The 105,876-nt window shown below is 43.1% G+C and overlaps 1 protein-coding gene and 1 long non-coding RNA gene across 3 annotated transcripts; both read right to left on the minus strand.

Moving 5' to 3' along the window:
* Positions 1 to 8,509: 8,509 nt before the first annotated feature.
* Positions 8,510 to 61,353, minus strand: LOC117522541. Its single transcript, XR_004564231.1, has 4 exons — positions 61,280 to 61,353; positions 40,954 to 41,070; positions 9,037 to 10,875; positions 8,510 to 8,561 (listed from the first exon to the last, which is right to left on the minus strand). It is a non-coding gene; the product is annotated as an uncharacterized LOC117522541 (long non-coding RNA).
* LOC117522502 (gastrula zinc finger protein XlCGF26.1-like) lies at positions 23,617 to 97,088 on the minus strand. Of its 2 annotated transcripts, XM_034183931.1 has the most exons (3): positions 96,986 to 97,088; positions 61,192 to 61,198; positions 23,617 to 25,688 (listed from the first exon to the last, which is right to left on the minus strand). In XM_034183931.1, the coding sequence occupies exon 3, from the start codon at positions 25,684 to 25,686 to the stop codon at positions 23,944 to 23,946; it is 1,743 nt and encodes a 580-aa protein (XP_034039822.1). In that variant the 5' UTR covers positions 25,687 to 25,688; positions 61,192 to 61,198; positions 96,986 to 97,088; the 3' UTR covers positions 23,617 to 23,943. The 2 variants fall into 2 exon arrangements, 1 of the variants encoding a protein (XP_034039822.1); XR_004564229.1 differs by lacking the exons at positions 23,617 to 25,688; positions 61,192 to 61,198 and adding an exon at positions 90,436 to 90,825.
* Between the last annotated feature and the right edge of the window lie 8,788 nt (positions 97,089 to 105,876).

Consider the following 105,876-nt stretch of genomic DNA (forward strand, 5'->3'; position numbering starts at 1 on the left):
AATTGACAAAGTTATGTGGAAAAAGTTACCTTAACTTTATCAATTAAATTCAACATTTTATTTCTTAGAGTGATATGGACAGGATTAAGAATGAACATAGAAGGACGGCTCAGGTGGGACGGTTTGGAAACACAATCAGAGAGACAAGATGTGGTGGTTTGGACACGTGCAGAGGAGGGAACCAGGGTATATAGGGAGAAGGATGCTGAGCATGGAGCCACCAGGCAGGAGAAGAGGAAGGCCAAAGAAGAGATTTATGGATGTGCTGAGGGAGGACATGCAGGTGGTTGGTGTGACAGAGGAAAATTGAGCACAGGGTGAGATGGAAACAACTGATCTGCTGTGGTGACCCCTAACGGAAACAGCTGAAAGAAGAAGGTGGCTTCCTGAACTCTACATGACCTGATTTTAAAGTGAGAGCCCCAAACAGATCCAGTAATGCCTGAGCATAGACATTAGTTATGTAGCTATGCAGAAAAGTTAAATTAAGTAAACTTATTTTATATAGCTCATCAATTAAGCAGTGCAGAACTGTAGTAAAACTCAGGCTTTAGTTGTTAAAAATATTATTATTATTATTATTATAGTAGTAGTAGTATTCTATTAGTATCAGAAAGTATCTTCAAAAGTGGACCTTTAACTGAGGGGTGTTGAGGGGCACGCTCCCCCATCCCCCCACAACACCCTCTTTCTGTCTGGATTCGCCCCTGGCTTGCAGTCTCTGAGCAGGTAGAATGGAGAAGTTATGTATTTATGTGGAAAGCCTGACCTAATGGAGCGGTAAGATGGTTTTATCAGCACTTTTTACTTCACAACGTCCTTAGAAAGAGACCTTAGGCATATTTGAGGGTAAAAAAAAAAGCTTTAGTATTTGTTTGAATGCGTCGCATGTCTGCAGCTGTGTTTTTAGTTTAACCACAGCGAAAACACTCACAGAGTGGCTCATAGTTTGAAAGAAAAGAAAAGTTTAAAAATATGTTAGTAAACTCTGCGCTCTGCTCTTTGCTCTCTGTGCCCTTGCTCTGAGACACAGAAGGTTCTACAACTCAGATCTGCTGCACAAAACAGTGAGCTAACAGCTCGTAGCATCAAATGCTGATATAAACACAGGAAGTGATTACAGGTGCATGTACCAAATGTGTTATACAGGTATTTCGATAATATCGTGCTCTGGTAATGACCCCGAACAGGCACCAGTATGAAAATCATGACAAAAGTGGGTGAAGTGGTATGTTTTTCATTTGCTACGAGAGGATTTATTCAGCTACCGTGGGAGAATAGTGCCTCTGAGAGGCAGTATATTCAGCTAACAAGGCTCATCTCTGAGCGTGGTGCTAATTTCAAGATGTTCAAAATTTAAAAACAATAGCGTGGGGCAGTTTGTGTATGAGTTACTACAACGACTAACAAAAATTATAGAGGCATGTTTGTGGTGCGGACGAGGCTGCTAAAAGCCCATTATCCAAGCGCCTGGCAGCTATGTGGGACCTGAGAGGCTATTTTTGGAGCGGCTCAGCCCTCTTGTGCACACAATTCCACCTGCTTTGTGCACCAGACGCTGTATATAAAATAATTATTTTATAGCGGATTAATCACTTTCTGGCAAACCTTGGATGCTGAAAACACCTTTAAGCGCTTCTGGAATCACAGAAGACTGTTTCATCTGGATGCTTTTTTCCCCTCTCCTGCTCAATGAGGAATGTATTTTGGAACAAATTAAGGTAACTATTTTTAATGTTTTAATAGTTTGATAAAACAGTTGAATGTTCATTCCTAGCTGTAAAAGTATATCTATGATAGATTAAATATCTTGTTAATGAATCTGATGAACTCCGTTGTGTGTGCTCACTGATGGAATGACTGGCACCCAAGACGAGCATTTATACAAAATGCAAGCTCACAAAAGAGTAATTTTGTAGTGAATAATGGATGAACACAAAGTTAAAAGTTGGATTATTTAAAGCCGCGGAAGAAATAACGCCAGTGAAGCCGTGAGAAGGAGTGCAGAGCTGCCCAGGAACACAGAACGAGAGCGCGCAAAAGAGCGATTTTGCAGACATAACACAAAGTTAAAAGTTGTTGTATCACGGACTGTAAGCTGTGGAAGAAATAAAGGTTTTTTTGTGGTCACAGAGAGCTGGATGAATGCACAGAACTGCTGCATTTAACTCTGTAAAACAGGCGAACCGCAGCCTGCGCACACCAGCCAGTGTCATGCCAAAGTAGTTATCCCTGTCAGAATTTGTATCCCGGAGCACAAACTCAGTCAGGGTAGCGTCTTTTTTTGGACTGCGTTTAAAAAATGTGACAACATCTTGAATGGATGCTGTGAATTGAAAACCCACACTTTAAAGGGATCAAGTGTGGGAGGGACTGGAGGTTTGGACCAAACCCATGCCTAAACGTGCACCAACGTTGCGTTATCATGGCGCTACATGGATCATATGTGGCGACATGAGCCACTCGAGGCTGGACGGGGCTCAAATGGCACATGCGAAGTACAGAGAGGCACATAGACGCCCTTAGTAGCGGATATGTGACGGCTTAAAACGTGGCTCATTCTTCAAATAATTGCTGACACACCCATGCATGGCTTATTATTTGGTGAGCCCGAGACTTTACACATGAGATTTACAGCGATGGAAAACAATACAGCTCTTTGAACAGCTTTTGGGAAGGTGTGCTTGCTGCCACATAAAAAGTTGATTGTCAACAAATCAGTTATTAAAAAGAAGGGTGGATATATGGGCCACTAAATACTTTTTAAATGCCAAAAGTATTTCTTTGTCATTTGTATTATTTGTTATACTTAATACCAATAAATAAAAATAAACATGTGAAATGGGAAAATAGAGTATGCAATTCCACGGTAACTTAGTGGTTAGCACTGTTGCCTCACAAGCAAGGAGATCCTGAGACTGCTTCCCACTTGGGACCTTCTCTGGGGAGTCTGCATGTTCTCCCTGTGTTCACACGGTTTCCCTCTGGGTATACTGGCTTTCTCCCAGTTCTAAAGACATACAGGTTAGGTGAACTGGAAACTCTAAATTGTGCACAGGTGTAAGTAAGCACGTGAATGTGTTCATCTATATGTGGCCCGGTGATGGACTGGCAGCCTGTCCAGTGTGTATCCCGACTTTCATCCAATGATCGCTGGGGTAGGCCCTACTCGTCGTGACTATTAGTGGAATAAGCTGGTATAGAAAATGAATGAATGCCGAACAATTACTCACGTTAATATTTGCCTAATAATTGTGTGCACACACGTTCCCCTGATAAAGCTAAAACTCACCTTTTTTTTTTTTTTAAACATTCAGGTTTGAGGTTTAACATTTATTATTGAGGTTTATTATTTATTATATTTTTGGATTGACTGGGAGCACTGTATTTGTTCAACATCAACAGCCAATCCTCATGAATACAAACTGCACAGTGTGTGGTTTATACTGACAGGACATGATGTTCACAGGGAAACTCACCAGGGTGCAGATGATGACTTTCAAAATCTGATCTGAGAGAGCTGAAGAGCTGGTGTCTCTAGTTTCTTCTCACCAGACAAAACTTCAACAGCATCTTCAGACTGAAGAGAAAAACATCTGAAAAGAAAAACAACAGACACAAATCCACCTGAAACAGAGATCTATAAATCTATTCAGTAAATCTGTAAATAAAACATTTATGACAGTAGAATTTCCTGTGTCATCAGCAGCCTGATTTTAGCCAATATGCGGGTATGGGTTGCTGTGGCAGCAGAGCAAGCAGCACATTCCACAATTCCCTATCCTCGGCCAAGTCCTGTAACTCTTCCCAGTGGATGCCCAAGTGTTTCCAAGCTAGCTGGGAAATATAATCTTTCCAGCATGTCCTCGGTCTTTCCAGGGCCTGCTCCTCACTGGACATGCCTGGAAGACCTCCCTAGGGAGATGACCAGGGGGTATCCTCACCAGGTCCCTGATCCACCTCAAACGGCTCCTTTCGATGCAAAGAAGCCGCAGCTCTACTCTGAGTCCCTCCTGGATAATTGAGCCTCTCACTCTGTTCAGGAGTGCCAGTCCGGATACCCAACACAGGAATCTCATTTCTGCCACCTGCATCCGCGATCTTATTCTTTCAGTCATTACCCATAGCTCATGAACATAGGTGAGGTTAGGAGTGTAAATAGACTGGTAAAACTGAGAGCCTTGACTTCCATCTCAGCTCCTTCTTCACCACGACGGTCCGGTACAGCGTCCATAATAGGCCACATCTAAAGCTCTGTTTCGTGCAACACACAGAGGGGCAAACTGTGGATTAAGGGCCAAAATGCTGCATTTATTGAGAAAAAGCTTCAGATGGCTGTCAGAACAGTGGAGAAATAGAGCAATAAGTGGGGTGTCTGTTTTTCTGTAGATAAATCACAGGCCATGTTTCTCCAAAAAGCATAATAATCCACCAATTCCAATTAATCTTTATGGGCAGTCAGTTAAACAAGTTCAAACAGTGTTGTTTTTGGTGTCTGGATGGGTTGTAAATTGACCTTTGGAGAGCATGTCCAGAGAGTTGTCACAAGATGCAATGCTAAAATACCCTCGGCCGCAGGAGCCTTGTGTTCTTTATAATTTGCAGTTGTTTAATCAATTATTAAGATCCTGTTGTCTTACATACAATTTGTACATGTACAATAAAGCCCCTCTATTATTCAGTCAGTCAATCAAAAGCAATATTTATGTTTTAACAGCTGCAGGAAGCTTTGCATGTGTGTACATGAGCTTTTGACAAAAGCGGAAGTTATGCAAATCCAGGAATATTTGTAGATCACTCTCTGAGCATTTGCTGGTGTTAATGAGACAAATTTAACTCCATAGGAAGTTAGCTTTGAGTTAGCTGAAGTTAACTTTCAGTTAGCATGCACACTAACGCCACAAAGTGTTACCAGGTTACAAAAAGAGCGTTTTCAGTTTTAGAAGCGTTTATTTATAACTTTTATATAATATATGACAAAGACGATATATTTACACACAAACAAAACAGAGTTTTGCAGCTAGCTACCAGCCTGTGACATCACCATACTAATGTCTGTGAAATAAGTTCAGAAGTGTTATTAGGTTCCAAAAACTGAATTTATTTCTAGCTATCTTTTACATAATACAACCCCTGGCAAAAATTATGGAATCACCGGCCTCAGAGGATGTTCATTCAGATCACAGACATGGCACAAAACTAAAGTCATTTCAAATGGCAACTTTCTGGCTTTAAGAAACACTATAAAAAAATCAAGAAAAAAATTGTGGCAGTCAGTAACGGTTACTTTTTTTAGACCAAGCAGAGGGAAAAAATATGGACTCACTCAATTCTGAGGAAAAAATGATGGAATCACCCTGTAAATTTTCATCCCCAAAACTAACACCTACATCAAATCAGATCTGCCCGTTAGTCTGCATCTAAAAAGGAGAGATCACACCTTGGAGAGCTGTTGCACCAAGTGGACTGACATGAATCATGGCTCCAACACGAGAGATGTCAATTGAAACAAAGGAGAGGATTATCAAACTCTTAAAAGAGGGTAAATCATCACGCAATGTTGCAAAAGATGTTGGTTTTTCACAGTCAGCTGTGTCTAAACTCTGGACCAAATACAAACAAAATCGGAAGGTTGTTAAAGCAAACATACTGGTAGACCAAGGAAGACATCAAAGCGTCAAGACAGAAAACTTAAAGCAATATGTCTCAAAAATCGAAAATGCACAACAAAACAAATGAGGAATGAATGGGAGGAAACTGGAGTCGTCTGTGACCGAACTGTAAGAAACCACCTAAAGGAAATGGGATTTACATACAGAAAAGCTAAACGAAAGCCATCATTAACACCTAAACAGAAAAAAAACAAGGTTACAATGGGCTAAGGAAAAGCAATAGTGGACTGTGGATGACTGGATGAAAGTCATATTCAGTGATGAATCTCAAATCTGCATTGGGCAAGGTGATGATGCTGGAACTTTTGTTTGGTGCCGTTCCAATGAGATTTATAAAGATGACTGCCTGAAGAGAACATGTAAATTTCCACAGTCATTGATGATATGTGGCTGCATGTCAGGTAAAGGCACTGGGGAGATGGATATCATTACATCATCAATAAATGCACAAGTTTACGTTGATATTTTGGACACTTTTCTTATCCCATCAATTGAAAGGATGTTTGGAGATGATGAAATCATTTTTCAAGATGATAATGCATCTTGCCATAAAGCAAAAACTGTGAAAACATTCCTTGCAAAAAGACACATAGGGTCAATGTCATGGCCTGCAAATAGTCCGGATCTTAATCCAATTGAAAATCTTTGGTGAAAGTTGAAGAAAATGGTCCATGACAAGGCTCCAACCTGCACAGCTGATCTGGCAACAGCAATCAGAGAAAGTTGGAGCCAGATTGATGAAGAGTACTGTTTGTCACTCATTAAGTCCATGCCTCAGAGACTGCAAGCTGTTACAAAAGCCAGAGGTGGTGCAACAAAATACTAGTGATGTGTTGGAGCGTTGTTTTGTTTTTCATGATTCCATAATTTTTTCCACAGAATTGAGTGATTCCATATTTTTTCCCTCTGCTTGGTCTAAAAAAGTAACCGTTACTGACTGCCACAATTTTTTCCCCTGATTTCTTAGTGTTTCTTAAAGCCAGAAAGTTGCCATTTGAAATGACTTTAGTTTTGTGTCATGTCTGTGATCTGCTTTTTTTCTACAAAATTAAAAAACTGAATAAACATCCTCCGAGGCCAGTGATTCCATAATTTTTGCCAGGGGTTGTTATGAGACATGCATATAAAGACAAAACAAAGCGGTTTTGAAGAGACCAGCCACTGACATCATGGTGCAGCTCTACTGATTGGCTGTCATCCCCTGCCACTCAAAAAAAAAAAAAAAAAAGCAGAACAGACTTTTTAACCTCTTAAAATATGTCAAGGTTAGTCAGCTTTGAAATTTGTCCAAGGTCTGTGTCCCAAGAATGATCCCTATGAATTTCAAGACTGTGGCAGTAATGGAACTGGACTTATGCTGAACACAGACAGACAGACACCAAGTCTTTGCAATACCCAATGGCCATATATTGGCTTCGGGTAATGAATAGAATGTGTAGGTGGGGAGGATACAAAAACTTTTCATCATAGTGCAAATTACTCACAGGAACGTCAAAACGCTGTTGGAAAATGTTTTGAAACCTTTGAACTTGTTGGGAAAGTGTAGTGACATGGACCCACAACAGGGGGCGCAAATGAACGGTCAATAGATGAGCCAAAATATAACAATTTAATGTTGTGAATGTGCACAACGAACATACAGACAATCACAGAATATCATAACAGTCAATACACAGAGGTGACGTGTGGGCAGGCTCGAGGATAGAAGACGTCTGTCCTGAGAAGAGCCGGAACCACACGATTTCCGCCGCCCCAGAACCTGGTGAATACTGGAGCCGCCAAGTCCCGAATTCCCAGGTGATCACCGTCCCCGACTGTCGGATCTGGTACTGCTGGCGAAGAACAAAGACAGTCAAGTGTGGGTGTGTGTACACCCAGTAACAACAACGGTGGGAATGCCACCTCCACCTCACACTCAACACGTTGCAGTGGTCTCAGAGGAAAAGGAGCGCCGTCATGCACAGCCTCCACCAAAACGACCGGTTCTCCTGCAAACACTCACAATCACAGATTTATAAATCTCAAAAAAGGCTGAGAGTAGTACCTCCTATGAAGTATGATATCTCGGCAACGAGGTGGAGATGACGTCTGGTCTTTATGGAGTGAGATGATGTTGAGTAGATGGGTGACAGCTGTCAAGAGGTAATGAGCGACAGCTGTCACCCCCGGCTGTGTCCATGGCGGCAGCGCCCTCTCGTGCCTGAAGCCCGCACTCTGGTGGTGGGCCAGCAGTACCTCCTCTTCTGGCGGCCCACACAACAGAACTACCTGTTTTGATTCCAGAGCTCGCATGAAAATAAAGAAATCAATGCTGTTGCCAAGAATGTACATCTGATCTGTGCAGTATGCTCTCTTGCCTAGCAATCTTACAAAATATTCTATCTTAAATTGTTTAGCATTAATGTTATGATTAGGATAAGGGTTTGGGTTTTCATTTTTGTCAAATACATAAAAAGTTTTAAAATTTGAACAATATCACTGCCGCTGCCAGCCTGCAGCTTTGTGCACTTTAAGAAGTGCCACACAGAAGCACATTTCCAATATGGTCCAGCTTCATTAAATAAATATTTATGAGTTGCATGGTGCATATGGAACATTTCCATTTCAAGTATTGACCTTAATATTTCAAGGATCCAGTTTTCACAAGAACTGTATATGCACATGCAGTACATTGCTTGGTGATAGGGAGGTGATAGTCTAGTGGTTAAGCGCTGGGCTTCAGACTCGAGGATCCTCGGTTCAAAACCCAGCCAGACAAGACAATCACTAAGCACCCTTGGGAAAGGTCCTCAATCCCCAAGTTGCTCCAGGTGTGTAGTAAGCACCTCACATGGCAGCACCCTGACATCGGTGTGAACGTCAGACATCACTGTAAAGCACTTTCAGCTTCTGATTCAGATGGAAAAAGAATGATATAAATACAGTCCATTTACCATTGCTTGTTTCAAACAATGCTATTTTAATAATGAATAAATCAAATGATAACGTTATGTCATATGTTTGGAAAGACTAAAGCAATTCAAATCAAAAGGTAATTCATCACAGAAAATCTTCAGCCTCACTGTCAATTAAAAAAAACCTCTCTCTCACACACACACACACAGGAAATTATTTTGTCCCGTCATACATTAAACATCAAACATGCATTAAAACATCAAAGCATTTCCGCATTATATTGAGGACATTATTGTTTCAATAGCGTGAAAGAAGTCAAAACAGTATTAAAACAAACATATGCCAGCAGTACCAGCACTGTAGCATTTACTGGAAAATGCTAAATGAAGCAGGTCACACTAAACTAACCAAAAGAACGCACGAAACGTTCGTTCTAAACGTGTAAATCGTATGAAAACCGTGTACCAACCTTTAAAAATTCCCGAACAGATCCACATAAAATAATAAATTACGGTATAATGCTCCAAAATAAAGATTTTATTTTACCGCTTATACCGAAGACCTCAGTCATGAACCCAAAAAGGATTCAGTGTATCGAAGCGTGGTTTGTTTCTATTTCTTCTTCTGGTTTTTTTTTACGACGGTTGCCAGCCTGGTTTAAGGTGAAATACTGACACCTGCTGGATTGGAGTGTAAATAACGTTTGTTTGTGCAAGAAATCCCCCGCCCTCCCCTAAAACACGCTGTTGCGCCATCAAGCAACGCTTTTAAGGTGCACGATTGTAAAGTGTTTTTAGTCTAAACGTTAGTGATTAACCGTCAACACCATTTATTACGTGTGCGTGTCTGGAAGCAGCAGGTTTTCTGGTTTTCTACTACTTCTGTTTTCTAAGACTCAGTACTGCCATCGCTTGCTGGACAGAGGTGAGTGCTCTTCTTCAAAATACTTGATGTTTATAAAGTATCATCTGTATCGACAGATACTTTTTCTTGAAAATCGATAGTAGCGTGATATTTGGGCCGATGTGGAAAATATACATTTTTTTAGTGGATCAGGTATTACCATTATGAGACATTTGAATATATTTAATTTGTCTAAGACTCCTACCAAAGATCCATATTTTGTGGATCAAAAATATGAATTTTAAGGGGGTAAATTAAGAAAGTGGTCTCTGAATCAGCTCTTTATTTTTCACAAAAATATTTTTCATTCTCACGGAGTGAACACAACAAAATAATTAAACCTTTAAGCCAAGTTTGTCAACTTGAAGATGAATATTTCTCGTTACGTTATCGTCTTTTATGTCAATCTTGGTGGAGATATGTTCTCTCGAAGTACTCTTTTTTTTTTTTTTTTTTTTTTTGTATATGCACCCGGCATTGTTGGAAATTATGACTATTAGAACATATTTCAGCATAAATGTGTGTTTCAAGAGCAGTTTTGCAGCTTGAGGTTTCAGATTCAGATTCAAACAACTTTATTGATCCCTAAAAGGGCAATTCATTTCACACCCAATTACCTCAGATTCAGTCAATGTGAGTGTGGGGAGCCACAACAACACATGGTCATGCAGCCATGAGTGACCAATCCCGAAAGTGACTGGAAAAGGCCAAAGTGATGTTTTGGCTGCTGCAGACTGACGGCTGCTTTTAGGAGACTGGGTTGGACCACGGGGCCAACTACAGGGCCCAGCTGTGGTGCGACGCCCCGTTCTCCGTACGCGGTCAGGTGGTGAGGATCTGGAGTTTTGCAGCAAAGGTACACGTTGCTCACAGACATCATTCAGGCTCCTTCGTCTGTGAAATGTGTGTGTGCAGTTGTGCAGAGAAGCATCACTGATCTGTGTGTGTGTGTCACAGGTGAAAACCACCAATTTGGGTTCTTTTGAGGAGGTGACGGCGGGGGAGGACAGACTGTTTTCTTTCCAATCGGTTGGGCAGGAGCATGAGGGGACGTATCGCTGTCAGGTCATCAGTGAGGACGGGCCGGTTGTCACCCTCTACTTTTACCTCACAGGTGCCACCGCTTTGTCACAGTTTGATGTTTAGCTGCTTTTTATTGCTTCATCTTGTAAACCGTGTCTCCTTCAACTGTCTTCTTCTCATCACTGTGTCCTTTGTGTCCTTGTAAGTGACCCCGTCCTCTAGTGGAGCATACAGGGAAGAAGCCCGGGAATTACAAGAGATGTATGACTGGATTGTGCTCACTGGGGGCGCTGTGACGACCACCGGCACCTCCGACCTGCTCCTGTTTCCTCTCCTGGTCACTGTGTGTCTGTCTGCAGTGTTCTTTCTGTTTCTCCTCTCCCTGTGGTAAGACAAAATTATTAATTTCACAAAATAAAGACACATGACAAACATGCTGCTGCTTTTTTGATGCTTCTTTTTAACTGCTTGGAAAATCTTTTCTTATTGGAGGATTTTTCTTCTCCTGTTGCAGGGCTCTCTACCTCAGAGTCCGTCCACCTCAGGCCAGGATGAAATATTATCGTGTTCTGCTTCGTCCTGCAGAACACAATCCTGTTTGATCCTGATCCATGAAGCCTGTGTCTGACTCCTCCCACCACCAGAGGGCAGGACTGCATTACTGGTGAGCTATTGTTTTACTCAATTATATTTTGGGCTCTGTCTTATCAGTCTATAGCACAGTCTAATGCTGCGTTTGAAATCCTTGGAAGGCAGAGATTCCGAACTGTAGAGCTTAGGGAAAAATGTAATTTTCATAATTTGTGACCGAGCTCCTCACCCTATCTCTAAGGGAGCGCCCAGCCACCCTGTGGAGGAAACTCATCTCGGCCGCTTGTACTCGCGATCTCGTTCTTTCGGTCATGAGCCAAATCTCATGACCATAGGTGAGGATCGGAACGTAGATTGATCGGTAAATCGAGAGCTTTGCCCCCCTACTCAGCTCTCTCTTCACCACGACGGTCCGATACAGCGACCGCATCACTGCAGATGCTGCACCGATCCATCTATCGATCTCACGCTCCATTCATCCCTCACTCATGAACAAGATCCCGAGATACTTAAACTCCTCCACTTGAGGCAAGGACACTCCACCGACCTGAAGAGGGCAAAGCACCTTTTTCTGGTCGAGAACCATGGCCTCAGATTTGGAGGTGCTGATTTTCATCCCGGATGCTTCACACTCGGCTGCAAACCGCCCCAGTGCACGCTGAAGGTCCTGATTTGATGAAGCCAACAGAACCACATCGTCCGCAAACAGCAGAGACGAGATTCTGTAGTTCTCAAACCAGACCCCCTCTACACCCTGGCTGCGCCTAGAAATTCTGTCCATAAAAATAATGAACAGAACCAGTGACAACAGGCAGCCCTGGCGGAGTCCAACGTGCACTGGAAACAGGTTTGTTATGTGCAGACGTGAGTTGAGGAGCGTGACCAGCGTCTGATTGAACCCAGCGCTAAAATAACCAGAAAGCGGTTCCAAAAACAAAACAAATTTATTTCCCTTTTGTGCAATAATTGTGTACAACATAAATGTGCGTTTGTCTGGCGAGGTGAAGGACGGCGCGCTCTCCAGCGCCCAAATGGATCGAAGCCCGACGCTTCTGGACCCAGACTCACCGCCAAACACCCCCCAGGTGGACACGACAAACTGACTCTGTTGTGAAAGTGTAGTGACACGGACCCACAACAGGGGGCGCAAATGAACGGCCAATAGATGAGCCAAAAAGTAACAATTTAATGTTGTGAAACGTGCACAACGAAAATACAGACAACCTCAGAATATAATTACAGTCAAATCACAAAGGTGACGTGTGGGCAGGCTCGAGGATAGAAGACGTCTGTCCTGAGATGAACTGGAACCACACGATTTCCTCCGCCACCGAACCCAGAGAATACTGGAGCCGCCAAGTCCCGAATTCCCAGGTGATCACCGTCCCCGACTGTCGGATCTGGTACTGCTGGCGAGAACAAAGACAGTCAAGTGTGGGTGTGTGTACACCGAGTAACAATAACGGTGGGAATGCCACCTCCACCTCTCACTCAATATGCTGATGTGTTTGCAGTGATCCCTCACAGAAAAAGAGTGCCGTCCTGCACTCACTCAGCTTCCACAAAACAAGGAACCGGTACGCCTGCAAACACTCACAATGTACAGATTACAGATAAACACAAAAAGGCTGAGGATATTACCTACAATGAAGTACGATATCTCGGCAACGAGGTGGAGATGACGTCTGGTCTTTATGGAGTGTGATGATGAAGAATGTGTGACAGCTGTCAGGAATTAATGAGTGACAGCTGTCACTCCCGGCTGTGTCTGTGGCGGCAGCGCCCTCTCGTGCCTGAAGCCCGCACTTCAGGCAGGGCGCCCTTTGGTGGTGGGCCAGCACCTCTTCTGGCGGCCCACACAACAGACTCTGAAGGATGAAAAGGTGAGGTAAGTCAACAGCTACAACAAATATCCTTCAAAGACACACACTATCAGCAACACATTCAGGTCTGAATTTAAGCTTTATGTAAATGAGCAGCTTCTCACAACAGGTGGAGGATCATCATTCCGTACGCCACGGCAGTGAGAAGCGAGCAGCACAATTCTCATCAATGTTCAAATATACTGCATAACAAAATATCAAATTACTGTTAACACTTATTCAGACAATCATCACCTCTGATGTGTGCTGACAGCATGTGTCCCTCACCCGTCTTCCTTCACAGGCACGATGTGTCAAACCCAGGCGCGGTCCTCAGCGTCTCACAACCGAACGTCACAAGGTCGAGTTCCCGGCAATTCTGCTTGAATCACTCATGGCTTAAATGCAGAACGCCATCTCATTATCTGCTTCAGCTGAAAGTCTTTAAGTTTGCACGTGAGCATCATCCACAGGTGCTGCGAGTCATTAGGCCTGCACGTGAACATCCTCCACAAGTGCAGCCAATAATGCTGATGAGGGTGAAGGACTCTTCTGCCAGCACCTTCTCCACAGACAAAAAAACAGTTTGCATACCACCTGGAGAGCATAGAAAAGAAAACAACACCAAAATATCCAGCCAAACCCCCCAACACACAACAAGGTTTGACTTACTACCGGCAATGCGAACCAAGCTCCTGCTGCGGTCGTACAGGGACCAAATAGCCCTTAGCAAAGGACCCCGGAGCCCGTACTCCTGGAGCACTCCCCACAGGGTGCCCCGAGGGACACGGTCGAACGCCTTCTCCAGATCCACAAAACACATGTGGACTGGTTGGGCGAACTCCCATGAACCCTCGAGCACCCGATGGAGCGTGTAGAGCTGGTCCAGTGTGCCGTGACCAGGACTAGCTTTTATTGCATATATAAATTTTGTCCTCTGTGTTTGTCTCTGCAGGTATTGACACCGTGGCATTCATCATGTTGAAGCAGCTGATTGGCACCCGTGGTCCAGATGAGCCGGTGTTCTCTGACCCCGCCTGCAGCTAGTGCTTCCAGAAGTGTGTGCGTCCTTATCACAGCTCCTCATACGCTGCTCTTCTCATTGGCCAAATTGGGCTCCTCTGCTGACTGTGGACCATCCCTTGTGGGACAATGTGTCAGCACCTTACAAGTGGAGGACAGACTAAAATCCTCCACAATAACAGAGAATTGATCAAATTGTTTGATGGTGGAGAATTACTATAATAAAGTGTTTGCTTCACAACCTTTCATATGTCTGTTTCAACTTATTATTTTAACCTTTTTTTGTTGTTGCATCCTGTAAATGACAGCTGTACAAACACACACACACACACACACACACACACACACACACACACACACACACACACACACACACACACATATACAGTAGTGTTCAGAATAATAGTAGTGCTATGTGACTAAAAAGATTAATCCAGGTTTTGAGTATATTTCTTATTGTTACATGGGAAACAAGGTACCAGTAGATTCAGTAGATTCTCACAAATCCAAAAGACCAAGCATTCATGATATGCACACTCTTAAGACTATGAAATTGGTCTATTAATAAAAACACAATAATAGTAGTGTGGCATTCAGTCAGTGAGTTCGTCAATTTTGTGGAACAAACAGGTGTGAATCAGGTGTCCCCTATTTAAGGATGAAGCCAGTGCCCATTGAACATGCTTTTCTCTTTGAAAGCCTGAGGAAAATGGGACGTTCAAGACATTGTGCAGAAGAACAGTGTAGTTTGATTAAAAAGTTGATTGGAGAGGTGAAAACTTATACGCAGGTGCAAAAAATTATAGGCTGTTCATCTACAATGATCTCCAATGCTTTAAAATGGACAAAAAAAAACAGACGCGTGGAAGAAAATGGAAAACAACCATCAAAATGGATAGAAGAATAACCAGAATGGCAAAGGCTCACCCATTGATCAGCTCCAGGATGATCAAAGACAGTCTGGAGTTACCTGTAAGTGCTGTGACAGTTAGAAGACGGCTGTGTGAAGCTAATTTATGTAAAAGAATCCCCCATAAAGTCCCTCTGTTAAATAAAAGACATGCAGAAGATGTTACAGTTTGCCAAAGAACACATCAACTGGCCTAAAGAGAAATGGAGGAATATTTTGTGGACTGATGAGAGTAAAATTGTTCTTTTTGGGTCCAAGGGCCGCAGACAGACAGTTTGTGAGAGGACCCCCAAACTCTGAATTCAAGCCACAGTTCACAGTGAAGACAGTGAAGCATGCTGGTGCAAGCATCATGATATGGGCATGTTTCTCCTACTATGGTGTTGGGCCTATATATCACATACCAGGTATCATGGATCAGTTTGGATATGTCAAAATACTTGAAGAGGTCATGATGCCTTATGCTGAAGAGGACATGCCCTTGAAATGGGTGTTTCAACAAGACAGTGACCCCAAGCACACTAGTAAACGAGCAAAATCTTGGTTCCATACCAACAAAATTAATGCCTCGCAGATGCGAAGAAATCATGAAAAACTGTGGTTATACAACTAAATACTAGTTTAGTGATTCACAGGATTGCTAAAAAAGCAGTTTGAACATAATAGTTTTGAGTTTGTAGTGTCAACAGCAGATGCTACTATTATTGTGAACACCCCCTTTTCTACTTTTATTTACTAATAGCCCAATTTCATAGCCTTAAGAGTGTGCATATCATGAATGCTTGACCAAGCATTGGTCTTGTTGGATTTGTGAGAATCTACTGAATCTACTGGTACTTTGTTTCCCATGTAACAATAAGAAATATACTCAAAACCTGGATTAATCTTTTTAGTCACATAGCACTACTATTATTCTGAACACTACTGCATTTGAGCTCCACCTCCACCGTGGGCACACCACAAAAATGACAAAAATATTAAGGTCATTAGAAATTTTATTCGATGAAACATCTTCACAATGCAATAAACTCATCATTTGTGTACCTTTGAAGGATCATGTCACCTATTTATAAACTCAGTCATATGAAAAACATCATTCAAACCACTGAATGTTCCATCTATATTATAACAGCCAAGGGGCCTCTGTGTAAGTGTGTCTATGTGTATAGCTTAAATCATGCAGAAACTGGAGAAAGCTGACATTTGCCGTTTGGTATGCTTGTGTATTTTGGGTCAAGGATGACCGCTGCAAAAACAAAAAGCTTATAGGACAAATATTTTTGGAGAAATTAGCAATTTTAGCTAACCAGTAAACAATGGATGTTGTGCTGCAATGCAGCAAGGAAGTTCAAGATTTTTAAGTGTTATTGTGGTTCATGTTAGTTTAACAGTGTTGTTAGTGTTACAACCCCAATTCCAATGAAGTTGGGACATTGTGTAAAATGTAAATTAAAAACAGAATACAATGATTTGCAAATCCTCTTCAACCTATATTCAACTGCATACACCACAAAGAAAAGATATTTAATGTTCAAACTGATAAACATTATTGTTTTTGTGCAAATATTTGCTCATTTTGAAATGGATGCCTGCACCATGTTTCAAAAAAGCTGGCAACAGTGGTATGTTTAACATTGTGTTACCTTTCCTTCTATAACAACACTCAATAAGCGCTTGGGAACTGACGACACTAATTGTTGAAGCTTTGTAGGTGGAATTCTTTCCCATTCTTGCTTGATGTACGACTTCAGTTGTTCCAACAGTCCAGGGTCTCTGTTGTCGTACTTTGCGCTTCAAAATGCGGCACACATTTTCAATGGGTGACAGGTATAGATTGCAGGCAGGCAAGTCTAGTACCTGCACTTTTACTACAAAGCCACGCTGTTGTAACATGCAGAATGTGGCTTGGCATTGTCTTGCTGAAATAAGCAGGGACGTCCCTGAAAAAGACGTTGCTTGAATTGCAGCATGTGTTGCTTCAAAACCTGGATGTACCTTTCAGCATTGATGGTGCCATCACAGATGTGTAAGTTACACATGCCATGGGCACTAACACACCCCCACACTATCGATGCTGGAACTTTGCGCTGGTAACAATCTGGATGGCCTTTTTCCTCTTTTGTCCGGAGGACATGTCGTCCATGATTTCCAAAAACAATTTGAAATGTGAACTCATCAGACCACAGCACACTTTTCCACTTTGCGTCTGTCCATTTCAAATGAGCTCGGGCCCAGAGAAGCTGGCAGCGTTTCTGGATGTTTCATGGACTTCACTTTGCACGGTAGAGTTTTAACTTGCACTTGTAGATGTAGTGACGAACTGTGTTAACTGACAATGGTTTTCTGAAGTGTTCCTGAGCCCACGCGGTAAGATCCTGTACACAATGATGTCGGTTTTTAATGTAGTGCCGCCTGAGGAATCGAAGGTCATGGGCATTCAATGTTGGTTTTCGTTCTTGCCGCTTATGTGTAGAAAGTTCTCCAGATTCTCTGAATCTCCTGATTATATATGGACTATAGATGATGGAAAGCCTAAATTCCTTGCAATTGAACATTGAGAAACATTGTTCTTAAACTGTTGGACTATTTTTTCACGCAGTTGTTTACAAAGTGGTGATCCTCGCCCCATCTTTGCTTGTGAACGGCTGAGCCTTTTGGGGATGCTCCTTTTATACCCAATCATGACACTCACCTGTTTCCAATTAACCTTTCACCTGTGGAATGTTCCAAACAGGTGTTCTTTAAGCATTCATCAACTTTCCCCATCTTTTGTTGCCCCGTCCCAGCTTTTTTGGAATGTGTTGAAGGCATCCATTTCAAAATGAGCAAATATTTGCACAAAAACAAAAAAGTCTATCAGTTTGAACATTAAAGATCTTGTGGTTTATTCAATTGAATGTAGGCTGAAGAGGATTTGAAAATCATTGTATTCCGTTTTTATTTACATTTCACACATCCCAACTTCATTGGAATTGAGGTTGTATGATTTTTTTGTAGTTCATTTGGTTTAGTCAATTTAGTTAAGTCTCATGTTGCTGTTACCATAAGTGAGTTAAGCTTCATATTTCCAGTACTATGAGTGAAATATGAATTGTATTTGACATCTTCTGCCAGGTCTCTGTTTCTCCCTGTCTAAAAATAGAGCCACCTTCTTGCTTCAGAATGCGGAAAACACACAAAGCTCTCCATGTGTGTGTGTACAACTTCGATCACAGAGAAACTGGAGAAAGCTGACATTTGCCATTTGGTATGCTTATGTATTTTGGGTCAAGGATGAACGGCACCAAAATGGAACATTGATAAGACTAATATTTTTGGAGAAGCTACGGATATTAGCTAACACTGAACAATGGACGTTGCTAACTACATTGTTTACTCCCATGCCGTCCAGCAGGGGGCAGTAAATCATCTTTATATTAAAAGCGTGTGTGTAATTTTATTTAGTAAGTTCAATCTAAGCACATAATATAATTGCAAATGCGTAAAAAACACATGGATGACACAAGAAAGTGAAAACACATTTCCACTGTGGTCCATTTAAAAATCAAATGAAAAAATAGAAATAATAAAATAACAGTAGTAATAAAACTGTTGTGTGCTGGGGTGTTTGGCTGGCTTGGTTTTTGTTTTTCTGTTTCTCCCACCAGGTGGTATGCATTCAGGACTGAGTGGCTGAGTATTAGGACCTCACCCTGAACACCTGAGGCTTGTTTTCATGTGCAGGTCATCAGGGCTCACAGCTGTGGTGTATTCTGTATTGATCAGAGATTGCTGCACTTAAACCTTGAATGCACAGTGTGTGATCGCCAGAGACTCAACCTTGTGAGCAGACGTGTGAGATCGGCGTCGGGAGAACAATCTCACTACTACGGACGCAGAGACCACTCCAGGTTTGACGCCACAGTCTGTGAAGGAGGATTGGGTGAGGTCTCACGCTCTTCAGCACACTTCCTGAGGTAATTTGGTTTTGGTTACTTTTATGAAGTAATGACAGTGGATTTAGTGTCCCTCACACCTTGTGTTATTGAGCTGTCACGTTATGCTAATTGTCTAATCAGCTTCTGCTGCAGTGGAGATTTGAACTGAGTTGTTCCGTGCCTGCAGGGTGAGAAGCTGATATATATTTAAGCCAGGAAGTGTTTGCTGATTGTGTGCACCTTTGAGCTGTGTCTCTCTGGGTGGAGAGTGTTGGACTCACCTCATGTTTTCTTTCTTCACAGAGTTGGTTTGTCGCGGCCACCTGGGGGGTGTCGGCGGGGTCCCTGGGTCCGAACTGCTGTGGCTCCAGACCGTTTGCATTGCTGAGAGCGCGCCGTGTTTTCACCTCACCAGACCGCGGACATTTTTGGTTGTTTATCACTAAACTCACTATGATTATTTAATTCTGCTATCTTTTGAACCATGCTCTGCTTATTTTATGCTGGGTCCTGTCAAACGCTGGGTCGGTGCTCCGACCGCGTCCGACAATAACAAAAACAATAATAAAAAAATAATAACTGTGTATTTGATAACAAGAACCTAAGCAACTTGTAAATACATTAAGAAAGTAAATTAACATTAAAAATTACATAATTAACAGCAAATAAAAGGGTTGAGTTCCTCTTCTAAAAACTGTTGAGGTCTAAGGTCTAAGGTTCTAAAAAAAAATAAGGTTCTAAAAACATTCTGGACTCACACCATTCCAACTTATTAGACAAGCTTTGCTTAATGTATTACCACCCTTGACAAATGTTAGCTACCTATTTCACTACCCAATCTAGAGCCTGTATATCTCCACAGGGAACACGCTAGTTAATATTTAACAATGCATTAAGTGAGAAATTCCCATTTTCCAAAAACGTGTCACTAAAGGAAATACATGCAATAATGCACTGATTTGTAGTTATTAAAACGTGTGCAGTTCATGAAAACTTACAACATATATTTCAGAAGTCACATCTTTTAGGCGCCCCAAAAGGCCATGGGTGGTCAAGTTGCATTTGTAGGTCTGAGGGCCTAATTATTTTTCCTCTGTATGAATTCTTGTGTTTTAGACATGTAGTGAACCTGGCCACAGACATATCTTTACAGTATCAAAAGTACATTAATGTTTTGCTTTTTCATCTCTCCAGATCTTCCTAAGGGCCCCTTCACACATAGCACAAATAATTAAGAATCAGGGCAAATCACTGCGAAACAGCCCGCAGGAAAACATCGAGCAGACATCGGGAAGGATACCGGGTTGGGCAGGCGTGAACGATGAGTGTGTGAAATGACATTGTGCAGCTGCTTTGGGAAAAAAAAAAATAAAAAATACCACCCGCGGAATTCAAACCTGTAATTTACAAAAGCTCTGATTGACAGGCAGAAACTTTACCACTGCACTACTATAAAAGGTGCATAAAATGCCTGAAAACAAGGAGATAAACATATTAAAAAAGAATAAAACCACACACCAGAAAAACCACCAGATTTTACTGAATCCCTCTTATTGAGTGGATAATACAAGTATGAACCGTCTGTTCCTCTGTAGATGACCCATGGTCACAGACGTACAGTCATGAAATGACATGAATGAAGCAGTCAGGCACTCCTGTCATGTCCACATCTGCTGGCCCAGTGTGTCGAGCTGGCCACATGCGCATCTGGCCTGACACGCGTGTCCTGTGGACAGCGCACCACAGGACAGACACCGCATCATGTGGAACAGAGCTCACGTGGGTGATGTGATATTCAGATCGCCCGCTGCGTTATGATCTGACTGTCCGTTTCACCTAGGACAGCCTGTCATTGTGCACAGCGCACCATCCGCTCGCTCACTGCAGCAATATATGTTTTTATGTATGTCCATGTGAGGACAGCAAGCAAAAACGCGCATCACAGTGAACAGTTGTTAAGGTCATGTCCATTTTTGCAACGCCACACTCATGGGGGCACTTAGACAAATTTCACAGCCAGCTTGAAAGTGATCGTCTGCTCACTGTTTCAGTGTTAACAGCGCAAATGGCCACATATTTTCTAAGTGTCAAGCGAGCAGTGTTGAATGTTTGTGTGTGAGACCTGGAATTTGGCCGACACCTGCCACGAGAGGGATTGAATGGGCTCTCACAGGGAACTCTCTCTTTTTCAGCCACTGGTGTGCACTAATAGTTGTAGCGACACGTGTACAAGGCGTTGGAGGAGCTATGATTTTTCACGAATGGCATGCAATTCCTCCTTCATGTGCCAGATGGCTTAAATCATGTTATGTGTGAAGGGGCCCTAAGGCTGGAATATCTTAAGATGAAGGACTGTGTTATTACTTGACGTGGGGTAGCCACAGAACCACCTCCCCACAAACGTGACCAGTCTTCAATAAACACTTTTATACTTCAAAGGTTCTTCTGAAGCCAGGACGCGTTAAACCCAGTTCGGTCTTTATTAGACAGTTTTATGAAACCTGTCTAAAGTCAGAGGATGGCCAGGACCTGAAACGAACAGTCCTCCTGCTTCAAAAAGACCTTTGTTGATATGGTGCCAGGAAATATCAACTTCCAAGCACTCTCTGATCAATTTATAGCCTCTCACATCTCCAGAAGGGGCCTTCAAAGCATGCTTGTTCAGGTTTTATTAGTAAAGCCGGCCATGTCCACCAGCCACACCACAAAGAATCAAAAGGTCATAAAATGTCCACTTTGCATTGTGACCACAGCACCACCTGGAGGAAATAACACGGACACAACCCAATATGCAAATAAACTCTTGTACCCAGAGAAAAATTATGTCTTTTTCTCGTTATAATTAATCAAAAGACAGAGTTTATATTCCATTTTAATCTGTTACATGTGCTTTTGTTTTGTGTAAGTATTTCTTTGGTAACTCTTGGCATGTCATGTTATTTCTTGAATTATTAATGCATTCTCATGTTGAAAGTGTTTATTTTAAATGTTTTCAAGTTCTAGGATGTACTCAGAAAACTTAAGTCATCTCATATTTTGTTAGTTAAAGAAGAAAAGAAGGTGTATGTTATTCATTGTATCTGATGTGTTTTTTCACATAACTTTCTTTGGAGACGAAACCGAACATCAAATGGGCAGAGATTATGACCAGGTATAGCTCCCTTTAAAAAGACCCTGAAAAAAGGCACTCCCTCTCTTAAGGCATTTTTCACTCTTACGACTTTTACTTCTCAGCCATCTTAAAATTCCTCCTTTTTTTCCTCTCGTCATTTCTTCCTGACTCTTTAAGTCCTACCTTGTGGCTTTGGTTTCATTTGTCCTTTAGCTTCATTGTTTCCCAGTGTTTCTTTTTGTTCTGTAACTTTCATTTTTTAATACGCCAGTCTTAACTTTTAAGGCTGAAGTCAAGTTCTCTGCATTTTAAAGACATTTGCCTAGCTGAGCTTTTCAGATTAAGAGCGAATTTGCGATTCTCTGAATTCCCTATATTTTCCGCTTGATGCAAAGAGTTTTTGTTAACTTTAATTTCTTGCACAACTTTCTGTGCCAAACCTTGAACTTTTTCTAAATTTATACCAAGTCTTTAAATCGATCTTCCACAAGTTTTGAAGCGGCCAGAAGATTTTTGAGAACAAACACCTAATGCTTCATCCATGAGTTGATTTAAACCACTTTCTACGGACCCCTCGAAGCATTGTTTGGTCCTACTGGCAAAACAAGCTGGCCCCAGCCTGTGGTCACCTGGCGGTTAACCCACAACGCAGGACGAAAGAAGGCCGTAAAGGACCATTAGCAAATTGGACCGGACTGGACCCACTCCCAATCCAACGGACCAGATAAGTGAACCAGCCAAGTGTCCTGACGGTCTTTGTTGTCAATAATGCAAAAGGGCTATTTGGTATTTTTAATAATAATTTGTGAACCCAAGTTCAACACTAAATTCCAAACAGGTTTGTTCTTATTACATTTATATTTAGTGCCTTGTTCTTCTGTTTCATTTCTTTTTAATGTGTCATTATCAAGAGATTGTCTCAATAATAAAATTATGAGTCATTATTCATGTTCTCAAAATCTCAGTCACCTGCGTTTATCCTTGTACATATGTAACTAAATGTGTAAATATTATGGCAGTTTTTCGTTTCCAGTGTTGAAGACAGATGCTTGATCAATTGTATCTAGAACGTAAGACATTCAGATCAAAGACTGATTAATATTGATGAACAAAACGTTCCTACATGTCTAAGTGGATAGCGCCCTGTTTTGATGTGTTTAATAAAATTTCAAATTTAACTAAATTTGAAATTTAATTAAATATTTGAACTTATATTCTGTCTAAAACAGAGGTCACAACCCTGGTCCTGTAGGGCACTTGCCATGCATGTTTTCCAACTCTCCCGGTTCCACTCCCAGACAATTAACTCTATCAGGTGTGATCAACCAATCAAGAGCTAGAAAACAACAGCTTAAAAAAAAAAATCAGTTGTGACTTGAGTAGGTAACTGTGGAAAATATGCAAGGCAGGTGCTCTCCAGGACCAGGGCTGGTGACCTCTGGTCTGCAATATTTTATTGTGTGCCCTTAGAAGGTGACTCAGTATTGAGTACATTTCAATTCCTTACATATTTTCTGGAGCCCCTGGTGAATCCATATGAATAATACTAATATTATATTAATTATTTATTACATCATTTTACGGTTTGCTCATGCAGTGTTTCAATATTAATATTAACATGATACTAAATATATTTAAATTTCTTACATTTTATGTTGCACCATGTGAGACCATTCAATATTGACAATATATTTAGTATTCATTATACACTCCATAATTCCCAATTCAAGACCAGCCATACCCATTCTCTACGTGATATGGAGTTGTGTCAGGAAAGGTATCCAACACAAAATATGTGCTGTCTCAACAGGCAGAGCCGTACTGGATCTCCTGTGGGGACCCAAAGGAAAAAAAAGTGAGAAGCCAACAGAACTTGCTATGAATTTGTCTCCATTTTTTTACAGCAGAAAGAACAGGCCAATTTATTTCCTGTATGACGTCATATGAATTTGGTTTAATTGCTTTCATCTCTACATCACCAGGCACACTCAGGGCAGTCATATGGTTTCTCAGACTCATTACTTCGCGTGTGTGTTCAGAGTGCCTTTTCGTAAGAATCTCTCACCAAACTCAAAACAGCCAAATGGTTTGCCTCCAGTGTGGATTCTTGTGTGTATTCAGTGTTTTTTTCCTCTAAATCTTTTACCACACTCAGAGCAAGTGGTTTCTCACCTGTATGAATTTTCATGTGTGCATTTACATGACTGCGTTCTCGAAATTTTTTACCACATTCAAAACAGCCAAATGGTTTATCTTCTGTATGAATTATCATGTGTCTCTTCAGATCACTTTTTTCTTTAAACTTTTTACTACACTCAGAACAATCAAATGGTTTCTCAGTTCTATGTCGTCTGATGTGTGCATTTAGATTACTTTTGTCTCGAAATGTTTTACCACACACAGGACAGCCAAATGGTTTCTCACCTGTATGAACTCTCATGTGTGTGTTAAGGCTGCTTCTTCGTACAAATCTTTCATCACACTCGGAACAGACAAATGGTTTGTCTCCTGTGTGTATTCTCATGTGTGTGTTCAGTGTGTTTTTTTCTCTAAATTGTTTACCACACTCAGAACAAACAAATGGTTTCTCTCCTGTATGAATGGTCAAGTGTTTTATCAGATCACATTTTTGTCCAAACATTTTACTACACCCAGAGCAGCAAAATAATTTCTTCCCTGTATGAATTCTCATGTGTGTTTTCAGAGTATTTTTTACTGCAAATCTTTTACCACACTCAGTACAGCCAAATGGTTTCTCCCCTGTGTGACTTCTAAGGTGTTTTATCAAATCACTTTCTTGTCCAAACATTTTACTACACCCAGAACAGCCCAGTAATTTCTTCCCTGTATGAACTATCATGTGTCTGTTCAGAGTGTATTTTTCTCTAAATCTTTTACCACACTCAGAACAGACACATGGTTTCTCACCTGTATGAATTCTCATATGTGCATTAAGATGGTTGTGTTCTCTAAACTTTTTACCACAATCAGAACAGACAAATGGTTTCTCACCGATATGAATTCTCAAGTGTGCGTTTAGATGGCTTTTGTCTCGAAAAGTTTTAACACACTCAGGACACCCAAATGGTTTCTCACCTGTATGAATTCTCATGTGTGTTTCTAAATTTCCCCTTTGTCCAAATCTTTTACCACACTCAGAACAGAAAAATGGTTTCTCACCGGTATGAATTCTCATGTGTGCTTTTAGATGGCTTTTGTCTCTAAATTTTTTAATGCACTCGGAACAGCCAAATGATTTGTCACCTGTATGCACTCTCATGTGTCTATTTAGAATACCCATTTCCACAAATCTTTTACCACATTCAGAGCAGCCAAACAAATTCTTTATGACGTGACTTTGTGCATGTGTGTTCAGACTGTTCTTTTGCCTCGCCCTTTCATCACACTCAGGACAGTTTAAAAGCTTCTCACTTGCTTGAACTCTCTTGTTTTCCTCTGAATAGTTGATGGGAACAAATGAGTTTCCACATTCAGAGCAATTGAGCTGTTTCTTGACCATCTCACAGCTGCTATTGCTAGCACAGTTATTACTGTTCTGCAACCAATCAAAACTCAAGCTTTGATGACTGTGTGATGTCAGTGGGTTGTCTTCATTTTCTGTCTTTGCAGCAACAACAGTGAAAGGTAACTTGGTGATATCAGCATCCTCCAGCTGGTGAAGCTGCTCTTCCTCCTGACTTGTCCAAAGTTTCTCTTGTTCCTCTTTAATATCTTGCTGGTCAACATTCATTTTCAACTCCTGCTGTCCAGCGAACATTTCTTCTTCCCTCGTCAACAGGAAGGAAACAAATTAATAACATTAAGCACAGTATTGAGTGTGGAACAGATGCTGTGGAATGGTAGATTAGGACTGCTTGGTTTAGAGTTCACACACTGAAATGGACCCAGACTCTACATATTCACAACTCTATTGTCTAGTGCAGGGGTGCCCAATACTTCAATCATGATCGACCAGTGGATCACAAAGATAGTGTGGGTAGATCACACGGCATTAAAAGTGGCCCCAGAGCCAGCCGAACCACCCACTTCACTCACATTTATTGTTTGATGTTGTGAGCTGTTCATCTGCTGTTTTGCGCAGCAACTCTGATCTGAAAAAACAGTTGTTGCCGTCTCTCCGTCTCAAAGCGCAGTGATGACAACACACCTGCAGTGAGCTTTACAAAGACATGTTTACACTTTCCTTTTCTTTAAAACTCTGTGTTGTTCTGTGATTGTCCTCACTGTGGTTAATCAAAAAACAGCTAAAGATTGACGATGCATGAACAAGAAATACTCATCCTTTTTCCCCCAAAAGTCCCTAAAATTTCTTTCTGAGGACGACATGACGTAAAAAGCATCGATAAAACCTTTTTACCTGTCAATCAGGTCTTGCTTTCTGCATAAATTCACATGTTCTCATTCTTCTTTCTAAGAATGCAAACCAGGAGCAAATCTAGATGGAAAGAGGATGTTGTTGGGGGAGAGGAGACGCGCCCCCCCCCCCCCCCCCCCCGCGTCACAGCACACCTAGATTAAAAGTGCCCTTTTAAGACATTTTTTTCATACTCCTAAATACTACTGCTACTTATACAATAATAATAATAATAATATTAAAGAACTAAAATATTTTAAAGGATTATTAACTGAGCACAAGGTCTATACGGGAAAACATCAGACTGAGGTGTAAGTACAGACAGAGTGTTAGCTACGTCCGTGCGAAAAACACAGAGGTCTCATATTCCCGTACAGACAGAGCAACCAAGGTTAAAAATTCATTTATTATATGACTACTCTATATAAACATGCAAAATTAAGGTATCACCCAAATATGAAAGCTGCTGACAGCTCATAGTCAGACCTGTTCGCTTAACCTCCATGAAGAGCTTGGAAACAGATGGTCCGGTTTTTAGCTGGTAAGCTTTCAATTTGTGGGTTTTTCCAATGCTGTTTAGATATTTATGGAGTATGTTCATGTCCAACTTGGTTTTTCGAATCGTGCTTTTATCTTTCTGGTTTGTAATTAATGCGATACACGTTCCAGACCAAATGTCATGGTAAATGATCTGATATGGGAAAATATCAGACCAGAAATCAGCCAATCAGAGCGTGGATAGCATCACAGCCATATACAGTGGGTTGCAAAAGTATTCAGCCCCATGGTATTTCACGGATCGCTCAGTTTAGGCGGGTGGCCAGCTCTAGCAGCTCTATTTTTTTTTTTCATAACAAATTTGCAAAAATCTCACGCGCACAAAAAAAAAAAAGTTTTTCACATTGTCATTTTGAGATATTGTGTGTAGAAATTTTTTTTAGGGGGTGGGTGTCAATAAGGCTGTAACACAACAAAATGTGTTAAAAGGTGCAGTTTTGTGACTACTTTCTGGATGCACTTTTAAGTATTGTTAACCAGACACCCCTAACATCCTATTGTAAGTGTGGAGAGTTAAAATTTCAGACAAGTAAGATGGTGCAAAGCCATAAGTAGCTTTGAAAACAAACATTAAAATCTTAATTCAATCTGAAAAAGAACCGGAAGCCAGTAGAGTGAGTAAGATACAGGTTTAATCAACTGGAAGTGTTCATTAGTGTGTGTTGAGAAAGTGGAGGGACAGAGAAAAGGTAAGATGATCTGGAAAAAGTAAATCAGGAAGTGCAAGAGAATATGAAGGATGAAGTGAGGACAGCTCTGAAGAGGATGAAGAATGGAAAGGCAGTTGGTCCGGATGCCATTCCAGTGGCGGTATGGAAATGTTTAGGAGTGATGGCAGTGTGGTTTCTAACCAGACAGTTTAATAACATCTTGGAAAGTGAGAGGATGCCTGAGGAGTGGAGACAAAGTGTGCTAGTTCATATTTTTAAGAATGAGGATGATGTGCAGAGCTGCAGTAACTACAGAGGCATAAAACTGATTGGCCACAGCATGAAGTTATGGAAAGAGTAGTGTAGATAATAAGGTTACAAAACAGGTGAAGATCTGTGAGTAACGATATGGTTTCATCCCGAGAAAGAGCACTACAGATGCAATGTTTGCTCTGAGAGTACTGATGGAGAAGTACAGAGAAGCTCTGAAGGAGTTACATTGTGTGTTTGTGGATTTAGAGAAAGCTTATGACAGGGTACCAAGAGAAAAGTTGTGGTATTGTATGAGGACGTCTGGAGTGGCAGAGAGGTAGTTGAGGGTAGTGGAGGACATGTATAAGGACAGTGTGACAGCGGTAAGATGTGCTATAGGAATGACAGACTCATTCAAGGTTGAGGTGGGATTACACCAAGGATCAGCTCTGAGTCCTTTCTTGTTCACAATGGTGATGGACAGGTTGATTGATGAGATCAGACAGGAGTCTCCATGGATTAAGATGTTTGCAGATGATATTGTAATCTGTAATGAGACTAGAGAGCAGAATGAGCCTACAAATGTGGAGATAACCTCTGGAAAGCAGAGGAATGAAAGTCAGCAGGACCAAGACTGAATACATGTTTGTGAATGAGAGGAAGCCCAGCAGAACAGTGCAGTTACAAGGTTAGAAATACAAGGAGTAGAAATGGTGAAAGTAGATGAGCTTAAAAACTTGGGGTCAACTGTCCAAAATAATGGAGAATGTGGCAGAGAGGTCAAGAAGAGAATGCATGCAGGGTGGAGTGAATGGAAAAAGGTGGCAGGAGTGATTTATGACTGAAAGAATATCTGCAAGAGTGAAGGGGAAAGTTTACAAGATAGTAGTGAGACCAGATACGTTGTATGGCTTAGAGACGGTGGCATTAACAAAAAGACAGGAGACAGAGCTGGAGGTGGCAGAGCTGAAGATATTGCGATTCTTTTTCGGAGTGACGAGGATGGACAAGATTATGAATGAACATAGAAGGACAGCTCAGGTGGGACGGTTTGGAAACACAGTCAGAGAGGCAAGATGAGATGGTTTGGACATGTGCAGAGGAGGGACCCAGGGTATATAGGGAGAAGGACGCTGAGCATGGAGCCACCAGGCAGGAGAGGAAGGAGGCCAAAGAAGAGATTTATGGATGTGCTGAGGGAGGACATGCAGGTGGTTGGTGTGACAGAGAAAAATTGAGCACAGGGTGAGATGGAAACGACTGATCTGATGTGGTGACCCCTAACGGAAACAGCTGATAGAAGGCGGCGGCTTCCTGAACTCTACATGACCTGATTTTAAAGTGAGAGCCCTAAACAGACCTAGTAATGCCTGAGCATAGACATTAGTTTAAATTAAGTAAACTTATTTTATATAGCTCATCAATTAAGCAGTGCAGAACTGCAGTAAAACTCAGGCCCAGAGTAATACTGATTTAAACATTTTAGTTGTTAAAAAATATTATTAATTATTATTATTATTATTATAGTAATAGTATTCTATTAGTATCAGAAAGTGTCTTCAAAAGTGGACCTTTAACTGAGGGGTATTGAGGGGCACGCTCCTCCATCCCCCACAACACCCTCTTTCTGTCTGGATTCGCCCCTGGTTTGCAGTCTCTGAGCAGGTAGAATGGAGAAGTTATGTATTTATATGGAAAGCATGACCTAATTGAGCGGTAAGAGGGTTTTATCAGCACTTTTTACTTCACAACGTCCTTCGAAAGCGACATTAGGCGTATTTGAGGGTAAAAAAAAGCTTTAGTATTAACGTGTCGCATGTCTGCAGCTGTGTTATTAGTTTAACCACAACGAAAAAACTCATAGAGTGGCTCATAGTTTGAAAGAAAAGAAAAGTTTAAAAATATGTTAGTAAACTCTGCGCTCTGCTCTTTGCTCTCTGTGTCCTTGCTCTGAGACACAGAAGGTTCTACAACTCAGATCTGCTGCGCAAAACAGTGAGCTAACAGCTCGCAGCATCAAATGCTGATATAAACACAGGACGTGATTACAGGTGCATGTACAAAATGTGTTATACAGGTATTTTGATAATATCGTGATCTGGTAGAGACCCCGAACAGGCACCAGTACAAAAATCGTGGCAAAAGTGGGTGAAGTGGCATGTTTTTCTTTTGCTACGAGAGGATTTATTCAGCTACTGTGGGAGAATAGTGCCTCTGAGAGGCTCTTAGAGGCAGTATATTCAGCTAACAAGGCTCATCTGTGAGTGTGGCGCTAATTTCAAGATGTTCAAAATTTAACCACAACATACCAGATGCTGTATATAAAATAATTATTTTATAGCAGATTAATCATTTTCTGGCAAACCTTGGATGTTGAAAACATCTCTAATTGCTTCTGGAATCACAGAAGACTGTTTCATCTGGATGCTTTTTTCCCGTCTCCTGCTCAATGAGGAATGTATTTTGGAACAACTTAAGGTAACTATTTTTAATGTTTTAATAGCTTGATAAAACAGTTGAATGTTCATTCCTAGCTGTAAAAGTATGTCTATGATAGATTAAATATCTTGTTAATGAATCTGTTGAGCTCCGTTGTGTGTGCGTACCGATTGCTGTGTGGGCCGCCCGAAGAGGAGGTACTGCTGGCCAACGCCAGAGGGCGCCCTGCCTGTTGTTGGGTTTCAGGCACCAGATGGCGCAGTTGCCACCCAGGAGCCAGGACTGACAGCTGTCAGCAATTCATCATCATCAGCACCATAAAAGCCTGGAGGAGACACCACACCGCTGCCGAGATATCAGCTTACTTCACAGGTAACCTCTCAGCCGTTTCTGTGCCGTTCGCACATTATTTACTACCGAGTTTGCAGTCGTAACCTTTGTATGCTCACAGCTTGGAGATGGGTTTTGTGGAGGTTGGAGGGCCTTGGCGTTTCCTGCTCCTCACTTTCCTGAACCTTAAGTGTACTATTGGTAATGCACGTTCTCAGCGTTCCTGTTTCTGGGAGTGGTGGATTTTTCCCTCAGGAAGGAATTGTGACTTTTTGCTGACTGCTTACTGGGTGTCCACACACCCACCATTAACCTGTTTTTGTTCCTGCCAGCAGTGCCGGATCTGACAGCTGGAAGCAGAGGCCACCTGGGGACTCCTGACTTGGCGGCTTCGACATACTGCAGGTCTCCGTTGGCAGTGGAACCTTGTGGGCCCCGGCTCTTCTCTGGATAGGCGTCTCCTACCCTCGGGCCTGCCCACACGTCACCAGTTGTATTTTGTGATTGACTGTCTAAAAGCAGTATTCGACCTGTTGTGCACATTTGCCGCAATAAATTGTATTTATTGGCTTATCTATTGACCGTTCACTTATGCCCCCTGTTGTGGGTCCGTGCATTACACTTTCCCCAACAGGATATCTCGGCCAGCGTCATGGACTCCGTGGGGCACAGACCATCTGTTGAACAATCAATGGAGACGCAAGGTGCACAGGCTCCAGCAGGAGGCAGATTGGGTGAGTTGCAGCAAATATTAACCATCCTCACTGCTGGGCTGGATTTGGTGACCGAGCAGAACATACTGCTCGATCGTAGGATGGAGGCTCTCACCGCTCAGGTGGAAGAGCGCACACAGGGCGCAGCTGCTGCTCCTCCTCCTGCGGACCTGTTGTGAACAGAGACCCTCCAGTGGTCGGTCAACGAACCCCCCCCCCCCCCCCGTCCCCTGAAGCATACATTAGCCCCCCGGAGCCGTATGGAGGTTGTGTTGAGACGTGCGCGGACTTCTTATTGCAGTGCTCGCTCGTCTTCGGTCTTCGCACAATGTCCCGTCATGTACGCGTCTGACTCCAGCCGGGTGGCTTATGTCGTTAATTTGCTTTGAGGTGAGGCACGCGCCTGGGCTACGGCGCTTTGGGAACAGAGTTCACGGCTTCTAACGACTTACACTGGGTTCGTGAGGGAGTTCAGACAGGTGTTTGATCACCCGAATCGAGGCGAAACTGCTTCAAACGTGCTGCTGTCAATACGACAGGGGCGTCGGAGCATGGCTGAGTATGCAGTCGACTTCCGCATTTCGGCAGCGAGAGCCGGCTGGAATACGGTAGTGCTCCGCCTTTGTAAATGGACTGTCTCTGGTCCTTAAGGAGCACCTGGTGGCTAAGGACGAGCTGCGGGAATTAGACGGGCTTATCGACCTCGTTATACGGTTGGACAACCGATTAGAGGAACGTCAACGGGAGCAAGGCGAGGAGCGTGGCCAGGCACGAGCCGTCCCTCTTCCTTCCGGGTCCAAAAAGGCGCCGCCTTCCCCACGCTCCAAAGCCAGAGCGCTCCACGTGATGACAGCTCCCCCTGCTGACGTTGCTATGGAAACGAGCAGGGCCAAGATAAAATCAGAAAATAGACAAAGGAGGCTGGTCAGTGGGGAATGTTTTCACTGCGGCTCGAAGGAGCACACGCAGAAAAACTGCCCCAAACGGTCAAAATGTTAACACTCGCCCTTAGAGACTGGGCTAACTATGGGCCATAACACACCCGCGGGAAGTGCACGTAAATCTGCACGAGTCCCAGTCATGATCCTCAGTGGGGATTTAACCCTTCATGCCCCAGCACTTATCGACACGGGGTCAGAGGGGAATCTGCTAGACAGCAGATGGGCTAAGGAGGTAGGGCTCCCTCTAGTGGCCCTTCCTTCTCCAGTGAAGGTACGGGCACTAGATGGCACCCTTCTTCCATTAATCACACACCAGACACAGCCCTTAACACTGGTTGTGTCTGGAAACCACAGGGAGGAGATCGTGTTCTTTGTAACACCTTCTACCTCCAGAGTTATTTTGGGCTATCCATGGATTAGTAAGCACAATCCCCGGATCGATTGGCCGTCTGGGGTTGTGGCTCAATGGAGCGAAACCTGCCACCGGGAGTGTCTAAGATCCTCGGTCCCACCCGGTGCGACTGCTACAGAGGAGGTTCGAGTCCCTCCCAATCTCACGGCGGTGCCGGCTGAGTACCACAATCTTGCTGACGTTTTCAGCAAAGATCTGGCACTCACACTTCCCCTGCATCGACCGTATGATTGTGCCACTGATTTGATCCTGGGCGCTGAGTACCCGTCCAGCAAGCTGTATAACCTCTCACACCCCGAGCGCGAATCAATGGAAACCTACATCCGGGACTCTTTAGCTGCCGGGTTGATCTGGAACTCTTCCTCCCCGTTAGGTGCTGGTTTCTTTTTTGTGGGCAAGAAGGACGGCGGACTCCGTCCATGCACTGATTATAGAGGGCTGAATGAGATCATGGTTCGCAACCGATACCCGTTGCCCCTATTGGATTTAGTGTTCATGCCCCTGCATGGAGCCAAAATATTTACTAAATTGGATCTTAGGAATGCATATCATCTGGTTCAGATCCGGAAGGGAGATGAATGGAAGACGGCATTTAACACCCCGTTAGGTCACTTTGAGTACCTGGTCATGCCGTTCGGCCTCACTAATGCCCCCGCGACGTTCCAAGCATTGGTAAACGACGTCTTGCGGGACTTCCTGCATCGGTTCGTCTTCGTATACCTAGACGATATTCTCATCTTCTCCCCGGATCCTGAGACTCATGTGAAGCATGAACGTCAGGTCCTGCAGCGGTTGTTGGAGAACCGGCTGTTTGTGAAGGGCGAGAAGTGCGAGTTCCACCGTACTTCTTTGTCCTTCCTGGGCTTCATCATCTCCTCCAACTCCGTCGCACCCGATCCGGGCAAGGTAGCGGCGGTGAGAGATTGGCCCAAACCGGTAAGCCGTAGGAAGCTGCAACAGTTCCTCGGCTTCGCTAATTTCTATAGGAGGTTTATCAAGGGCTATAGTCAGGTTGTTAGTCCCCTTACAGCCCTGACCTCCCCAAAAGTTCCCTTCACCTGGTCGGATCGGTGCGAAGCCGCGTTTAGAGAGTTGAAACGCCAGTTCTCTACTGCGCCAGTTCTGGTGCAGCCCGAGCCTAGCCGCCAGTTTGTTGTGGAGGTAGATGCCTCTGACTCAGGGATAGGAGCTGTGCTCTCCCAGGGCGGGGAGTCCGATAAGGTTCTCCACCCGTGTACCTATTTCTCCCGCAGGTTGACCCCGGCAGAGCGGAATTATGACGTCGGCAATCAGGTGCTCCTGGCGGTGAAGGAGGCCCTGGAGGAGTGGAGACACTTGTTGGAGGGAGCTGTGGTTCCATTTACGGTTTTCACTGACCATCGAAACCTGGAGTATATTCGGACCGCTAAGCGTCTGAACCCCAGGCAAGCCCATTGGTCTCTTATTTTTTGGGCGTTTTGACTTCAGGATCACCTATCGCCCCGGGACCAAGAACCAGCGGTCAGAAGCATTGTCCCGGGTGCACGAAGAGGAAGTCAAAACGGAGCTGTCGGATCCACCTGAAAACATCATCCTGGAGTCCACTATCATCGCCACATTGACGTGGGATGTGGAGAACATCGTCAGGGAGGCCCTGATGCGTCACCCGGACCCCGGCGGTGGACCATCAAACTGTATGTACGTCCCACCAGACGCTAGGACTGCAGTATTGGACTTCTGTCACGGTTCTAAGCTCACCTGCCATCCAGGGGTGCGAAGGACCGTGGCAGCGGTCCAGCAGCGGTTCTGGTGGGCGTCTATGGAAGCCGACGTCCGGGAGTATGTCCGGGCCTGTACCACCTGTGCCAGGGGCAAGGCTGTCCATTAACCGGAGAAGGTACTCCTCCAGCCGCTGCCAGTGCCTCGTTGCCCCTGATCCCACATCGGCCTGGACTTCGTCACGGGTCTCCCTGCATCCCAGGGAATGACAACCATCCTGGTGATAGTGGACCGTTTCTCCAAAGCGGCCCACTTCGGGCCCTCCGAAGCTCCCGACGGCCCAGGAGACTGCAGACCTCCTGGTCCACCACGTCGTATGTCTGCATGGTATCCCAACGAACATCGTCTCGGATCGTGGTCCCCAGTTCTCCTCGCAAGTCTGGAGGAGTTTCTGTAGGGAACTGGGGGCCACCATGAGCCTTTCGTCCAGGTACCACCCTCAGACCAACGGACAGGCAGAGCGGGCCAACCAGGAGCTAGAACAGGCCTTACGATGTGTGACATCCGCGCACCCGACGGCCTGGAGTCAACATCTGGCCTGGATCGAGTACGCTCACAACAGCCAAGTCTCGTCTGCAACCGGCCTCTCCCCGTTCGAAGCGTGTTTGGGGTACCAGCCCCCATTGTTTCTGGCTGTGGAGGGAGAGGTTGGGGTTACCTCGGGCCAGGCCCACCTCAGGAGGTGCCATCGGGTGTGGCGAACAGCCCGCTCTGCCCTGCTGAAGGCCCGGACGAGGGCAAAGAACCATGCAGACCGCCGACACGCCCCGGCCCCAGAATACCAGCCCGGGCAGGAGGTCTGGCTGTCAACCAAGAACATTCCGCTCACTACGGAGTCACAAAAACTGACGGACAGGTATATTGGACCTTACAAGATCGCCAAAGTCATCAGTCCAGCCGCAGTGAAACAAACTCCCAGCTTCACTGCGGATCCATCCAGTTTTTCACGTCTCCAGGATTAAACTATATCACACCTCGGACCTTTGCACCCCCGGACCAGCGCTGCCTCCTGCCCACATCATCGATGGCGAGCCTGCGTGGACTGTCCGCAGGCTTTTGGATGTTCGCCGGAGGGGTCGGGGTCTCCAGTATCTGGTGGATTGGGAGGGATACGGACCTGAAGAACGCTCCTGGGTGAAGAGGAGCTTCATCCTAGATCCGGCCTTCCTGGCCGATTTCTACCAGCGACACCCCGACAAGCCTGGTCGGGCGCCAGGAGGCGCCCGTTGAGGGGGGGGTCCTGTTGTGTGGGCCGCCCAAAGAGGAGGTACTGCTGGCCAACGCAGGAGCCAGGACTGACAGCTGTCAGCAATTCATCATCATCAGCACCATAAAAGCCTGGAGGAGACACCACACCTCTGCCGAGATATCAGCTTACCTCACAGGTAACCTCTCAGCCGTTTCTGTGCCATTCGCACATTATTTACTACTGAGTTTGCAGTCGTAACCTTTGTATGCTCGCAGCTTGGAGATGGGTTTTGTGGAGGTTGGAGGGAGTTGGTGTTTCCTGCTCCTCACTTTCCTGAACCTTAAGTGTACTATTGGTACTGCACGTTCTCAGTGTTCCTGTTTCTGGGAGTGGTGGATTTTTCCCTCAGGAAGGAATTGTGACTTTTTGCTGACTGCTTACTGGGTGTCCACACACCCACCATTAACCTGTTTTTGTTCCTGCCAGCAGTGCCGGATCTGACAGCTGGAAGCAGAGGCCACCTGGGGACTCAGGACTTGGCGGCTTCGGCATACTGCAGGTCTCCGTTGGCGGCGGAACCTTGTGGGCCCTGGCTCTTCTCTGGATAGGTGTCTCCTACCCTCGGGCCTGCCCACACGTCACCAGTTGTATTTTGTGATTGACTGTCTAAAAGCAGTATTCGACCTGTTGTGCACATTTACCGCAATAAATTGTATTTATTGGTTTATCTATTGACCGTTCATTTACGCCCCCTGTTGTGGGTCCGTGCATTACACTTTCCCCAACACTGATGGAATGACTGGCACCCAATACGAGCATTTACGCAAAACGCAAGCTCGCAAAAGAGTAATTTTGCAGTGAATAACAGACGAACACAAAGTTAAAAGTTGGATTATTTAAAGCCGTGGAAGAAATAACGCCAGTGAAGCCGTGAGAAGGAGTGCAGAGCTGCCCAGGAACACAGAACGAGAGCGCGCAAAAGAGCGATTTTGCAGACATAACACAAAGTTAAAAGTTGTATCATGGTGACTGTAAGCTGTGGAAGAAATAAAGATTTTTTTGTGGATGAATGCACAGAACTGCTGCATTTAACTCTGGAACACAGGTGAACTGCAGCCTGCCTGGCACACAGTGTCGTGCAGTGTACAGTGTCTTGCCAAAGTAGTTATCCCTGTCAGAATTTGTATTCCAGAGCACACACTCACTCAGGGCAGCACCTTTTTTTGGACTGCATTTAAAAAATGTGGCAGCTACTTGAATGGATGCTGTGAATTGAAAACCCACACTTTAAAGGGATCAAGTGTGGGAGGGCTGGAGGTTTGGGCCAAACCCATGCCTAAACGTGCACCAACGTTGTATTATCATGGCGCTACATGGATCATATGCGGCGACATGAGCCACTCGAGGCTGGACGGGGCTCAAATGGCACATGTGAAGTATAGAGAGGCACATAGAGGCCCTTAGTAGCGGATATGTGACGGCTTAAAACGTGGATCATTCTTCAAATAATTGCTGATACACCCATGCATGGCTTATTATTCGGTGGGCCCGAGACTTTACACATGAGCTTTACAGCGAGGGAAAACAATACAGCTCTTTGAACAGCTTTTGGGAAGGTGTGCTTGCTGCCACATGAAAAGTTGATTGTCAACAAATCAATTATTAAAAAGAAGGGTGGATATATGGGCCACTAAATACTTTTTAAATGCCAAAAGTATTTCTTTGTCATTTGTATTATTTGTTATACTTAATACCAATAAATAAAAATAAACATGTGAAATGGGAAAATAGGGTGGCACGGTAACTTAGTGGTTAGCACTGTTGCCTCACAAGCAAGAAGATCCTGAGTCTGCTTCCCACCAGGGACCTTCTCTGGGGAGTTTGCATGTTCTCCCTGTGTTCACATGGTTTCCCTCTGGGTATACTGTCTTCCTCCCAGTTCCAAAGACATACAGGTTAGGTGAACTGGAAACTCTAAATTGTGCACAGGTGTAAGTAAGCATGTGAATGTGTTTGTCTATATTTGGCCCTGTGATGGACTGGCAGCCTGTCCAGTGTGTATCCCGTCTTTCACCCAATGATCGCTGGGATAGGCCTCACTCGTTGTGACTATTAATCAGTGTTGTATAAAGTACCGGAAAAATCACACTTAAGTAAAAGTACAGACACCCATTAAAAAATGAGTTTGGTAGAAGTTCAAGTCACTGACTGAAATGCTATTCAAATAAAAGTCTTAAAGTATCTAGTATGTATTGTACTTAAGTATGACAAGTAATGTACAACTATATGTACTCAAGTACTGAGTAAAAGTACAAGTAAATGTTAATAATCAAAAATGGACAGATTTTTTTAATATTACAAAGTTTATCTAGGCTTGTAAATGACTGGTAGTATTAGTTAAAATACTGAAAATTGTGCACATCACACAAAAACACTTCAGAAACAAGGTTTCAAAACCTAAACGAGAGTAGGCTACTCACTAGGTGTTCACAGGAAACAGTTATTTATTTCTATATGTATTTATTTATTTTCATTGTTACATGGTTTCATCTTTTCTGTTGTATTTTGTTTCATTAGGTTCTTTTTGTCTCTTTCTCTAAAATTGTATTGTAACATTATTATTATTGACTACTACTTGTTGGGGAAAGTGTAGTGACACGGACCCACAACAGGGGGCGCAAATGAACGGTCAATAGATGAGCCAAAAGGTAACAATTTAATGTTGTGAATGTGCACAACGATGATACAGACAATCACAGAATCTGACAGCAGTCAATACACCAAGGTGACGTGTGTGCAGGCTTGAGGATAGAAGACGTCTGTCCTGATAAGAGCCGTAACCACACGATTTCCACCGCCACAGAACCCGGAGAATACTTGAGCCGCCAAGTCCCGAATTCCCAGGTGATCACCGTCCCCGACTCTCGGATCTGGTACTGCTGGCGAGGAGCACAAACAGTGAGATGTGGGTGTGTGCACACACCCAGTAACAAAAACAGTCAGAAGGTGGAAAGTCACCTCCACCTCTAATCACACACACGTGCAGCTCCTGTCAACCACTTATCTGGTTGGGGGGGGGTGAAGCGAAGCCGTCGCTGATCACACCAAACGCCAATCCCACAGATAAGGAAACACTTACAGGAAAACGGCTGCAAAGAAGTTCAGACTGTTAGTCAATGTTTTCAGTTTAGCAGAGAATTACCTTCACAGGTAGATGATATCTCGGCAGCGAGGTGGAGATGACATCTGGCTTTCATGGAGTGATGAAATGATGGGTGACAGCTGTCATGAGTTGATGTGTGACAGCTGTCACTCCCGGTTGTGTCCGTGGTGGCAGCGCCCTCTCGTGCCTGAAGCCCGCACTTCAGGCAGGGCACCCTCTGGTGGTGGGCCAGCAGTGCCTCCTCTTCTGGCGGCCCACACAACACTACTGTCTATTATGTAGACTATTATTGTTGTTGCTATTATTATTAATATACACTCAACAAAAATATAAACGCAACACTTTTGGTTTTGCTCCCATTTTGTATGAGATGAACTCAAAGATCTAAAACTTTATCCACATACACAGTATCACCATTTCCCTCAAATATTGTTCACAAACCAGTCTAAATCTGTGATAGTGAGCACTTCTCCTTTGCTGAGATAATCCATCCCTCCTCACAGGTGTGCCATATCAAGATGCTGATTAGACACCATGATTAGTGCACAGGTGTGCCTTAGACTGCCCACAATAAAAGGGCACTCTGAAAGGTGCAGTTTTATCACACAGCACAATGCCACAGATGTTGCAAGATTTGAGGGAGCGTGCAATTGGCATGCTGACAGCAGGAATGTCAACCAGAGCTGTTGCTCATGTATTGAATGTTCATTTCTCTACCATAAGCCGTCTCCAAAGGCCTTTCAGAGAATTTGGCAGTACATCCAACCAGCCTCACAACCGCAGACCACGTGTAACCACACCAGCCCATGACCTCCACATCCAGCATGTTCACCTCCAAGATCGTCTGAGACCAGCCACTCGGACAGCTGCTGAAACAATCGGTTTGCATAACCAAAGAATTTCTGCACAAACTGTCAGAAACTGTCTCAGGGAAGCTCATTTGCATGCTCGTTGTCCTCATCAGGGTCTCGACCTGACTCCAGTTCGTCGTCGTAACCGACTTGAGTGGGCAAATGTTCACATTCACTGGCGTTTGGCACATTGGAGAGGTGTTCTCTTCACAGATGAATCCCGGTTCACACTGTCCAGGGCAGATGGCAGACAGCGTGTGTGGCGTCGTGTGAGTGAGCGGTTTTCTGATGTCAATGTTGTGGATCGAGTGGCCCATGGTAAAAATAAATTTAAAAAATTACAATTTTACTCTTTTACGACAATGAACGCTGAGCCATTAATTATACAGAAAACAAATCAACACAAACGTGCTGATGCGAACAGCTTAATGCTAACTTTAACATTGACAACGCCATAGACATGCAAACGAGTTAGCATCGGTCCCGTTTTTCAGTTATAAAATACATCTATCAACTGTTTCAGAAGACCATAACAGGTCGTTTTAACATAAAAATATTAAATATTACTCATAGACATATGCTTTTCAGGGTTTTAGCAGGGAAAAATTAGGATAAAGTGAAATAAAACAATGACTCCACGAAGCATAGATCGAGGCACTGCTTCGATCTGCGAATCATTGCTTCGATTGGTTCAAGGTTCAAAGCACAGCCACGCTGCAGAAAAGTTGATTACAGACCCACTGCAGGTCTGTAATCAATGTAGAGAAATTATCATTTTCCTGACAAACACCCCCCAAGTGCGCAACTGCAAAAATGCCTACCGGATATGCCTCATGACAAATCTAGTAATTGGTTACACTAGTAATCAGTGGTGTCTCTGGGTGAAAACACGACTTTTTTCCTGTGTGTTTGTTTTTTTTTTGTAACGAGTAACAGCATGGCACATAGAAAATGTATCAGAGTAGAAGTATGCAATTAAGGTTGGAAATGTAATGAAGTAAAAGTGAAAGTAAGCCGAATTTAAAAAACTCAAGTAAAGTACAAAGTCTCCCAAAACCTACTTAAGTACAGTAGTGAAGTATTTTTACTTCGTTACTATACAACACTGCTATTAATAGAATAAGCTGGTATAGAAAATGAATGAATGCCGAATAATTACATACGTTAAAATTTGCCTAATAATTGTGTGCACACACATATTCCCCTGAGAAAGCTAAAACTCACTTTTTAAAAACATTCAGGTTTGAGGTTTATTATCAAGGTTTATAATTGAGGTTTATTATTTATTATATTTTTGGATTGACTGGGAGCACTGTATTTGTTCAACATCAACACCCAAATTAATCCTCAGGAATACAAATTGCACAGTGTGTGGTTTACACTGACAGGACATGATGTTCACAGGGAAACTCACCAGGATGCAGAAGATGACTTTCAAAATCTGATCTGAGAGAGCTGAAGAGCTGGTGTCTCTAGTTTCTTCTCACCAGACAAAACTTCAAGAGCAGCTTTAGACTGAAGAGAAAAACATCTGAAAAGAAAAACAGAAATGAATCCACCTGAAACAGAGATCTATAAATCTATTCAGTAAATCTGTAAATAAAACATTTATGACAGTAGAATTTCCTGTGCCATCAGCAGCCTGATTTTAGGCAAACAAATTCATTCATTCATTCTCACCCGCTTATGTGAGTATGGGTTGCTGTGGCAGAAGAGCAAGCAGCTCATTCCACAATTCCCTATCCTTGGCCAAGTCCTGTAACTCTTCCCAGTGGATCCCAAAGTGTTTCCAACCTAGCTGGGAAATGTAATCTTTCCAGCGTGTCCTAGGTCTTGTCCAGGGCCTGCTCCTCACTGGACATGCCTGGAAGACCTCCCTAGGGAGATGACCAGGGAGTATCCTCACCATGTGCCTGATCCACCTCAACTGGCTCCTTTCGATGCAAACAAGCCACAGCTGTACTCCCTAGTCCCTCCTGGACAGTTGAGCCTCTCACCCTGTGCAGGAGTGCAAGTCCGGATACCCAAGAGAGGAATCTAATTTCTGCCACTTGCATCCGCGATCTTATTCTTTCAGTCATTACCCATAGCTCATGGACACAGGCGAGGTTAGGAGTGTAAATCAACTGGTAAAACTAAGAGCCTCGACTTCCATCTCAGCTCCTTCGAGGACCACGACGGTCCGGTACAGCATCCATAACAGGCCAAAAAGCATAATAATCCACCAATTCCAATTAATCTTTATAGGCAGTCAGTTAAACAAGTTCAAACAGTGTGGTTTTTTGTTGTCTGGATGGGTTGTAAATTGACCTTTGGAGAGCATGTCCAGAGAGTTGTTAAAAGATGTAAAAAGGCAGCAAACATAATGAGGTGTTTGGTAGGAAGTAGCTAGTATGAAGTCTCTGAAGCATATCTATGCTGCCATAATATGATCTGCTTCGATTATGTATTATTATCAGCCACCAAATCCCTTACCAAAAATAGTACTAAGTATATAAAAAGTAAACTGGAGGTATACTTGAAACATACTTGTATGTACTACTTTTTGGTAAGGGATCTCATCCATAAAAGCCCGATGTGATTCAAGATCAGGCCCTCCAAGATCAGCGCACTGTGTTCTGCGTCCTCATCAAGCAGGCCGGTCGCGGCACCACGAAGGGAGAGTACGCGCATTGTGTTCTGCGTGTCTGTTTATAAGAATCTTCTCACCGAGAATAAAAAAGCGCACCAACAACTGCCCATAAATGTGTTCTTCACTCGGAGAAAGACAGCTGCAGCGAGGTGTGACTCAGTGGAAAAAGACGCTGCAGCGTGGCGCCACGACGAAGAGGCGCGATCAGATGAACTGTGAAATACTGGTCAGTTACTATTAATAATTTCTTATGTGTCCAACCTCGTAGGTTGATCATTAAAATTAAATTTGTTAGTTCTAAAAGCCATCATAATTATTTATAGGAAAACGTTCTATTTTTATTTCTCAAACAAATGTTTGGGCCTGAAAACAGGTTGGTCTTATTTTTCTACTAATGTTTGAACTTTGAGAGTGTTTACACATGACAGAAAAGTGAGAAAATGTTAATGCCTGTTTGAGAAAAGTGTAAAAAGTGTGTAGTGAGGGGTTTTACAGCCTTAAAATGTCTATAATAATTGTAAAAAATAACGCTGACTACTTCACGGATTTCGCCTATTGCGGGCTATTTTTAGAACGTAACTCCCACGATAAACGAGGGACAACTGTATTGGATAAATTTACAAGGCCACAAAAAGACCCATCCTACCAGATCTGTTTAAAACCCATATTGGGAGCATGGCAAAATTACATCTAAAAGTTTTAGTTGGGGAGGAAATAATCATGCTAGGAATGTAGGCTTGTCTAAGTTAACACATAGTTATGTTATACCATTGTCTGTTATTGCCCTTGTTTTTTTCCTATGCCCCAAGTAGACTTTGAGATGAAGAAATTGTCAAAGGAAAGTAATAACTATGGTGGGATGAACAATCTAGTTCAGCAGTACCGTAATATAAAATATATGGATATGATTCAAGTATTTACAGATGGATCTAAATATCCAGTTACAGAAATGACAGGAGCAGTAGTTTAGATTCCACAGTTTCCTAAGCTGATCATAAAAAGTATCAGAGTTGGCTGGTGAAGCAGGCTGGACACAAATGCAGGACGCGAGTACACAGCTCAGTGGACTAAAAGTATTTACTTGGTTCGGTAGCAGGGGTCGGTACACAGATAAGCAGTCCAAAAGAAGCCACAGTAACATCAGTATCATCAGGCTTAGGCATGGTCGAGGTACACAGGCAGGTAATCAAAAAACACGATGAAGCAGTCAAGGCAAAAAACACAAGGAACTGAGCTGGAAAGAGGCACAAGGCACACCGATCTGGCAAAGGACAGAGACAAACTGTGAGGCTTATAAAGCACCCAGGTGATTAACTGCAAACTCAGAACAGGTGTGTGGAGAAATTCCCAGAACCGGAGTGTGGCCAGACAGACGGAGACACCCACCACCAAGAGCCAGGAGAGAAAGGCAAGAAACAACAGGACAGAGAAAACCCAAGCAGAAGGATAGAACAGAGACAGAACAAGAGACAGAGAAAACAACCACAACCCATAAAACCAGGAACCTGACAGTACCCCCGCTCAAGGGCCGACCCCCCGATGGCCCAGGGGCAGAAGGGTGAGAAGCATGAAACTCACAAATAAGGGCGGGGTCCAAAACAAACCGCGAGGGAATCCAGGACAGCTCCTCAGGGCCATAACCCTCCCAATCCACCAAATACTGGAAACCACAACCCCGCCGCCGGGAATCCAGAAGGAGCCGCACCATGAAGGCGGGCCCCCCCATCCACAAAGCAGGTGGGTGGTGGGGGATCGGCCGGTGGACACAAAGGGCTGGACCGCACAGCCTTCAGGTAGCTGACATGGAAAGTAGGGTGAACCCTCATGGACCTTGGAAGGCGGAGACGGACAGAGACAGGGTTAATGATCTTGGATATCGGGAATGGGCCAACGAACCTTGGAGCCAGTTCCTGAGGCACTCCTCGCAGTGACAGGTGGTGCATGGAAAGCCAAACTCATCCCAGCCGTAGGAGGGTGCGATCGACTGTTTGCGATCCGCTGCAGCCTTGTATGCTTGTGAAGACCGCAACAGGGCTCTCCGAGCCCGCTCCCAGGTTCGTCGGCAACGTAAGATGAGTCCCAGAGCTGCAGGTACCGGCGAACGTAGAGCTGTGGAATTAAACAAGGATGGTTGATGACCAAAAACCACATAAAATGGTGAAAAACCAGAGGCAGACGTAGGAAGGCTGTTGTGGGCTAGTTCTATCCATGGTAACTGAGAGGACCAAGAGAGTGGCCCGCTGCGGCACAAGCCCACTACGGCGCAAGCCCACAGACTCGGTAAGCGCATCAGAGACAAAACATAAAATAGTCCCAAATACTCACACATTTTTATCAAGTTCTGTTAACTTAAATAAATATGTGTGTTAGCTCACTGTGTGGGACCATGGTATAAGCAGATTAAACAACTCGAAGCCGTGCATTATATGGTTTGAATGCACTTCGCGGAGTAACAACACTCTGCTTCGCGTCCGCGTCGTGCATTCAAACCGTATAATGCACGGCTTCTCGTTGTTTAATCCTTACATATATCCATACACAATAACTGTTGGGTAGCTAAACATGCTAGATTACCTTGTGTTGTTTGGAGTGGATTCAGCTGCCCTGGGATGTTTGCGTTTCAGGTGCTCGTGCATGACTGTAGTGCTGCTAGCACGACTTTGCACAGTCTGCATGTAAGTGACCTGGCGGCTTTGTTTTCTGTGACATGCTCCCATGCTTTGGATTGTTTTGGTCTTGCTCTAAATTTCTCTGTTAACTCCGCTTCGGCTCCCTGCTGTTGCTGCTCCGCCATTGTTTATACGAGTGCGTTGTAGCAGAGTCTTTGCGTAGGAAAAAAAAAAAATTACTTGGCTACCGTATCCGCTTCTCCCTTGAGGAAACACCGCTCCCCAAGTTCCTGTTGCAGTTAGCGCTTCCACAAAACATGTCGCCGGACCAAAATGATACAGATTTTGAATGGTAAAACATGACTGGGCGATTTGTCGACAATGAAAATACGTGTCGACAAATTTTCATTGTCGACATTAGCGATAATGTCGACTAATCGTGACAGCCCTAGTGGCCACCAAAATCTCTGCTTTAACAGAAACATGGTTCTCTGGATACCTGGATGACATGAGAATTGACTATCATGTCGCCAACGGATTACCTCACCCCTAAGAGGGGTCGGACGAATAATTTGCCAGAGGGACAGTCCGAGGGAACTGGAGTATTAACTAGCGCTGCCCTTACCTTCGCTTCAACATCCCAGGTAAGTGCAGACACAAAACAGGTTTCGGGAAGGATGGTTTCCGGATTAGGCGCGGAATCAGAAAAGTCACCAAGATGGGAAAGAGGATCTGGCTTCCCATTCATAGACCCTGGACGATAAGATAACACGAAATTGAACCAGCTGAAGAATATGGCCCACCTGGACTGTCGAGCATTAAGCCGTTTCGCTGTGCGGAGATAGGCTAAATTTTTATGGTCGGTCCAAACTAGGAAAGGCAGCTGTGCCCCCTCCAACCAATGGCGCCACTCCTCCAAGGCCACTTTGACCGCCAGCAGTTCGCGATCTCCGATGCTGTAATTTCTGCAGCAGTAAGTTTTTTGGACAGAAATGCACAGGGATGCAATTTATTGTCGCTGGGCTTTGTTTGAGAGAGAACAGCCCCAATTCCAATGTCAGATGCATCAACTTCGACCACGAACTGCCGGGCCGGGTCAGGAACGAGTAACACTGGGGCCATTGTAAAATGATGCTTTAGGTTCTGGAATGCCTCCTCACATTCTGGGGTCCATACAAAAGACCGTAGCGAGGAGGTAGCATTATGTAGAGGAGCTGCGATGGTACTGAAGTTATGGATAAATTTACAATAGAAGTTGGCAAAATCAACAAACCTCTGGACGTCCTTACGGCAACTCGGAACCACCCAATCTCGAACCGCCGTAACCTTAGTAGGATGCATCTGGATCTTCCCCTCAGCAATTACAAATCCCAAGAATGATACTGTGGAATGGTGGAATTCGCATTTTTTGGCTTTGACAAAAAGACCGTTTTGCAGAAGAGTTTGAAGAATGGTCCAGACCTGCTGGATGTGAGTTTCCAGATCAGGTGAGTAAATGAGAATGTCGTCAAGATAAACAAAGACACATCTGTTAAGGTACTCACACAATACGTCATTTACACGACTTTGGAACACAGCAGGAGCGTTAGTAAGACCAAACGGCATTACAAGGTATTCGCAGTGGCCTTATCTTTCTTCTCTACGAAGAAGAATCCTGCCCCTGCAGGTAAAGACGAAGGAGGTATCAACCCGGCCGCGAGTGACTCCGGAATATACGTGTTCATAGCTAGACGCTCTGGTGCAGACAGAGAGAACAACTTTCCCTGGGGGGGCGTAGTCCCCGGAAGAAGGTCTATAGCACAGTCATACTCACGGTGAGGTGGAAGTGACTTAGCCTTAGTGTTGCTAAAGACATCAGCGAGATCATGATAGCAAGATGGGACCCCCTCGAGATCTGACCTTATTACCCTTGAAGGTACAACAGACATTGTCAGACAGGAATCATTACATGCAGGTCCCCATGACTCAATTTTTCCCCGAGACCAATCAAGTCGTGGCTTATGGCACTGAAGCCAGGGATGCCGCAGTATGACCGAGTGAGTCATTTTATCAAATATGTGGAAGCTAATTTGTTCAGTATGATTTTCAGGGATGGTCATACTAACAGACTGCGTGCGAAATTCAATTTGGCCCAGCTCTCGGCCATCCACGGCATGCACCACCAGAGGCGGTGATAGCCGGTGCAATTTAAGGATGAGAGACCTGGCAAGAGATGACAACATAAGATTAGAATCAGCTCCGAAATCAATAAACACAGGGTTGGCCAAGTTAACATGATCAGACTTAAATTCTGAAATAAGAGCATCTTGTGAGGAAGGAACGACTGAGCTCTGACTCACCCGCACTACTGATCTCGGCCGCACAGGGGCACCCCTTACCGGACAAAGTGTGAGAACATGACCTGATTGACCACAGTAATAACAGAGTCTCTCCACACTGTGTCGCTCTCGTTCTTCATTGGAGAAACGTGCTCTTCCCACTTGCATGGGCTCTTGGGGAGCACTGGAAGAGGTGTGGCTTCCTGGGTAACTGGAGGTAGACGGCTGGTCGGCCATGGAGGCAGCCCTTGGAGCGGGATGATGGCAGTCCCGGCGAGGTTGGTCAGATAAGTGACGATCGGTTCGGATTGGCAGTGCAATGAGGGCATCAAGATTTTCGGGCAGATGCACCGCTATGAGCAGACTTTGGATGCTGTCATTCAGGCCATGGAAAAACACATCGTGGAGCGCCGCGTGGTTCCATTCACTCTTTGCGGCCAAAGTACGAAAATCTATGGCGTAGTCAGCCATCCGGCGATTGCGTTGCTTTAGCTTCATCAACGAGCGCGCCGCCTTGTGCCCCAGAGAGGTGTGTTGGAATACCTGCTGCAGACAGTTGGTGAAGGCTGCGAGGGAGGAGCAAGATGGCGAATTGCGACTCCACTCAGCCATAGCCCACGCTGCTGCCCGGCCAGTCAGGTGGGTGATCACAAATGCTATCTTCGCCCTTTCAGACGGAAACATTGGTGACATCAAGTCGAAATGTAACTCACACTGTGTAATAAAGGGCTTCATGTCCCGACTCTCCAGAGAACCGCTCAGGTCGGGAGAGTTGATTACAGATGTCAGAGATGGGTACGGAAGCCGGCGGGGCTGCTGACGGTCCCAGAAATGGTGAGACGACAGGAACCATGTTGGTCATAGGCTGATGTTTCATGGTTGACAGTAGTTGCTCCATCTGAGAGCTCACGGAGGTCATGAAAGAGTCTTGTCGCTTAACTAGTGCGCTAATACCAGTGTTCAGGGTGGAAAGCTGGTCCTCCTGTTGAGCTAGCTGCTGGCTGTGGTGGTGTACCGACCACTGGAAAGCGTCTGCGTCCGCTGCGTCCATAGTTGGCCAGATCAATCTATCAGAGTTGGCTGGTGAAGCAGGCTGGACACAAATGCAGGACACACCTCAGTGGACTAAAAGCATTTACTTGGTTCAGTAGCAGGGGTCGGTACACAGATAAGCAGTCCAAAAGAAGCCACAGTAACAAAATCATCAGGCTTAGGAGTGATCGAGGTACACAGGCAGGTAATCAAAAAACATGATGAAGCAATCAAGGCAAAAAACACAAGGAACTGAGCTGGAAAGAGGCACAAGGCACACTGATCTGGCGAAGGACAGAGACAAACTGTGAGGCTTATAAAGCACCCAGGTGATTAACTGCAAACTAAGAACAGGTGTGTGGCAAAACTCCCAGAACCGGGGTGTGGCCAGACAGAGGGTGACACCCACCACCAAGAGCCAGGAGAGAAAGGCAAGAAACAACAGGACAGAGAAAACCCAAGCAGAAGGATAGAACAGAGACAGAACAAGAGACAGAGAACAAAAAGGCTACCAGATCATTTCACCGTCTTTTCTGTGGAACTCCTAACCAATTTTGCTTACACTGTGATGGGTAGTGGAGGTGAAGTTCAGTCACCAAGTCATCTGCTTGGATTCACTGGCAGCATTACTCAGCATTTCAAATGGCAAATCTGTTTGCAGGCCACACCTGATCAATGAGATTCTTCAAAGCTTATTTAAACTACACCAGAATATGTTAGTCAGGGCTGCTTTAAAAAAAAAGGGGGGGGGGGGGGGGACTTTTCTTTATAAAAAGTCATTATTTCTGATTTTTTAAAAATTAAATCAACCTTTATTGAATTAAATCAACTTTTTCATTTTTATTTATTTCACTCTTCTAAATTAGACTATACAAATAATATCATTAGTTATAATCTTTATTGACACATTAAAACATAAAGATGCACATACAACATGTACAAGGTTACTCCATGCTAAATATCATGACCACAACTACAATCCCAATTTCATTGAAGTTGGGATGTTGTGTGAAATGTAAGTAAAAACAGAATACAATAATTTGCAAATCCTCTTCAACCTATATTCCAATGAATACACCACAAAGACACGATATTTAATGTTCAAACTGATAAACTTTTTTGTTTTTGTGCAAATATTTGCTCATTTTGAAATGGATACCCAGAACACATTTCAAAAAAGCTGGGACAGGGGTGACAAAAGACTGGGAAAGTTGAGGAATGCTCAAAGAACACCTGTTTGGAACATTCCACAGGTGAACAGGTTAACTGGAAACAGGTGAGTGTCATGATTGGGTATAAAAGGAGCATCCCAAAAGGCTCAGCCATTCACAAGAAAAGATGGGGCGAGGATCACCACTGTGTGAAAAAATAGTCCAACAGTTTAAGAACAATGTTTCTCAATGTTCAATTGCAAGGAATTGACAGATTCCATCATCTACAGTCCATAATATAATCAGAAGATTCAGAGAATCTGGAGAACTTTCGGCAAGGCCGAAAACCAACACTGAATGCCCGTGACCTTCGATCCCTCAGGCGGCACTGCATTAAAAACCGACATCATTGTGTAAAGGATCTTACCATGTGGGCTCAGGAACACTTCAGAAAACACAGCAGTCAGTTAACACAGTTCGTCGCTACATCTACAAGTGCAAGTTAAAACTCTACCATGCAAAGCGAAAGCCATACATCAACAACATCCAGAAACACTGCTGCCTTTTCTGGGCCCGAGCTCATTTGAAATGGACAGACGTATAGTGGAAAAGTGTGCTGTGGTCTGATGAAGGCACCTTACATAAAACAAGTCAACATAACATTGAATAAATAATTAAAAATAATAATAAAAAAAATCAAATACATAAATAAAAACAGACATAAAAGAATCAAATAAATAAAAATAAAAACTGTTCATAAGAAAGAGAATAAAAATAGGTTTTGAGTCTTGACTTAAAAATGTCCACGGACTCAGACTGCCTCACAGTCGCAGGAAGACTGTTCCACAGGGTGGGTGCACGATACGAAAAGGCTCTTTGACCTGCTGACTTCTTCTTCACCCTGGGAACACAGAGAAGTCCCGCATCCTGCAACCGCAAAGCCCGGACCGGCACATAGAGTTCCACCAGATCAGCCAGATAAGATGGCGCCAGTCCATGAACAACCTTATAAGTCAATAGCAAAACCTTAAAATCTGCTCTCACAGAGACAGGGAGCCTATGCAAAGATGCCAAAATGGGTGTGATATGTTCAGACCTTCTGCTACGTGTCAGAAGTCTGGCGACAGCGTTCTGAACCAGCTGAAGACCCCTAATGCTGGACTGTGGTAACCCTGAAAATAGAACATTACAATAATATAGTATAGAAGAAACAAAAGCATGAATCAGGGTCTCAGCATCAGCCATGGACAGGATGGGGCGGATCCTTGCTATATTTCTCAGATGGAAAAAAGCAGTCCTAGTAACATCCCTGATGTGGAGGTCAAAAGACAACGTGGGATCAAAAATTACCCCAAGGTTCCTCATTTTGTCCGTATGATGTATGACACACGAACCCAGGCTGAGCGCCAGCTGGTTATACTGATGCCTGTTGGGAAAGTGTAAGTACACGGACCCACAACAGGGAGCGCAAATGAACGGACAATGGAATAGGTCAAATAACAACACTTTACTGTTGCGAACGTGCACAACAAATACAACAAATTACAACAATGGACAAAATTCAATTCACAAAGGTGTCGTGTGGGCAGGCTCGAAGACAGGAGACGCCTCTCCAAAGCAGAACCGGAACCACACGGTTTCCTCCGCCACAGGAGCCCGGGAATACTGGAGCCGCCAAGTCCCGAACTCCCAGGTGGCCACTGCCTCCGCGTGTCGGACCTGGTACTGCTGGCGAGGAACAAGAACACAATTAAACGTGGGCGCGTTTGCACCCAGCAACCTGCACGGCAGGGAAGCTACCTCCACCTCTCGTTGGAGAAAAAAGTCTGCAATCACTCACAAAAATCACAAAGGTTACTGTCAAGCAGTCAGCTGAGATTATTACCTTCCAGGTAGAACGATATCTCGGCAAAGAGGTGGAGACGTCGTCCTGCTGATATACTCCTGCCGATCAGATGATTGGTAACAGCTGTTGCCGGTGATGCGTGACAGCTGTCACCCTGGCTGCTCCTGTGAGGCGGCTGCGCCCTCTGGTGCCTGGAGCCCGCACTCCAGACAGGGCGCCCTCTGGTGGTGGGCCAGCAGTACCTCCTCTTCTGGCGGCCCACACAACAGATACCGATGTCTCACTGGACCAAGAACCATCATTTCAGTCGTATCAAAGTTTAAAAGTAGGAAGTTACTAGACATCCAACTTCTCACTGATAGAAGACAGTACTCCAGGGATTTTATGGGAGTGAGATTCCAATTCGAGTCTCCAATTCGCCAGGATGGGCGAATTGGAGACTCGGCTCCGCACTGTGGAAAATTCTACAGCTAGCCAGGCCCCTGTAGTCGGTGCGGACCAAGGTAGCTTAGCCGCCGTTAGTTCCCCCCTGGCAGATCCCGAGCAGTCGGGAAAGCAGGCTGACTGGGTGACTGTGAGGAGGAAGTGTAGCCCTAAACAGAAGCCCCGTGTACACCGCCAACCCGTTCACATCTCTAACCGTTTTTCCCCACTCGACGACACACCCGCCGAGGATCAAACTCTGGTTATTGGCGACTCTGTTTTGAGAAATGTGAAGTTAGCGACACCAGCAACCATAGTCAATTGTCTTCCGGGGGCCAGAGCAGGCGACATTGAAGGAAATTTGAAACTGCTGGCTAAGGCTAAGCGTAAATTTGGTAAGATTGTAATTCACGTCGGCAGTAATGACACCCGGTTACGCCAATCGGAGGTCACTAAAATTAACATTAAATCGGTGTGTAACTTTGCAAAAACAATGTCGGACTCTGTAGTTTTCTCTGGGCCCCTCCCCAATCGGACCGGGAGTGACATGTTTAGCCGCATGTTCTCCTTGAATTGCTGGCTGTCTGAGTGGTGTCCAAAAAATGAGGTGGGCTTCATAGATAATTGGCAAAGCTTCTGGGGAAAACCTGGTCTTGTTAGGAGAGACGGCATCCATCCCACTTTGGATGGAGCAGCTCTCATTTCTAGAAATCTGGCCAATTTTCTTAAATCCTCCAAACTGTGACTATCCAGGGTTGGGACCAGGAAGCAGAGTTGTAGTCTTACACACCTCTCTGCAGCTTCTCTCCCCCTGCCATCCCCTCATTACCCCATCCCCGTAGAGACGGTGCCTGCTCCCAGACCACCAATAACCAGCAAAAATCTATTTAAGCATAAAAATTCAAAAAGAAAAAATAATATAGCACCTTCAACTGCACCACAGACTAAAACAGTTAAATGTGGTCTATTAAACATTAGGTCTCTCTCTTCTAAGTCCCTGTTGGTAAATGATATAATAATTGATCAACATATTGATTTATTCTGCCTAACAGAAACCTGGTTACAGCAGGATGAATATGTTAGTTTAAATGAGTCAACACCCCCGAGTCACACTAACTGTCAGAATGCTCGTAGCACGGGCCGGGGCGGAGGATTAGCAGCAATCTTCCATTCCAGCTTATTAATTAATCAAAAACCCAGACAGAGCTTTAATTCATTTGAAAGCTTGTCTCTTAGTCTTGTCCATCCAAATTGGAAGTCCCAAAAACCAGTTTTATTTGTTATTATCTATCGTCCACCTGGTCGTTACTGTGAGTTTCTCTGTGAATTTTCAGACCTGTTGTCTGACTTAGTGCTTAGCTCAGATAAGATAATTATAGTGGGCGATTTTAACATCCACACAGATGCTGAGAATGACAGCCTCAACACTGCATTTAATCTATTATTAGACTCTATTGGCTTTGCTCAAAAAGTAAATGAGTCCACCCACCACTTTAATCATATCTTAGATCTTGTTCTGACTTATGGTATGGAAATAGAAGACTTAACAGTATTCCCTGAAAACTCCCTTCTGTCTGATCATTTCTTAATAACATTTACATTTACTCTGATGGACTACCCAGCAGTGGGGAATAAGTTTCATTACACTAGAAGTCTTTCAGAAAGCGCTGTAACTAGGTTTAAGGATATGATTCCTTCTTTATGTTCTCTAATGCCATATACCAACACAGTGCAGAGTAGCTACCTAAACTCTGTAAGGGAGATAGAGTATCTCGTCAATAGTTTTACATCCTCATTGAAGACAACTTTGGATGCTGTAGCTCCTCTGAAAAAGAGAGCTTTAAATCAGAAGTGTCTGACTCTGTGGTATAACTCACAAACTCGTAGCTTAAAGCAGATAACCCGTAAGTTGGAGAGGAAATGGCGTCTCACTAATTTAGAAGATCTTCACTTAGCCTGGAAAAAGAGTCTGTTGCTCTATAAAAAAGCCCTCCGTAAAGCTAGGACATCTTTCTACTCATCACTAATTGAAGAAAATAAGAACAACCCCAGGTTTCTTTTCAGCACTGTAGCCAGGCTGACAAAAAGTCAGAGCTCTATTGAGCTGAATATTCCATTAACTTTAACTAGTAATGACTTCATGACTTTCTTTGCTAACAAAATTTTAACTATTAGAGAAAAAATGACTCATAACCATCCCAAAGACGTATCGTTATCTTTGGCTGCTTTCAGTGATGCCGGTATTTGGTTAGACTCTTTCTCTCCGATTGTTCTGTCTGAGTTATTTTCATTAGTTACTTCATCCAAACCATCAACATGTTTATTAGACCCCATTCCTACCAGGCTGCTCAAGGAAGCCCTACCATTATTTAATGCTTCGATCTTAAATATGATCAATCTATCTTTGTTAGTTGGCTATGTACCACAGACTTTAAGGTGGCAGTAATTAAACCATTACTTAAAAAGCCATCACTTGACCCAGCTATCTTAGCTAATTATAGGCCAATCTCCAACCTTCCTTTTCTCTCAAAAATTCTTGAAAGGGTAGTTGTAAAACAGCTAACTGATCATCTGCAGAGGAATGGTCTATTTGAAGAGTTTCAGTCAGGTTTTAGAATTCATCATAGTACAGAAACAGCATTAGTGAAGGTTACAAATGATCTTCTTATGGCCTCGGACAGTGGACTCATCTCTGTGCTTGTTCTGTTAGACCTCAGTGCTGCTTTTGATACTGTTGACCATAAAATTTTATTACAGAGATTAGAGCATGCCATAGGTATTAAAGGCACTGCGCTGCGGTGGTTTGAATCATATTTGTCTAATAGATTACAATTTGTTCATGTAAATGGGGAATCTTCTTCACAGACTAAAGTTAATTATGGAGTTCCACAAGGTTCTGTGCTAGGACCAATTTTATTCACTTTATACATGCTTCCCTTAGGCAGTATTATTAGACGGTATTGCTTAAATTTTCATTGTTACGCAGATGATACCCAGCTTTATCTATCCATGAAGCCAGAGGACACACACCAATTAGCTAAACTGCAGGATTGTCTTACAGACATAAAGACATGGATGACCTCTAATTTCCTGCTTTTAAACTCAGATAAATCTGAAGTTATTGTACTTGGCCCCACAAATCTTAGAAACATGGTGTCTAACCAGATCCTTACTCTGGATGGCATTACCCTGACCTCTAGTAATACTGTGAGAAATCTTGGAGTCATTTTTGATCAGGATATGTCATTCAAAGCGCATATTAAACAAATATGTAGGACTGCTTTTTTGCATTTACGCAATATCTCTAAAATCAGAAAGGTCTTGTCTCAGAGTGATGCTGAAAAACTAATTCATGCATTTATTTCCTCTAGGCTGGACTATTGTAATTCATTATTATCAGGTTGTCCTAAAAGTTCCCTAAAAAGCCTTCAGTTAATTCAAAATGCTGCAGCTAGAGTACTGACGGGGACTAGAAGGAGAGAGCATATCTCACCCATATTGGCCTCTCTTCATTGGCTTCCTGTTAATTCTAGAATAGAATTTAAAATTCTTCTTCTTACTTATAAGGTTTTGAATAATCAGGTCCCATCTTATCTTAGGGACCTCGTAGTACCATATCACCCCAATAGAGCGCTTCGCTCTCAGACTGCAGGCTTACTTGTAGTTCCTAGGGTTTGTAAGAGTAGAATGGGAGGCAGAGCCTTCAGCTTTCAGGCTCCTCTCCTGTGGAACCAGCTCCCAATTCAGATCAGGGAGACAGACACCCTCTCTACTTTTAAGATTAGGCTTAAAACTTTCCTTTTTGCTAAAGCTTATAGTTAGGGCTGGATCAGGTGACCCTAAACCATCCCTTAGTTATGCTGCTATAGACGTAGACTGCTGGGGGTTCCCATGATGCACTGTTTCTTTCTGTTTTTGCTCTGTATGCACCACTCTGCATTTAATCATTAGTGATCGATCTCTGCTCCCCTCCACAGCATGTCTTTTTCCTGGTTCTCTCCCTCAGCCCCAACCAGTCCCAGCAGAAGACTGCCCCTCCCTGAGCCTGGTTCTGCTGGAGGTTTCTTCCTGTTAAAAGGGAGTTTTTCCTTCCCACTGTAGCCAAGTGCTTGCTCACAGGGGGTCGTTTTGACCGTTGGGGTTTTACATAATTATTGTATGGCCTTGCCTTACAATATAAAGCGCCTTGGGGCAACTGTTTGTTGTAATTTGGCGCTATATAAAAAAATTGATTGATTGATTGATTGAGATTTCCCGCAGTTATCGGCATGTACAACTGAGTATCATCAGCATAACAATGAAAGGCAATCACAAAACTCTGCAGTATACGCCCAAGGGGTGCCACATACAGGGAAAAAAGCAAGGGGCCTAAAACAGATCCCTGTGGAACCCCAAATCTCATGTCAGCAAGGTCAGAGGTAGTGCCATTATACAAGACACACAAAAGAGGAAAAAGACCATCCAGATTGTTACTAGTGCAAAGTTCAAAAGCCAGCATCTGTGATGGTATGGAGGTGTGTTAGTGCCCATGACATGGGCAACTTACACATCTGTGATGGCACCATCAATGCTGAAAGGTACATCCAGGTTTTGGAGCACAAACACATTCTGCCATCCAAGCACCGTCTTTTTCAGGGACGTCCCTGCTTATTTCAGCTAGGCAATGCCAAGTCACATTCTGCATGTGTTACAACAGCGTGGCTTCGTAGTAAAAGAGTGCGGGTACTAGACTGGCTTGCCTGCAGTCCAGACCTGTCGCCCATTGAAAATGTGTGGCACATTATAAAGCGCAAAATACGACAACAGAGACCGCGGACTGTTGAACAACTGAAGTCGTACATCAAGCAAGAATGGGAAAGAATTCCACCTACAAAGCTTCAACAATTAGTGTCCTCAGTTCCAAAACACTGGTAAACATACCACTGTCCCAGCTTTTTTGAAACGTGTTGCAGGCATCCATTTCAAAATGAACACATATTTGCACAAAAACAATAAAGTTTATCAATTTGAACATTAAATATTGTATCTTTGTGGTGTATTCAATTGAATATAAGTTGAAGAGGATTTGCAAATCATTGTATTCTGTTTTTATTTACATTTCAGTCAATCATTTTATAACCTGCACTATTAATTACACTAATTATGGTAGATAATCAACGAATACTTTATTTATAAATTACAATGATTGTTGTACAAAAGCTTCAGATATCAGTTTTAAGCAGAAATGAGGACATAATCGGTGAACCGCAGCTGATGACACATGCGCAGTGAAGGCAGGGCGGACAGATTTTTAGTGGGTACTGTTTAGTCTGTGACACCGGATCCAGATTCTGGATCAAGATTTCACTTTATGTAGGCTTTGAAGGATTATATCAAAACTGTTTCACAGGTTCTCACCAGATTTGCACTACAGATAGATATTAGGGCATGGAAGACTCCACTGAATTTTGGAGGTGAACTAGATGTGGATTCTGGATCAGGATTTCAATTTGTGAGCTTCACTTTGTCAGATTTTGAGTATTACCTCAAAACTACTTCAACGGATTTTCACCACATTTTCACCATACATTGGTGTTACACCTTGGAAGACTTCATTAAATTTTGGAGGTGATCTGGATCTGGATCCAGATTCTGGATCTGGATTTCACTTTGTACTGTTAAGGATTATAACAAAACTACCACACGGATTCTCACCAAATTTGCACCACATATAGATATTAGGGCATGGAAGAGCCAACTGAATTTTGGAAATTATCCGAACCTGGACATCAGAAAGCTCGCATTGCTCTTGTTCATATATATATATATATATATATATATATATATATATATATATATATAGTGAGGAAAATAAGTATTTGAACACCCTGCGGTTTTGCAAGTTCTCCCACTTAGAAATCATGGAGGGGTCTGAAATTTTCATCTTAGGTGCATGTCCATTGTGAGAGACATAATCTAAAAAAAAAAAAAAAAAAAACATCCGGAAATCACATTGTATGATTTTTTTTAATAATTTATTTGGATGTTACTGCTGCAAATAAGTATTTGAACACCTGCCAACCAGCAAGAATTCTGGCTCACACAGACCTGTTAATTTTTCTTTAAGAAGCCCTCTTATTCTGCACTCTTTACCTGTATTAATTGCACCTGTCTGAACTTGTATAAAAGACACCTGTTCACACACTCAATCAATCACACTCCAACCTGTCCACCATAGCCAAGATCGAAGAGCTGTCTAAGGACACCAGGGACAAAACTGTAGACCTGCACAAGGCTGGGATAGACTACAGCATAACAGGCAAGCAGCTTGGTAGAAGACAACAACTGTTATGATTATTTATTAGAAAGTGGAAGAAACGCAAGATGACTGTCAATCTCTCTCAGTCTGGGATTCCATGCAAGATCTCACTTTGTGGGGTAAGGATGATTCTGAGAAAGCTCAGAACTACACAGGAGGACCTGGTCAATGACCTGAAGAGAGCTGGGACCACAGTCACAAAGACTACATTAGTAACACATGATGCTGTCATGGTTTAAAATCCTGCAGGGCAGCAAGGTCCCCCTGCTCAAGCCAGCACATATCCAGGCCCGTTTGAAGTTCACCAGTGACCATCTGGATGATCCAGAGGAGGCATGGGAGAAGGTCATGTGGTCAGATGAGACCAAAATAGAGCTTTTTGGAATCAACTCCACTTACCATGTTTAGAGGATGAGAACAACCCCAAGAAAACCATCCCAACCGTGAAGCATGGGGGTGGAAACATCATACTCTGGGGGTGCTCTTCTGCAAAGGGGACAGGACGACTGCACCGTATTGAAGGGAGGATGGATGGGGTCATGTATTGCGCGATTTTGGCAAACAACCTTTTTCCTCAGTAAGAGCACTGAAGATGGGTCATGGCTGGGTCTTCCAGCATGACAATGACCCCAAAGACACAGCCAGGGCAACTAAGGAGGGGCACCGTAAGAAGAATTTCAAGGTCCTGGAGTGGCCTGGCCAGTTTCCAGACCTGAACTCAATAGAAAATCTTTGGAGGGAGCTGAAACTCCAAACCTGAAAGATTTGGAGAAGATCTGTGTGGAGGAATGCGCCAAAATCCCTGCTGCAGTGTGTGAAAACTTGGTCAAGAACTACAGGAAACGTTTGACCTTTGTAATTGCAAACAAAGGCTACTGTACCAAATCTTAACATTGATTTTCACAGGTGTTCAAATACTTATTTGCAGCAGTAACATACAAATAAATTATTAAAAAAATCATACATTGTGATTTCCGGAATTTTTTTTTTAGATTATGTCTCTCACAGTGGACATGCACCTAAGATGAAAATTTCAGACCCCTCCATGATTTCTAAGTGGGAGAACTTGCAAAATCGCAGGGTGTTCAAATACTTATTTTCCTCACTGTGTATATATATATATATATATATATATATATATATACCATGGTCAGTGAGAATTCCATGTCTAACTGGCGTGCATTATTTTCATGTATACGCACACACAGTTCGGCGAGTTAAGTAAGTCACTGTTATAATCACTCCGCTCTAGTTGTCACCATAGCAACGCGCAAATCAGTCGGTGCAGATCAGCTGTGTTTTGACAGGTGAATGACAGAAACGCGATAAAACATGGATTTCCAAGTGAATTTTAATATATTTGACCAAAATAAAATGTTTGAGGAATGGAAAGAGGAGGAGACCAAATGAGAAGAACAGCAAAAGCAACGGCGTAAAGATCATCGGACGAACTGGACAAGATTGAAGACGAGAAAGAAGAAGAGAACGGTTCTATCCTTGCGGGCTGTCGGAGCGCTCCGCATCAAAACAGCGAGCGTAGTTTCTGGACCTGTTGCCAGAGTTGGCCGCACCTCCACAAAGCAGAGAGGGGGGCGTGTGAGGCCCGCTGCGGCACTTACTGAGCCCGCAGACACAGTAAGCGCATCGGAGGCAAAATGTCTTGAGACTGGCATAAAATAGTCCCAAATACTTACACATTTTTATCAAGTTCTGTTAACTTAAATAAATAATTGTGTGTTAGCTCACTGTGTGGGACCATGGTATAAGCGGATTAAACAACTCGAAGCCGTTTGAATGCACGACGCTGAGTCTAAAACACACATTCAAACCGTATAATGCACGGCTTCGCATTGTTGTGGGCGCACTTCCGATAATCCGATAACAGATCATTATCGAAGATAATGTTTTCATTATCGGATTATCTTTTTAGATAACTTTAAAAACTATTATCTGACTAATTATCTTCCGATGAATTGTCGTCTGATAACTTTTAGACCGATAACGTAGTAAACAGCAAACATTCTTAAAATTTAAAATCAGTTAAGACCTACCTGTTGAAAGTTTCTTAAGAAATGTATAGTTTTACCCTCTGCAAACAGAAGCAAGCTAGTTTCAGGAGAAACCACTCTACCCTCTGCAGATAAAGGAAAACAGGTCAAAAAAAAAAAAAAAAAAAAAATTTTCTTTAACACCATACTGATATGCTGGCAATATCACCCAAGTCATCCAGAGGCATACGTTTTTAACTTGTGGTTCAAATTTTAACCAAACTAATTTTGGACAAGTTATTTAAAATTATTGTCATGCCTGAACTTTTATAAAGTGAAAACATCAGATATATGTTTTAGTTTTAAAGTAATGTGCTACTTTTTAAGGTTTTGTGAGCACATACTGTGCCCAGCAGTGCATTATGGATAATCTCAGTACATTCACGACAGGACAAATGCATTTCAGACACTCTGTTCAGGCTCCACAGACAGCAGCATTAAACTCTAGTGCCTAAAACTCTCGTGAATATATTCTCTGGGTTTACAGACGTTATTGTATTTGCGTTTGTTAAATTCCACGCATCTTAAATCAATGTAGCAGACACGGATTATCTGGAATTTTGTTTTGTTAAGTTTGCAAGGCCTGTACTGCCATCTGCTGGCCAGTCTTTATCAAAGATAACTTTTCAGTTATCTGATTATCTGTTATCAAAGTTATTTTTTTTGGTTATCTGTGCCCACCACTGTATATACACACACTCACACGATACACAATGCACATTTGAAAAAGTTTCACTGCAAAGCAGCCTAGCCCCCCCCCAAAAAAAAGTTTATCATTGACATTGATCAGAGAGGGGTTTTTTTTAAGTTTAGCATCCCTGACATTGATGATGGATTTTACTGCCATAATTTTGGTTTATGTATTTTATTTTGTATTATACATATTTTACATGGAATTTGGGAGGTATTTTTTTTCGCAACCTAACGCTCGGTAAACTTCGGCCGTCTTCGGCCACAGTATACTCGCCACCGAGCGCTGATAACGCCTTCCTGCGAATGGTTTATGCCGACACTGCACACCCCACCCGTGCGTTCGTCTCACCCGAGATGGCTTATACGTATGAAACGTAACTTTGTTACGGGTTGGCCCAATCCACTCTAAATTCCGATGCCCACGAGTTATGTCATTATGAGATAATTTAATGAACAATTACTAAAAGACTGAAAAAGGCTGGTAATTCTTCTGATCAGATCCACGAGTTAATGAGACGTATTTGCTCAGATTCGTTGTGATTGCTAACAGATCGTTAGCATCCACGTAAACGAAACCTAAAAGCTAGCTTGGGTCTGCTAACCTTCTTTCTTCACTGAACGTTAATACAACACGCAGCGTACTCCCACCAATGTTGTTATACAAGTATTGTTTCATTAACGCAGTCTCACCTTGAAGGTGAACCTCGTCAGTCCTTGTCTGCGACCAAAACAAACAAAAAGCTAACTTGCTACAAATATGAAGGCCACAGAGATGAAAAAAACACTAGAGGGGACAAAATCAAGTACGGCAAGTAAGTCGAGCCGCCATATTGAGTGAGGAATTGAATAATATCACACAAAGCGACCACAAAAAGCAGCGGAAACGTTCGGGGAGGAAGATTAAAATGCCGTTGTTTTTTTATGTATTAATGGAACAGAATACTCCTGTTCGAAAATATAATTCAATCGTGCAATGGACAAAATTTAAGTAGTAATAAAAGGATATATATTTGTTTGACAATTTCCAATCATATGGCACATTCATTGTGTTGTGTGCCGAGATGGCCATTCAGAACATTGTACTTGTTGCATAAATGCCTTAGTAGATTTTGAGCAGTGTTTAGGGTCGTTGTCTTTTTGAAAGATCCAGCCCCGGTGCAACTTCAACTTTGTCACTGATTTGTGAACAATGTTCTCAAGAATCTGCTGATATTAGCTGGAATCCATGTGACCTTCAACTTTAACAAGATTCCCAGTACCTGCACTGGCCACACAGCCACACAGGATGATGGAACCACCTCCAAATTTTACTGTAGGTAGCAAGCAATTTTCTTGGAATGCTGTGTTCTTTTTCTGCCATGCATACCGCCCCTTGTTATGTCCAAATAACTCAATTCTAGTTTCATCAGTCCACAGCACCTTAAATGAAGCTGGCTTGTCCAAATGTGCTTTAGCATACCTGAAGCGACTCTGTTTGTGGCGTGTACGCAGAAAAGGCTTCCTCTGCATTACAGTATCTCTTTGTGCAAAGTGCGCTGTATAGTTGAACGATGCACAGAGACACTATCTCCAGCAAGTTCATGTTGTAGGTCTTTGGAGCAGGTCTGTGTTGAGTATGACTGTTATCATCCTTCACATCAGCTTATCTGAGATTTTTCTTGGCCTGCTACTTTGGGCTTTAACTAGTACTATGGCTGCAGTCTTCCATTTCTTCACTATGTTCTTCACAGTAGAAAGTGACAGCTGAAATCTCTGAGATAGCCTTTTGTATCCTTCTCCTGAACCATGATGTTGAACAATTTTTGTTTTCAGGTCATTTGAGAGGTGTTTAGAGGCTCCCATGTTGCCATTCATTAGAATAGATGCAAAGAGGTGAAACATTTGAAAATGGCCACCTTAAATACCCTTTCTCGTGATTGGATTCACCTGTGTAAGGAGGTCAAGGGTCAGTGAGCTTACCAAACCAATTTTCTGTTCCAGTAATTAGTGCTACATGTATTCAAATCAATAAAATGACAAGGGTGCCCAAATGTATGCACCTGCCTAATTTTGTTTAAATAATTATGAGCAAGCACACAGGTGACAGTGGTATGAAAAAACTCCCTCTGATGATGTTAAGGAAGAAACCTCAAGCAGACCAGACTCAGAGGGGCAACCCACTGCTTAGGCCGTTCTCACAGTTACAAGGTTTACACAGTTTTACCAAGTTGAAGAAACAGAAAACTAGAATAGCATCAAAAACAAAGTGCATTATTGAGGTGAGCATGCAGTCACTGGCGCCCCAGGCAGGGTGTTGTGAGATAAGTCCAGCACCCTGGTGTGCAGGCCCAGTGTCCATCCATCACCTCATCAATGTCACCCCAGCAAAAACTGTCTTTATGGAATACTGCATTCCAAAAGCAGACTGCAGGGGCAAGGTGGTCCACGAGCCACTGCATCAGCCAGGGCATCTCATGGTCAGTCCAGCACCCTGTGGTGTGCAGCTGTCAGCCTCACGTGGTCTCTTCAGTGCCTGGAACAGAGTGAAAAAAAAACAATGGAATCAGTCAGCTGGAAATAACTACACCTTAGGTATGAGTTCAACAACAGTAATTTGACACAGAAGCAGAGAGAATACTAAAGTGATTCCCAGCAGCTAGCCCTGAGCTTCACTAACAGACCCAGAATTTAGATGGAGTGAGGCTAACACCTGTTCCGTTGCTCATAAGATTAATTAAAAGGATAGGAAGCGCAGTTCCATACTATGCCAGTATGCTAGCCATACAAGAGGGACATTAGATGAGTCTTTAGTCTGGACATGATTGTCTACAGAATCTGACTGTATTATCTCCCTGCGGAGATAAAACAGTCAGATTCTGTTGTGGGGATCATTCCACAAAACAGGTGCACGATATGAGAAGGCTCTGTGGCCTGAAGACTTTTTATTCACCCTAGGGACACAAAGTACTACTGTGCCTTGAGAATGCAGAGCCTGAGCCAGTATGTAGGGTGTAATTAGGTCTGCTATGTAGGAAGGTTCCAGTCTGTGAATAATTTTATAAGTAACAGAACCTTAAAATCAGACCTCACAGAAACCATAAGTCAACCCAGACAGCAAATGGATCCGGGCCGGATGTAGTCCAATATCCGGTACCAATCCTGAAAACAGATCCGGTCCAGACAATTTTTGCACCCTGGCCCAGATCCGGCACGGCTCCACTTTACAGTTCTGGAACAGATCTGGACCAGATCTGAACCGCATCCGCAAAAGGCCAGCCGTTTACAGCCCATATCTGGCACGGATCTGGGACAGATGTGGTCCGCATCACGGCACAGTGGCAGGAACATTGGGTTAGCATAACAATAAGCAATTTTATCTGCACTTGAATAGAAACTATCCTTTAGCAGCTATAAACTCAGGGCTGTGAAAACTCTGCGACTCTGTGGGATGCGCAGATTTCATCATGGGATCAAGTTTTATAAGTCAGCGGGCATTGATCTGTGTGTCACACATACAAATCAGTTTCCTGGGATCCGCGGAACTTACCTCCATAAGACTTGCTTGTCATAAAGAAAAAACTGCTTTGCGATAAGCATTTTAAAAACCTCAGTGATGATCACGATTATAGAGTACCCCCCCCCATGATGAAATCCGTGCATCCCACAGAGCTTTCACAGCCCTGAGTTTATAACCGCTAATGGATAGTTTCTGCCGAGTGCAGATAAAATTGCTTATTGTTATGCCAACCCCATGTTCCTACCACGATGCAGTGATGCGGACCACATCTGTCCCAGATCCATGCAAGATATGGGCTGTAAACGGTTGGTCTTTTGCGGATCTGGTTCAGATCTGGTTTGGATCTGTTCCAGAACTGTAAAGTGGAGCCATGCCGGATCTGGGCCAGGGTGCAAAAATTGTTGGGACCGGATCCATTTTCAGGAATGGTACCGGATGTTGGACTACATCCAGCCCGGATCCATTTGCTGTCTGGGAATGAAGGGAGGCCAAAATCAGTGTAATGTAGACAAACTTTCTGCAAAAGTCTGGCACAGGCTCGGACTGGTAATCTGTGATTTTGGGCATTTGCCCGGTGGGCCACTGCACGTTTAGACGTGCGTGGGCCGGCCGTCCCATATTTATAGAGATTATGGAAATATACAGTGTTCTCGAACCGCGCACTGCTGTCAACACGAGGAAAATCCGTGATCGGTGAAGCTACAGCATTTAATCGGCGCAGCTGCAGAGCCACTTCCTGAATTTGTGTCAAAATAAAAGTTCTGTAGTGTTTCATACACGGCGCAGTCTTATTCTAGGTTTCAGTTTTGTTTCTGTTTGATCACACAACGGAGACTTACATCGAGCACAATGATTGACATGACCAACAGCCAATGACAATGGAGAAGCATACAGGGTGGCCAATCAGATTGCAGGAAGAGCAGGCGGCCGCTCCCGCCCCTGTGAATGGATTGAGTCCTCGGCGCCTGGACTTCTCTCCGCTCTTCTGCTGATACAAGGTTGGAATCGTTTCTTTTATCTTAATTAACTGTGCTTTACTTTTGTTAATCTTTAAATGCAACAGCTACGGACTTCAGCTCCTTAATTTGCTGCTGTGTGAATCCTAGCAGTGGTTACACATTACCTCTCTCTCTCTCTCTCTCGCTCTCTCACTCACACACACACTTTGGAGACACAAAAACTTTTTTCCGCTTGTATGCTTTTGCTTCTGTTTTGTCAGACCCGGCGCCAGAAAAAAAAAAAAAAAAAAAAAAAAAAAATATATATATATATATATATATATATATATATATATATATATATATATATATATATATATATATATATATATATATATATATATATATATATATATATATATATATATATATATATATATATATATCAGGGGGTCACCCCCCCCCCCCAAAAAAAAAAGTACGCACCGGAGGAGACGTGCGCTCCTGGAAAGCTCGTGTATTTACGCTGCACCGTTGTAAGAGACTGACTAAGAGTGAAGAGTGATGACAGTATTTTTTTTATTATTATTGTTTGAACGTATAGACCAGGGGTGGGCAACTTGTTCCAGAAAGGGCCAAGAGGGTGCAGGTTTTCTTTGCAGCCACTGACTTCACCAGGTGTTTTCACTGATTAACTGATTCCACCTGCTCAAAGTGATATTAATCAGTGAAATCACCTGGTGTAATCAGTGGCTGCAAAGAAAACCTGCACCCTCTTGGCCCTTTCTGGAACAAGTTGCCCACCCCTGGTATAGACCCTCGGTCAAGTGATCTCCTGCATACCACAGAGCCGGTGTTCTGTCGAGATGAGATGCGGCAACTTTCGATACTCTGAGCTGTGACGTACCTTCGCATTGTCCAATAGGAACGACGCGTCGGGCCAAAACATGGAAGACTCGTGGCAGAAACCACTGATCTCTACAAAATGGATTGGACCAATCCGATTGGTGCAGAAACCACTGATCTGTACAAAACATTAACGTGTGACAGGACTGTTCACTTAGAGAGCAGTTTTCTGAAGAAAAATCATTGGAAATTGAGGGAAAGTATGACTGTAGGACTGGTATGAATAGTTGAATTGCTGTGGGGAGTCCGGTAAGAACTCAGCCGAATGCAGATTCAGATGGCAGAGTATGGGACTTTAATGAATGGAATGCTGTTTATAGTGGTCAGAGGATATGGGTGTGGTTTCCTATAATAAACAGAATAATAAACAATATGAATATTAATAGGAATAATCTATATACAATACAAATGTCATCACATCAATACAATAACAAAGAACCTCAGACAAATAGATATATAAAGCTAAACTATAACACTGCAAACTTATTACACATCCATTAGCTAAAGTGCGATGATGCTTCGCCTCTATTTTGAGGAGTGCGCACGTGACAAAGGCTATGCAAACCACAGTAAAAAACTGGTAAAACACAACTTCTTATTTATACACACGTTCAGGACCATACTTACTTTCAATCACGCACACAATCTTGAACTCTGGCAAGAAAAAGAACAGCAAACTTGAACTTAATACAAATAACTCAGTCTGCAAAACTCTGATGCACTTTCTTCTCCCTTTTTCCTCTCCCTCACTCTGGCCGCTGTGCGTGTGGAGAGCGCAGATCTGTGGTGTGTCTAAGCTCCGCCCCTTAAAGGGCCAGCATGACAGTCTCTGCCACAGTCTTTTCAACAGCCGCCCCCGGATTCACCTGTGAATACGAACAACTGAAAAGGCTGTATTAAAAGTGTCAATCATCCTTTGGGAGTGCAGGGAGGCTGATGAGTTTTGCCACCGGTCGGACGTAGGTTCTCCCTTTCACCGTGACCTCCGCTGATCTGATCCGGTCATCTAGACCTGAAAAGACCTGGGATACTCTACCCACAGGCCACAGAGCCCGTGGTAGCTGGTGGTCCACAATCATGACCACTTCCCCTATCTGCAGATTGGCTGATTCAATCCGCCACTTCTGGCGGGCTTGGAGTCCTGGCAGGTAATATCTCAGGAAGTGTTGCCAGAAATGATCAGCTAATACCTGGCTGTGCCTCCATCTTCTCCGTCCGAGAATCTTTGGGCCCTCATAGACGACCTGTGGCAGCGAGGCGTCTCGCCGCCCCATGAGAGACAGTTGGGGGTCACAGGGTCTGGGTCTGCTACTTCAGAAGAGGTGTAGCCAAGGGGTTTTGAATTGAGCATCCCCTCTACTTCAATGAGGACTGTGCGTAACACCTCCTCTGTGACTGTCTTAGCTCCTATGATGACCTGAAGTGCCGTCTTGAGAGAACGGATCTCACGTTCCCAGCACCCACCGAAATGAGGAGCTCCAGGAGGATTGAAGGCAAACTTAATCTGTTGACTGGCCAACTGCTCTCTGAGATTCGGGTGGAGAGCCTGAAATGCCTCCTGCAGCTCACGCTCTCCTCCTCTGAAGTTGGTCCCCTGGTCACATAGAATCTCCTGGGGTTTTCCTCTCCTGGACACAAAGCGCCTCAGGGCCATGAGAAAGACGTCTGTGTCCATACTGGGGAGAAGATCCAGGTGAACTGCTCTGGTGGTCAGGCATTTGAACAATATGCCCCATCTCTTCTCATTCCTGCGGCCAATCTTGATGGTATATGGCCCAAAGCAGTCCACGCCTGTGGCGTAAAATGCGGGCTTAAACAGGCGCAGTCTGGCTGGGGGGAGATCATTCTGGGTGGATGGGGGTGGCCTTTCCATTTCCTGCACTCAGGACAGGATCTCTTGTGGCGGCGCACTGCTTCACGGCCGCGCAGTACCCAGTACTTCCTCCTGATCTCCGCAAACACCCTTTCTGGCCCTGGATGCTGGAGCTTGTCATCATAATGCTGTATGATGAGTAGGGTGAGAGGGTGGCGTGAGTCCAGCACTATCAGGTGCACTTCTTCTACTGGCAGGTCAGGATTGCAGCGAAGGCGGCCTCCTACTCTGATGAGCCCTGTAGCCTCATCAAACTCAGGTGCCAGTAGAAGAATGCGGCTGGTCTTGGAGACTGGTTTGCCGGCCTTTAACTGGGTCACCTCCTCTGGGAATGAGTCTCTCTGGGCTTGTCGCAGGACCTCAAGCTCAGCAGCAGCATAAAAATCAGCACTCGGAGGGTCATTGAGGTCAGCCACCCCATGGAGCTGACGCGCAGTGGCCTCCAGGTAGCTGTCCAGGGTCTGGTGCTGAAGTGGGTCTGAAACACTAGCAGAGGACGTAATTAGCATAACAACATGCCGCTTAAGCTCACCTTCAGGTTCACTCTGAAGGGGAGGGGGTGATTCAGGCCAGGCATTGGGGGCTAGCTTCAGGAAGGAAGGGCCTTCTGTCCATCTGTGGCCTCGGCTAATGTCTCGGAGGGTCAGGCCATGTGTGATGTCATCTGCCGGGTTGTCTCATGAGGGCACATATCTCCATGTGGCCGCTTCTGTCAAATCTTGTATTTCAGCCACACGGGTCCCTACAAATAACTTATAGCGACAGGAGTCTGAGCTTAACCAGGTTAAGACTACACTTGAGTCAGACCATAAGGTGCAGCGGCGGATGGGGAGAGTTAACTCTGTACTGATAACTCTGCAGAGCTGAGCACCATTGAGAGCAGCACACAGCTCTAAGCGGGGAACAGATTGCTGCTTCTTGGGGGAGACACGAGAGCAGGCCGCGAGGAAGGCCACTTCAACATGCCCCTCTGGATTCTCTGTCCTCAAATATGCCACTGACCCATATGCTTGTTCTGAGGCATCACAGAACACATGAATATCTCTTGTGCAGCTGGGCTGGTCCATGCAGGGGGAGGTGTAACATCTGGGCAGGGTTATCTCAGGCAGGTGTACTAGTTCTGCTTCCCACACATGCCACTTCTCCAGTAGCTCCTCTGGGAGTTGTGGGTCATCCCGATCTCTCTTCTTCTCCCACAGGTGGCGCACTATGACTTTGGCACGGGTGGTAAAGGGCACTATGAGGCCAAGAGGATCGTACTGGCTTGCCAATACTCTATAAATGCTCCTCATAGTAGCCACTGAGCAGTCAATGTGCCTATGCTTGTAGTTGAGAGTGTCAGACTTACAGTTCCAGTGCAGGCCTAGGGCTGGCTCCTGGATGTCTGCTTGACCTTGACTGAGCCACAACTCACAGCTGGAGGACCTGAGCTCTGGAGGGAGGTGACTCACAACACTGGGAATATTACTGGCCCACTGCCTCAGCTCAAAACCGCCTTTGGCCAGTAGATGGCGTAGTTTGTCCACAAGAGCCTTGGCTGTGTCTGGAGAGGGGAGGCTCTGTAAACAGTTGTCCACATAAAAGGACTTATGAATGGCTACATGGACATCTTCCTCTGGCTGGCTGTGGTCAGTAACGTGTTTCTGCAGTGCAAAGCTTGCACAGCAGGGGCTGCATGTGGTGCCAAAGGGGAGCACCTGCCACTCATAAACATCAGGTGGGCTGTCTCTCCTCATATCTCTCCATAGGAATCGCAGCAGTGTTCTGTCTGCAGGCAGGAGCCTCACCTGGTGGAACATGCCATGGATGTCACTGCTGAATGCAGTGGCATGCTTCCTGAAGTGCAGCAGCACAGCGAGTAGAGCAGGGCCAAGAGTGGGACCGGGTAGGAGGAGCTGGTTGAGGTTGTGGCCTTGGTGCTGGAACGAGCAGTTATATACCACACGATTCTTCCCATTATGTTGGACCATATGGTGGGGTATGTACCAAGCCTCTGCACTGTTCTCAACTTGTTGAGGGGACAACTTCACCACATAGCCGGCTTCCACAAGCTTCTCTATCTCTCTCTGGTAAGCAGCAGCTTGTTCTGGAGCTTTGGCTAAGCGCTTCTCTGTTCCTCTCAGGTATGGCATCACGGCTTCTGGAGTGGCTCTAAGGAGGGGCATGTCTCTTACTCGCAGGAGAGGTGTGGCATAGCGGTTTGTGCCATCAATATTAACTCTCACTGTCTGCTCCTGCAGGAGCTTCACTGCCTCTTGATCCTGTCGTGACCTCACAGCTAACTTCTCACTGCGGTAAGGCAGCACATCCATCTGCCACAGCTTCTCCGCACAGGAGAACAGCTCTGAGGGTGGGGGTGCAGAGGTGAACAGGCAGTGACTTACATTAGGACTGGACTTGATGGCTTGTGCTGGCCCTTGGAGTGTCCATCCCAGGAGTGTCCTCACAGCTGCTGGTCCGCCCGGGGGTCCCAGTCTGACTGGCTCTATAGGGATGATGAGGTTCGTGTTGTCTGCACCAATCAGCAGCATAGGATGGACTCCGTCTAGAGGGGGAAGAGGCAAACCTGATAAGTGCTTATTCTTCTGTTGGAGACTAGCAACTGGATGAGAGTGCTCGGCTAAATTAAGTTGCTCAGAGGTGAAAGCATTCTGGATTTTATAGGTCTGATCTGGGTGGGCAGCTGGAGAGATGGAGAATGAAACAGCCACCACATGGACCTTCTCTATGTTATGTCTGACTGTGCGGAGAGCCAACACTTCCTTCCTGCCTCTGAGCCCCAGGTGTTTGGCTGCAGGCGGCAGAAGGATTGTACGCTCCGATCCGTCATCTAAGACAGCATAAGCCTCCAAACACTTATCTCCACTCCTTAGGAGCACTTTACTGATCTTCAGCAGCATTTTACAGTTATACACTGGGCGGTCTGCATACAGGACTTTATGGGTGGTGTTGACGAGGCAGTGCTCTGTGGGGGGTGTAGCTGGTGCAGAGTCTTCCTCCTCTCCTCTCTCATTCACCTCATGCAGCACTAACAGGTGTCTCCTACTGCATGTCTTACAGGGGGCTTTGAGTGTGCACTTAGCAGCTTGGTGATTGCGGCCACAGCGCCAGCACTTATTGTTAACTTTGATCCAAGTCACCTTCTGCTCCTTACTCAACCCTTTAAAGTTGGCACAATTGTTCAGAAAGTGCTTGTCATTGTCACAATAGGGACAGTAGGCTTTCACCTGCTCCACTCTCTTAAACTGGGGGGCTGTGAGGGCAGGTGCAGGAGATGTCACTGTCCGTGGTGCTGAACTCTTCTCTGTGCCCTGCAGGATAGTGGCGGACTTATTAGAGGGCTTGGGAATGCGCTTGGACTCAGGCTTCTTATGGGATGACTCATCTCTCTTCAGGGGCTTAAATGCGTCTTCCTGCACTTCTAGCTCATATTCTAGCCACTCTGCAAACTCCATGAGTGTGGGGATAGTGACTCTGAGGGGATGAATGTACCTCTTAAAGCTGGCAGTGAGGTCATAGGGAAGTTTACTTAACAGCCGTGACACATGTGAGCCACAAGCCAGTTCTACTTGTCCTCTCTGCCTGAGCTGCTCTAACATGCCCACTAGTGAGCGCACATTAAGGGCAAATAGGCGGAAGCTCCTCACATCACCGCTGCGAATATTAGGGCCATCCATGAGCTCTGCAATCCTCTGTACAGCGAGCTTATGGGGCTGACCATACATTTTGTTGAGGGCCTGCATCGTGTCTGTATAAGGCTGCCAGGAGGTACAGTAGGAGTCGGCCACAAGTGCGGCTTCCTCACACTTAAGGTGATCTGTGAGAATCTGAAACTTATATTTCTCTGTGGCATCCTCTGGCAGGAGATTCTCCAGGGCAATCTTCATGCAGGCAAACTCTCTTGGGTCTGGAGATGTGAGACTAGGGATAGTAGGCTTGGGTCCCCTGAGAGAGTAAACTGAGCGACCTTATGTCAACAACTGATTTATGGCCCTGTCAGCCAATCAGAATCGACTACGTCACTAAGCCCTGCCCCTTATGACATCACAGCCAATCAGAATCGACTATGTCACTATGTCCTGCCCCTAAACCCCGCCCCTTATGACGTCACAGCCAATCAGATCGACTACATCACTATATCCTGCCCCTACGCCCCGCCACCTTATGACATCACAGCCAATCAGAATCAACTGTGTCACTATGTCCCGCCCCTAAGCCCACCCCAAGCGCCACCCCTAGCCCCGCCTCCAAGCTCCGCCCCTAGCACCTCCCCTAACCCCGCCCCAAGCTCCGCCTCCAAGTCTCGCCTCCAAGCCCTACCTCCCCTCCCACCCGGGTCTAATATTTTAATGTCCTTTTATTTCATGAATTAAAGAATGATTAAAAAATACCTAGATCTTTTTTAATGTATTAATTAAAGAATTAACTAATTCTGAAATAATTAAACATAAATCACTGTCTAATATTTAATACCCCCTTTAATATTTTTTAATTCTTAAATTAAAGCGCGTCCTTTAATGGTTTTTAATTCCTCAATTAAAGAAGGATTTAAAAAATACCCATATCTTTTACACAATTATGGGAGGTTTTCTTCAATTTACTGATTAAACATGAATATTTTAATACCCCTTTAATATTTTTTAATTCTTAAATTAAATGAATGATGAATGAACAAAACTATTTTGAGAATTAAGCCGTTACTTGCTGGATGCTCACAGTAAATACATTACTGTAATTTAATTTTTTCAGTACAGCAAAATAATCTGAACAAATGCACAGATTCTACATGACACACTTTCCTCTTGTCACACTGACAGCAGTGTGTCGGCTCCCAGGCTTTTAATGATTTTTTGACAGAATTGGTTGGAAATGTGCAACTTTCAAGTGCCTGGTGCAGCCTTTTACAAATCATAAAACAGCGGAGTAACAACAGCGAGTTTTAACATTAGAACTATTACTGTTGTGGGCTGGGGTGTTTGGCTGGCTTGGTTTTTGTTTTCTGTTTCTCCCACCAGGTGGTATGCATTCAGGACTGAGTGGCTGAGCATCAGGACCTCACCCTGAACACCTGAGGCTTGTTTTCACATGCAGGTCATCAGGACTCACAGCTGTGGTGTATTTTGTCTTAATCAGAGATTGCTGCATTTAAACCTTGAATGCACAGTGTGTGATTGCCAGAGACTCGACCTTGTGAGCAGACGTTTGAGATCGACATCAGGAGAACAATCTCACCATCACAGACGCAGAGACCGCTCCAGGTTTGACGCCACAGTCTATGAAGGAGGATTGGGTGAGGTCTCACGCTCTTCAGCACACTTCCTGAGGTAATTTGGTTTTGGTGACTTTTATGAAGTACTGACAGTGGATTTGGTGTCCCTCACACCTTGTGTTAGTGAGCTGTCACGTTATGCTAATTGTCTAATCAGCTTCTGCTGCAGTGGTGATTTGAACTGAGTTGTTCCGTGCCTGCAGGGTAAGAAGCTGATGTATAGATTTAAGCCAGGAAGTGTTTGCTGATTGTGTGCACCTTTGAGTTGTGTCTCTCTGTGTGGAGTTGGACTCACCTCATGTTTTCTTTCTTCACAGACTCGGTTTGTCGCGGCCACCTGGGGGGTGTCGGCGGGGTCCCTGGGTCCGAACTGCTGTGGCTCCGGACCGTTTGCGCTGTTGAGAGCGTGCCGTGTTTCCACCTCACCAGACCGCGGACATTTTAGTTGTTTAGCACTGCACCCACTGTTATGTTTATTAAATTCTGTTATCCTTTGAACCGTGCTCTGCTTATTTTATGCTGGGTCCTTTCAAACGCTGGGTCGGTGCTCCGACCGCGTCCGAAACATAACAATTACCCTCGTGATGTTGGTCAACTCGTGTATTTCAGATTCATTTTAAAAAATGTTCACCTTTCTGTAGCAGTGGTTAGCTAAACTAGTTTGTTCATAATTACAAGCGGTTTTTAAAAACACCTTGTACAATTTTTACTGCGGATTATTCGCTGTTTAGGGTATTTCTACATGCCTTACACTGTAAAATATAATAAGTTGACTTTACTAAAAATGAAAATAATAAAAAAATGCAAACTTGCTGCCTTACAAAGTAATTTATGTTGTCTTGAAGCAGATTTGATTACCTTAATTACTGCGAGTGTGCAGTACTCAAACTTAAAATCTAGATTACAGTAACTTGTTTATTTTGCTGTACTGAAAAAATTAAATTACAGTAATGTATTTACTGTGAGCATCCAGCGGCTTAATTCTCAAAATAGTTTTGTTCATTCATCATATTCAGGTCAATTTAATTTTCAAAACTGAGTTTGGTTAACTTAATTTGTTTGTATGTTAGCATGCATTTACAGTGTACAGAGAGAGTGCGACTCAAACCAAAGTCAAATTCCATGTATTCTGTGGATACTTGGGCATTAAAAGCTGTTCTGATTCAGAAAATGCTGATGAACCCTGTTTTATTTGAAACTTCAAAGTTGTTGCTTCAGTTCTCCGTCATTCAGTTATCTGTGATTTTCAGGGAACACTTGACATAAAATGCTGTCGGCTGATTTTCATATTAAAAGAATACATGTCTCCCTTTTGGAAAGTCTCCCAAGAAATCTGATCAGAGAATCTTGATGTTTTCAGGGTGTATTAAAAACTAACCAGGAGAAAGCTGCTTTCAACAGTTTCAGTTATTTTTTTGACCCACTTCAGATGTTTCTTGGTCAGAATGAGGTGGTAAAGCAGGAACTTGCAGCAATACAAGTGAGCAAAGAAAATGTTTAGATTTAGGACTTAACATCCAAGCTGCTGGCATGTGAACGTTACCGTGAAGTGTTGAGATAAGGATTTGATGTTTGAATCCCAAAATGTGTAAAATATAATAAGTTGACTTTACAAAAAAAATATGCGAACTTGTTGCCTTAAAAAAGTGGCTTTGAGCAGACTCGCCATAGGGGAGTTGAGTTTATTATACGCAGCTGGAGACACAATAATCATCTATCAGCTAATTTACCGCGACAGCCTGATGGTTACCCTTTAATAAACATGGACGTATGCTTTTTTCTTCATGTAAGTGGACCAAATTTGTGTTTAATAACCATGAACATATGCTTTTTTCTTCAGGTAACTGGAACAAATACCTTTCTTCTTAACGTATGTTGTGTTTAACATGAACGTATACTTTTTTCCTTCATGTAAGTGGACCAAATACTTTTTTCTTAATGTTTTCCTTCACGTATGCTGTGTTTAATAAACATGAACAATTGCTTTTTTTCTCTGTGTGTGACTTTAATGAATGTAATAAAGCACATATTCTAAACCTTATACGGCCTGTGTTCTTTCCTATAATATTGTTGAAAAGGGTAAATTGTTTTTCAAACGAGGTTTTTGTGAAAAACACTTACTGGCACCTTTTGCTCTAAAAATACCATCTGGCCTGACACCCAGCCACCCTGCCGGGAGTGACGGAGAAGAAACTTTGTTTTTTCCGCCTTCATCACCTCGGGCGGCATCTCCGATCAGCGGGTGTCCCGCAGCCCCTGATCGACCGGGTAATATCTTAAAAGAAACTGCATCTATCGTGACTAAGAATAAGCTTTGTTTTTCCGTCTTCAAACAAGCCCAGTGAACGACCCCGTCATCAGGAAATCGGGTGTAATAAAACATTCAAGCTTCAACCAAAGATTCAAGCTTCTCTACTATGTTATAAAAGACCATCCGGCGTGACACCCCTGCTGCGCAGGTCACACACACACACACACACACACACACTCACACAGCTAGCGTCTGCAACAGGTATTACAGCCGTGGGGTCATGTTTCCGTGGGGAGCTCTATGCATGGGTATTTGACCGTCTTGCTGCAAAGACTTACAGCCGTTACAGCCGAGAGACGGTTATTTTTAACCCTTCTTTAATTTAAGAATTAAAAAACAGAAAAGGAGATGCATTAATTTAAGAATTAAAAAATATTAAAGGGGTATTAAAATATTTGCGATTAATCAGTAAATTGAAGAAAACCTCCCATAAATGTGTAAAAGATACGGGTATTTTTTTAATCCTTCTTTAATTGAGGAATTAAAAACCATAAAAGGACGCGCTTTAATTTAAGAATTAAAAAATATTAAAGGGGTATTAAAATATTCGTGTTTAATCAGTAAATTGAAGAAAACCTCCCATAATTGTGTAAAAGATACGGGTATTTTTTAAATCCTTCTTTAATTGAGGAATTAAAAACCATAAAAGGACGTGCTCTAATTTAAGAATTAAAAAATATTAAAGGGGTATTAAAATATTCATGTTTAATCAGTAAACTGAAGAAAACCTCCCATAATTGTGTAAAAGATATGGGTATTTTTTTAATCCTTCTTTAATTGAGGAATTAAAAACCATAAAAGGACGCGCTTTAATTTAAGAATTAAAAAATATTAAAGGGGGTATTAAATATTAGACAGTGATTTATGTTTAATTATTTCAGAATTAGTTAATTCTTTAATTAATATATTAAAAAAGATCTAGGTATTTTTTAATCATTCTTTAATTCATGAAATAAAAGGACATTAAAATATTAGACCCGGGTGGGAGGGGAGGTAGGGCTTGGAGGCGGGACTTGGAGGCGGAGCTTGGGGCGGGGTTAGGGGCGGTGCTAGGGGCGGGGCTTGGAGGCGGGGCTAGGGGCGGGACATAGTGACAGTTGATTCTGATTGGCTGTGATGTCATAAGGGGCGGGGTGTAGGGGCGGGGCGGGACATAGTGATGTAGTCGATTCTGATTGGCTGTGATGTCATAAGGGGCAGGGCTTAGTGACGTAGCCGATTCTGATTGGCTGACAGGGCCATAAATCAGTTTTTGACATAAGGTCGCTCAGTTTACTCTCTCCCCTGTATGTGAGCTCTCTCTCAACACGAGGGTAGGGCATCTGGGACACTGGGGAGTCTCTGCCTACATCTGCAGCACCAGACTGTGAGCCACCTGCTTGATGTGAGGGTGCTTGTAAGCTCTGGCCATACAGATCTGCACGAGGAGCACTCTGCTGAGGTGTGGCTGAATAGGAGTAGCAAAAGGCAGGCCTCTATGAGCACCAGAAACTCTGAGCTGGGAGAAATCTTGTGCTATATTATCCCTGGGGCTGGAATAATATGGCTGAGGGCGGGTTAAGACAGAAGGAGCTCTGGGTGGGAACTGTGAGCTTCCATCATAACCGCGACTGTAAGCACTGACCAGTAGAGGAGGCGGGGGGAGAGACTGAGTGACTGCAGGCTGGGATTGGGCTTGTAGTACAGCCATCAGGCTCTGGAACTGCTGACGGAGCTCAGCATTCTCCTGGCGTATCTGTGTGAGGGCAGCATTGAACCCTAAGACTGGGTGGGTCTGCTGCATCCCTGTGGCTTGCTCAGGTTGGCTGGGCTCGGGCTCCTCCCACTGGTCGAAGTGCTGGCTGAGAGGTGGTGATGGGGATCTGGTTGTAGTTCGCGCTATCTGTGTTGCTCTGAACTGACTCTGGGCTCCAGGACCACTGAGGTCATACTCTGACAGGTAAGAGGGCACCGCTGTCTGTCTCCTGGGGCGCACAGCACTGGGTTCTGACTCTGCGTTCTGCATGATCACAGTAACACCTGATCTGGCTCGAAGGACCACTGAGGGAAAGTGTGACTGTAGGACTGGTATGAATAGTTGAATCGCTGTGGGTAAGTATGCAGATTCAGATGGCAGAGTATGGGACTTTAATGAATGGAATGCTGTTTATAGTGGTCAGAGGATATGGGTGTGGTTTCCTATAATAAACAGAGTAATAAACAATATGAATATTAATAGAAATAATCTATATACAATACAAATGTCATCACATCAATACAATAACAAAGAACCTCAGACAAATAGATATATAAAGCTAAACTATAACACTGCAAACTTATTACACATCCATTAGCTAAAGTGCGATGATGCTGCACCTCTATTTTGAGGAGTGCGCACGTGACAAAGGCTGTGCAAACCACAGTAAAAAACGGGTAAAACACAACTTCTTATTTATACACACGTTCAGGACCATACTTACTTTCAATCACGCACACAATCTTGAACTCTGGCAAGAAAAAGAACAGCAAACTTGAACTTAATACAAATAACTCAGTCTGCAAAACTCCGATACACTTTCTTCTCCCTTTTCCTCTCCCTCACTCTGGCCGCTGTGCGTGTGGATAGCGCAGATCTGTGGTGTGTCTAAGCTCCGCCCCTTAAAGGGCCAGCATGACAGTCTCTGCCAGTCTTTTCAACAGAAATGTTTTTTTGTTGTTGTTACCTCAAAATTTCTGATTACTGTTAAAAAAAAAGTTTAGAACACTTGTAATTAAAACAGGTAAATAAATCAATAAATGGTTCTTTGAAACCTTTCATCTGTAAATTAAAACCATCTGTTATTTCAGATTAGATATTTTTTTGTTTAACATAAGGAACCTCAGACATTTATTTTTAGACAAATAAAATAACATGGAAACTTGTATATTTTTTGAAGTCTGGTAGATTATTTATATCTTATTTCAACCAGAAAAATAAACACTAAATACAAATGTTTATTATAAATGCAAAAGGAAATAATTTAACAGTGACTGCAGTGTGATTGTAAAGTAGGATTTCTGTGACATAAACCTCATGATGTTTTATATACAACCCCTGGCAAAAATTATGGAATCACCGGCCTCGGAGGATGTTCATTCAGTTGTTTAATTTTGTAAAAAAAAAAAAAGCAGATCACAGACATGACACAAAACTAAAGTCATTTCAAATGGCAACTTTCTGGCTTTAAGAAACACTATAAGAAATCAAGAAAAAAAAGATTGTGGCAGTCAGTAACGGTTACTTTTTTAGACCAAGCAGAGGAAAAAAATATGGAATCACTCAATTCTGAGGAAAAAATTATGGAATCACCCTGTAAATTTCCATCCCCAAAACTAACACCTGCATCAAATCAGATCTGCTCGTTAGTCTGCATCTAAAAAGGAGTGAACACACCTTGGAGAGCTGTTGCACCAAGTGGACTGACATGAATCATGGCTCCAACACGAGAGATGTCAATTGAAACAAAGGAGAGGATTATCAAACTCTTAAAAGAGAGTAAATCATCACGCAATGTTGCAAAAGATGTTGGTTGTTCACAGTCAGCTGTGTCTAAACTCTGGACCAAATACAAACAACATGGGAAGGTTGTTAAAGGCAAACATACTGGTAGACCAAGGAAGACAAAGCGTCAAGACACAAAACTTAAAGCAATATGTCTCAAAAATCGAAAAATGTACAACAAAACAAATGAGGAACGAATGGGAGGAAACTGGAGTCAACGTCTGTGACCGAACTGTAATAAACCGCCTAAAGGAAATGGGATTTACATACAGAAAAGCTAAACGAAAGGCATCATTAACACCTAAACAGAAAAAAACAAGGTTACAATGGGCTAAGGAAAAGCAATTGTGGACTGTGGATGACTGGATGAAAGTCATATTCAGTGATGAATCTCGAATCTGCATTGGGCAAGGTGATGATGCTGGAACTTTTGTTTGGTGCCGTTCCAATGAGATTTATAAAGATGACTGCCTGAAGAGAACATGTAAATTTCCACAGTCACTGATGATATGGGGCTGCATGTCAGGTAAAGGCACTGGGGAGATGGCTGTCATTACATCATCAATAAATGCACAAGTTTATGTTGATATTTTGGACAATTGAAAGGATGTTTGGGGATGATGAAATCATTTTTCAAGATGATAATGCATCTTGCCATAGAGCAAAAACTGCAAAAACATTCCTTGCAAAAAGACACATAGGGTCAATGTCATGGCATAGGGTCAGTGTCAATGAGCAGATCTGATTTGATGCAGGTGTTAATTTGGGGGATGAAAATTTACAGGGTGATTCCATAATTTTTTCCTCAGAATTGAGTGATTCCATATTTCTTTCCTCTGCTTGGTCTAAAAAAGTAACCGTTACTGACTGCCACAATCTTTTTTTCTTGATTTCTTATAGTGTTTCTTAAAGCCAGAAAGTTGCCATTTGAAATGACTTTAGTTTTGTGTCATGTCTGTGATATGCTTTTTTTCTACAAAATTAAACAACTGAATGAACATCCTCTGAGGCCGGTGATTCCATAATTTTTGCCAGGGGTTGTATATATATATAGTCATTTAAACTTGTAATTTCGTCAAAATATGTAATTGCCTTTAATGTTATCAGGACGCCCCCTCGTGGTGCCGGGTCTGCGTTTTGTACTATGATCAAGGTGAAATGACAGTGAAAGTGTGTTTAGGTGTGTGTTCATGGTGTTTAGGAGTATAGTATTTGTTCATTGGGCGTTCGGTATAGACGGGTGGGTGTGCGTGTTTGGGGGTGGATTCATCGGGCCAATAGTGGGCTGGTCCAGAGGAAAAATGCCAGGGCCGAAATTTGTTCCCAGTCCGACCCTGGTCTGGCAGCAGCATTTTGAACCAATTGGAGATCCCTAATGTTGGACTGCAGTAAACCAGAGAATAGAACATTGCAATAGTCCAGTCTAGAAGAGACAAATGTATTAATCAGAGTCTCTGCATCAGCCATAGGCAGGATAGGACGAATCTTTGCTATATTTTGAAGGTGGAAGAAAGCAGTCCTTGTAATAGCTCTAATGCATAGGTCAAAGGACAATGTGGGATCAAAAATCACCCCAAGGTTCCTCACTTTGTCAGCGTGATGTATGACGCATGAGCCTAGGTTAAGCATTAAACTGATGTCGATGTGTTGCTGGACCAAGGACCATCATTTCGGTCTTGTCTGAATTTAAAAATAAGACATTGCTGGATATCCAGCTTTCCCTGGTGCAAGGCAGCCCTCTAAAGTCTTTATATGTATGAGATTACCAGCAGTTATCAGCATGTGCAACTGAGTGTCATCAGCATAGCAATGAAAAGTAATCCCAAAAGGTCGCAGTATATGCCCAAGAGGTGCTATATAAAAAGAGAAAAGCAGGGGGCCTAAGATGGACCCCTGTGGAACCCTGTATTTTGTGGTAACAAGGTTAGAGGTAATGTTATTGTACAGGACACAATGAGAGCAACTGGTTAAGTAGGATGTTGACCATCTAAGGACGTTCCCAGAAATCCCAAAATGATTCTTCAGCCTATCAAGTACAATACGATGATCCACCGTATCAAATGCAGCACTAAGATCTAACAACAACAGAGCCATAGTGGTAACTATCGCAAGCAGAGGATCATTTACCACTTTAGTGAGAGCTGTCTCCGAACAGAATTGAACACTTTGGATGCCATAGTACACACCATCTTTGGAGGTCAAATGTCACTGCACTTCATCTCTAAAACACCATGCCAATAGTGAAGTTTGCAGGTGGTACCGTCATGGTATGGAGCTATTTTTCAGTATAGGGCACTGGCAGACTTCATATAACTGAAGGAAGGATGAATAGAAAAATATACTGAGACATTTTTTATACAAATCTGCTGCCATCTACCAGGGTGATGAAGATGAAATGAGAGTGGACATTTCAGCAGACAATGACCCCAAAAACACATCCAAGGAAATTCAGTTTGTTTCAGAGAATGAAAATAAAGCTGCTAGAATGGCCCAGCCAGTCACCTGATTTAAATCCTATAGAAAATCAATGGAAAGAACCAAAGACCAGTGTTCATAGAAAAGGTCTGTTAAACCTTCAAGATGAAGACTGTTTGTGTGGAAGAACAGGCCAAAATCACACCTGAGCAATGCATTTGACTAGTTTCTCCATGCAGGAGGTGTCTTGAAGCTGCCATTCCATTTTATTACACATAATTTAATTTCTGTACATATTTGTTTTGGTTTCTTTGTACGTCTGGATTACTTGGGTTGTTACCAACATCCAGTGGTGGGCACAGTTCCCCTAACTATCGAAGCTAATGTTTTCATTAGCGAATTAGCTTTCCAGATAACTTTGAAAACCATCAGCGGACCAATTAGCTTCTGATAAATTTAGTTCAGATAACTTTTAGACTGCTAACACATTTTTGCAGGCATAGTGAATAATGCTTAACAGTTAAAAACATTTGTAAAGTTTGAAATCAAAGATTTTAGTGCCTGATTGTCACATGTTTTGTAGCAGACAGACAGCCATGAATGGTAGAGCTCTATCCTCTGCAGGCAGGGGAGAGGTGACTACCAGAGAGAAAGGAAGAGGGAGGGAAGAAAAAAAGATAATTTCTCCTTGCACCATACAGACCTGCTGGTCATTTCACTGACTGGCAGATTATAACCATAAGTTTTGACTTATGGTTATAATTTTAAACAAACTAATTGCAGACAAGTTATTGAAATCAACATCACGTCTGTCGTTTTACAAAGTGAAAATATCAGCTATGTGTTTTAGTGTAAAGTAATGCACTAATTTTGAAGGTTTTAGCATTTAGACACACATGCCGCATTGCAATATGGGTAGTTTCCTGATGTCAGTGGTTGGCTGGTCGGTATAACATACAGTTACTGAAATATGTGATGGGTTTTAAAAATAAATCTTTATTTGTAAATATGTAATTTTTTCATTTGTAAAACAACAAAAAAAAAAGGCAATATGAAAACTGAAAATTCTGTTTGTTAAGTCCTTCAGCATTCTTCTTCCTCCAAACACGAGTTGAGTGTTTACCAAAATGTTCTATTTTGATTTCATCTGACCACACGATTTTCTTCCAATCCTCTTCTGGATCGCCCATATGCTCTCTGGCAAACTTCAGATGGCCTGGACATGTACTGGCTTAAGCAGGGGGACATGCCTGGCACTGCATGATTTGAGTCCTTCTCTGCGTAGTGTGTAACCTTTGTTACTTTGGTCCCAGCTCTCTGCAGGTCATTCATCAGGTCCCTCCGTGTACTTCTGGGATTTTTGTTCACCGTTCTCATGATCATTTTGACCCCACGGGATGAGATCTTACATGCAGCCTCAGATCTAGGGAGATTATCTGTTGTGAAAGTGTAGGTACACGGACCCACAACAGGGGGCGCAATGAACGGACAATGGAGAAAAGTAAAGAACAAGTTTTACTGTTGTGAAAAGAGCACAACTAATACAACAATTAATAATTTGGAGGTGCAAGCCGAAATCTGCTGGTGTCGTGTGGGCAGGCTCGAAGGTAGGAGACGTCCGTCCTAGTCGAACCGGAACCACCCAGATCTCCTCTGCCACCGAAACCCAGAAGTACTGGAACCGCCAAGTCCCGAATTCCCAGGTGGCCACTGCCTTCGCTCGTCGGATCCGGTACTGCTGGCGGGAAAGAGCACACACACACAGGTAGAGATGCGACCGCACCCAGTAGATGGAGAGGGGCGAAGCCGCCTCCACCTCTTGTTACACAGAAGCAGGAAAGGTGAGCACTTATCGGAGCAAGTTGCTTTCTGTAATCAGCTGTCCTGAAAAGGTTTAGCAAGGTTTATCAGAGTCCTTAATATACGTGTGCAGAGAAGGATTACCTTAAACTCAAGGCGATATCTCGGCACTGAGGTGGAGACGCCGTCCTACTGATATACCTCCGTGCTGAGTGGAACAGCTGTGTCCAGTGATGGGTGACAGCTGTCACCCAGGCTGCTCCCATAAGGTGGCAGCGCCCTCTGGTGCCTGGAGCCCGCACTCCAGGCAGGGCGCCCTCTGGTGGTGGTGGGCCAGCAGTACCTCCTCTTCAGCGGCCCACACAACGTTATCAATGTTCTTACGTCTTCCATTTTCTTACAATTGCTCCCACAGTTGATTTATTCACACCAACCTGCTTAATTCTTGTAGATTCACTCTTCCCAGCCTGGTGCACATTTAGTTTTCTTCCTGGTGTCCTTCAACAGCTCTTTGGTCTTGGCCATGGTTTAGTTTGGAGTCTGTTTGAGGCTGTGGACAGGTGTCTTTTATACAGATAACGAGTTCCAATAGGTGCCATTAATACAGGTAACAGGTGGAGGACAGAAGAGCTTCTTAAAGAAGAAGTTACAGGTCTGTGAGATCCAGAAATCTTGCTTGTTTGTGGGTGACCAAATACTTATTTTCCACCATAATTTACAAATGAATTCTTTAAAAATCCTACGTGATTTTCTGGATTTTTTTTTTTTCTAATTTTGTCTCTCATAATTGAAGTGTACCTATGATGAAAATTACAGACCTCTCTCGTCTTTCTAAGTAGGAGAACTTGCACAATCAGGGGCTGACTAAATACTTTTTTGCTCCACTGTAACTCCAGAACATTCAGTTATAAACCGTTCAAACTATACCTTTTTGTAATCTTTGCGATCAGACACACTGGTATAGCTTTCAGTATGATTGGAACATTTTTGTTTTTGACCCCTACTTGGCCCCTATTGAAAATTCAAATGGCTAACGTTATTTTTCTACAATATGTACCAAAAGGTATACACAGTCAAACTTTGGTGCATGTAACCAGATAACGATTCTTACAGTTATCTGCTATAGGGAAGTACGAGTATAGCTCAGTGTCCCTTTATTTGTCTAGGGGAAAACATTACAGACCACTCACCTGATACATGAGTGTATTTCTACATTTATTCATTCTTCGGAAGACTAAATATGAGTTAGATTAGACAGAACTTCATTGATCCCTTAGGAAGACTTCCTCAGATAAATTGAGGTTCCAGCAGCATTACATAGCATCACACAAGGTAAGAAGCACACAGAGTATCAAATTTAGAAGATGCAATAAAAGGATAATTAAGATGGAATAAAAGGATAACTGTATAAATAAAAAGTATAATTGTCTAATTGTATTAATAGGGTGTCACTGTGAATTAATGGTAAGCACTACTGCCTCACTCCAGAAGGTCTTGGGATCACTTCCCACCTTGTCCTTTCTGTGTGGTGTTGACAACTTTTCCACATGCTCAGATGGGTCCCCCCCCCCATCTATCTTTCTTCCAAAGACATGCAGGTTAGGTGAATTGGTGACTCTAAATTGACTGTAGATGTGACTCTTTGTCTTTGTGGCCCAGCAATAGACTGCTGTCCTGTTCAAGGTGTACCCTGCCTCATGACTTCTTAAATATAATGAATTATTTATACAGTCAAATGTTTATTTAGTCTTAACTCTCATTTGGTCTTTCATATTAGTGCAGCTCATGATGTGTGTGCTGTCAGGACTGCAGGAACATCAGCAATGATGCAGACGGTTTCTAAGCAGACAAGTTTGTGACTGAGCTGCACTGTGGACACTGTGTTACAATCCAAAAATGACAGGTCTGTGAATGTCAATGCATATTTTATTCAATAAAACATTGATACAACAGCATAAACGTGTGATTTCAAAGGATTAGTTCAAACTTTTAAAATCATAGACATATTTTAAAAATATCATTCATAATTGAGTGCTTTACTCATCTTTGACAATGGGATCAAATGAGAGAAAATCCCATTTTACAAAATACATGACTCTTACCTGTCATAATAGAATATGGCATCAGCATGGTACTGGCAGTATAAATGTAAAAATAGACCTATGAAATTTAAAAGGACCAACGTTCATTGCTTTTTTATTGTATTTATCTGAAGTTTGAAACTCCACATCAAAAAAACAAACAAACAAACAAAAAAAAAAACAGTGGCTTTTGTCACATTTGGCAAAAAAACAAACACTGCTGCTGAAAACTGTGAATATAGTAGGATTTGTTTTTCTCACATTAGACAATGGTAGCTTACTATCACTAATCAATTGATAACCCACATCAAAGACTGAAAAAAAGCACAGTGAACAACTAAAACAACTACAAGCAGTGATAAAAGCACAACAGTTTTTCTGTCAAATTGGAATATTCTGCATTCATCATACAGCTTAACCAGGGACTCTTTTCAGAAAAGTGTTTCAACAGTATGCACCCATCTCTGAAATCTGAGCTGATTTATGTCAAGGCGGGAAACTCTTGAGTGTCTGTTTCTGGTTCCAGATCAACTGATTTGAGTTAATCAATTCAGTAGGTTCACTCCGTGTTAAGTACTTGCATAAGAGACAGCGTTAATGACGCCCCAGTAGTGTGTGTGTTTTTTTTTTTTTGTTTTTGTTTTTTTTCGGGGGGGGGGGGGGGGGGTGTCAGTGTAGAGTGCCTTGATTAGAGAGAGAAAAATCAGTCACGTGACTCATGGTGCTATCTTGGGTTTAAAGTATCATTTGCTGTAAATGTGTCTGCATGTAAATCCAGCTATTTTATTTATTCGCTGAAAATGACAGGTTGTTGTGCATTTGGATGCGCAAACAGACACAACAAGTGCTTCAAGATGTACAGATTCCCTTCAGCTCAGAACAGAAGAAAATTTTGAGAAAATAAAGTCAGCTGTGTTGGATGGAAGCCGACATCATCAAAGCTTTGAGAAGTAAATTTATTATTCATTCCCATGTACAGTAAAATTCACCTAAACCATCGTTGTATAAACTACATATTCACAGTCACCGGACAAAAAAAGTCCCAATGTTTCTGTATTGTTTATCATGTAATAAACACCGTATATAATGGATTTTGTACAGCAGAGTTTCGCTCTCATCAGATAAAATGTCTCATCGGATGGTAATACATACAACCCCTGGCAAAAATTATGGAATCACCGGCCTCGGAGGATGTTCATTCAGTTGTTTAATTTTGTAGAAAAAAAGCAGATCACAGACATGACACAAAACTAAAGTCATTTCAAATGGCAACTTTCCGGCTTTAAGAAACACTATAAGAAATCAGGAAAAAAAAATTGTGGCAGTCAGTACTGGTTACTTTTTTAGACCAAGCAGAGGGAAAAAAATATGGACTCACTCAATTCTGAGGAATAAATTATGGAATCACCCTGTAAATTTTCATCCCCAAAACTAACACCTGCATCAAATCAGATCTGCTCGTTAGTCTGCATCTAAAAAGGAGTGATCACACCTTGGAGAGCTGTTGCACCAAGTGGACTGACATGAATCATGGCTCCAACACGAGAGATGTCAATTGAAACAAAGGAGAGGATTATCAAACTCTTAACAGAGGGTAAATCATCACGCAATGTTGCAAAAGATGTTGGTTGTTCACAGTCAGCTGTGTCTAAACTCTGGACCAAATACAAACAACATGGGAAGGTTGTTAAAGGCAAACATACTGGTAGACCAAGGAAGACAAAGCGTCAAGACACAAAACTTAAAGCAATATGTCTCAAAAATCGAAAAATGTACAACAAAACAAATGAGGAACGAATGGGAGGAAACTGGAGTCAACATCTGTGACCGAACTGTAAGAAACCGCCTAAAGGAAATGGGATTTACATACAGAAAAGCTAAACGAAAGCCATCATTAACACCTAAACAGAAAAAAAACAAGGTTACAATGGGCTAAGGAAAAGCAATCGTGGACTGTGGATGACTGGATGAAAGTCATATTCAGTGATGAATCTCGAATCTGCATCGGGCAAGGTGATGATGCTGGAACTTTTGTTTGGTGTCGTTCCAATGAGATTTATAAAGATTACTGCCTGAAGAGAACATGTAAATTTCCACAGTTATTGATGATATGGGGCTGCATGTCAGGTAAAGACACTGGGGAGATGGCTGTCATTACATCATCAATAAATGCACAAGTTTACATTGATATTTTGGACACTTTTCTTATCCCATCAATTGAAAGGATGTTTGGGGATGATGAAATCATTTTTCAAGATGATAATGCATCTTGCCATAGAGCAAAAACTGTGAAAACATTCCTTGCAAAAAGACACATAGGGTCAATGTCATGGCCTGCAAATAGTTCGGATCTTAATCCAACTGAAAATCTTTGGTGGAAGTTGAAGAAAATGGTCCATGACAAGGCTCCAACCTGCAAAGCTGATCTACAGCTTTGATTTGGAGGTGATGATTGTAGAAAGAAAAGCTTGAGGGTCAAATTAGTCCATAATAAAGCATAATCCAGAGACTGAGAACTTAAACTGTCACACGTCACTGCATGACAGTTACAGAGCAGCAGCTGCATAAATCAGGCTTTAAATTAGATAAATCATTCTAAATTGTAAATTTATGTAAATGATAGCTTAACTATTTTTAGATTTATTTTGATAGCACCTGTAACTGAATGTGTTGCTGTATGCAGTTAAAGGATTTTTAAAAAATGTTGAAAACATAAAAGGTCCATTCAGTGGTTCAATGCAGTTAGACCCAAAATGGCACCATGTTCTGAGTTGACGCCACTCTCCAATCAAGGCACTCTAGTTCAGTGCAACAGAGTAAGGAACTGTAAGGGAGAAAATCAATGCACAAGTCAATGTGTATGTTTGATGTATTTATATTTAATATTTAATCACAAGTATATCACAGGTGAAAACTGATAGAATGAACAAATTGTATTTCATTTTGGTGGAATCCTGTGAATGGGGGAAAACATAGAAACAGCTAGAAATGAAATAGAAGAATAAAGTTCATAGTGGTAAGACTAGAGCTTAAAAGACTTGTGGGCGTGACTTATTTTAATTATATTTGACATATGTGGGTTTGTCAATTGTCCCAACAGATTCAGTTGTAAGAAATCCACTCTGTATTCCAAAGATTAATTAAGATAAATAGGTTAGAGTCAAAGAAGTTATATATGAGAACTAGAGTCCGCACTCCCAGTGCTGCCTCCTAAACGTGGATAGCGACATGACACATCCTAACAAGGCAAAATATTTGACGAAGTGCCAGGCTGTTAATGCATTTTCAATAGGGATTCACGACTGAACACACTCAGAAAAACGCTTGCAAAATACATGTTAAAATGGCATTCTGACCTGGATATCGAGCCAGTAAAATTCATTTACATGTAATTATGAAAGTATTCAATTTACTCTGACACCCACACATTCCCAAATATTAGTGTTGAAAGTTACACGGATCTGAACTGTTCAAACTGTGCTGCTGAACTGAGCCATCCTGCTGCTGGTGTGTTCAGTGCGGCTCCTAAAACCATTACAAAACAGTTATATATATATATTATTTTTACAGTTATTCTTTATTGACAGTTTCATTCATGAAGTCATTGGTGTGGGTGCATATCTCTGCATGAGGCTGTGACTGTGAGTGGCACAGCACGGGTCATAATCTCCAAGCAAAAATCCAGTGACTGTCCGTGAAAAAATTGAACGTTTAATTTTTGTGTCCATTTCACGGACCCCTTTGCGTCCCTCAGTGTATTGCCACATAAGGCTGCAGAAACTCGGCCTAGGGCTGCATAATCTCAGTGTAGTCGATACGTTGCATTACGCAATTCTACATTGGCCTGGTGTAGAAGAGGCTTTAGAGGAATGAGACAGAGAAGTGCAGGGTTTATTGAAGAAAAGCCGATACTAACCACATTAGCTTCACAGACTGCTGCAACAGTAACTGACTGAGCTGAACTTGCCTCTTTCTGAAATGGGCTCAAGTTACCATTCTCAGTTTTGTTAAACCTCCCTTTCTGAAATAGTTAACTGGACTTTCACCCATTTGAGGTTTAACAAACTCAGAATTTTCACAAAACTTGCTTTCTGAAACAAACCCCAGGTGTCTTCAGTGTGTTGCATCTGTATAAGCAACATAAAAGAACTCGAAGTAATGCAAGCAAATCCATGGTCACCCACTTGGAAAGAGAAGGATAAGGCACGACTGCAATCTGAAACCTCAGTTGAAAATCTGAGGCCTCTAAACTTGTGCAGTTATTAACACACTGGCACATTTTGTAACTACTGGCAATAAAATGTTCTTAAGACATTATTAAATTAATATCTGGACAATTTCACTGACATGCAAGATTGGACTGCCTTCTGTTACTGGTATAAGGTACCTTTTTTTGCAGCTGCTGAATTGGGCCACACTCTTGGTCACCCCCAAAAGACCATGGGTGGTCAAAATGCATTTGTAGGTCTTGTAGACCATCTCCCTAGAATATCCCTCTCTCCACTTGTACATCTGGGATTATTATTTGTTCGTCTGTGTGGTTCAGGGTGATGGTAGTTTTCTACTTATTCATTTAGGTCCTCAGGAAAGATTTCATAGCCTCAATGATTATGAGACTTCTGAGCACCTCATTATCCAACAGTGTGGCATGCTGTCAAATTTCTCATGTGTGTGTTTAGATTACTTTTTTGTGCAAATCTTTTACATTTAGAACAACCAAATGGTTGTTCTCCTGTATGAGTTCTTGTGTATGTTGAGCTGACCTTTTTGTTGAAAACTTTTACCACATTCAGAACAGCTAAATGGTTTCTCACCTGTATGAATTCTCATATGTTTATTCATATTGCTTTTTCGTCCAAACCTTTAACCACACTCAGAACAGACAAAAAGTTTCTCTCCTGTGTGTATTACCATATGGAAGTTCATATCAGTTTTTTCCCCCAAATCTTTTACCACACTCAGAAGAGACAAATGCTTTCTCTCCTGAGTGGATTCTCATGTGTGCAGTAAGAATTGTTCAGAATATTTTTTTGTCCAAATCTTTTACCACATTCAGAACAGCCAAGTAATTTCTCTGTTGTATGAATTACCGTATGAATTTTCAGTCGTGTTTTTTCTCTAAATCTTTTATCACATTCAGAGCAGACAAACATTTTCTCTCCTGTATCAATTCTTGTGCATGTATTCAGTTTGCCCTTTAGTGTCTGCCTTTTATGCTCAGGACAGTGAAAGAATTTCTCTCTTTGAATTCTCCCATGTTGGCTTGAGTAGTTCATGTGACAAAATGCTTTTCCACATTCAGGGTGATCACAGTTTCCTAGCAATGCTACAGCTATTATCCTGAACAGATGTTTCCCCATCTTCATGGGCTTTGAGACAGTTAAAACCCAAACTCTGATGAATCTGTGATGACTGTGGTTGTTCATCTGGATTTTCACTCTTTAAAGGGACAGTCATGACATGTAAATTCATAATATCAACCTCTAAAAGTTTGTCAAGCTGCTGTCCCTCCTGATGTGCCCAGAGTTTCTCTTTTTCCTCTTTAATATCCTTCTGGTCAACACTCAGATTCATCTCCTGTTGTTCAGGGAGCATTTCTTCTTTACTCACCAACAGCTGCAGCATGTCTTCAAATAAGTATTGAATTATTAATATTAATAAGAACATGAAGAAAAACATTCATTAAAATAAAAAAATAAAGCAACAGAGTGGTGACTGTGACCTGAAAACAGTAAGTTATTGTGCTGATGGAACTGATATTGTGTCCTGATGTATTGACAGGTACAGTTGTGTTAAAAATAATGGTGTGTTTTAAAACACGAGCAAAGCTCAAAATCCTTAATGGCGTTTATTCTCATACATGTAAATGCATTGGGAACACTACACATCTTTTCACAAAGAAAGTTTAATATCAAATTTGTTATTACTTCACAGAAAGTGAAGAAAAAGGAATATTAAGCTGTTCATAAAAATAGCAGTCTCTACCTTTTTCTTTCTGTGACCCTTATTACACCCTTACAGGTGGCCCTTATTTAATGATAAAGGCAGCAAATGTTCTTCATAGCCTGCTCAGCTAAAATGATCTCAAATTGTTTAAAATGGCACCAAACCAGAAAGATGTGGCAGAAAATGGAAGCCTGCCATTCAAATGGATTGAAGAACAGCCAGAATGGCAAAGACTCAGGAAATGATCAGCTCCAGGGTGATCTTTTAAGAAGCTAGAACCCCAAACACACCCAATTAAGGCCCCTTCACACACAGTGCGAATATGTACAACTCCAGGGCGACACCAGTCGGAGCAGCTGGTATGTGCGCAAAAAGGAAACATTGTGCCGATGGGCAGGCCTGCACGATGCTGGTGCAACAGTTCATGCAAGTGGGAACACAGTGCCACCAGCTGCACAATGTGGTTGCATATCGTGCAGCTGGTGTGAAGAAAAAATAAATAAAGAAAAATGCAGGTTCCGTGCAGCAAAGGTTTCAGACAGGTTGTTCGGATGTTTTGATTACACCCTCCGAATGGGTTAGTGACAGGCAGCACACGTGGTATGACTCGTGTTTGTCTTTAGTTTTATAGTTTATTGTGATTTCAAACAGAACAGACCACAGGTCATAAACCTGAAAACACACAGAAATGAACAAAATTTACAATTATATTAATTGAATATAAATGCAACATGGTCCATGTTCTCCACCTCCATTGTCGATGCGGCTGCTCGTAGCTGTGGTCGCAAGGTCTCTAGTGCCTGTCGCGGCGGCAATCCCCGAACCCGGTGGTGGACACCGGAAGTAAGGGATGCTGTCAAGCTGAAGAAGGAGTCCTACTTATCTTTGTTGGTAGGTGGGACCCCAGAGGCAGCTGACAGGTACCGGCAGGCCAAGCGTGCCGCAGCCTGTGCGGTCGCAGAGGCAAAAACTTGGGTCTGGGAGGAGTTCGGGGAGGCTATGGAGGAGGACTATCGGTCGGCCTCGAAGAGATTCTGGCAAACCGTCCGACGCCTCAGGAGGCGGAAGCAGCTCTCCACCTGCACTGTTTACGGTGCGGGTGGGGAGCTGTTGACCCTGACTGGGGATGTTGTCGGGCGGTGGAAGGAGTACTTCGAGGATCTCCTCAATCCCATAGTCACGTCTTCCAAAGAGGAAGCAGAGACTGGGGATTCAAAGGCGGACTCATCCATTACCCAGGCCGAAGTCACTGAGGTGGTTAGAAAGCTCCTCGGTGGCAAGGCTCCTTGGGTGGATGAAATCCGTCCTGAGTACCTTAAGTCTCTGGATGTTGTGGGGCTGTCTTGGCTGACACGCCTCTGCAACATCGCGTGGCGATTGGGGACAGTGCCTCTGGATTGGCAGACCGGGGTGGTGGTCCCTCTGTTTAAGAAGGGGGACCGGAGGGTGTGTTGCAACTATAGGGGGATCACACTCCTCAGCCTCCCCGGTAAGGTCTATTCCAGAGTACTGGAGAGGAGAATTCGACCGATGGTCGAACCTCGGATTCAGGAGGAGCAGTGTGGTTTTTGTCCTGGTCGCGGCACACTGGACCAACTCTACACACTCCATCGGGTGCTCGAGGGTTCATGGGAGTTTGCCCAACCAGTCCACATGTGTTTTGTGGATCTGGAGAAGGCGTTCGACCGTGTCCCACGGGGCACCCTGTGGGGAGTGCTCCGGGAGTACGGGGTCCGGGGTCCTTTGTTAAGGGCTATCCAGTCCCTGTACGACCGCAGCAGGAGCTTGGTTCGCATTGCCGGTAGTAAGTCAAACCTGTTTCCAGTGCACGTTGGCCTCCGCCAGGGCTGCCCTTTGTCACCGGTTCTGTTCATTATTTTTATGGACAGAATTTCTAGGCGCAGCCAGGGTGTAGACGGGGTCTGGTTTTGGAACCACAGAATCTCGTCTCTGCTGTTTGCGGACGATGTGGTTCTGTTGGCTTCGTCAGATCAGGACCTTCAGCGTGCACTGGGGTGGTTTGCAGCCGAGTGTGAAGCATCCGGGATGAAAATCAGCACCTCCAAATCCGAGGCCATGGTTCTCGACCGGAAAAAGGTGCTTTGCCCTCTTCAGGTCGGTGGAGTGTCCTTGCCTCAAGTGGAGGAGTTTAAGTATCTCGGGGTCTTGTTCACGAGTGAGGGACGGATGGAGCGTGAGATCGATAGACGGATCGGTGCCGCATCTGCAGTGATGCGGTCACTGTATCGGACCGTCGTGGTGAAGAGAGAGCTGAGTAGGGGGGCAAAGCTCTCGATTTACCGATCAATCTACGTTCCGATCCTCACCTATGGTCATGAGATTTGGCTCATGACCGAAAGAACGAGATCGCGAGTACAACCGGCCGAGATGAGCCGCTGCTCCTCCACGTCGAAAGGAGTCAGTTGAGGTGGCTCGGGCATCTTTTCCGGATGCCCCCTGGACGCCTCGCTGGAGAGGTGTTCCGGGCACGTCCCACTGGGAGGAGGCCCCGGGGAAGACCCAGAACACGCTGGAGGGACTACATCTCTCGGCTGGCTTGGGAACGCCTTGGGGTTCCCCCAGAGGAGCTGGGGGAGGTGTGTGTGGATCGGGAGGTCTGGGCGACTTTGCTTGAGCAGCTGCCCCCGCGACCTGACTCTGGATAAAGCAGAAGAAAATGGATGGATGGATAAATGCAACATCATTTCAATTAAACAATACATTCTACTATTTAGCTACAAATAACATGACCTTTATTTCTAATTTTTCATACTTGTATACTTATAATTCTTCTTATAAACCCCATCCAATCTATATTCCCTGGTTTTCTAATCTCCCACTAACGCAGTAGGCTCCGCAGACTACATTTCCCATCATGCATAGCATTGAACATGCTTACGCAGAGTGCAGCTCCCCCACGCTCCGACTGGCACGGGGCATAAAGCCCAATTTGACGCTCAGAGACAGTCCTTTAGATTAGCGCGGCTCCTTTAAAACCTACCACGCTATCGCCCGCTACATTATTCGACTTGGTAATCACCAAATACACAGTTTTGGCTGCAGTTAATATGGCTAACCGAGAGCATGCTCCCCACACGCCACGCATCACACGTGATGCAATTTAACCGACTTTCTTTCATGCTACACGGACATAGCGCAGTAAAGTAAATAATTACAAACTAACTGTGCTCTAAACTGCTTCTAAAGCAAGGTACATTAGCAACTGGTAGCTTTCAGTACACATTTCACAGTTTACAAGTTGCTACATACCAATGGGCTGTGTGCTCCTGACGATGGGTTGATGATAAGTGACGAGACTGATCAACACTTTACTAAGATATGAGCGCAACCGCACATGCTCAGTTTTAATGACTGTCATGTACCAAACATAATAAAGGATTATTGTCCTTTATTATTAGGATTATTAGGACTGGATAAATGAATTATCTGAAATGAATTACTCTTAATATTTTAACCAGATTCCCATACCAATGAAATTTTTACTGTTTCATTAACCAGTGACCCAAAGAACCGAACACAGGTAGCTCTGTATGTAAAAACAGTTCACTGAAACAGCAAACGGGGTCCAGTACACAAGAAGGCAGTCCAACAAGAGCAAAAGTACAACTAACATCAGGCTTAGGCGTGGTCGGATAAACAGGCAGGTGGTCATACATACATGGAGGCAAGCATGACTAGGAAACACAAGGAACAGAGCCAGAGAGAAGGCACAAGGTGCATCAATCTGGCCGAGGGAACAAAGCAAACTGTGAACCTTAAATACACACAGGTGATGAGCTGCAACTTAGGAACAGCTGTGCATGGAAAGCACCAGAACAAGGGTGTGGCCAGAGTTTGAAATTCCCACCACCAAGTAGCAGGAGACAGACAAGAGATTAAACATACAACAAAACAAATGAACAGAAAAATAACAGAACAGCCCAAAAATAAAACCACAACATAAAATTTTGCATCCTGACAGCTGTGCAAAAAAATAGAAAAATCCCTAATTTTCCCATCAGGTTCTCACTGAAAACAATGAAACATCCAAACTGTCGCTGTCAACTCATGAAATCAGGTTTTTCAGTGTTCACGTCCACAAGGTCCAGAAATACTCCTGTGCTCACACTGTATTTAAATATCTGGTCTGTTGGCAAATTTGTCAGTGTCCCATGGAGTTGGGGCACTAATGGAGCTACGAAATCACATTTCCACAGAGAATCTGCAATGAGCAGAAGGGTTTTCCCAGTTTACTGAAATTCTCATTTCAGAAGAAGTTTGGTCTTAATGCACAACACCATGTTTCTTCACTTTTCGAGAGACAGCGAGAGCGAGAGAGAGAGAGCGAGAGAACTCACCTGGAGTTTTGGTCAATCAGAAAGGCAGAATAACAGGGATGAAAGTGGTGAAAACTCACAGAATTAACTTATTTTTGGTGGCCATTTAATATACTTAAAAACTTGGGTGAGCATTTTTTTTTTTAAAAAGGGGGTGGGCTGACATTCAGCCCTGGACCCTCAGATGCATGAATATGGTACTTTATAGACTCTTCAGTGGAAAGAGTTGCAATCAAAATGCCCACAGGCAGGAAAAAATTAAATACAGCTGCTTTAAGAGTTTGCAAACATTTTCATGCACCTAATGTTATGGTGAAAGTTTAGTAGAGAAGCTTGAATCTTCGACTGGACTGGGTTGCTTGACGCAAGGACGTTTCGCTTCAAATCGCAGAAGCTTCCTCAGCTAAAATTCTTGCTCTGGTAGTCTGACTTCTGTTTTGACTCTTGTAAAGAAGAAAATACAGAAGCCAACAAAAGCTGGAGTTTTTTAAACCTAGCCAGACCCCTCCTACCGAGAGGCTGACTGCTATAGGCTAGTGACTAAACAATAGCTCTAATTAGCACCTGTTGTGCTCTAGTTAGCACCCTCCTAATGACAGGGCAGCTGTCCCTCCTAATGATGGGACGGAAGCCTCTCCTAATGGCTCCCTTGACAACTCTCCTGATGACGTGAATGACTCATTACCATGAACAAAAGACTGAAACTGCTTTGACCTGAGTACCCCATTGTAAACAGGGGACAAAGCGTGTCTCAGACCCCCTCCCTGGTTAAGGCTGGGTTTCAACTGTTTCACAAAGAATGCTTCCTTGACACCTCTCTCAAACCATTTCTTCTCTCTGGCTAAGATTTTAACTTCCTTGTCCTCAAACGTGTGGTTAGTGTCTTTCAGGTGGAGATGAACTGCAGACTGCGGTCCATTCCCTCTCTGCGGTGCTGGTATAGCCTTTTGTGTAAAGGTTGCTTAGTCTCACCTATGTAGTGTTCATTACAGTTTTCCTGACATCTGATAGAATACACTACACTGCTCTGTTTGTAACTAGGGATCCTGTCCTTAGGGTGAACTAATTTCTGTCTCAAGGTGTTAACCGGTTTAAAGTAACTTTAAAAACCATCAGCGGAGCAATTATCTTCCGCTAAATTTAGTTTCGCTAACTTTCAGTCTGTTAACATTTTTTTTGCTGACAAAGTGGGTAAAGCTTAATAGTCAAAAGCTTTTGTAAACCCTAAAATCATACATGTTAGTTCCTGCCTGTTGTGTGTCTGCAACAGTGAAGTCGCTGTGAGGAGCTCAGCCCTCCCTCAGCAGAAGGGGGCGGGTCGGCTGCCACAAAAAAGTGTAATTTACTTTTCACACACAACAACACAGATGGTGACAGAAGACATCAAATGCAAATGTTTTTCGGTTAGCTGTGCCCACCACTGCGTGTACCCCTTCCTGGAATCGGGGGAGCAGTTTTGAGTTCCTGTATCAGAAACGAGCCTCCTATTCCAGGGGCAACTGACCAGAGTGCAGAAGACGACTTTTAAAGGCTGAGCTGAGGAGCTGTTGTCTCTGGTTTCTTCTCTCCAGACAAAACTTCAACAGCAACTTTAGACTCCTGAAAATCTGAACAGAAAAACAAGAAAACAGCCATAAGAAAATCCCTGAAACACATAACTATAAATGTCTGCAATTAAGTTTGTAAACACTTCTGACAATTAGGTCAACAGATTTAATAATGAAAGCCATGTCAGAATATTCCAGTTGAGTATTGAATCACTCAGTTAAAAAAAAACAAAAAAACTTTTTCTTTCAACTCTATACTAAAAATGATCCAGTGCAACAGAATAAATACATCATAATACTGTGTAAAAATATATTGAATTCAAACAGTTCCCTTAATGTGTTTTTTTCCTTTTCCATCACAGAGTTTGTAGAGTCCAATCAATGACACAGGTAGCATAAATGAATGAAAACATGCCACCAGACCAGGGGCCTGTACTACGAAGCAGGGTTAACTTACTCAGATGTAACCCAGGGTCAACCTCTTAAACCGGGGTTGACAAAACCTGGTTCCCTCAAGTGGTGTTAATCGGTACTACGACGCTGAATATGATGTTGATTTGTTGAACCTGTGTTAACCTAAGTGGAGTATGTGCGCGTTCACATAAAAAGGGCGTTTAGCAGCACACGTCATCATTTTTCAATGATGGCGCGGTCACCTTACTTTACCGGAGAAGAATGCACGATTATTATGCCGAGCTACGAGGAATTTAAATTAACGTTAAGGGGGAAATCGAACACATCGTCTGCCAATAAAGCAAGACAGGCTTGTTGGAAACGTATTACTGATCGGGTAAATGCGTAATTGTTCTCCAAATCTGTTACAGATGATTAACCCGTGGAATGTGTAGAAAAATGCCTCTCTTCCATTAATTACGCCCAGATGCAACACGATACAGAAGTGGCCATAGGCCTCCTAATAAATGTTAGGTTAATTTAATGTTTCCTAAATAGGCTACCTTGACTGTATGATTGCTATTCCTAATCCTGTCAATATTTCAGATGCAATAGCAGTGCCAAACGCACCTGGCAGCAGGTGAAGATGAAATATAAAAACATCCTTCAGAACGGTAGGTTTATATTCATAGCTTGATAAGCCTCACTTCGCCTAATTAATGGACATGCATTAGACCTATTTTGATGTTAGTAATTACACGCGATTGCATAAAACCCTTCATTGATTTGAATTGTGGATAAATGGCCAGGGAAAACGACAAATGCACCCAACAGTTTAGATAGAGCAAGTACTACCTTGTGAATCATACGACATACAGTATTCTTGCTCAGATGTTCAGCATCACCGATGGAATACATATATTGTCCACCGGCAGAATATCTAAGCGCAAGGCACATTATGTCAGCGGATTCTGGCGGTCTTTAAAAACCCTCGCCCTGCGGAGAGAGCCCCTCACAATTTGTGCCCCAATATCAAACGGATCATCCAGGTAGGCCGGCATTGTCTTCGGAGTGACGCAGGTGGATGAACGGTACTTATAAAGGGAGTGGTTAAGCGGAAACCTCATGCTAATCCTGGAATATAACCTGCTCGGAGCAGGTTTGGCGCAAAGTGTAAGTTGCCATGGCAGCATGCCTCGATCGAAACCTATCCACCTTTCGTAGTACGGGTTAACCGGGAAGTTACTCCACACATCATCAACTTACTCCAGAAGTTACCCTGATAAGCCAGTAACCCCGCTTCGTAGTACAGGCCCCAGGTGTATCTCCACCCCAACACCTCTTGCACCTACAGCATCACTTCAGGGCTGCTACTGTGCCTGCCGCAATCCAAAGGATGTCACAACCACTAAATCAGTCTGCAAGAAGCTGCTTTGTCATTTTATGGAAGACTGTCTGTCCAACATTTAGTTTCAGAAGACATCAATTTTTAATTAACTGTGCCAAGCTATACTAAATAGACCAGCATATGTCCATAAAGGTCTCATATTTTTAATACATTGAAGCTTTTGCTCAGTAACTTTGTCATTGGTTCCTCTGAAAAATAGGCCATGTTTTCTCCATTTACTGAGCAGTTGGTTGGATTGACAGCAGCATTCCTCAAAAACGACAACTTTCTTGAAACATGATTAAATGTTTGGGACTGGATTGGAATGTTTGTTTTCTCTCTCGAAAAGTGAAGAAACATGGTGTTGTGCAAATAAAAAAAATAGAATATTTTACAAAAGCACATTTATCTGTAAACACCAACACACGTCAGATTAACGTGTTGGTTTACATAATCAATGACTCAACCAATCAGTGTTTAGTGGAGGCACATTTTACCCAGAATTAGTGCATTATTCAACATTAAAAGATATATGTTATATTTTAACTCAGCATTGCTTTATTCTCTCTCTCTCTCTCTCTCTCTCTCTCTCTCTCTCTCTCTCTCTCTCTCTCTCAAACGTTGGACATATGAAGGCTTTCATCTGTAAAATAAAGCCTTAATGTGTCACTAGCTACGCAGGCAGAAGGAGCTCTTTTTATTGGAAGACTGATGGAATTTTTGTTCTTTCACTGAGAGACCACGTGCTGTCTCACTCTGAGCTGCAGCACTGTGGCTCTGCTCTCCTCAGCTCAGCTGGCTGCCAGCAGGGGGAGGAGCGAACAGGCAGCAGTCCGTTCAGCACAAACAGCCTGACTGGATTACAAAAATAGGCAGTGGATATTTTGCCGGATATGGCAAACATGCACCTGGCGCTATTTGACCAGATCTCCTCGCTGATTGGCTAGTTCAAATGACGTCTTACAGAGTTTATTTCAACAGGGATACTGATATTCATTATTGAAAATTGGCATATTTTACCATTCACTATTTTCAGGGGTGGATTGATCGAAAGTTTTGTAGACATGACACTGACAGAGAAAAACAGGATAAACACATGTGCCGACATGGACTTCTGTATTTTCGTTTTTATTCTATCTTGAATTTGCAGGTTTTATTTATCATCCTTGCCCAACACAGAAAATTACCAAGACTGCAAAAATTATTTCCACCGTGCCCAAAATTATTTCCACCGTGTGGCGAAAAGCGCCAGCGGAAATAATCTACGCCACATGGTGGAAATAATTTTGGGCACGGCTATGCCATGTTTTTGAGCTGCTTTTAGCGTCCGTGAATCCCTCAAGCTATTTCCACGACGTGGCGAAAAGTCCCGGTGGAAATAATTTTGGATGCAGCGGTGGAAATAATTTTGGGGGTGCAGTGGTGGAAATAATTTCAGGCACGGCGGAAATAATTTTTGCCACATGGTAGAAATTATTTTGGGCATGGCTATGCCACAATTTTGAGCTGCTTTTAGCGTCTGAGAATCCCTCGAGCTGCTTTTAGCATCAGAGAATCCCTCCAGCAGTAGTCAATTTACTGTTCCGATTCAAACATCTTTATGGCACCCAAAACAGATTTTAAAGATGAAAAATTACCACCAACACTCAATATCGAGGGCGTCGCAACACGCCGCCATGTTGAAATACCCTCTGCGATGATGAGATCTGAACTAGCCAATCAGCGAGGAGATCCAGTCAAATAGCGCTAGGTGCATGTTTGCCGTATCCGGCAAAATATCCACTTCGTAAAAAATATATTAGAGCATGGTGCAGTATAATGGCGCAACGCTGTTGTTCCATTGTCTGGGGAGAACCCTGAAATGTACGCACACATGTACACAGAGGCCACTTGGCTATTGTAATAGATGTCTTACGGCCCCCTGCTGGAATGGCATGTGAGTCCATAATGTAGTTAGCAACATCCATTGTTCAGTGTTGTTAGTTAATATCCATAGCTTCTCCAAAAATATTTGTCCTATCAATGTTCCATTTTGGCAGCGTTCATCCTTGACTCAAAATACAAATACATAAGCTTACCAAACGGCAACTGTCAGCTGTCCAGTTTCTCTGTGATCGAAATTACACACACGCACGGCTGCTGTAAACAGGTGTATTTAATTTAACAAAAAAGACAGTGGCTGAAGACATTAAAATCATTGCAGTTTTCACTGATAGTACCAGCATGAGACTTAACTCACTCATGGTAAGAGCAACCTAAGACTTAACTAAGCTGACTAAACTAACTGAACTACAAAAACACAGTAAATCAGTTACACTAACAACACTGTTAAAACTAACATGAATGACAATAACACCATGTAAAACCTTAAAACCAAGAATTCCCATGGTGCAAAGCAGTACAAGGTCCATTGTTTACTGGTTAGATAAAACTGTTTACAAAAATAGCTAATTTCTCCAAAATATTTATCCTATCAACTTTCCATTTTCGCAATGATCAACAACTGACCAAATGAATGTCTGTTCAAGTGTGCTGCTACCAGAGATGCTTTTTCTACCAAGCAGCGAACACTGAATAATCATCACATAAACAATTACAGCAATTGATCATACATTTCACACTGCAGCAATAGCAATATCATATCTAAGAGGCAGAGTTACAGCAAAAACACCTTGTCATAGCAAATACTCTACAGTACTATACAGAAGTACCCAGAATGATCTAATGCCACCTTAAAAAAAGCACGACATTTTTTAACAAGAACAAAATATGCGAGAATGATGGGATAATAGTCTAAATTACCAAAATTCTACAATGTCAGGAAAAGCCATTCAAGCTCTGTAGATGCAGCTGGGATGCAGAGCAAAACATGTTCCAAGTGTAACAACTGCCAGTAGATGCCACAGCTGTTGCACCACAACATTTTGAGTCAAACATCATGTTCTGAACAAAACATGGTATTCACAGCAAAAATAATGGTCATTACAGAAACTCGACAGTAGTGATGTGTGGGTCAACCTGTGGGGTGACCTGCAGGCACCCACGGTGAATTGATTGAGTGTGTGTAAACTTGGTCAGAAAATACTGAGAGTGTGGGCAGGCTGAGTCAACAAGTAGCAAAGCATAGTTCCCAATAATTAATAAATAATTTCCAGACATTTCACAAGCTCTCCAAAATACATACAAATTGTAATTACTTGCATTTTCTCCAGGCAGCAAGGTGGCTTAGTGGTTAGCACTGTTGCCTCACAGCGATAAGGTCATGGGTTCAATTCCCACCTGTGGCCTTTCTGTGTGGAGTTTGCGTGTTCTCCCCTGTGTTTGCGTGGGCTCCCTCCGGCTGCTCCGGTTTCCTCCCACATCCAAAGACATGTGGGTTAGGTGGATTGGAATCTATAAATTGTCCGTAGGTGTGATTGTGTTTGTGGCCCTGTGACAGACTGGCGTCCTGTCCTGGGTGTACCCTGCCTCATGCTCTATGGCTGCTGGGATGGGCTCCTGCCCCACCACGCCCCTTGATTGGACTAAGTGGTTGAAGATGTGTGTGTGTGTGTGTGTGTGTGTGTGTGTGTGTGTGTGTGTGTGCACGCATTTTCTCCTCTCTCACACTCACACTCACACACACACACGTTTTCGCTTTCGTCCGTCTTGCACCAGTCCAACCTGATGGCCCTTGAGAGGTGCTGCAAAGAGGAATTGGCAAAACTGCCCAAAGATAGGTGTGCCAAGCTTCTGGCATCATATTCAACAACAACTGAGGCTGTAATTGCCACCAAAGGTGCATCAACAAAGTACTGAGCAAAGAGTGTGAATACTTAGATACATGTGATTTCTTAGTTTATATTTTTACTAAATTTTCAAGTTGTCATTATGGGGTGTTGTGAGTAGAATTTTGAGGGGAAAACGTCAATTTACTCCATATTAGAATAAAACTGTAACAGAACAAAATGTCAAAAAAGTGAATATATATATATATATATATATATATATATATATATATATATATATATATATATATATATATATATAAACCTTTAACTAATTTTTATTCTAAAAGTAAGGGACTGCTTAGCCCTGTTCGCCCAGTCGCCCTTGGTGTTCATTTGTTAGCTGCCTGGTAGGCTAACCACATCAAAACTACACCCACACAGCCCCACAGCAAACGTCTCGCTAAATTAGCTAGCTAATGTGTCGTAAACATTCATTGCTGGCATTTTCCAATGTAGAAATATACTCACAGACTAAAAGGTTCCATTCCACGGACGAGGAAGTATTACGTTGATTTTCCGATGTTTGACAAAAAACATGACAAAACAGACCAGACAGTCGTGTGATTGGCTACTACAACAACAACAACAACAACAACAACAACAACAACAACAACAACAACTTCTTCTTCCCTCCTTTGATTGGCTTCTGCTTCTTCTTCTTCTTCTTATGGATTTCCGGCAGGCTGCGCGCCAGTCAGCGCGGTGCTGCCTTTCACTGGCAGACCATGACTACTACACTCTACTCACAGACTATGCTGCAAGCCAGAGCTGAACACAAAATCCATCAGGGCACTGTGGACCTCTTGCTGACGTGCAGACGGATCAAGCAGCATTTTAATAGAAACAAACTTAAAACCAAGATCAAAAAGATGTGAAAAAAACCAAGATCAAAAAGATGTGAAAAAAGAACTCTCCTCTGCTCAGAAAATCTTTTACACTCCATCAGAACATGATGGATAATCCCCTTTGATTGGCGGGTGGCAACCATCACCTTAGGTCCATACCGCCACCTACTGTACCCGATGTGTCAATGGATGTATAGATACTTCAGGTTACATTCTAGTTTGTGTTTAGTGCGTATAAAAAAATAATAATAGCAATAAAACAAAAATAACAACGATAATAATAAACGAAGCACCAAAGCTGGAACTACCTATCCAGATGAACAACGCCTACACTATATTATAAAGCCCTGTTCCCTTCAGGAAGCCCATCAGTGCCCTCAAACATTTACTATCACCTTTACCTAGAATGCCCTACATATCCCATCCTCTCTCGCAGTGTTGAGTCTTCAATATCCTTCTTCCTTCTTGTGTCTCATATTTCTTACACTCTAGTAACACATACCACACACTCTCTGTAACTCTGCATTCATGATTGGCTACAACCATCAACCAATAATTTATATCTAATTGATAATGATATAATTTACATATAATTTATATCAAGTAATTCTACTTGGATTAATCGATGCACTCGCCCAATCGCAGCGCACTCTTTTATTTCATAAGAACTTGATTAACAACAAAAAAATAACAAAACAGCTTCATATGTTATACATTCAAACATTTGACAAAATAGAATGCATGAAAAAATAAATAAAACCAACTACATGCAAAAGTGTTGATCACAGTTTGCAATCAGTACACATGTTGGCTTTACAGCTTTGGGGGTTTTGCACATTTTAAGCGAATCCAGGTATGATTTTGGAAAGAAAAAAAAAAAAAACACAAAAATCCTTGAAAAAAAAGACATTTGCTGGGATGTTTGTGATATTTTGCCAAAAATAAAATAAAATTAATGACATATCATTCTTCTTTGTCAAATAATAATTAAAAATTTTTAAAATTTTATGATCAATTTGAATATCTAAATTCCATCATATAAATAAATTTAACTCCCAACAAAAAGACTGATTGAATGGACATTCCCACCACAAATATGATATTGTTTCATCTTTGATCTGAAAAAAATGGCAGTGGCTCAGTAAATGTAAGTGCCTTCAGCTGCCCCTTTGTTTGCACTCGGTGTCTCCACAGTAAATCCAAGGTGGATCTGCATGTTGAATTTGCACGTTTTACACAGGATGCCCTTCCTGATGCAGTAACGACTTGGGCAATATTGAACTTAAATTTAGCACATTATAATTTCTTGAGCAAAGTTTTTTGCACAGGGGAGAGATAGCTTCAACCACTTGCATGATGAAAATACCTGAAATTTTCCGAGATAGCTCCGACCACTGCCCATGACCAAAACACCTGAAGTTTTCTGAAGGCAAGACAAGAATTTTTAACAACAGTGCTTTCATAACGCTAACTAGAGGTGGGCGATACCGGGAATTTTGGTATTGATCCGATACCAAGTAAATACAGGCCCAGTATCGCTTTTGATACTTTTTCATATTTAAGCTTCATAGATCCAAAGGATCCAAAAGACCTAGGTTAGAATTTCACCAAACATTGTATGTGACAACAAAATACGTTGTTATCACAATCAACATTTTTGTTTAAAAAATATCACTCAACACAACATAAAACAAAATCTCCTGAGGTAGAAGGCTGACAAACCACAATACAAGGGTGCACTGCTCCGTGTTGTGTGACAGTGCAGCGCTGCTCTTACAGACACAAAGTAGACTTTGATGAATCTGCGTGTGCAGCAGTCAGTGCGTGTGGGAGAGAAAAAAAGCTTGAGTATCGATCTTTTTACACGAGGATCGTTCAATATCAATACCAGTGTTGGTATTGATATTATCGATATTAGGATCGATCCGCCCACCTCTAACGCTACCTACGGTCCATGACAAGAGCGTGCTATCCGTAAAAAGGTGTTACAAAGGAGCATATTACAATGAAATAAACTAGGTTAAGGTCGAGGGGTGCTGGTGTTAGCAAAATCATGCCATATTTTATACAGGGTCTCAACTGTGTTCTGAGCATTTTCTACCATAAACTGCGTTGTATACAACGTAACTAAATTCTTCATGTGTCAATGAACTCAGAAGCAGATGGCACAGTGCCTGGTGGCATCAGACCACAATCCACCAATAACCAGATTTATTTTAATAATGAAAACATCTGGGAAGTGTTTCAATGTAAATATTCGTCTTATGAGTAGGCAGCCGTTTTTTTTTTTGTTTTTTTTTTTCAGGTCATTGCTGGATCTCAGACTTTCAGCTTTCTCTTTGTACGTTTTTTGTATTCTTCTTCTTCGTTTTTTTTTTTTTTAGAAAAGGATTTCCAACATGGCTGAACATTGTTGCATTTTGAAAGAACAACAGCAATTCCTTCTTCTGTTG

This window comes from Thalassophryne amazonica, chromosome 12 (genome assembly GCF_902500255.1).
Source record: "Thalassophryne amazonica chromosome 12, fThaAma1.1, whole genome shotgun sequence".
Taxonomy (NCBI): domain Eukaryota; kingdom Metazoa; phylum Chordata; class Actinopteri; order Batrachoidiformes; family Batrachoididae; genus Thalassophryne; species Thalassophryne amazonica.

Bases quoted from the DNA above. Each gene is read 5' to 3' on its own strand.
- LOC117522502 (XM_034183931.1), bottom strand. From the start codon at position 25,686: ATGTTCGCTGGACAGCAGGAGTTGAAAATGAATGTTGACCAGCAAGAT.